This window comes from Oncorhynchus kisutch, linkage group LG3 (assembly GCF_002021735.2).
Source record: "Oncorhynchus kisutch isolate 150728-3 linkage group LG3, Okis_V2, whole genome shotgun sequence".
NCBI lineage: Eukaryota > Metazoa > Chordata > Actinopteri > Salmoniformes > Salmonidae > Oncorhynchus > Oncorhynchus kisutch.
Window position 1 is genome coordinate 77,811,447 of NC_034176.2, and position 115,359 is coordinate 77,926,805.

A 115,359-nucleotide genomic window follows, 5' to 3' on the forward strand; every position below is an offset into this window, starting at 1 on the left:
TTCTCTTCTCTTCTCTTCTCTTCCTTCTCTTCTCTTCTCTTTCTCTCTTCTCTTCTCTTCTCTTCTCTTCTCTTCTCTTCTCTTCTCTCCTGTCCTCTTCTCTTCTCTTCTCTTCTCTTCTCTCCTTGTCCTGTCCTCACCTCTTCTAACTGTGTGGAATGTTTTTCCCTTTTCCACCTCCATCTCTCAAATCCCCCTCTACTTTTCTCCCACCCATGTTAGGGGTCTGAAGCAAATTAGAGAAAGCAGGATATCCAATTTATTGGGAGATATATCTCTCTCTCTTTCTCTCACACACACATACACACACACTCTCTCTCCCCTCTCCCTGCACTGTCTTGTGTTATTTTACAATCCATTGAATTGGTTGTTTACAGTCAGGGTTAGGGGCTAGGGTAGAAGTTCCTAAGGTGGTAGGGGATAGCGGCTAAGGAAGAAGTGTCTAGGGGTTAGGATGGGGCCCTCCTGTCTGGCCACCCCTGTGAGGGTTATTGTATTATGGGACCCTGAGAGTTTAGCGGGAATCTCTGGGTTGGTAGAAATAGGATCATCTCTAATGGAGAGAGGGGGAGATAAAGAGGAGGGGAGAGGAGGAGAGAGGGGGAGAGAAAGAGGAGGGGGAGAGGAGGAGAGAGGGGTGGACTACTTGGGATTTGTTCCCCTCTGTAAAACTAAGAACTAGCTCTCACAGTCTTACGTCAGAATTAGACGTTTATCCATGTTTCTCAAACGACACATTTTGAAGATGATGCAAATGTCAAATTTCAAAGTGTTTAATGTTAAGGTTAGGCATTAACTCCAAATTGTAAGGTTAGGGTTCAGTTTAAGCATTAACACCGAAATCTTAAGGTTAGGCATTAACTCCAAAAGGTTAAGGTTTGGGACAGGCTTAAAGCAAAAATCTCAAAAATAACTTTCTGTCGCTGGATTTCAACTTGCATCTGCCTCTAGGAATCAGAGGCAGATGGAATCAGAGGCAGATGCTTTGGCCCATCCACCATCCCCGTCCACAATGCTCTACCAAAACCAAAACCTGTTGTCCCTAGTGGCCGGTTTCAACATCCTCTCCCGATGTCCTCAGACACGGATGGACGTCGAATACTGACTTGTATCACAGGTGACCTGGTTGAAAACTAAATGGCACCACACACACATACAGTATAGTAGACACACTAAAATGCGCCCGCACACACACACACACACACCTATACTTTTGAACTAGGTCAAGTCACAGGGAATTGTCTAACAAGACATTTGGCAGTGTACCTGAATGCACCCCTAAACTCTTTTGGGGATGGCCTAAGACAGTCGCGTGTGAAAGGGTTCCCAGTAATCGTTTTTGGGAGATTACCTCACTCTCAGTAATGGGCTTATGCTGTCCCAAGTGCACCCCTTGTCTGTCCATCGTTCTGTCTGCCTGCATACCTGTCTGTCCATCTTTCTGTCTGCCTGCATACCTGTCTGTCGATGTGTCCACCGTCTGTCCTTCCGTCTGTCCGTATTTCTGTCTGTTTTAGAATAAACCACTTGTGTGTGTACAGTAGGGTTGTTACTAATAGTTTTGTGGATGACCTGAGACAGACAGACGTGTGTGAGAGGTTTGTTAGTAATAGTTTTGGGGATGACCTGAGACAGACAGACGTGTGTGAGAGGTTTGTTAGTAATAGTTTTGGGGATGACCTGAGACAGACAGACGTGTGTGAGAGGTTTGTTAGTAATAGTTTTGGGGAGGTACGGTATGACATCACTCCATAATGTGTCCATCCACCTCTAATCTCTTTAAGGTGATGTTCTTTTTCCCATCAGCCCTGTCTCTAATGGCAGCACTATGATAAATCTAATAGTCCTAACATAACACACATCTCAACTTTTACACCGTCTCATCCCAATCCACCCCAAAACTATATGTTTTATGTCCTGCCCAGCTCAGTTCTGTAGAACAGAGTACCACAAAGTAATGACTCCTCTGGAAAATGTATATATTGCCTTTGATTTTTGCCTGCTTTCTCGCAATACAGCCCGGCTTTAGTGGGATAAAAATTGATTTTTAAGCTTTTTGTGCATTAGCCTTTAAATTAGAAATGTTATTTGCAGAAGGTCCTTTTGTGATCAATGAGAGAAATCTAGATTTATTACTGTGATGTAATAACAGAGTTTGGCTACAGAAGAGCCAGAGAGGTAGGGTACTGCAAAGAGAGAAGACAAGAGTAGTGTGTGTGTGTGTGCGTGCGTGCGTGTGCGAGCGTTTCCGCTTGCGTAGACAGCCTTGTAGACAATATTCCGTCCCTGTGCTTCAGCTCCACTCAAATGTACCTTTCCTGAAGCTTTGCTTAAGTTTCCGTGGTCTTTTAGTAATTAGAACACTTACACAAACTCCCATCTGGTCCTTGGGAGCCAAAATATGTCACGTTCTGACCTTTATTTCCTTTGTTTTGTATTTATTTAGTATGGTCAGGGCGTGAGTTGGGTGGGCAGTCTATGTTTGTTTTTCTATGATTTGGGTATTTCTATGTTTCGGCCTAGTATGGTTCTCAATCAGAGGCAGGTGTCATTAGTTGTCTCTGATTGAGAATCATACTTAGGTAGCCTGGGTTGCACTGTTTGTTTGTGGGTGATTGTCTATGTTGTAGCTTCACGGTCGTCATTTGTTTATTGTTTTGTATGCAGTGTCAGTACTTGCTTTATTAAAGATTTACCATGGACACTTACGACGCCGCATTTTGGTACGATCCTTCTCGCCTCTCCTCTTCAGATGAAGAGGAGGACGATCGTGACAAAATACATATAAGCACCACATCCATTTCTTTCTCTTCCTTCTTCTCATCCTCCTCTTCTCTCCCTCCTCCTCCTCCTCATATTATCATAATCTCTTTATCTTGTTTTTGTATTTCTTTGAAAGCCTCTTCGCACACTCACATTCTGTACATCCTGTCCTTTTACCTCTTTCAAGAGCTCCTTTGAAGATGTGCACACTCTGAAAGTGTGTGTGTGTGTGTGTGTATGTGTGTGTGTGTGTGTGTGTGTGTGTGTGTGTGTGTGTGTGTGTGTGTGTGTGTGTGTGTGTGTGTGTGTGTGTGTGTGTGTGTGTGTGTGTGTGTGTGTGTGTGTGTGTGTGTGTGTGTGTGTGTGTGTGTGTGTTTGTGTGTGTGTGTGTGTGCGTGCGTGCGTATGTGTGCTCACACTCAAAATCCTACTTCTTTTTTTTTGCAACAAGCTCTCAAAGTCTCACTGCAGAATCTGACGTTTGTCCATAAACATCACATTAAGAAAGTGTAGACATTCATTCTGAATGGTTAAAGATGCAGTCCAGGATCTTAAGCACAACAAATTCATAACATATTGGATTAGTAACATATTACACGAATTGCAAAATTCGTAACATATCACACTAAATGGATGACGTACTACAGAACTGGCTCGTGAGCACCCCTTTCAAAACTACTGGCTGAAGTTTTACAAAAGATTGAAAAAGCATTATTAAGGGTTAATGTTTAGGATAGGGTTAAAAAATAAAAAATAAAAAAGTGGGATTGAACAAGTGACTCTCGGAGCCGGAGCTTGCAGCTTACGCCCATCTGCCATCCCTGTCCACAATGCTCAAACCCAAGCCAACTTTATGGTAATAGCGCTCACCGCTCCACCTAGTGGCTGGTTTTGGATGTCATCTCCTGGTGTCCTGTTTACCTGGACGGACTTCCAATTAACAATTCATCAAAGGGTGATTTTCAGAATGCAATGTTATAACCACCCCGTACGAGCTATACAGTGCATACACACACACACACACACACACACACACACACACACACACACACACACACACACACACACACACACACACACCTCTTCTTCTACTAACAATACGAGGTAATGAGATCTCTGGTCCTTCAGGGGGAAAGACAGAACAACATTTATCTTGTTTCCTTATTCTTCTCTTTCTATCTCTCTCGCTTTATCCCTCTCTCTCTCTCTCTTTCTCTCTCTCTCTCTCTCTCTCTCTCTCTCTCTCTCTCTCTCTCTCTCTCTCTCTCTCTCTCTCTCTCTCTCTCTCTCTCCATCTATCTCTCCCTCCTTCTCTGTCCTCTGTGTGTTCTGTTCAGTGTTTTCTCCTACTGTCTCTATGGTACCTGCCAGCCAGACGCTGTGCTGTGGTGGTCGGAGGGGGACTCATTGATTTTTCTCCCCCCTTTTCTTCCTCCCCCTCTCTTTCCTTCCCCTCTCCCTCCTCCCCCTCTCTTTCCTTCCCCTCTCTCTCCTCCTTTATTTTCTCCAGGGTTTTGACAGAATCATGGAAACAAAGGAAGTGCTCTGTGACAGAAAGAAAACCTTTTATTCAGACTGAGGGAACGGCTGCTTCAAGCTAGCAACAGTATGGTTAATCACACACACACACCGATACACTCACACACACTCACACACAACTAACATAGGTGAAACAGCCTTTTATTCAACCACAGAAACACAACAGAGACACAGAGAGAGACACAGAGAGACACAGACAAAAAGACACAGACAGAGACACAGACAGATAGACAGACAGAGACGGACAGTACTGCATTGCAGTATTTACACAATATTTACACACTATTTACTCAGTATTACACAGTATTACTCAGTATTACACAGTATTACACAGTATTACACGGTATTATACAGTATTACACAGTATTACACAGTATTACTCAGTATTACACAGTATCTGTCGTTCTGCCCCTGAACAGGCAGTTAACCCACTGTTCCTAGGCCGTCATTGAAAATAAGAATTTGTTCTTAACTGACTTGCCCAGTAAAATAAAGGTAAAACATTTTTTTAAATTATTACACAGTATTGCTCAGTATTACACAGTATTACTCAGTATTACACAGTATTACACAGTATTGCTCAGTATTACACAGTATTACACAGTATTACACAGTATTACACAGTATTACACAGTAATGCTCAGTATTACTCAGTATTACACAGTATTACTCAGTATTACACAGTATTACACAGTATTACACAGTATTACTCAGTGACAAATAACAACTGCTCCAAAATCAAAGAATAGAATACAATAGAATACAATGGTTACTAACTGACCACACTGTACAGTCTCATATCTTATATCAGGTCTTTCTGAGAGTCTGATTTTAGATCAGATAAGCAGAGGAGGTCCTAGCGCATATGTCTATTCATTAAATGAAAGATTTTAACCCCCAAAGATAAAATGAACTGTGATTCAATTTAACAAATTTTCATCATTATTGAGATGATGTGGAGATCAAATCGATTCTGTGTCATTTTAGCTTCAGTCCTACCAGATTGCCAGGCATGTGTGCCTGTAACTCATATCTACAGCAATATACGGAGGTGTGTGTGTGTGTGTGTGTGTGTGTGTGTGTGTGTGTGTGTGTGTGTGTGTGTGTGTGTGTGTGTGTGTGTGTGTGTGTGTGTGTGTGTGTGTTTGCTTGCGTGCATATCTCACATCCACAGCAATATGCTGAGTTAATCTTTATTGAATTGTTGCTGTAATGTGAATATCTGCAGTTTAAGAGAGAAGGGGTGCAAGAGTACACTGACTATACTGACATATACTGACATACAGTGCATTTGGAAAGTATTCAGACCCCTTGACTTTTTCCACATTTTGTTACGTTACCTTATTCTAAAATGTATTATATTGTTTATTCCCCTCATCGATCTACACACAATACCCCATAACAACAAATCAAAAACATGTTTTTTTTTTTTTTGCAAATATATTTTTAAAAATACAAAATTGAAATATCACATTTACATAAATATTCAGACCCTTTACTCAGTACTTTGTTGAAGCACCTTTGGCAGCGATTACAGCCTTGAGGGTTCTTTGGTATGACGCTACAAGCTTGGCACACCGGTATTTGGGGAGTTTCTCCAATCATTCTCTGCAGATCCTCTCAAGCTCTGTCAGGATGGATGGGGAGCATCGCTGTACAGCTATTTTCAGGTCTCTCCAGAGATTTTCGATCGGGTTCAAGTACGGGCTCTGGCTGGGCCACTCAAGGACATTCAGAGACTGGTCCCGAAGCCACTGCTGCGTTGTCTTGGCTGTGTGCTTAGGGTCGTTGTCCTGTTGGAAGGTGAACCTTCGCCCCAGACTGAGGTCCTGAGAGCTCTGGAGCAGGTTTTCATCAAGGATCTCTCTGTACTTTTATCTGTTCATCTTTGCCTCGATCCTGACTAGTCTCCCAGTCCCTGCTGCTGAAAAACATCCCCACAGCATGATTCTGCCACCACTATGCTTCACCGTAGGGATGGTGCCAGGTTTCCTCCAGATGTGACACTTGGCATTAAGGCCAAAGAGTTCAATCTTGGTTTCATCAGACCAGAGAATCTTGTTTCACATGGTCTGAGAGTTGAGAGTCAGTGTTGAGAGTCAGTGTTGATAGCCAGTGTTGAGAGTCAGTGTTGATAGTCAGTATTTTCTTCCCAAGATGGAGTAGCAGTGCAGACGTGGTTTGTCGTCCTCTCGTGTACTTTTCTATTTTTCGCCTTTTTTTGTATATATTTAAATTTATTTTCAATCTCTTTTCCATTTTTATATTAAATATACTTTCCGGTAACCGGCCTCACCCAAAACCTCCATCAGAAGCGAGTCATCAGAAGCTAACCAGCTAATTAGCTATTAGCTATTTAGCCATTGTTAGCCACTGCTAGCGGCCTTTCCTTCTGCACAGACACCAGACGTTTTTTTTAGCCTGGATAATACTTGCCAGCATCTGACTGTTTTCTCCACTACAATGCCGGATTCCTGCCGCAAACCCTGGACCATTACTCCTAATCATCAAGTTAGCACTGAGCCAGGCCCACCTCCTGGCCTACTCTGTGATCACCCGGCTACTCGGCCGATGCCTTCCCCGGACTCTACCCCAACACGGCTAGAATCCACTACTCCACCGGATCCTTGCCGTAAGCTCTGGACCTGTGCATCGGATCATCGCTGCTACCGAGTGGCTATAGTGGCTAACGCCCCTGCCCCGAAGCTAGCACCAGTTAGCCGCGAGCCAGACGCATCTCCCAACTAGCAAACAAAATTACTACAACTACAATTACCTCTTTCGCCATCTGGACCCGTTATCGAAACGGCGCCACGCCGTACCACCATGACTGGTCCGCCAACTTAACTCCATCCGCTGTGGCCTCAACCGGCCTTTGCCGGACGTCGGAGCAGACGCTTCTACTTACCCCGGCCTGCTAACTTTAAACGCTGTGTCTCCCGCGTGCTAGCGTAGTAACGACTTCCCTGCGGCTTTCCTGTTCCATCTATTGCTGTTCACTGGACCCTATGATCATTTGGCTACATAGCTGATGCCTGCTGGACTGTTCATTAATCACGGTACTCCATTTTGTTTACTTTTTGTTTCTCTGTCGGCCCCAACTCAGGCCCTGTGTGTAGTTAACCGACCCTCTTTGCCCATTCATCGCCATTTTACCTATTGCTGTTGTCTTAGATGATTAGCTGTTGTTGTTTTACCCGGTGCTGCCTTAGCTAGTTCTCCCAATCAACACCTGTGATTGCTTTATGCCTCACTTTATATCTCTCTCAAATGTCATCCACCTCCCACACATGTGGTGACCTCACCCAGCATAACTAGCCTGTCCAGAGATGCAACCTCTCTTATCCTCACTCGGTGCCTGGGTTTACCTCCACTGTACCCGCACCCCACCATACCCCTGTCTGTACATTATGCCCTGAATCTATTCTACCATGCCCAGAAATCTGCTCTGCTTTATTCTCTCTCCCCAACGCACTAGAAGACCAGTTTTGATAGCCTTTAGCCGTACCCTCGTCCTATTCCTCCTCTGTTCCTCTGTGATGTGGAGGTTAACCCAGGCACTGCGTGGAGGTTAACCCAGGCCCCCAGGCACTCTCATTTGTTGACTTCTGTAACGAAAAGGACTTGGTTTCATGCGTGTTAACATCCGAAGCCTCCTCCCTAAGTTTGTTTTACTCACTGCTTTAGCACACTCCACCAACCCTGATGTCCTTGCCGTGTCTGAATCCTGGCTAAGGAAGGCCACCAAGAGATTTCCTTCTCCAACTACAACATTTTCCGTCAAGATAGAACTTCCAAAGGGGGAGGAGTTGCAATCTACTGCAGAGATAGCTTGCAAAGCTCTGTCATACTTTCCAGGTCTTTGCCCAAACAGTTCGAGCTTCTAAATTTTAAAATGTATCTTTCCAGTAAAAAGTCTCTCACTGTTGCCGCCTATTATAGACCCCCTCAGCTCTCAGCTGTGAATTGATTGCCCCCCATCTATCTTCAGAGCTCAGTCTATTAGGTGACCTAAACTGGGACATGCTTAACACCCCGGCAGTCCTACAATCTAAGCTAGATGCCCTCAATCTCACACAACTTATCAAGGAACCCACCAGGTACAACCCTAAATCCGTAAACATGGGCACCCTCATAGATATTATCCTGACCAACTTGCCCTCCAAATATACCTCTGCTGTTTTCAATCAGGATCTCAGCAATCACTGCCTCATTGCCTGCATCCGCTATGGGTCCTCGGTCAAACGCCCGCCCCTCATCACAAACGCTCCCTAAAACACTTCTACGAGCAGGCCTTTCTAATCAACCTGTCCCGGGTATGCTGGAAGGATATTGACCTCATCCCATCAGTCGAGGATGCCTGGTCGTTCTTAAAAAGTCATTTCCTCACGATCTTAAATAAGCATGCCCCTTTCAAAAAATGTATAACTAAGAACAGATATAGCCCTTGATTCACTCCAGACCTGACTGCCCTCGACCAGCACAAAAACATTGTGTGGCGAACTGCACTAGCATCGAATAGTCCCCGTGATATGCAACTTTTTAGGGAAGTCAGGAAAGCAAAGGTTAGCTTTTTCAAACAGAAATTTGCATCCTGTAGCTCTAACTCCAAAAGGTATTGGAACACTGTAAAGTCCATGGAGAATAAGAGCACCTCTTCCCAGCTGCCCACTGCACTGAGGCTAGGTAACACTATCACCACCAATAAATCCACGATAATTGAGAATTTCAATAAGCATTTCTCTACGACTGGCCATGCTTTCCTCCTGGCTACCCCAACCCCGCCAACTACTCCGCACCCCCTACAGCTACTTTCCCAAGCCTCCCCAGCTTCTTCTTCACCCAAATCCTGATAGCAGATGTTCTGAAAGAGCTGCAAAACCTGGACCCGTACAAATCAGCTGGGCTAGACAATCTGGACCCTCTCTGTCTAAAATTATCCGCCACCATTGTTGCAACCCCTATTACCAGTCTGTTCAACCTCTCTTTCGTATCGTCCAAGATCTCTAAAGATCGGAAAGCTGTCGCGGTCATCCCCCTCTTCAAAGGGCGTGACACTGTAGACCCAAACAGTTAAAGACCTATATCCATACTGCCCTGCCTTTCTAAAGTCTTTGAAAGCCAAGTTAATAAACAGATCACTGACCATTTAGAATCCCACTGTACCTTCTCCGCTGTGCAATCCGGTTTCCGAGCTGGTTACTGGTGCACCTCAGCCACGCTCAAGGTACTAAACAATATCATAACCACCATCGATAAAAGAAAGTATTGTGCAGCCGTCTTCATCGACCTGGCCAAAGCTTTCGACTCTGTCAATCAACGTATTCTTATCGGCAGACTCAACAGCCTTGGTTTCTCAAATGACTGCCTCGCCTGGTTCACCAACTACTTCTCAGTGTGTCAGTGTTCAGTGTGTCAAATCGGAGGGCCGGTTGTCTGGACCTCTGGCAGTCTCTATGGGGGTACCACAGGGGGGTTCAATTCTCGGGCCGACTCTTTTCTCTGTATATATCAACGATATCGCTCTTGCTGCGGGTGATTCCCTGATCCACCTCTATGCAGACAACAACATTCTGTATACATCTGGCCCTTTATTGGGCACTGTGTTAACTAACCTCCAAACGAGCTTCAATGCCATACAACACTCCTTCCGTGGCCTCCAACTGCTCTTAAACACTAGTAAAACCAAATGCATGCTTTTCAACAGTTCACTGCTCGCACCCGCCCGCCCGACTAGCATCACTAATCTGGACGGTTCTGACTTAGAATATGTGGACAACTACAAATACCTAGGTGTCTGGCTAGACTGTAAACTCTCCTTCCAGACTCATATTAAACATCTCCAATCCATTAAATCTCCAATCGGCTTCCTATTTCGCAAACAAAGCCTCCTTCACTCATGCCGCCAAACATACCCTCATAAAACTGACTATCCTACCGATCCTCGACTTCGGCGATGTCATTTATAAAATAGCTTCAAATACTCTACTCAGCAAACTGGATGCAGTCTATCACAGTGCCATCCGTTTCATCACCAAAGCCCCTTATACCAACCACCACTTCGACCTGTATGCTCTAGTCGGCTGGCCCTCGCTACATATTTGTTGCCCGACCCACTGGCTCCAGGTCATCTATAAGTCTATGCTAGGTAAAGCTCCGCCTTATCTCAGCTCACTGGTCACGAAAAAACACCCACCCGTAGCACATGCTCCAGCAGGTATATCTCACTGGTCATCCCCAAAGCCAACACATACTTTGGCCGCCTTTCCTTCCAGATCTCTGCTGCCAATAACTGGAACGAATTGCAAAAATCGCTGAAGCTGGAGACTTATATTTCCCTCACTAACTTTAAACATCTGCTATCTGAGCAGCTAACCGATTGCTGCAGCTGTACATAGCCCATCTGTAAATAGCCCACCCAATTTACCTACCTCATCCCCGTATTGTTTATATTTACTCTTCTGCTCTTTGCACACCAGTATTTCTACTTGCACATCATCATCTGCTCCTCTATCACTCCAGTGTTAATTTGCTAAACTGTAATTACTTCGCTACTATGGCCTATTTATTGCCTACCTCCTCACTCCATTTGCACACACTGTTTATAGAATTTCTTTTTTTTCTATTGTGTTATTGACTGTATGCTTGTTTATTCCATGTGTAACTCTGTGTTGTTGTTTGTGTCGCACTGCTTTGCTTTATCTTGACCAGGTCACAGTTGTAAATGAGAACTTGTTCTCAACTAGCCTACCTGGTTAAATAAAGGTGTTCTCAACTAGCTTACCTGGTTAAATAAAGGTTAAATAAATCAAAATAAAACACTTTTTTAAAGAGTCAGTGTTGAGAGTCAGTGTTGATAGTCAGTGTTGATAGCCGGTATTGGTTAGTCAGTGTTGAGAGCCAGTGTTGATAGACAGTGTTTAGAGTCCGTGTTGATAGTCAGTATTGAGAGTCAGTGTTGAGAGCCAGTGTTGATAGTCAGTGTTGATAGTCAGTGTTGAGAGTCAGTGTTGAGAGTCAGTGTTGAGAGTCAGTTTTGCTAGTCAGTGTTGATAGTCAGTTTTGATAGTCAGTGTTGATAGCCAGTGTTGATAGTCAGTGTTGATAGTCAGTGTTGAGAGTCAGTATTGAGAGTCAGTGTTGAGAGCCAGTGTTGAGAGTCAGTGTTGAGAGACAGTGTTGATAGTCAGTATTGAGAGTCAGTGTTGAGAGTCAGTGTTGAGAGTCAGTATTGATACCAGTGATAAAAAGCCGTACTGACAGAGGAGAGGAAAGAGCTGGGGGAGAGAGGAGAAAATGAAAATGAAAGAACATACTGTAGAAAGGTAGGAAAAAGGATGGACAGAGAGAGGAGGGACAGAGAGGGGGGGGGGAGAGAGGGGAGAGAGAGGAAGGACAGAGAGAGAGCGGAGGGTAAGAGAGAGGGGGACAGAGAGAGGGGGGAGAGAGAGGGGGAAGAGAGAGAGGGGGGACATAAGGAGAGGGCATAGAAAGGTAGGAGAGAGGGGGACAGAGAGGAGGCTAGGAGAGAGGGAGGAGAGTGGAGGCAGGGTCGGTGAGTGTTGAGGGCCTGTAGTTAGCGTCTGTAGTGATTCTGACTCATTTTGAAGCGTAATGTTTTCCTCTCAGAGCCTCTCTCAGCTAAATGCCCCATCTGGTGCCATCTCACCCTCTACAGGACAGAAATCAATAACAATCATTTCCCTAAGACTCCCTTTCTGACACACACAAGCACACACAGAGGTAGAGAGAGACACACACACACAGTTGTACGAACACACGAACGAATGGATGCACGCACAAGCATACACACACCCATACATATACACACGTGTTACATAGTAATTGATTGAGGTTATGTTGTTAAGTTGAAGTATGAATTAATCTATACATTACTTAGTTAGTTCATTAATAGTTAATAGTGATGGCTTATGGCTGTGTGTGTGTGTGTGTGTGTGTGTGTGTGTGTGTGTGTGTGTGTGTGTGTGTGTGTGTGTGTGTGTGTGTGTGTGTGTGTGTGTGTGTGTGTGTGTGTGTGTGTGTGTGTGTGTGTGTGTGTGTGTGTGTGCAACGGTTGGAGACCTGGCTGTTGACCTTGAACTCAGAGGTCAGGCAGCAGACGGCCGGCCAGCTGGACATTTCCATCTCAAAGATCACCGCTCAGACACACACACATACCATACGCACACACCACACACAAACTCAAAAAACACACACACACTCCACACACACACATCCACACACGCCCCTATCTTCAAGTTTCAGTGTAGCCCTGTAATTTGATGTGTGATTTCATTGTGATTTCATCAGTTTGATCTTGGCCTTTCTATTAAACTAGAGCAGGTGGAGTTCGCTGCTGCTCGTCTATGTTTGATCTTATCTGTCACTCAATACCCAATACCGTGTTAGTCAACTGAGATAAAGCCTAGACATTAACAAGGCTTCAGGTCACCAAATACTGGACTGCAGAGAAACTATGCTAGAAAAATGTGGTATTCTTCTCCTACCCGAGAGGGATGGTTGGAGGGACAGAGAGAGCGATCGACTGAAAGAGAGATGTTGGAGGAAGGGATAGAGATATGGAGAGAGCGAATGAGAGATGGTTAGAGGGAGGGAGGGAGAGATGGTTGCACTGTTTCTGAGTGCCTGCAGATCCAACTTTTCTGGACCCCTGTTCCCAAAAGCTAAAGGTCCCGAAGCTTCTTTGCATATGCGGAATTCTCTACTTCTCTACGCACGGTCTCTGATCTACTCGTAGAGAACAGGAGACTCTGGCAAATGGTGTTTGTTTAATCAAGTTAGATCGAAGCTGATTTAATGTCTGCAAGATCACATAATGGTAGTATTCTACATAACAGAACCCAATATAATAGCAGTGTAATGTTACTGTACAACAAAAACACCACCTTCATTAATTTTTTAGGATAAGTGTGCGAATGGTGACATTTTTCTCTCATATGGCCAAAACTCAACCCCACAATCACAGTCTCACTGCAAAATAAGACATTTATCTACATTTCTCCTAACTTCAAATTTCAAATGTTAATTGTTAAGGTTTGGGATATGGTTAAAACCCCCCAAGTGTGTCCACCACTTGGAATGTCATGACATTATGCCCATCCATCACCCCGTCCACAACGCCCTAGCAAAATCCAAGCCTACTTTATGGTAATAGCTCTCACTGTTGCCCCTATTGGCCGGTATTCATGTCATTTCCAGACGTCCACAGGACATGGATAGACATCAAATTTCGAAGTCACTCTTGAGGGATCTCTGAAATATGTGCTTTGATTGAGATAAAACACAGGTAGGCTATGCTACAGTTCGTTAAAGGGGAATTTCACCCTGGCTTTCCCACGGCATATAGTCGTTACTATATTAACAACACTACGTTTTTATCATAAACATCGCAATTATCCAAACCCCAAGCTAGAACTAGCACATTTGAATTTCACCCGTGGAATAGGGAAGTGTTGACTCCCTGTGTATTTGTCTGCTCATAGTGAACCACAAAGTCTGATACAGCCTGCTAGGTAGAGGGGGCGGGCCCACAAACTGGAATAATGGCAATGTTTACTTCCAACGACCAACACACAGTGACCTCAGAACTAATCTAGGCAAGATGTTTTTGAAAACATTACATTTTCAATAATGTTTGTCACCATGATCATGAGGTGTTCTGTGCTAATTACAAACAAGTGTGAAAATGCTAGCCTAGCTGGGTAAGTTAGCTAGCTAACGTTACAGGCCTGAAAAGACATCAGCTAAATCATATAGCTACCTTTTGATATATACACTGTCAATCAATTTCACCTATGCCCTGGTAGTCACTGCTAGCTACCTTCAGCAGAGTAAACATGCTTGTTCTATCTTTGACTGACGTCAGCTAACGTAAACTAGCTAATGTTACCAAATAAGAGTCTCAATTTGGTAACCATGTATTCCACCCTTGTCTGGAAAACACTCACTTACTTAAAATAGAATTGTCGATATAGCTAAGTGAAGGCCGTCATTGAAAATAAGAATTTGTTCTTAACTGACTTGCCTGGTTAAATAAAGGTCAAATAAAAATGTGTGTCATCCGCATAGTTAACATTGGACAGATAGTTGGTTCTCGGCTGGCTAGCAATCTTGCTTCCAACATGGACTTCCAACCCCTAGCTCTGCACAAGGTGAAGTTAAGTTGGCCAAAATATTTACAAGCTAACAGCTAAGGTAGTTCAATTTACAGTAAGTACTGTCTGGTATGAATGGGGTAGTGTTTATATGGTTTGTGTTATAGGGTCCAGCTGCATACTGAACCCTATTCCAACAAAACTACTGAAAGAGCTGCTTCCTGTGCTTGGCCCTCCTATGTTGAACATAATAAACGGCTCTCTATCCACCGGATGTGTACCAAACTCACTAAAAGTGGCAGTAATAAAGCCTCTCTTGAAAAAGCCAAACCTTGACCCAGAAAATATAAAAAACTATCGGCCTATATCGAATCTTCCATTCCTCTCAAAATTTTAGAAAAGGCTGTTGCGCAGCAACTCACTGCCTTCCTGAAGACAAACAATGTATACGAAATGCTTCAGTCTGGTTTTAGACCCCAACATAGCACTGAGACTGCACTTGTGAAGGTGGTAAATGACCTTTTAATGGCATCAGACCGAGGCTCTGCATCTGTCCTCGTGCTCCTAGACCTTAGTGCTGCTTTTGATACCATCGATCACCACATTCTTTTGGAGAGATTGGAAACCCAAATTGGTCTACACGGACAAGTTCTGGCCTGGTTTAGATCTTATCTGTCGGAAAGATATCAGTTTGTCTCTGTGAATGGTTTGTCCTCTGACAAATCAACTGTACATTTCGGTGTTCCTCAAGGTTCCGTTTTAGGACCACTATTGTTTTCACTATATATTTGACCTCTTGGGGATGTCATTCGAAAACATAATGTTAACTTTCACTGCTATGCGGATGACACACAGCTGTACATTTCAATGAAAAATGGTGAAGCCCCAAAATTTCCCTCTCTAGAAGCATGTGTTTCAGACATAAGGAAGTGGATGGCTGCAAACGTTCTACTTTTAAACTCGGAAAAAACAGAGATGCTTGTTACTCGGCGTTATTCTGGACCCTGATCTCTCTTTTGAAGAACATATCAAGACCATTTCAAGGACAGCTTTTTTCCATCTACGTAACATTGCAAAAATCAGAAACTTTCTGTCCAAAAATGATGCAGAAAAATGTATCCATGCTTTTGTCACTTCTAGGTTAGACTACTGCAATGCTCTACTTTCCGGCTACCCGGATAAAGCACCAAATAAACTTCAGTTAGTGCTAAATACGGCTGCTAGAATCCTGACTAGAACCAAAAAATGTGATCATATTACTCCAGTGCTAGCCTCCCTACACTGGCTTCCTGTCAAAGCAAGGGCTGATTTCAAGGTTTTTACTGCTAACCTACAAAGCATTACATGGGCTTGCTCCTACCTATCTCTCTGATTTGGTCCTGCCGTACATACCTACACGTACGCTAAGACGCAGAGACGCAGGCCTCCTAATTGTCCCTAGAATTTCTAAGCAAACAGCTGGAGGCAGGGCTTTCTCCTATAGAGCTCCATTTTTATGGAATGGTCTGCCTACCCATGTCAGAGATGCAAACTCGGTCTCAACCTTTAAGTCTTTACTGAAGACTCATCTCTTGAGTGGGTCATAGGATTGAGTGTAGTCTGGCCCCGGTTGTGGGAGGGTGAACGGAAAGGCTCTGGCGCAACGAACCGCCCTTGCTGTCTCTGCCTGGCCGGTTCCCCTCTTTCCACTGGGATTCTCTGCCTCTAACCCTATTACAGGGGCTGAGTCACTGGCTTACTGGTGCTCTTTCATACCGTCCCTGGGAGGGGTGCGTCACCTGAGTGGGTTGAGTCACTGATGTGATCTTCCTGTCTGGGTTGGCACCCCCCCCCCTTGGGTTGTGCCGTGGCGGAGATCTTTGTGGGCTATACTCAGCCTTGTCTCAGGATGGTAAGTTGGTGGTTGAAGATGTCCCTCTAGTGGTGTGGGGGCTGTGCTTTGGCAAAGTGGGTGGGGTTATATCCTTCCTGTTTGGCCCCGTCCGGGGGTGTCCTCGGATGGGGCCACAGTGTCTCCTGACCCCTCCTGTCTCAGCCTCCAGTATTTATGCTGCAGTAGTTTATGTGTCGGGGGGCTAGGGTCAGTTTGTTATATCTGGAGTACTTCTCCTGTCCTATTCCGTGTCCTGTGTGAATTTAAGTGTGCTCTCTCTAATTCTCTCTTTCCCTCTTTCTTTCTCTCTTTCGGAAGACCTGAGCCCTAGGACCATGCCTCAGGACTACCTGAAATGATGACTCCTTGCTGTCCCCAGTCCACCTGGCCGTGCTGCTGCTCCAGTTTCAACTGTTCTGCCTTATTATTATTGGACCATGCTGGTCATTTATGAACATTTGAACATCTTGGCCATGTTCTGTTATAATCTCCACCCGGCACAGCCAGAAGAGGACTGGCCACCCCACATAGCCTGGATCCTCTCTAGGTTTCTTCCTAGGTTTTGGCCTTTCTAGAGAGTTTTTCCTAGCCACCGTGCTTCTACACCTGCATTGCTTGCTGTTTGGGGTTTTAGGCTGGGTTTCTGTACAGCACTTTGAGATATCAGCTGATGTACGAAGGGCTATATAAATCAATTTGATTTGATTTGATTTGTTATGGGGTTACAGGTGGATAGTATAAGGGCTAGTGTTTATATGGTTTGTGTTATGGGGTTACAGGTGGATAGTATAAGTGCACAGGGTGAGACCCAGATGCAGACACGTGAGGCAGATGGTTTGAGTCTCTGATATTTATTATAATCCAAGGGGCAGGCAAGAGAATGGTCGTGGACAGGCAAAAGATCATAAACAAGGTCAGCGTCCAGGAGGCACAGAGTGGCAGGCAGACCAGAGTTTGGGAAACCCTGACCTATGACTATGTAGAACAGGAGTCTCCAACCATGTCCCTGGACAGCCACCCTCCTATGGGTTTTTGCTCCAACCCCAGTTGTAACTAACCTGGTTCAGTTTATCAACCAGCTAATTATTAGAATCAGGTGTGCTAGATTAGGGCTGGAGTGAAAACCTATAGGACAGTAGCTCTCCAGGAACAGGGTTGGAGAGCTCTGATGTAGAACCACCATAAAATAAATATGGATATTTTAACACAATCTTCAAAATTTGTCAACCCTTTTTGATTCACAGAAGCTATTTATATAAGCTGTACATGGCTCTGTAGCATCACACAGATGCTATTTATATAGGCTGTACATGGCTCTGTAGCATCAAACAGATGCTATTTATATAGGCTGTACATGGCTCTGTAGCATCACACAGATGCTATTTATATAGGCTGTACATGGCTCTGTAGCATCACACAGATGCTATTTATATAGGCTGTACATGGCTCTGTAGCATCACACAGATGCTATTTATATAGGCTGTACATGGCTCTGTAGCATCACACAGATGCTATTTATATAGGCTGTACATGGCTCTGTAGCATCACACAGATGCTATTTATATAGGCTGTACATGGCTCTGTAGCATCACACAGATGCTATTTATATAGGCTGTACATGGCTCTGTAGCATCACACAGATGCTATTTATATAGGCTGTACATGGCTCTGTAGCATCACACAGATGCTATTTATATAGGCTGTACATGGCTCTGTAGCATCACACAGATGCTATTTATATAGGCTGTACATGGCTCTGTAGCATCACACAGATGCTATTTATATAGGCTGTACATGGCTCTGTAGCATCACACAGATGATATTTATATAGGCTGTACATGGCTCTGTAGCATCACACAGATGCTATTTATATAGGCTGTACATGGCTCTGTAGCATCACACAGATGATATTAATATAAGCTGTACATGGCTCTGTAGCATCACACAGATGCTATTTATATAGGCTGTACATGGCTCTGTAGCATCACACAGAAGCTATTTATATAGGCTGTACATGGCTCTGTAGCATCACACAGATGCTATTTATATAGGCTGTACATGGCTCTGTAGCATCACACAGATGATATTTATATAAGCTGTACATGGCTCTGTAGCATCACACAGATGCTATTTATATAGGCTGTACATGGCTCTGTAGCATCACACAGATGCTATTTATATAGGCTGTACATGGCTCTGTAGCATCACACAGATGCTATTTATATAGGCTGTACATGGCTCTGTAGCATCACACAGATGCTAGACATTCAGATTGACAAATAAACCAACATTCTTTGGATATCTAAAATACAGGAGTGTACACTATTTAATACTAACTCAAGAGAACTGGGTATTCAACAACAGTTTTATATGGTAAAAGTAACATACAATATTTTTTTATGAACAGTGTAGTACAAGTCAGTGTGTCCATGTGTGTCTCAGGTGTAGAGACAAGTGCAAAGAATCGTAGCTACAGATTGTTACACCAGATAATGTGATTTACCCAAAGATTTTTGCAGACATCTTGTCTATTTCACGTCTTCTTTCATTGATCTACACAGGTGGGTGTCCACCACAAAGTATGTCATAATGACAGAGACCTGTCTCAATCAATGAGTGAGAAGATTTTAAATAGACACGATGGCGGCCCACATTTGTTGGATTGCTTAATGGAGCAAAAATATATATTTTCATAACAGAGCATTTTCTCAATTCAAACGTGCCCCCTGCAACTGTACACAGACATTTTTGAGGCTCCTGTTTCCCCAAATTGAGGACGAAGAAGTCATCGATAATGTTGGTCAAAACAACACTGTAGGCTACTTCGAAACAACACTTTATAAGTCAAGAAAATCTGAATGCGTATCCCCATGAAACTGATTGAGATCAAACGGTTGGCATGCAGAGGCTGCATGGGCTTTTCTCCAGTAAAAGTTGAAGAATTATCATTCATGACTGACAGTGAGAAATGTGAAGGGAGGTTCTCTATGAGTAGAGCAGAGACCACAGGTCAAGTAGAGAATCCTGCACATGTGCAGAAGCTTTGGGTCCTTTAGCGCTGTCCAGAAGTCAGATCAGCAGCCTCTGCCTCCTCCCTTTATCCCTCCCAGTGTGGAGGGAGGGACTGAGAGAGAGGGGGAGCTGGTTAGAGGTGGAGGGGTAGATGGGATGGAGGGAGGGAGGGGTAGGGAGAAAGAGAGGAGGGACTGAGAAAGAGGGAGGGAGAGCTGGTTAGAGGTGGAGGGATTGATGGGATGGGGGGAGGGGGAGGGAGAAAGGGAGGAGGGACTGAGAGAGAGGGAGGGAGAGAGAGCTGGTTAGAGGTGGAGGGATAGATGGGATGGGGGGACGGGTAGGGAGAAAGGGAGGAGGGACTGAGAGAGAGGGAGGGAGAGCTGGTTAGAGGTGGAGGGATAGATGGGATGGAGGGACGGGTAGGGAGAAAGAGGGTCTTTTTTCTGGGAGTGAGACAGACACTTATCCTCTCCTCTCTGTGATGTGATTACTGTAGCCTCTATTATTCATCCTGACCAATACTCAGTCTCTCTCTCCCTTTCTTCATCCCCATTTCCTTACCTCCCTCTGTCTCTCTCTCTTTCTCCCTGTCATTCTCAGTCTCTCCATCCCTCTTCCTCCCTGCCTCTCCCTCTCTCTCTCTCTCTCTCTCTCTCTCTCCTTCCCTCTAAATGTCTGTCTGTCCATCCCTCCAGTGGAACATCCCTACACATAACCTGAATTAGATTTACCACTACATACTCAAGAGTGAGTGTGTGTGTGTGTGTGTGTGTGTGTGTGTGTGTGTGTGTGTGTGTGTGTGTGTGTGTGTGTGTGTGTGTGTGTGTGTGTGTGTGTGTGTGTGTGTGTGTGTGTGTGTGTGTGTGTGTGTGTGTGTGTGTGTGTGTGTGTGTGCGCTATATAAACATGGTTGAACCTCTTCAGAATGCACATACAGATCTGCTTCCTACACCACCCCCTCTACACACACACACATACACACACAGCTGTAATTTATGACAGCAATGGCCACAGCGTGGCTGCACATTAAGAAGGTGTTATCTGTTGCAATTACTAATCACTGGCTTTATAGAACCATTCCACGTATTATATTAAATCGACACATACAAACACACATACACACCTGCCACTCCAGGTATTAAGACATTAACATGTGTGTGTGTGTGATATTGTGTATGTGTGTGTGATATTGTGTGTGTGTGTCAGGTAATCCTGTAAAAGCAGATAGGTGTCATGGCACCATTGTAATCCCCTGTTAACAGACACTAGCGGTGTCCTCGCTAAAACCTCTTCCTACTAATCCCTGTTCCCTCTACCTGCAAGCACTGACCCCCTGTATCGGCACACACACACTTACATACAGCCACACACACACACACTTTTATCTACACACACATCTAAACACGCACAAACACACACCCACACCTGTACATGCACAACACACTCTCTCATATTGAATAATACAAATCAGATGGCCCCATGTTGCAAAACGTGTTCACCTACTGATATCATTACTGGACCAGGAAAACCGCCTGGCTGTTTTGATTGAATATGACTGTTAATATTAGGGGCCCTCCACCAATGGTTTGTCCAGAGGACTCTAACCCCTGAGCCTGACCTCTAACCCTGACCCCTCACCCTCTCAGCTGGCCAAACCCTAACCCAGACAGATGGGGTATGTCCCATGTGTCCCATACACCAGCCCTACCAGTCAACACACACACTCAACTCTTATTCTCTCTCTCTCCTATCCTCCTCTCTTCTCCTCCCTTCCTTTCCTCTACCCTTCTCTTCTATCCTTTCCTCTTCTCTACTTTCATCTGTTCTCCACCATACCCTCACCTCTCCTCTCTTCTCTCCCCCTCTTCTGTCTTCTCTGCTTCTCTCCTCTTCTCTACTTTCATCTATTCTCCACCATACCCTCACCTCTCCTCTTTTCTCTCCCCCTCTTCTGTCTTCTCTCCTTCTCTCCTCTCCTTTTCTTCTCTCCCCCTCTTCTGTCTTCTCTCCTTCTCTTCTCTCCACCTCTTCTGTCTTCTCTCCTTCTCTCCTCTCCTTCTCTTCTCTCCCCCTCTTCTGTCTTCTCTCCTTCTCTTCTCTCCTCTCCTTCTCTTCTCTCCCCCTCTTCTGTCTTCTCTCCCATCTTCTCTCCTCCTCTTCTCTCCCCCTCTTCTCTCCTCCTCTTCTGTCTTCTCTCCCCTCTTCTCTCTTCTCTTCTCTCCTCTTTTCCTCTCCTGTCAATCAACCACAACTAGGTTGTTGTCATATTAGCTGACTGATATTCAGATGTTTTGAAACATGATCTAATAAAATCTCTATATCTGCTTCTCACTTTTAAAACACATTGATATCAACAGCATTACATATACAGCGGGGCAAAAAAGTCTTTAGTCAGCCACCAATTGTGCAAGTTCTCCCACTTAAAAAGATGAGAGAGGCCTGTAATTTTCACCATAGGTACACTTCAACTATGACAGACAAAATTAGAAAATAAAATCCAGAAAATCACATTGTAGGATTTTTTATGAATTTATTTGCAAATTATGGTGGAAGATAAGTATTTGATCAATAACAAAAGTTTATCTCAGTACTTTGTTATATACCCTTTGTTGGCAATGACAGAGGTCAAATGTTTTCTGTAAGTCTTCACAAGGTTTTCACACACTGTTGCTGGTATTTTGGCCCATTCCTCCATGCAGATCTCCTCTAGAGCAGTGATGTTTTGGGGCTGTTGCTGGGCAACACAGACTTTCAACTCCCTCCAAAGATTTTCTATGGGGTTGAGATCTGGAGACTGGCTAGGCCACTCCAGGACCTTGAAATGCTTCTTACGAAGCCACTCCTTCGTTGCCCGGGCGGTGTGTTTGGGATCATTGTTATGCTGAAAGACCCATTCGCGTTTCATCTTCAATGCCCTTGCTGATGGAAGGAGGTTTTCACTCAAAATCTCACGATACATGGCCCCATTCATTCTTTCCTTTACACGGATCAGTCGTCCTGGTCCCTTTGCAGAAAAACAGCCCCAAAGCATGATGTTTCCACCCCCATGCTTCACATTAGGTATGGTGTTCTTTGGCTGCAACTCAGCATTCTTTGTCCTCCAAACACAACGAGTTGAGTTTTTACCAAAAAGTTCTACTTTGGTTTCATCTGACCATATGACATTTTCACAATCTTCTTCTGGATCATCCAAATGCTCTCTAGCAAACTTCAGATGGGCCTGGACATGTACTGGCTTAAGCAGGGGGACACGTCTGGCACTGCAGGATTTGAGTCCCTGGCGGCGTAGTGTGTTACTGATGGTAGGCTTTGTTACTTTGGTCCCAGCTCTCTGCAGGTCATTCACTAGGTCCCATGTGGTTCTGGGATTTTTGTGATCATTTTGACCCCACGAGGTGAGATATTGCGTGGAGCCCCAGATCGAGGGAGATTATCAGTGGTCTTGTATGTCTTCCATTTCCTAATAATTGCTCCCACAGTTGATTTCTTCAAACCAAGCTGCTTACCTATTGCAGATTCAGTCTTCCCAGCCTGGTGCAGGTCTACAATTTCGTTTCTGGTGTCCTTTGACAGCTCTTTGGTCTTGGCCATAGTGGAGTTTGGAGTGTGACTGTTTGAGGTTGTGGACACGTGTCTTTTATACTGATAACAAGTTCAAACAGGTGCCATTAATACAGGTAACGAGTGGAGGACAGAGGAGCCTCTGAAAGAAGAAGTTACAGGTCTGTGAGAGCCAGAAATCTTGCTTGTTTGTAGGTGACCAAATACTTATTTTCCACCATAATTTGCAAATAAATTCATAAAAAATCCAACAATGTGATTTTCTGGATTTTTTTTCTTCTCATTTTGTCTGTCATAGTTGAAGTGTACCTATGATCAAAATTACAGGCCTCTCTCATCTTTTTAAGTGGGAGAACTTGCACAATTGGAGGCTGACTAAATACTTTTTTGCCCCACTGTATCATGTTCTTCAAGACAGCAAGAATAAAACAAAACGTGTTCATATAAACTATATGATTTATAGGCCCACAGTATAATATAGGCTACTGTATCTATCATTTATTTATCTGTGTTGTTTCTATACAATTTTTATGTTTCTTCGTTTTAAAAAAATATGTGAAGGGTTTTATATTCTCTGATATGTTAGAAATTGCACTATAGATTATAGGCCTTCTACTTTTATAAATCCGTTAGAATTGTCTGAGCCCATTTCAGCAAAGGTTAATTGCTTTCTATGACTGGTTATATTTATAAGAAACCCCCTATAGGCCTGGGCCTAAATGCCCATTCATTGTTTGAATGTTAATTATATAAGGAAGATTTGTTGATAGGCTACGAATGTACCATAACCTTGTCCTTCACAATAGCATGGATATCGATCATGACAAGGATCCAGATCAACATACACTAGATCTCTCTTTAAATACCCTTGTGTTGCAAATATTTGGTTCTCAATCTATTTCTAACGTCACCAATAATAAACCATGTTTTGGATAAAACTGAGGATCATTCAAATAAAATATTTCAGGGTCCAGCTGAGATGTGGCTCACGTGCTGAGGGCTGACCGACCCCCACTTCCACGTGCCCTCCACCACGGATCGAACCTTTCGATTGAAACTGAAGTAATTTGCATACTGCATACTGATTCCCTCTCTGCCCGGGCCGATCCATAACCTGGCTGCTAGTCAAATGCGCGAGGAGCATTAAAAGCACGGGCAGAGACAGGCGGGAACCGCACGAGGAGCACACGGGACGGACTGACAGGCAGAGGGAAAGGGCAGGTTTTATTCCGCCGACCAGGAACCGGAGAGTTTGAGGTTGAAATGGAGGCACGCCCTGGGCTGTTTCTACAGGACGCACGAGGGCAGCTTGACCTGCCTGCACCGGAGCAACACGGGAGAGAGCGAGACACTCCAACTCTTGTTGAATGACTAGCTATTAAACCGATGTGGAGCTACAGTGTTCATCATACCTGTGTGTCATGTTCAGTTGGGCTCAGCGTGGAACGTTCAGCTATAGAAATATACTGTCTAGAATAGACATGCCTTTCTGACATGTAGGAATCATGTCCGCTATTCATGGCATTCCGTCTGCATTTCTTAGTATGTCTGAACTGAACTGGACCATGATGGAGAAAGCTGTGTGTCTATGTGTATGTTCTGCTGTGGTGTGTTCAGATGTGGTGTGTTCTGATGGGGTATGTATCTGGGGTGTGTTCAGATGTGGCGTGTTCAGATGGGGTGTATTCTGCTGCAACACTGTGGTGTGTTCAGATGTGGTGTGTTCTGATGGGGTGTGTATCTGGGGTGTGTTCAGATGTGGTGTGTATCTGGGGGGTTTGACAGGAAAATGTGTGTAAACTGGGAGGCTCGTAAAAGATGCATGAGGGCATCAGATTCATGTTGTGGTAGGAGATGACAGCCAGGGGTGTGTGTGTGTGTGTGTGTGTGTGTGTGTGTGTGTGTGTGTGTGTGTGTGTGTGTGTGTGTGTGTGTGTGTGTGTGTGTGTGTGTGTGTGTGTGTGTGTGTGTGTGTGTGTGTGTGTGTGTGTGTGTCAGACCTTGTTTAGTCATAGTCTGTTTGGACCTATTTCACTATGTTATTACCAGTTTATTGTTAGGTTTGGCACTCATCCACCAGTTGATATCTACATTCAGGGTTAAAAGAGCTAGGGGCATTAGACTTCAATGACAACACATTTTAACCCAACATTAATATGAAGGATTGTGTTACAAATGTAAACTAGATTTATATAAATTGATATTTTAACTCTAGTAACTGTAGTAAGTATAGTTGTCATCGCAACAGGCGAGCGCACATTGCAGTTCTGCTCAGTGCCTTTGGCCCTACCCTTACACACACGCGCACTTTTACTGCTTACCACAAATTATCCAACTATCTTCTTCATTTTTTGTAATGTAAATGTAGTCTATTGACTGTGGTTTTAGAAGACCATTGCAAAAGCCAACTTTTACACGAAATCATATTTATTGTTAAATACGTTTATTGGCAAAAGGTCTGGTGCTGCAACAAGTTATCACAGTCTCACTGCAGAATTAGACGTTCGTCCACATTCTCCAAACGTCAAATTGTGTGTTTTTTGTTGTTCCTGCTGCTTTGTATAGTTCCATTTATCCTGGGTATATTCAGTGCTCCCTGAAAATGACAAAAAATCTAACCCTTTTTCCTAAACTATTTTGTTTTGCCAGACATGAATGCAATAACATAGTAGGCTATACCACCACATAGTAGGCTATACCACCACATAGTAGGCTATACCACCTGAATGATTCGAAACCATTTCAGATGGAGAAATATTGGCATACCACCTTATCTCTCGATCAACATAACATAACCTCTAGGTAAACCACCCTGCTCCTTATTTTGTCTATTCTATATTTTCTATTTCATTTAAATATAATATATATATGACAATGTTATAATTTGGTGTTGCAGAAAAATGTGTTGACAGCGAGACAACCTAATCAGTGTTTTCTCGTGGATAAGATGATGATGGTGATGATAATGATTTCCACCACACCATGACATTGTTAAGACAACCTGTCTGCGATTCTTAACAAAGTTGTTTTGGTTGAAGAATATTCAGACGTTGAGACAGTTGGATATACGCCTGGCCTGCATGTCACTCTTTATCCATAAACATGTGTTCCCTCCATCAGTCGTTATAGCCTAGGCCTAGCCTGCTTTATCACAATATGCTATGAATATTATAGGACAAATAATTCCGAGGCGAAGACACGAGAATCTCCCATGATGTAGAAAACCAAATGGCCCGGAATAATCTAACGTCGTTTCAACAGGGCCGTAGATACAAGCAATCAAATCCAAACATTTCAGATAGTGACCCTAGTGCCGTCACTAATCTGCTCTCAATATTTGCAGCTCTCGCTCCTCAAATAAATATGTTTAATGTGCCCGTACGAACATTACAGCAACCATCAGATGACGTATGGTCATTATAACCACTTAGAGACAGCTTTTAACAACTTGTGTAAGGCTCCACTGCTTTAAAGGCATATAAATTGATATAAGAATCTAGGAAATGGGGAGAATTAAGACGATTACCTTATGATAAGGCTACAGGGTAATATGTTATAGTGTAGGCCTAATTACCAATAGGCTATTGAAAAATAATTTGGAGAGTTTATTTTCGTTCGAAGTCAATCACTGCATTTCTTACAATGGAGTCGACTGCAGCATATCATTACACTACAGATTTATGCCAGTTGGCCAGGGATATAAATGATTACAAATGCTATATATTTAATACCATAAATCCCAATAATTATAATAAGTGAAGGTTGTGTTAGTTACCGTGCCGCTCAGACGAATGTCCTGTTGTGTGTAGCCTACTGCTCAGAAAGAGCATCCTTTTAAATGCTTTCGTTTTTTTATAAAACAAATTATAAAGGTATAGGCATAGTATAAAGGTATAGGCATATTATAAAGGTATAGGCATATTATAAAGGTATAGGCATAGTATAAAGGTATAGGCATATTATAAAGGTATAGGCATATTATAAAGGTATAGGCATATTATAAAGGTATAGGCATAGTATAAAGGTATAGGCATATTATAAAGGTATAGGCATATTATAAAGGTATAGGCATATTATAAAGGTATAGGCATAGTATAAAGGTATAGGCATAGTATAAAGGTATAGGCATATTATAAAGGTATAGGCATATTATAAAGGTATAGGCATATTATAAAGGTATAGGCATAGTATAAAGGTATAGGCATATTATAAAGGTATAGGCATATTATAAAGGTATAGGCATATTATAAAGGTATAGGCATATTATAAAGGTATAGGCATATTATAAAGGTATAGGCATAGTATAAAGGTATAGGCATATTATAAAGGTATAGGCATATTATAAAGGTATAGGCATATTATAAAGGTATAGGCATATTATAAAGGTATAGGCATAGTATAAAGGTATAGGCATAGTATAAAGGTATAGGCATATTATAAAGGTATAGGCATATTATAAAGGTATAGGCATATTATAAAGGTATAGGCATATTATAAAGGTATAGGCATAGTATAAAGGTATAGGCATAGTATAAAGGTATAGGCATAGTATAAAGGTATAGGCATATAGCTCATTTTTCTACAGCCTACAGGAAGGAGGCCTAAAGAAAGGGTTTTTATTAGAATGAATGTATTCATTTTAAAGTGTCAGTAAAGTGAAATCGTTCTTGCGAGTTCTAGAAGTTTACTGAAGAATGCCATAGTCTTACTTCATGAGGTTGCTGATTCGAGACATGTTTGCAGATTGACCATTCATATTTGAACTTTAAATTAAACGAATAGTAAACTGTTTTTTATTCGAGGAAGTAAGACTACCCTACATAAAAAATATTGAAAAAAACAGCGCCTAAGATTCTCATTTTATTTTCAGTTGCTATACAGCCTTTAGCAATCAATAAAACGTTTGGTATTACGCTATTAATATCCTATACAAATTTAAAACCTCGGTCTGAAATCAAATATTATTGAATTGGTTAGCATAGTCTATGCACAATATTTAGCAATAAGAAATAGGTAGATATTAATAGTGCCGGCCTACATATAATCATGTGAACAGGCATATTGACCACGCTTAATTCAATTCAGGCCACTGTAAGTATGGACTTCGATTATATTAGTCTTGTCTAGAAATATAGTGTCTAGACGGTCGCTTTTGCCTAAATCTGGTTTGGGAATTCTAATAGTGTCGTTATGAGCGTTAATAACCCATCTCTGTAGTAGTATGTCACTATCTGTAGAGCTGAGATGATCGATCCATGTGCCTCTGTCTCCACTATAAACCACAGCATATGAAATTAACGATAATAATGTTATGCTGCACTTTAGTAACGGCCACCGTAAAACCATGGAATGTTGGACGCTATGCACTGAAGGCTACAACCAAATAGTCACTATTCAGGTTAGGATATTTGTAGTAGGCCTAACCTTTGCTCCATAAACATACTCTGTTACCATCCTCATCATCATTCACATAGAGAGAGGAGAGGCATAGGCCTACTGTATTAATAATTGTATATGCAACAATGGTTATTGGATTCAACACTATGACCTAATGCTGACTGTAGGATATATGACTGTGAATATGACCCAGAGTCAACAGAATACAACAGCAGTCTGTGGATAATTAATAATTAATACAGACAGTCTCCACGATGCAGCCTGACCAACCGACCAACCGGGTGAGGGTGTTTCCGCTTTGCTCTAATAATGCTGGTCCTTTGGTTAACTTACCTGACTGACTTTTACCTTCTGACCAGAGCCATGTTTTTATTTTATCTAAATAAATGCTCTGCTTCTGACTATTCAACTACGTAGGAATGACTGGTAACCAAGCCAAGAGCATCGTGATGTTCTGTTGAATATTACGATACATGCTATTGTGGAGGTGGCTGCTGCAGATCTGTGGTATAGGCCTATCGTTTACAATATGACAATATGTTTTCAACGACGTTGTTGCGGGACAGTCATTTGTAAGCTACATGGCCATAATTAAAACGGCCAGACATGTCATAGCCTATCTACTGTATGTTGCTGCAGTTACGGTGAGGGATGGGGTTTTCTTTTGAGCTGAAAGGTTTTGTTATGTCAGTTGACTTCTTAGTTAGTTGACACACGTTTTATGAAAAGCAGTGTTTATGTGAATAGGTTATATATATATTTCTCTCTCTCTTTTTCTACATTCATCAAATACTTGCTATAACAACCACAGACTATTCTCTACAGGGACACGACACACACTGCGGCTTTGACGCGTGAATAGGCCTCAACACTATGACACTCAAACACATACACGCGCACACCGCCCTTTTGCATGTTGCTGGAGGGAAAAATATCGATCAGCATGAGAATGTGTGCAGATGTGGCTGCTGAAACGTGAATCTTTCTCTTCTTATTTGGCCTGATATAGACTATAATATGTTTGTCTGTTTGTCTGATAAGAGCAATCTGTTATTCGTGATGATTGATTATTATTTGCCTCACAAATGTTATGTCAATTAATTTAGCAAATTGATAACATATTTAATTTTAAATGTATTACTTTTTAAATGTTAACACATTTGATTTACTTTGTTGTCATCAACTATTTTGTTATTAGGCCTAGGTCCCCACACGCCACTGACGTTGACTTCCTATTAGAGACCATTTAACTTTTACGTTTCTCTTCTTTAACTTGTTCAACTGAACGGTGTCCTGTTGTTCTTGACCCTGGCAGATGCCGCGGTGTGTGTGTGTGTGTGTGTGTGTGTGTGTGTGTGTGTGTGTGTGTGTGTGTGTGTGTGTGTGTGTGTGTGTGTGTGTGTGTGTGTGTGTGTGTGTGTGAAGTTAATCTGCAAGAGCAGCTGTTAACATGAGGAGTCTTGAAGCGTCACCTTTGACATGTGGCCCGGGCTGGCCACTGGCCGCAGCAAGCTGTCGCCTGCCTGACCGCGTGAAAAGGACGCCTCGAACCCCCCACCCCCCTCCCAACACACACAAGTCATTTGAAGTTCATCCATTGTGTAGCCAATTTAGGAAACTTACGATGTTTGAAATTGTATTGTAATGATGTGGGCCTACTCAATGGGTGAAGGAAATAAAATGACGCAATAAAACATATTTGTCATTCAATTGTTTCTCAATTAAGTACTAACATTAGTAAGTATTATTATCATGAGAGGTGCTATGTTTATGTAATCATAGGCCTATTCATGAATTAATACTTTTCTTCACTGTGATCAAGTTCACACACACACACACACACGCACACACACACACACACACACACACACACACACACACACACACACACACACACACACACACACACACACACACACACACACACACACACACATACACACACACACACACACACACACACTCCGCGTATCGATGGGGGCACGCGTGGACACACTTAGCCTACACACACCCACACACTCCCATGCACTGCCGGCCGGTTCGTTAATCTTAATGGTTTAACAATAGACACATCTGTTCATCTTTTTATTTCTAAAGAGAGAGAAGTACAGCTTCATTTGTTACTTCAAACCGACATATGGAATGGTTTTCATTCGGACTGGAGTTGAAAGATTGCTACAATAATCCTCCATTAGGGGACTTTGTTGGGATCCCATTCTAGCTTTATTATATAAAAATAGAGAAACAGCATGATGACATTTGGTTCAAGATAGGTGGTGATTATGAAGGACACGTGTGTGAATATAAGGTTTTGAATACTGCATGCACACTGTCATGGTCTAATCACACACGCACACGCGCGCGCACCTCATTGACGAGTGGAGAATGAACCCGGAAGTTCACTTCATTTGTTCTGCATGACATGTTAAGGAGCCTCCAGAACAATATTGGATCAATAGGTTTTTATTTGTGTTGAAATACAATAGGCTCAATAGACCGTGTAAATTATAACCTAGTAAATAATATCAATTAATTTGTGATTCAATTATTTTATTCCAATGGGTGTGTGAGAGGGGGGGGGTTAATAACCAGCAGGTATCTTAATACTAATAACTGACGTCAGAGCAGTGTGTGTGTGTGTGTGTGTGTGTGTGTGTGGTGGGCGGGGATGGAAGGTCGCCCGTGCGCATGTGTGTATGTTCGGGATCGGCAGCGGTGAAACGGAGGTGTGGAGAAACAGAGCAGCACGAGAAAAGCCACGGAGAGAGAGATGGCGCAGGACCCGACCGGAGCGCAAGGACAGGCGGGGGGGCTCGAGACACAACCCGGAGGAAGCAAAAAATAAAATGTGGTATCAATAAAACGAGTCTAAAAGGGAAAGAAAAATATATAATCAGAGGAAAGAAAATAATCAACAAAGACAAGAGGAAGAAAACACCAGCCATAAAAAGGATAGAAAAAACGTCCATCAACCAGGATTCAGGAGACAGAACAAACCACCACAACAAACCAACAGACTGGGAGGGAACTTTCCCGCCGTGAGGACTCTGGACTGTTCTGTGGACATCCATCCCTCTCCCAGGTCACATAGATGGTCGCCAAGCATTATGAACGCGCAACTGTCCATGGAGAGCCTCGGCGACCTGAGCCATGAGTCTGTGGCCGGTCCAGGAGAGCTGCTAGTCGGCCACAGCCCACACCCCCGTCCGGGTGGGGGCCGAGGGCTGGCGCACCGCTCCATGGGCATGACGAGCCTGCTAGACGGGGGAGAATACCACTCCCATCACGGACACAACACTGGACACCCCGGTCATCACCTGCACCCTGCCATGAGTATGTGCGAGACCCCCCCTGGAATGAGCGCAAGCACCTACACCACCCTCACACCTCTCCAGCCTCCCCTACCCCCCATCTCCACTGTAGCAGACAAGTTCTCTCATCATCACCATCATCATCATCATCCACACCACCACCATCCTCATCATCCTCATAATCATCATCAGCGACTCCCTGGTAATGTCACCGGCAGCTTTACGTTTATGAGGGATGAAAGGGGGCTGGCGCCGATCAACAACCTCTACTCCCCATACCACCACAAAGACGCCCCTGGGATGGGACAGAGCCTCTCCCCACTGTCTGGCTCTGGCCTGGCCGGCCTACACAGCTCCCAGGCCGGCCTGCCTCCCTATGCCCACCCCGGGGTCTCAGCCTCCATGCCGGGGGAGAAGATGCAGTTGACTCCCGGTGGGTTCGAGGCTCATCACCCCACCATGCTGGCCAGACACGCAGAACAGCACCTCACCTCCTCGGGGAACATGCTCCATATAAACGGCCTCCATCACCACCACCCTCATGCCCACCTCGGAGCCTCGGGGCACGTCCTGGGCCACGGGAACCCCCGGGACAACAACACCCAGAGCCACGCCTCAGGGCCCGGGGTTCAAGTCCACGGGATTGGTGGTGGTGGCGGTACCGACGGCAATTCGACGGGTCAAATGGAAGAAGTAAACACCAAAGAAGTAGCGCAGAGGATCACCACAGAGCTGAAACGTTACTCCATCCCCCAGGCTATCTTCGCCCAGAGGGTGTTGTGTCGGTCCCAGGGAACACTGTCAGATCTGCTCCGGAACCCCAAGCCCTGGTCCAAACTCAAGTCCGGCCGGGAGACCTTCCGCAGGATGTGGAAGTGGCTGCAGGAGCCTGAGTTCACACGCATGAGCGCGCTCAGGCTCGCAGGTGAGCGAACCCTCGGTAATACCTACTTCATTTTTATTTCTCTTTCTCTCTCCCTTTACTCTTTATCCATATTGGGTATTTAAGATTGTTTGGTGCTCGTCATTGTAACAGTAGGCCTATTGTCTGCAGCTGTCTTGAATCTGACATTGGAGTAGCCAGTGGTATGACAGAACTGAAACCTCCCTCTGGAATTTCCTGCAGTTGAATTCATCAATGTCTTTGTTGTAATCTCTGTCTCTTGGCTTTTTCCATTCTATAAGATAAGGGCCCATGTGTCTATTCACGCGCGCGCGTGTGCGTGTGTGTGTGGGGTGGGGGTGGAGGGTGTTTGTGTGTGTGTGTGTGTGTGTGTTGGTAAGGTGATCTGGGACCAGAATGAGATTATTTTGCCCAACTCATCAGCTTTTTGTTGTTCCCAACAGAGTCCACGCGAGTCCATGTAAACAGAGTCCACGCGAGTCCATGTAAACAGAGTCCACGCGAGTCCATGTAAACAGAGTCCACTCGCGAGAGAATAAGAATCAAGTTCTAAAAATATTTTTACATCATGAAAATATGAATTTGCTGCCAGCACATGTAGTAACATCCTCAAGCTGTGCATTTCAGGGCTGAGGGATGGAACATCTGCGGAAAATAGTATAACAGAATAACAATATAATATAATACAAGATAATACAATATTTCCCAGGATCAATATGACCATTATTTGAAATCTTGAGGAAAGCTTATGGAAGCTGTGTCTTTGGCTGCGTTGACGCACTTATTGTGTTTCAGTGAGTGTGTTTTTGTTTTGGAGCTAAACTCGTTAGGAGGCGTGACGCGGGGTTGACTCTGGGTTTGTGGTAATTAACTGATAGATAGCTCTCTATTAATTTGTCCCCGAGGACCCGAGTCAATCCGCCTGAACCGTTCTAGCGGACACACGGAGCCACGCAGTCGCCAGCATACAAAGGAATTGCTTTATGTCTAATCAATGACGCGCTGAGGCGGATGGGTTTTTGGCTTGTGAAACGTGTGAGGCGGTACGCTGCTGAAAGTGTGTTAAATCGCCATTGATTATTTGCAGCGTGTGTTTGTGTGTGTCATTAACAGTATATATAACCATATATATACCATGTCACTTTACATTTTTTGTGACTTAAATAGACGAATAAACATGTTGCAGTCCAAACGAAACTCTTGATCTTTCAAAATCAGGGTATTACTTATTATAAGTCTGTTGACGCACGTCAAACACATTTGTATTGATCCATTAGAATTAGAACCAATAATTCCTTCCATCTCGTGAGCTAAGGGAAAACATTATCACTCAGGACAGAAAAAATATACATTGGATATACATTGAATTCATGAATGTTAGGCAGTACGCCTGTGCTGTTCTATTTAGCCCTGACATGCGTTTATAAAAGTAAAAAGTAAAATAACATATTTTTCATTAGGCTTATTGTGTTGAATTTTTGAGTGGGGAGATTATTTTGGCAGTGTCTCCCTCTTCATTCTATTTTAGCCTAATTTCACTTCCATAAAACCTCAACCATGATATATATAGCTATTGCATCCATGCGCATATATATTTTATTTCTCCCTAATGAAAGTATATACATATTACTTTATATAACTTCGAACTGAATCATAAAGGCTTCGTTGTGAAATACCTCACCTAGTATTAATAGCGTTTCAGATTCTGGAAATGTAGAATGTCTGTAAACAGGAAAAGGAAGCCCGTACCCGAACATATATCGATCGGTTCTCGGGTGAAATGTGTGTGTGATCGGCCTACTAAGAACTAAAATAGAAGATTGATATTGATTATTGAAATGTGGCTTATTCCATTTCCCCATGTTACATCATGTATGCCTGGCGGTTTTCTCGTGTCACCGAGGCCTAGCCTGCCGGTAGACTAGACCTTAACCTATTTAATATTGAATTGATAGATTTTTTTCACGAATTGGAAATGCAACGTATTACATGTGAAGTGGGTTTCAAATAATCGAGCATAATGCAGCAAAAACGCATTTCCGTTGTGGTCCTCTGCTTTTGGCACGATGTTGTTGAGAAGTTGCGTGTATAGTTCCCTAAATAATTCCCTAAAAGCTAATTGTACATTCTAGACCTATACACTCCCTCTCACACTCATCAATTAACCTAATAATTAACCTAATAATTAACCTAATAATTAACCTTATATTCATTTTTGCAGCAAATACATAAAAATGTGTTTTCTTAAAGTAATTGTAAAAGTTAAGGCCTGACATTGCACCTGTCGATAATTTACCTCAAGCGTTGATTCTGACATTATCATTTTGTTCGTTAGAAATTCGTTCACCTTTAAGCCTATTATATTCCTGTTTGGGAAGTTTGTGCTTTTCTATATTTAACTAGGCAAGTCAGTTAAGAACAAATTCTTATTTTCAATGATGGCCTAGCAGTGGGTTAACTGCCTTCTTCAGGGGCAGAACGTCAGATTTTTTTACTTGTCAGCTCGGGGATTCGATCATGCAGCAGTTCGGTTGGTAGTCCAACGCTCTAACCAACAGGCCACCTGCCGCCCCCTAATAGCATGTTATTGAACATATTTGGAATAGGCCTAATTAAAAATAATTGTCAAACTGAGTGAACCGGCTCTTGGATTCGGAAAAGGGGCTATTCATATATATTTATAAAAATGTATTTTAAACATACACAACACACACACACACACACACACACACACACACACACACACTGCTGGTACACGAGTGTGTGTAGTCACGTCATAGGCTACCTCAATGTGGAGTTATCTGCTTAATGATTGTCAGACGGGCAGAGCTGTGTGTGTGTGTGTGTGTGTGTGTGTGTGTGTGTGTGTGTGTGTGTGTGTGGTGGGACCAGGGTGATAACGAGCCTGGGAAAGCTCCCAACCTGTCCGACTACCTGTCTGTCTGCTCCGCGCGGTGGCTGCTGGGGTGTCACTGTGGCCTTCAGCACGTTGATTTATAGCGCAGCAGATAGGATAGAGCTCCACACACACACACACACACACACACACACACACACACACACACACACACACACACACACACACACACACACACACACACACACACACACACACACACACACACACACACACACACACACAAACAGAGAAGATAGGATGCCAACACAACTCCACACGGAGCGGTAGCTCTCTGTTAATGGTTATCTAGGGGTGTCTACCTAACTAGGCTAATACTGCTGCTATCACAGAACACACACAGACCTTTCTGTGAATTGTTCATTTCATAGACTCGAATATCACTTATCAACAACACGCACCTGGCATGCAGATCCATCTTGCTTGGTAGTGGTAGTGAAATACCCTTGGTCTAAGAAAATATGGTCTAAGATCTATATTAAATAATCTATCTGGGACAGTGACTGTCAAGCCGATGTCCTCCAGCTAAGTAGAATGAATGGCTTTTGGTCGAATTCAGCGCTGCTACAGCTGTTTGACAGCTCACTACTGCACTCTATCGGTAAAGTCTCGATATGCAGGGAGAGGCCTACTTACCGTGTGCTTCAGCACCACGGTCAGCGGCAATTGTTTTCAACTGTGAGCTCCGGTGGAGGTTATTATGAGGCTACCCGTGTGTGTGTGTGTTATATTCCACGGTATAGATGATTGTGTGCTGTAGCCTATTGTTGTTATACAGTGTTGTATACTGTGTTAATGTTGTTATGATGTAGTTTGTTATAACATCTCTCTTTCTCTCCCATCCTTAGCGTGTAAGCGCAAGGAGCAGGACCATGGCCACTGTAAAGTTGGTGGTGACCGTGGTGGCAGCGGTGGCAGCAGCGGCGGAAACCACAGCGGCAGCAACCACAGCGGTAATGGTGGCCACTCCAAGAAGCCTCGGCTGGTGTTTACCGACGTACAGAGAAGGACCCTCCACGCCATCTTCAAGGAGAACAAGCGTCCGTCCAAGGAGCTTCAGATCACCATCAGCCAGCAGCTGGGCCTGGAGCTGACCACCGTCTCAAATTTCTTCATGAACGCACGCCGACGCAGCCTCGACAAGTGGCTCGACGACAACGGAGGCTCCACCCACTCCGCTAATTCCTCCGTCTCCACCTGCAGCAAAGCCTGAGGAGGAGGGACTGGAGGGGGAGAGCGGGCACAATTTTGAGTTGATTTAACTTGGAAAAAATAAGTTGCCACGCTGACTTACAATTTAGAATTATGTCATCTCAGGTAATCAAGTGTTGAGTTGACTACATTTTATATTAGATATGGTGTTAAAGTTTTTAGTTAGCGTGGAGACTTATCTTTTTCTAGTTTGAAGCAGTCAAGATTTTTACTGTGTATGGGGAGACAGACTGACAGACTCAACCTCGGTGGAAAAGCTTTACAATGTAGAAACTAAGGAAAATACCTATAAACAGCGTTTTGACCTTAAAGCCTGTACTATAACACTGCTATTTATAGTGTCCAAAGAAAAAACAAACCAAAGACTTGTTTTGACCTGCTTTAAAAACTCTGTTCTGGCATTCTACCCAATCACTGATCTCACAGCTTTAATACCTCCTGCCCACTGTCCTTATCTTTGATCTGACTGGTCGGTTTGAAGGAGGGCCTCTGGATGGACGTTTAATCAGCCTATCAGCTGTGTGGGTTCTGACCAGTGGACGGAGATCCTGTGGGACGGGTCAATCAGCTTTGAGGAGGAATCTTACAGGTGCCACTGGAATGTTCAGCAGCCGTTTGGATTGGTCAGAGTTTCTGTCCATCAGGACAAACAGACATTTGATTGGTCACAGTTTTCTGTCCGTCAGTAAACCCCAGACACTCCAGGTAGAAGCTGCCATAAACGGATCTAGATTCAGATGACCTTGCCCCCAATCCTTTCAGTAACCATTAGAAGGATTAAATAAATATTGTTTCTGACCCGGGATCAGTGATTAGGGGGGACTTCTACCTCCTTCACTGGAAGAGCAGACAGGGGAGGGGGGAAATTGCCCCAGTAGGAGCTGCTAACCATGACCCATAACCCCTGACCCATTCCGTAGTGCTTTCTTCCTGTACTGTTGAAACAGTAAAAATGAAAACCAAAGCTTTCTCCACTCCAGGGCAGGTAGCCTAGACTGTATGCAGTTATAATACCAAATCACTTTGACAGAATCACAGCAACAAGTACAACCAAAGAATAATGTCTTATATTTTGTAGCTGATGTTGTAAAGAGTATTTTTAAAGACCTGAGTGTGACTGTTAACACTCTCCTCTCCTCCTAACCCTCCATCTCTCCTATCTTCCTCTCTCTCCATCTCTCCTATCTTCCTCTCTCTCCATCTCTCCTCTCCTCCTAACCCTCCATCTCTCCTATCTTCCTCTCTCTCCATCTCTCCTATCTTCCTCTCTCTCCATCTCTCCTATCTTCCTCTCTCTCCATCTCTCCTATCTTCCTAACCCTCCATCTCTCCTATCTTCCTCTCTCTCCATCTCTCCTATCTTCCTCTCTCTCCATCTCTCCTATCTTCCTAACCCTCCATCTCTCCTATCTTCCTCTCTCTCCATCTCTCCTATCTTCCTCTCTCTCCATCTCTCCTCTCCTCCTAACCCTCCATCTCTCCTATCTTCCTCTCTCTCCATCTCTCCTATCTTCCTCTCTCTCCATCTCTCCTCTCTTCCTAACCCTCCATCTCTCCTATCTTCCTCTCTCTCCATCTCTCCTATCTTCCTCTCTCTCCATCTCTCCTATCTTCCTCTCTCTCCATCTCTCCTATCTTCCTCTCTCTCCATCTCTCCTATCTTCCTCTCTCTCCATCTCTCCTATCTTCCTAACCCTCCATCTCTCCTATCTTCCTCTCTCTCCATCTCTCCTATCTTCCTCTCTCTCCATCTCTCCTATCTTCCTAACCCTCCATCTCTCCTATCTTCCTCTCTCTCCATCTCTCCTATCTTCCTCTCTCTCCATCTCTCCTATCTTCCTCTCTCTCCATCTCTCCTATCTTCCTCTCTCTCCATCTCTCCTATCTTCCTCTCTCTCCATCTCTCCTATCTTCCTCTCTCTCCATCTCTCCTCTCTTCCTAACCCTCCATCTCTCCTATCTTCCTCTCTCTCCATCTCTCCTATCTTCCTCTCTCTCCATCTCTCCTATCTTCCTAACCCTCCATCTCTCCTATCTTCCTCTCTCTCCATCTCTCCTCTCTTCCTAACCCTCCATCTCTCCTATCTTCCTCTCTCTCCATCTCTCCTCTCCTCCTAACCCTCCATCTCTCCTATCTTCCTAACCCTCCATCTCTACTATCTTCCTCTCTCTCCATCTCTCCTATCTTCCTAACCCTCCATCTCTCCTATCTTCCTCTCTCTCCATCTCTCCTATCTTCCTAACCCTCCATCTCTCCTATCTTCCTCTCTCTCCATCTCTCCTATCTTCCTAACCCTCCATCTCTCCTATCTTCCTCTCTCTCCATCTCTCCTATCTTCCTAACCCTCCATCTCTCCTATCTTCCTCTCTCTCCATCTCTCCTATCTTCCTAACCCTCCATCTCTCCTATCTTCCTCTCTCTCCATCTCTCCTCTCCTCCTAACCCTCCATCTCTCCTATCTTCCTCTCTCTCCATCTCTCCTATCTTCCTCTCTCTCCATCTCTCCTATCTTCCTCTCTCTCCATCTCTCCTATCTTCCTAACCCTCCATCTCTCCTATCTTCCTAACCCTCCATCTCTCCTATCTTCCTCTCTCTCCATCTCTCCTATCTTCCTCTCTCTCCATCTCTCCTATCTTCCTCTCTCTCCATCTCTCCTATCTTCCTCTCTCTCCATCTCTCCTATCTTCCTCTCTCTCCATCTCTCCTATCTTCCTCTCTCTCCATCTCTCCTATCTTCCTAACCCTCCATCTCTCCTATCTTCCTCTCTCTCCATCTCTCCTCTCTTCCTAACCCTCCATCTCTCCTATCTTCCTCTCTCTCCATCTCTCCTATCTTCCTCTCTCTCCATCTCTCCTATCTTCCTAACCCTCCATCTCTCCTATCTTCCTCTCTCTCCATCTCTCCTATCTTCCTAACCCTCCATCTCTCCTATCTTCCTCTCTCTCCATCTCTCCTATCTTCCTAACCCTCCATCTCTCCTATCTTCCTCTCTCTCCATCTCTCCTATCTTCCTAACCCTCCATCTCTCCTATCTTCCTCTCTCTCCATCTCTCCTCTCCTCCTAACCCTCCATCTCTCCTATCTTCCTCTCTCTCCATCTCTCCTCTCCTCCTAACCCTCCATCTCTCCTATCTTCCTCTCTCTCCATCTCTCCTCTCCTCCTAACCCTCCATCTCTCCTATCTTCCTCTCTCTCCATCTCTCCTCTCCTCCTAACCCTCCATCTCTCCTATCTTCCTCTCTCTCCATCTCTCCTATCTTCCTCTCTCTCCATCTCTCCTATCTTCCTCTCTCTCCATCTCTCCTATCTTCCTCTCTCTCCATCTCTCCTCTCCTCCTAACCCTCCATCTCTCCTCTCCTCCTAACCCTCCATCTCTCCTCTCCTCCTAACCCTCCATCTCTCCTCTCCTCTCCTCCTAACCCTCCATCTCTCCATCTCTCCTCTCCTCCTAACCCTCCATCTCTCAGTGGTAGAAAAAGGATCCAATTATCATACTTTAAAAAAGTAAAGATACCTTCATAGAAAAGGACGAGTAAAAATGAAAAGTCACCCAGTAAAATACTACTTGAGTAAAAGTCTAAAATATTTGGTTTTAAATATACTTAAGTATCAAAAGTAAATATAATTGCTAAAATATGTGAAATTGAAAGTAGAAATCATTTCAAATTCAAATATTAAGCAAACCGGACGGCATCATTTCCTATTCTTTTTTATTTATTTAGATAGCCAGGGGCACACTGCAACACTCAGACATCATTTACATATAGCCAGGGGCACACTGCAACACTCAGACATCATTTACAGATAGCCAGGGGCACACTGCAACACTCAGACATCATTTACAGATAGCCAGGGGCACACTGCAACACTCAGACATCATTTACAGATAGCCAGGGGCACACTGCAACACTCAGACATCATTTACAGATAGCCAGGGGCACACTGCAACACTCAGACATCATTTACAGATAGCCAGGGGCACACTGCAACACTCAGACATCATTTACAGATAGCCAGGGGCACACTGCAACACTCAGACATCATTTACAGATAGCCAGGGGCACACTGCAACACTCAGACATCATTTACAGATAGCCAGGGGCACACTGCAACACTCAGACATCATTTACAGATAGCCAGGGGCACACTGCAACACTCAGACATCATTTACAGATAGCCAGGGGAACACTGCAACACTCAGACATCATTTACAGATAGCCAGGGGCACACTGCAACACTCAGACATCATTTACAGATAGCCAGGGGCACACTGCAACACTCAGACATCATTTACAGATAGCCAGGGGCACACTGCAACACTCAGACATCATTTACAGATAGCCAGGGGCACACTGCAACACTCAGACATCATTTACAGATAGCCAGGGGCACACTGCAACACTCAGACATCATTTACAGATAGCCAGGGGCACACTGCAACACTCAGACATCATTTACAGAGAGCCAGGGGCACACTGCAACACTCAGACATCATTTACAGATAGCCAGGGGCACACTGCAACACTCAGACATCATTTACAGATAGCCAGGGGCACACTGCAACACTCAGACATCATTTACAGATAGCCAGGGGCACACTGCAACACTCAGACATCATTTACAGATAGCCAGGGGCACACTGCAACACTCAGACATCATTTACAGATAGCCAGGGGAACACTGCAACACTCAGACATCATTTACAGATAGCCAGGGGCACACTGCAACACTCAGACATCATTTACAGATAGCCAGAGGCACACTGCAACACTCAGACATCATTTACAGATAGCCAGGGGCACACTGCAACACTCAGACATCATTTACAGATAGCCAGGGGCACACTGCAACACTCAGACATCATTTACAGATAGCCAGGGGCACACTGCAACACTCAGACATCATTTACAGATAGCCAGGGGCACACTGCAACACTCAGACATCATTTACAGATAGCCAGGGGCACACTGCAACACTCAGACATCATTTACAGATAGCCAGGGGCACACTGCAACACTCAGACATCATTTACAAACAAAGCATGTGTGTTTTATGAGTCCACTAAATCAGAGGGAGTAGGGATGACCGGGGATATTCTCATTATAAGTGCGGGAATTGAACCATTTCAATTCTGATAAGTCCTGATAAGCATTCAAAATGTAATGAGTACTTGAGGGTGTCAGGGAAGATATTGGAGTAAAAAGTACATTATTTTCTTTAGGAATGTATTGAAGTAAAAGTACAAGTTGTCAAAAATATAAATGGTAAGGTAAAGTACAGATACCCCAAAAACTACTTTAAAGTATTTTTTACTTAAGCACTTTACACCACTACCATTTCTCCTCCTCTCTTCATCACCCAGTATCTCTCCTTTCCCTCCATTTCTCTACTCCATCATTCCGGCTCTCCTCCTCTCCCTCCATATCACCTCAGTGGGTATAGTTGGATGCTATGCACGTCAGCACCAGGAAGAAAGCACTACAGTGGCTTGCTTTCCCAAAGTATGAGTCAAATTGTGTGGAGTTTACTGTCTAGGGCTTGGTTCGCTCCTTTGCTCCTCTCCATGTCTGGGGTACCAGACTCTGGACTGGGAGTGGGGGTCAGAGTGGGGGTATCTCTGCCTCTGTCTGTGGGTTACTGTAGCTCCTCTCCATGTTAATGAGTATTATATTAAATGAAGCAAAGCCAAGCGAGAGCTGCTTCCTCACGTCGAACAGAAAACAACAAAGAAGAGGATAAAGAAATCTCTAAATGTGTTAAGACCTACTGATATTTTCTAGTGTGAACCAAAGATGCTACCTCACTCAATTTCCATTTGTGATTTCTATCACTTTGATGATACCAAAGATAACCAAAGATTTTGTCATTGCACGGCCGACATGAGTGATGTGGATAGAAGGTTTACTGTATTTCCTTATCCTTACCCCCTCCTCTCCTCTCGTCCTCCTCCCATCACCCTGCCCTGCTTGGTCTCTCAACATCTCTGCTCTCTACTTATAAAGCTATAGGTAGACATGATACTGAAGCTGTAGACTATGCTACCAAAACAACGAAGATGTTGACAACACTCTACACATTCATATTAACAATGTTCTAGAATGAAATGTTGACAACGTTCGAGAATGACATGTTGACAAGGTTCTAGAATGACATGTTGACAAGGTTCTAGAATGTTGACAACATTGTAGACAGACATGTTGAAAACGTTCTTGAATTATATGTTTACAACGTTCTAGAATGATATGTTGACAACATTGAACATTCTAAAATTACATATTGACACCATTCTATACAGACATGTTGACAACCTCTCTAAAACTCCCAGGACGAGTGCCTTGCTTGAACCAAAGTGTTAAACCACTGTTGACCTCTCTATGACCTTTGACCTTTTACTCTTTGAATACCTCAGCCTGTAGAGACGGGCCACTACTGAAGACTAAAGGAATATCTCTCACTCTCTCCGTCCTTATCGCTCTCTTTCTCTCGCTCTCTCTCTTTCTCTCGCTCTCTCTCTCTCTCTCTCTCTCTCTCTCTCTCTCTCTCTCTCTCTCTCTTTCTCTCTCTCTCTCTCGCTCTCTCTCTTTCTCTCGCTCTCTCTCTTTCTCTCACTCTCTCTCACAAGTGGTGCTTTCGCCAGCTCAACCATGCAATGAAAACATACCAAAGGAATTTCTGATCTCCACTCCTGCTGATATACCAAAGCTCTTCTTCTTCTTCTTCTGTCTCCCCTGCCCCCTTCCCTCCCACTCTCCTCCCATCCTCTCTCCTCCCCTTTGAAGGAAGGCCCAGCACTCTGGCCGTGTTTGTCTCTGAATACCTCATAGTGAGAACTCTGTGGTTCTGTGGAGAGAGATTGTCAAAGTGGGTCAGGCAGAACTCAACTAGTTTGGTAACTAATGTTGTTATTGTTACTTCTTTCAAAATGATTTATGGTTCTTATTTATTTTGTATGTTTTTTTGGCAGAAGTGTTCTGTTCAAGGTCGCGGAGGACAAGTTTCAGGGTCTTGAGGTTTGAAACTTGTCTGGATGAAGAGATGAAGTATTTTGTTATCAGACGTTGGGTACTTATTCCGATATTATAATGATGGTAAACTATTGTTTTTTTACAGGGTAAAACCAACAACTGCTGTGATAATGTGTTCATATGTTTTCCTTTTCTCGTCTTCTGTGTTGTGATGATTTGATTTGAATGGAATTGTGTTTTTGTATTATTGCTTAACCACGGCTTTAATTTATGCCTTTGTAGAACATCTAGATTTGTATATAGTAGGTTTTTTGAGAGAAAACAAACAAAAACAAATGAACATTCAGTTTTGTCTCATAGACTCAGAACATTCTCCTGCTTAGATCAGATGAAGGAGTGGGTTTGTGTTCTTCTTCTTGTGGATCACAGCTCTGTCACTTCAACATGTGTTCTGAACACTGCCAGAGACCATTGCCCTGACAACGGGCCGACACACGTCTGACACTACATCCTATTTCCTATGTAGTGCATTACTTCTGACCAGAACCCTATGGCTAATCCAGGATGTGATCAGGACAATATTGAAAATCAGGATTTTGACGAGGGGATATGTTCATTTCATATCTCTACTAACCCAACCCTATGGCTCTGTTCAAAACTAGTGCACTATACAGGGTGTCATTTCAGATACAGACGTTCTACAGTTGGTACGTACTTCGCTCAACAGCTGTCAAAAAAGCAGCAGTGTGTAATGTGTTTTCTATTCTTTTGACTTTTGACTTTTCAATTTTTTAATTTTATTTTATGGGTATTAATAATAATAATGAGCATCCAAAGATTTCTAAAACAAACCAAAAAGTGGAGAAAAAAAGGAACAATAAGTGAATTAAAACGTTTGAAAAAGCACTGGCATTTGTGAGTTTAAGAGATGTTGAGTTTTGATTTGCCATTTGCAGCACGGGTATAGATGTTAGTAGAAGGCTGTAGGCCGGGGGCTTCTGTAGTCAAGGTTACTCAGCCGTGTAGGGAATCTCCTGTTTAAATGTACAATCTGAAGTGATGTTTTAAACTAAACCAGGGCTGCAAGTCCTCTCAGTGTTGCTCAACCCAGTCCTCTGGTGCCTGATTCAAACTATAGGGCCAAGCTGAGCTGTACTGTGGTGGCCTGGTTACAAATGTGTGAATCAGGTATCAGACCACCAACCATTTCACATATTAAGTCTATTCCAACACTTGCACTCCTCTTTCAACTAAGTCAACTAATCATGAAGCCCGTGACTAGTTGAATCAGGGGAGTTAGAGCTGGAATACATCAGATATATAAAGCAGTTGGTCCTTAAGGACTGATCTGAGTCACTTTACTGTCTGACACACAGAGTGAGGTGGGTGGAGTTGGGGGGTTTAGCGATGGGATGGATGGGGTCTGGGTGGGGCAGCAGGCCTGCCAGGGGCAGGGTCAGAGAGCTTGTTCTGAACTGCATCTCAAATTAAATCCTATTCCAAATATGTGATGTAGTGCATTAGGTAGGGAATATGGTGTGATGAAGTGCACTATATAGGGATTAGGGTGTGATTTGAGACACATGCCTCTTGTTCATAATATTGTGTCCCTGCCGCCTAGCTCCACTGTGTCTGTTGTTTGGTGCAAACTCGTGTAATGACAATGAGCAAAGTCTAATAAACCTACAAAGAAACTTGTGTGTGTATATGGGTGGGACAGCACTCATCTGGTCTATGTGTGTATGTGTGTGTGTGTGTGTGTGTGTGTGGTCAGTGAACTCAGTTTAGCAGCTTGAAGCTCATCTCATTTCTCAGTGTGTGTGTGTGTGTGTGTGTGTGTGTGTGTGTGTGTGTGTGTGTGTGTGTGTGTGTGTGTGTGTGTGTGTGGGTGGGTGTGGTCAGTGAACTCAGTTTAGCAGCTTGAAGCTCATCTCATTTCTCAGTGTGTGTGTGTGTGGGGGGGGGGGGTGCGTGTGTGTGTGTGGTCAGTGAACTCAGTTTAGCAGCTTGAAGCTCATCTCATTTCTCAGTAGTAGCATTCCTTCTTACAACAGGCCCTGTTACAGTGGATCCTGACACAGTTAAGTGGAGTCTAGATCTTTTAGCTTTCAGCCCTCTGTTACTTTCTCTTCCATTCAATCTCCACAGGCCATACAGTTCAATGGGAATAGCCATGCAGACGACAGTAGTTACATTGTAGAACTAGACAGGCTGTGTGTGTGTGTGTGTGTGTGTGTGTGTGTGTGTGTGTGTGTGTGTGTGTGTGTGTGTGTGTGTGTGCACCATGCTTGTGTGCGTACATTTGTCTGTCTGTGTGTCTCTGTGTGCTTCCATATATGTGTGTTACTGTGTCCCTAATCAGGCTGAGTCTCATCTTAGACAATCAGACGTTTGGGCAAATCTGAGGTGGTACCCTATTCCCTGAAGAAGTAGTGTGCTAAAGGTGGTCATTTTGAATGTGATAACACTAAAACAATAAAGGGGGGTGAGGCCCTCACTGGGGGCAGGGTTCCCTGGTTTACCTGAAATCACAGTTGGAGGAAACCCGGAATCTGGAGGAAATAAAGCAGGAAATCCAGAATCCTCCAACCAGGACTTCTGGAAAAACAGGGAATTTATTTAAAGTTCCTGGAATTATGCAACCTTACTTGGGGCCTCTTCCAGAAATTATTCATATATTATAAAGAGCTCTGGAAGGTTTAGTTGAACAACAAAAAATACCGAAACCAACTCGCTGACATTTATTTCCAAAGAGAACACAGTAGTTCAGTCATTTGTTCCCTTTGAATCCTAGTAAATAAGTGGGGTCACCTTCCCCTAGATCAGCACTCCTACTCCAAGACACTGTCCTCATGGGCCACAGTATCTCATAGCTTGGTTGGTTTAATCATTTAGGTTCTAATATTCTTGGCTTTGCTACTGCTCGCTCAGTGCTGTGCAACATCATCTGCTGTGTTTGCTAAACAAAACAAAAATTGGAATAGAAATAAGAAAGAGAAGCAAGTGATGATGTCATCCAGCCTTGGATTTTCAGTGTTAAAATGTAACATTTTCTGTAGTCACTAAAAAGTAGGAAATAAACAGTTGGAATTCCAGCACCTGAATCCAGACTCGTGTCATTACCTTCAATTCTGATGTTAGACTCAAAAGTGTATTTCATATGTACAGTACCAGTCAAAAGTTTAGACACACCTACTCATTCAAGGGTTTTTATTATTTTTAATATTTTCTACATTGTAAAATAATAGTGAAGACATCAAAACTATGAAATAACACCCAGGGAATCATGTAGTAACTAAAATGGTTTATATTTGAGATTCTTCAAAGTAGCCACCCTTCGCCTTGATGACAGCTTTGTACACACTTGGCATTCTCTCAACCATCTTCATGATGTACTCACCTGGAATGCTTTTAAATGAACAGGTATGCCTTATTAAAAGTTCATTTGTGGAATTTCTTTCCTTCTTAATGCGTTTAAGCCAATCAGTTGTCTTGTGACAAGGTAGGGTTGGTATACAGAAGATAGCCCTATTTGGTAAAAGACCAAGTCCATATTATGGCAAGAACAGCTCAAATAAGCAAAGAGAAACGACATCAGTCAATCTGGAAAATTTCAAGAACTTTTAAAGTTTCTTCAAGTGCAGTCGCAAAACCATTAAGCATTATGATGAAAGGACACCAATAATAAGAAGAGACTTGCTTGTGCCAAGAAACACAAGCAATGGACATTAGACCAGCGGAAATCTGTCCTTTGGTCTGATGAGTCCAAATTTTAGATTTTTGGTTCCAACTGCAGTGTCTTTGTGAGACACAGAGTAGGTGAACAGATGATGCATGTGTGGTTCCCACCGTGAAATACAGACAAGGACGTCGCAGGGTAGCCTAGTGGTTAGAGTGTTGGACTAGTAACCGAAAGGTTGCAAGTTCAAATCCCTGAGCTGATAAGGTACAAATCTGTTCTACCCCTGAACCCACTGTTCCTAGGCCATTATTGAAAATAAGAATTTGTTCTTTACTGACTTGCCTGTCAGTGATTTATTTAGAATTGAAGGCACACTTAACCAGCATGGCTACCACAGCATTCTGCAGCGATTCTGCAGCGATATGCCATCCCATCTGATTTGCGCTTAATAATTTGTTTTTCAACAGGACACACTTCCAGGCTGTGTAAGGGCTATTTGACCAAGGAGAGTAATGGAGTGTTGCATCAGATGACCTGGCCTCCACAATCACCCAACCTCAAACCAATTGAAATGGTTTGGGATGAGTTGGACCTCAGAGTGAAGGAAAAGCAGCCAACAAATGCTCAGCATATGTGGGAACTCCTTCAAAGCTGTTGGAAAAGCATTCCACGTGACTACCTCATAAAGCTGGTTGAGAGAATGCCAAGAGTGTGCAAAGCTGTCATCAAGGCAAAGGGTGGTTACTTTGAAGAATCTCAAATATAAAATATATTTTGATTTGTTTAAAACTATTTTGGTTACTACATGATTCCATATGTGTTATTTCATAGTTTTGATGTCTTCACTAATATTCTACAATGTAGAAAATAGTACAAATAAAGGAAACCCATTGAATGAGTAGGTGTGTCCAAACTTTTGACTGGTACTGCATGTAGTAGATCAAATGTGTGTTGAACTGCAACTGGCACCTACCCCCCTAGGCACTTCACCTCTGTAGATTGTTATTTTACTGCTGCTCTTTAATTATTTGTTACTTTTGGGTATTTTTCTTAAAACTGCATTGTTGGTTAAGGGCTTGTAAGTAAGCATTTCACTGTAAGGTCTACCTACACCTGTTGTATTTGGCGCATGTGACAAATAAAATGTGATTTGATTTGATTGACATGTCTCCACCTGTTCTTTGAAATGCCCACTGATACACTGCACTTCTATTCTTCCACCACTAGAATGCAACATAACACAGTGTAACCCAGTCACCTGCAGAGGGATTCCTCCAGCTGATACAGTATGTTGTTCTACTGAGGTCTCTTTGTGTTGTCATCACCACAGATCATACAGAGTTTCCTTTGTCCCAGGCATGTCAAATGAGTCAAATTTGACCCTTTAAAACCTGTTTTCTGTTTATTTAATTGAATGTCCCACCCATCCAGACACTGTAGGACAGGTTAAATATAGAGAATGGATCAGGGACCAGAGTGGAGACAGACATGACATAGTTGCATAACAGGTTATCTGTCAGTAGCATTTTATCTGTCCCTTGTTTTGGAATCACACATGCATGCGCACACACACATGCACAACCATGAATATTGTTTCAATTATGAACATCAAGAGCAAGCGGCTTATAGGTCAACAAGTTTGAGTGCAGTAATGAAATACATGACATGACCAAAAGTATGTGGACATCTCATTCCAATATTATGGGTATTAATATGGAGAAGGTCCCACCTTTTCTGCTAAAACAGCCTCCACTCTTCTGGGAAGGCTTTCCACTAGCAGTTGGAACATTGCTGCAGGGACTTGCTTCCATTCAGCCTCAAGACCATTAGTGTGGTCGGGCACTGTTGTTGGACGATTAGGCCTTGCTCGCAAGTGGGTGGGGTTGAGGTCAGTGCTCTGTGCAGGCCAGTCAAGTTTTTCCACATCGATCTCGACAAACCATTTATGTATGGACCTTGCTTTGCGCACGGGGGCATTGTCATGCTGAATCATGAAAGGGCCTTCCCAAACTGTTGCCAAAAAGTTGGAAACACAGAATCATCAAGAATGCCATTGTATGCTGTAGCGTCAAGATTTCCCTTCACTGGAACTAAGGGGCCTAGCCCAAACCATGAAAAACAGCCCCAGATCATTATTCCTCCTCCACCAAACTTTACAGTTGGCACTATGCATTGGGGCAGGTAGCATTCTCCTGTCATCCGCCAAACCCAGATTAGTCCGTCGGACTGCCAGATGCTCCAGTCCAATGGTGGCGAGCGTTACACCACTCCAGCCAACGTTTGTCATTGCACATGGTGACTTTAGGCTTGTAGCTCGGCCATGCAAACCCATTTTGTGAAGGTCCTGACGAACAGTTATTGTGCTGACGTTGCTTCCAGAGGCAGTTTGGAACTCGGTAGTGAGTGTTGCTTCAGCACTCGGCAGTCCTGTTCTGTGAGCTTGTGTGGCCTACCACTTCACGGCTGAGCCGTTGTTGCTCCTAGACGGTTCCATTTCACAATAACAGCACTTACAGTTGACCGGGGCAGCTCTAGCAGGGAATGAATTTGACGACCTGACTTGTTGGAAAGGTGGCATCCTATGAAGGTGCCACGTTGAAAGTCACCAAGCTCTTCAGTAAATCCGTGTTTGTCTATGGAGATTGCATAGGTGTGTGCTTGATTGTATACATGTGGCTGAAATAGCCAAATCCACTTGAATGGGTGTCCACATACCTTTGTACATAAAGTGTAGCAAGGAAGCCACCCTTTGTCATTTTGCAGTGGTAGGATTTATTGTCTTTCTGAATGTATTGTTGCTCTGAGTGGATCTATGACCATTTTTCCTCTGTGAGCAATACATGGTTAACAATATTACTCAAAATTATCAATAGTGAGCACTAACGAATACAACATCTCTAATCTCATTATAGGCCTTGTGAGAGCTGGTGACCTGGATTCGTGTTGTCGTTATTGACCGATTCACTGTATTCACTTTCAAAGACTATGCACAGTTCAAACAAAAAATCTCACATTTGAATTGTCAAAGTGCTACGATATTATCACTCTTTTAATCTGACTATGCTGCGTTCTCGTGCTATTAGAGTTCCCAGGCGACCCTCCAAATCAGAGTATAAATGGGAAACTCTTGAGAAAATTGTCTCCTGAGTTTACGACGTTGTGACGTTTCACCACTGACCTTTTGTATTGCCAACCAAAAGATGACAACTCCAATATTGGTACAAATGTAGCTACTTTGACCATATTGTCAATGTTCAACAATTTAAACAAGCCAACTAACTTTATTATAAACAGCGTTAGCTAGTTTATCGGGCCAGCTAAAATGTGCTAATCATATTGGTTGAAGAACTGTTCAGACCAAAAAGCACATGAATAAAACGAAGTCGTATGTCACAACTACGAAATATAAAATCCAGAGGAGTACATCAACACAGCACTAATCTGTTTCGGAACACCGAGAACTAAATGTTCACATACAATACACGTGCCACGTGCAGACGTGAACGCGCATCCAATCCACCAATCAAATCAGAGCAGTGGCCGTCCCGCTACAATGTATCAATCCTGGCCTGGGCTGAGGTACACTACACAGAGTTTAAATGTTAATTTCAACCATGTTTAGTGCATGATATTTGTTGTCATCTTGACACATTGTCAAACTGTAACCCAAAAGTTTCTAGATCACGGTTGCTATCGCAGCAGGTTCACAGGAAAGACTGGTACAGGAAAGTGGTCTGGCTGTTGTTGGGACACGTGACTGAGAAAAGACTGCGCTGATCTGTTTTGACCCGGGGACATTGCTAGAGAGAGGGAAAGAGAGCACACCAACGAGTTTATTGTTAAGAAAACGCACACAATATAATTTTGTTGCGCCTGTACTGTGTAATTGAGTTGGACGAAGTTCGCTAGTCAGAGAACCGTTGTTTTGGAAGAAGGAAAAAAGCTCGCTAGCCACTGCGACAAGTTGGAAAATAAATGGTCAGCTTGTTTTCTGACAAACTTTTGATTTGAGAGAAAGCTAGTCAACAATAACTAGGTAACTGACACGGGACGTGCCTACTTTACCTCACTATGTTCCAAGACGACAAGTGGAACTGATGCTTCTGGACAACACGGCGTTTAGCTAACGTTGGCTGTTTTTCAGAATGATCGGTTGAACGAGGTCTGTCCTTTCCCGGAGCCCATTGTTATCGGAGGTGATCACTCTACCTGCGGGTGGGGTGTTTGTTTGAGACGGTCGGCATCAGATCAGATGCCTGTGTGTTGTTTGTTTGGTCAGCTAGCTAAAGCCACGGTAGCTAAGCCAAATAGGTGAGGTTACAGTAGCACAGCAAGCTGAGAGAGAGAGATGCTTCGCGACGGGACCACTGTCGTGGTTTTGGTGGTGGAATTTGAGACGTTTATTTTAGGGGGGTGGACAGTCAGATTGTCAGCTCAATGCCTTGTTGGCTAGCTAGGTGGTTGATGAAGCAATAACTCGGAGCTAATCTAATGTTTGACGGTCAGATTTAGCTAGCTAGCTCAACTGTTCGTTGGCCAGTTAACAGTGGATCTGACTCGATGGACCTGTACAGTAGCAGTTTGGTAACAAAGCGTTGCTTTGTCGGATAAATCAGGGGGCGATTGGCAGCATACAGGCTACCCAGCTGGTATTGTTGTTTAATGCAATAAGTCAGCAATCCTTTGGAAGATTTGGATCCACACAGTCAGACACACAGCAGTATATTGCTGTCAGGGCTGTGTGGACGGGAGTCTTCAGACCGAAGACAGACAGGCTGCCAGATTCCCAGAGGGATCGAGATGACACTGGCTAACATGAAACCAGAGCGAGGTAAGCTGATCTACATGGATTTATTCCATGCCAACAGAAGCTATACTGTTCATGGTATTCGTCTGTGTGAGCCTTCACTACGGTGCCCATCATTACAGTACTAAAAGGGTCATGAGGATCATATTGACATGATCCATCGTTGGCCTGTGTGTGTTGTTGGATCAGCAGAATGTAGCCAGCCAGGCAGTCCCCCGGAAGAGGGAGAGGTATCGGGCAGAGAGGGAGAATGATGTAACAGCTGGTTAACTTGCTTGCCTGCCTGTGTTGATAACAAAGTAAACCTGACCCAGGCAGGCCAGTGAGGCCACGGAAATTAGGACATTCTGACTGCCAAATTACACAATGGATAGGTGAACAAGATGGCTACAGATATCTGAGCAATGGTTCAATTATAACAACACAATGTCATCTTGTAATTTCTGTCAAAAAGCTGTTTTGGGGGGACAAAACTCAGCAGATCACACTGACAGGGTGAAACAACTCACTGCATGATAAAACAGCTCCTTCTTTTGTGTGCCTGAGAGCTCTGCGTTATTCTGTCAGTCTCTGGTATGGGTATGCTGCAATGCTCAAAGCCCTTTGTTCGAACTGAACATCTTCACTGTGACTCTGAATCATCACTATGAACAAAGACTTCGATCTGCTCTCTGCCTTCTGTACTGTTTGTGTGTTTACATGATGTATGATTAACATGAAGTCTGCAGGGCAGCCAGCTTTGTCTGTTTTCATATCAGGTTTATTCAACCGCAGCAGCAGTGGTCTGTAATGCCAGCTCTATTAGTAATACATGGACTGTAATGTATGCCCCCTGCCTGCCAGCCTAGTCTGCCTGCTTGGACATAGTCTAGTAATGTAGTGATTGCTTCAACATGCTTGTCATTAATCCAAGTTTGGTTATGATTCTTGTAGGGGCAACATCATAACAGCAGCTAGTTGGAGCTCAGAGCAGCTAGCTGATACTCTTTGGCCTTAACACATTACCTTCAATCAGTAGACATTTAGCTTCTGTTTGTTTTAGTTACCACCAAACATGAAGTCAATCAATAGGCCTGTCTCTATCTACTGTTCTGAGGTCGGTATTAAGACAATATGGCTGTCTGTATCTACTGTTCTGAGTTCTGTAGTAAGAAAATAGGCCTGTTTCTTCTGTACTAGCTTGGTCTCTGTCTACTGTACTGGGACCTGTTGTCACTAGTCAGACAATAGGCAGGGCCTGCAACTACTGCATAGAAGTTTGATGTGGTCACACAGCAACCACTGTCAGACAAAGGAAGCCCAATCAGAGATTGCTTTTCCTACTACACAACAAATCCCACACCATCGGTGTCCTACACACCCATCCTACTGACACTGTACTGTAACATGACTCTCTACCCAATGTCAGGGTGTAAACATGTCATCCAACACCAAAAGGCTGAGATTTCACCCCTGCACACTGACTCTGGCTATACATTTAAAAACAACCCAGGGTTCATGGCTCTGACATATGGATGTGGTAAACACACACACTGTACATATAGTAATTAAATCACACACTTACTGTTCTACACACTGCAATTTTAATTTTTTTGCTTGGTCAATTGTAAACAACAACACACACTTTTACTGAGCTACAGAGACAGATCTGGCTTTTCCTGTTGGATCTCAAGTTACTGTAAATGTAGTCCAACTACATTTGAGTAATTTAGCAGACGCTCTTATCCAGAGCGACATACAGTAGTGGGCACAGACATTTTCATTTTTCATTTTTTTCTACTGGTCCCCCATGGGAATCGGACACAATATGCCAGGGTTGTGTGTTCAAGTGCCATGCTTTACCAACTGAGCCTTTCTTTCCCTTCCCCCTCATATAGATTCTGTGTTCTGCTGTGCTGTTGGCTCCCTGTGGGTCTGTCACGGTGGTTCTATTAATAATGTCTAATTGCAATAGAAGCTGCTCTGGAGCAGTTCCCATATGACAGGCCAGCCGATGCTCCCACTGTTCTATTGTTATTATGGGACATACTGTTCCTCTGGTTGAAAATGCAGACAGACAGACTGCCCTCCCTGTACACCTCTGACACTCTCTCTCCTCCGTTTGTCCTGATCCTGTTCTTCTCTCCTTTCTTGTCTTATCCTCTCCTCCTCCTCCCAGACCCCCTCTCTCCTCCTCATCTCCCTGGCGAGGAAGGTGTTTACGGAGCATTCTAGCCTCTACGCTGAACTAGTGACAGGAGTTAGTTTCTCTAGGCTTTACCCCAGTGGGCTTACTCTGTCTTGGTTCACACAGCCACAGCGTAACAGAGAGAATGTTTAGAGAACGCGTTCTTGTTTTTTAATGCTTTTACTTGCTATACAAATTCTGATTCACAAGCGCTCTTTCTTCAACTTTAGATTGCAACCATGTGTGTGAGAAAGGGAAAGGGAGCCATCACAGTGCAGTGTTTAGCTCAGTGCTAAGTGAAGTCATCTGACTGACTTGTTGTTCAACATGTAGGCTAGTGCTGTGGCTGTGGCCCCTGTGCTGGCTGAGAGGGACAAACCCAATCGGATGATTATTTGAATCAGCTGTGTAGGGCAAAAACCAAAACGTGCACCCCTTGTGGTCCTGAGGACCGAGTTTGGGAAACCCTGCCCTAATTCTAATCCTAATTGTAACCCTAAACCTAACCCCTAAACTTAAAATAGCCTTTGTCCTCCCATGAGGGAGAGTTTCCCCCCCCTTGTTTTACTATCCTTGTGGGGACAACGATAGGAGAACCAACACACATATTGCACACAGATCTCATAAAGAGCCATGGCAGAACAGTCACAGAAGAGCAAGGAAATGGTCGGCTACATAGGCTACAACACACACATGATCTCACAATGAGTCATGGTTCTGGAGAGGAACGAATAAGGGAGGAGAGACAAGGTGGGGACAAGAAGAATAGATGGGAAGGAGAAGAGAAGAACAAACAGAAACTTCCTGGTCACTGAAGGCATATTGAAGCTTTCTTTACATAAATGTCTACTGGAACGTGCCTTTGAATCAGTGTTTTTTTGTTTGTTTGGAGGTGTTTCCTGTTGGAGGTCTATCAAGGCGTCTCAGGGGATGTCCACACCCCTCAGACAGATTACCCCCTCCCCCCACACCCCTTATAAACTGGGTGGTTTGAGCCCTGAATGCTGATTGGCTGAAAGCCGTGGTATACCAGACCGTATACCATGCGTATGACACAACATTTATTTTTACTGCTCTAATTATCAAATCAAATTTAATTTGTCACATGCGCCGAATACAACAGTCAACACCTTACAGTGAAATGCTTGCTTACAAGCCCTTAACCAACAATGCTTTAAGAAGTTAAGAAAAAATAAGTGTTAAGTAAAAAATACAAAATAAAAGTAACAAATAATTAAACAGCAGCAGTAAAATAACAATACCTAGGCTATATATATATATTTAACCTTTTATTTAACGGGGCAAGTCAGTCAAGAACAAATTCTTATTTACAATAACCTGCTGTTCCCCGGTAGGCCGTCAACTGCCCTGTTCAGATTTTTACCTTGTCAGCTCAGGGATTCGATCTAGCAACCTTTCGGTTACTGGCTCAACGCTCTAACCACTAGACTACCTGCCCTCCCATATACAGGGAGTACCGGTACAGAGTCAATGTGCGGGGGCACTGGTTAGTCGAGTTAATTGAGGTACTATGAACATGTAGGTAGAGTTGAAGTGCCTCTGCATAGATGATAAACAGAGGGTAGCAGCAGCGTAAAATAGGGGTCTGGGTAGCCCTTTGATTAGCTGTTCAGGAGTCTTATGGCTGTTAATACCAATTACGTTGGTAACCAGTTTATAATAGCAATAAGGCACCTCGGGGGTTTGTGATATATGGCCAATATACCATGGCTATGGACCGTGTCCTAACACTCCGCGTTGCGGCGCGCATAAGAGCAGCCCTATTGTCCATATACCACACCCCCTCTGGTCTTATTGCTTAATTAGCCCATCCCCCAAGGCCCCGAACAGCCAGTAGAGCACAGAGTTGAGGGAACTCTCACCGACATCCAGGCCCGACAGAACAATCAGACAGTCAATCTGACTATTATGCCAACCTTCTTGCAGTGATTCACCTACAACAGGTGTTTTGTTATTCACCATACACACAGGCAGGTACAAGAGGACAGGTGTAATGTTATTTCACTAACCAGACAGAATGACAGGCAGGTACAGCGACAGGTGTTTTTGTTCTCACAGAAAGGGTCAGTCACGTCTGTTCACTGGGATGTAGGACTCTGTTGTGTTTTTACGTGCTGGATGTGTCATGCTGACTGTCTTTGTAGACCTCTGGGCTCCAAAACATGCCTATTGTTATTCTTTTGTCAACAATAATAAACCTGTTATTATTAAAGGTGCGGTATGTAACTTGAACATAGAAGTGCTCTGACAGGTTCCTGTGTTGGCCGGTACTGTAGTTCAGTTCCAGTTCAGCGTGTGATTCGGCTCCTACCAGTCCTCCCAGTAATGCTCTTATGTAAGTGTGGTGGTCTTATCTGGCTCATGCTGGCCTGACACACACACACACACACACGTTTGTATAAACATACAGGCTCACGCTCACACACACACAAGCTTAGTGGTCGCTCGGGCTCATGCCTGACACACACACTCAGGCTCAGTGGTTGCTCTTGCTCAGAACCAGCACGGGACGTAAGTGTGTTGACCCGACCGGTTCTGTGTTAGTGACATCATCAGCTTCTGTGTGCCGGTCACCTCCTGTGACCCTGTGGCTCCTCCCCCATGGTTGCGCTCAGCCAACCGGCAGCCAGCTCAGCAGGAACAGTAGGAACCATCTGGCCCGCTCAGTTTCCTCCTGGCAGGGGGAAGGATTAGCAGAGCGCACCACTCTCTATGCCTTCCCTGGCCCATATATGATGCTCTGTGATATGGGCTGCATGTCAAAATTCTATATTAGCTTCCTCTCCTCTCCTGTGATATGGGCTGCATGTCAATAGTTTACATTGGCTTCCTCTCATCTTCTCTATCCTTCCTCACTGAATGAAAAAGACCTGTGTTCAGAATCAGATCAGTGCAGATCAAGAAGAGGGGACAAGATGAGGAAACCACTTTAGAGGAGACGACTAGAGGAAAGTAACAGTAACAGACAATTTACAATTTCACACACATCCCATAGTTGGAGCTGAGTAGAGTCCCCTTGCTGGGTCAGATTCATCTTGGCCAACAACAACAACACACCTCCCTCCAAAAGTCAGCCAACAGCTTTACTGTTCTAAACATGGCCGCCCACCACCACGCATGGTTGCCTTCTCTCACTCACATGCTGTTGCTATATCTGAGATGAACTCCCACATGGTTAGTCAGCTTGCTGCTTGTTCTGTTGCTTTATTTTAGTAACAAGGTCAACTCCTAACCAGATGATTGGTCTGCCTGTGCTGTGCCCCTGTTTAAAGGCATCTGGAAAGAGAGCTGTGTATTGACACAATATGTAGGTTTGAATACATTGTGGAGCATAGACGACTATCAGTAGCCTCTGGCTTGTATCTAACGCTGGCCTCTACACAATAACCAGCAACAGAGGAATTGGTTAAAGCACAACTAGTTTGGCAAGTGGCCGCCAGTCTAGATAGATATCAATCAACATTTTTATAGAGCCCTTTTTACAACAGCAGTTGTCACAAAGTGCTTATACAGAAACCGAGCCGAATGCCCCAGAGAGCAAGCAATGCGGATGTAGAGGCACGGTGGCTAGGAAAAACTATCTAGAAAGGTAGAAACCAGGCTCTAACGGGTGTCCAGTCCTCTTCTGGCTGTGCCGGGTGGAGATTCTAGGAGTGCATGGCCATTAAGGTGAGATCGTTCTTCAAGATGTTTCCAACGTTCATAGAAGACCAGCAAGGTCAAATAATAATCACAATGGTTATAGAGGGTGCAAGAGGTCAACACCTCGGGAGTTAATGTCAGTTGGCTTTTCATAGCCAGATAGATAGATAGATCGACATGTCAGAGTCGTCAGTCGTCTGACCTCTATCTATTGCAGAGAAGAACCACCCATGACCTGGCTAGGTCAGTCAGTCCTACAGAGGTATATTAGGCCATGGCTGGCCAGCTCCAATTCAGTTCAGCACTTTAAAAAGTCTGACTGCCACACTTTCCATGGCCTTTGGAGCATTGTTGACGTTGCTCAATTTGTCCTCTGTGTCAGAAATGTAATCTCCTGAGCGCTGTAGGTCAGAGGGGTGTGTTTGTGGGTTCACATATGCATGCGCACATTCAACCAAGGCCAGATAGACCCGGCTTAGCCAGCAGGAGAGACCGGCTGAGTGTGCAAAACACACACACACACACAATCTGAATTCTCTAACATGTGGCTGTTGGTGCGGGGGCTGTAAACTCCTCAAAACCGAGGTTAAAGGGCAGAGCACAGACTATCAGTCTACAGAGTAAAGTGTAGTTGTGCTCAGAGTCCGCTGTTGAGGCCATAGTGGGTACACTGCGGCGAGTACTACCCTGCTGTCCTACCCTGTGCTGTGCCAGTTACGCAATCAGGATTAGTGGGACAAAGAGTGGGCTTCTGCAGAGAGAGAGCACTGGCTCTGGAGGCCTTTACACCCAGGCTAGTGAGGGCATGATCAGGGCTAGTCTGGTCAGGGTCACCTGTAATGGTAAACATCTAGGCCTTCAGAGCTGACCCCAGACCACACAGGACCATGATGAAAAGCTTTAGCTAGGCTGAATGCTCTCGTTAGACTCGTCACTAGTGGTAGTGTTTTAAATTAGCAGTTGGGCTCAAGTAAAAACTTAATCTGGTGTGTGTGTGAAAGCCCTTCTGTTGCAGCAGTTGGTAATGAGGGTTTGAGATGTGTGTGTCTGTAGGGCCTGGTGTGTATGAGAGGTCCAGACAATAGCAGCCGGAGCAGCTGAGTTCACAGCAGCAGAAAGAGAGAACTGTACCCAACCCTCTAAGCCAATCAGAAGGCATCTGTGTGTTGCTATGTGTGCTGTGAATCTGCCCCTTTGTGTAAAGAAGGGGGGGGGGGGGGGTAGATAAAGGGAACAAAGAGAGAGCTCTCAGGAAACTGTAAATTGAACATGGCTCAACTTCAAACTATATTCTATTGGAACAGGTAACTGCATCTTTGTAACACTTTTCTGTTTGCTTGCTGCTACAGTGTAGGCTAGTTAGTGTTTTTGTAACTTAAATCAGAGCTCCTGTAGAGTGGGCTGGACTGCTGTCTGTGTCAGTCACTGAGGCACAGATTAGGCCTGATGGAGAACAAAGAGTCTGTAAGAACACACACACACAGACAGAGTGACAGGCAGTCATGTCATAGATGAGTCACACACATGTGACTCACGTGCCACTGGAAACACACACACACACACACGCTCACACACAGACCCAACTCATTCCAGCACACAATGAATCCCCGTGACAGGACATTAACATGATCTGTGTGTTGCCAGGGAAACCCTTTGTCCCCATGCAAAATAGATGTGCACTATGACCAGAGGAGGAGGAGAACCTCAGGGCTGTCTGTTCGCTGGTGTGTGTTAAGGTGTGTTCGCTGGTGTGTGTTAAGGTGTGTTAGCTGGTGGTGTGTTAAGGTGTGTTAGCTGGTGGTGTGTTAAGGTGTGTTAGCTGGTGGTGTGTTAAGGTGTGTTAGCTGGTGGTGTGTTAGCTGGTGGTGTGTTAAGGTGTGTTAGCTGGTGGTGTGTTAAGGTGTGTTAGCTGGTGGTGTGTTAAGGTGTGTTAGCTGGTGTGTGTTAGCTGGTGGTGTGTTAAGGTGTGTTAGCTGGTGGTGTGTTAAGGTGTGTTAAGGTGTGTTAGCTGGTGGTGTGTTAAGGTGTGTTAGCTGGTGGTGTGTTAAGGTGTGTTAGCTGGTGGTGTGTTAAGGTGTGTTAACTGGTGTGTGTTAAGGTGTGTTAGCTGGTGGTGTGTTAAGGTGTGTTAGCTGGTGGTGTGTTAAGGTGTGTTAGCTGGTGGTGTGTTAAGGTGTGTTAGCTGGTGGTGTGTTAAGGTGTGTTAGCTGGTGGTGTGTTAGCTGGTGGTGTGTTAAGGTGTGTTAGCTGGTGGTGTGTTAAGGTGTGTTAGCTGGTGGTGTGTTAAGGTGTGTTAGCTGGTGGTGTGTTAAGGTGTTTTAGCTGGTGGTGTGTTAAGGTGTGTTAGCTGGTGGTGTGTTAAGGTGTGTTAGCTGGTGGTGTGTTAAGGTGTGTTAGCTGGTGGTGTGTTAAGGTGTGTTAGCTGGTGGTGTGTTAAGGTGTGTTAGCTGGTGGTGTGTTAAGGTGTGTTAGCTGGTGGTGTGTGTGTTTTCATTGCCGTTCATTTCGTTGCCGACCACTCCCAAAAAATATGATTACTTATTACATTTTTTTATGCTAAAACGTTTTCAGTGAACTTAAAAGATTAAAGATATAAAGTTTGTAGAAAATGAAGTTATATATTTTTACCTTTGAGAACTATCACCAAAATAAAAATGATTTATGTCATGGCATGGGGCTCCCTAATTTGAGTCACTCAGGTGGCATAAGCCATGGCAAAATGTGTAGAATTGCAGGAAATGACATTTAAATCAGAAGAAGTTGGTCTCTTCTGCCAAGAGGAGGCCTTTAAAGATAAACACTTTTTAAAACATTTTTTAAAACATTTTTTAGTTAGATGTAAAATCATTACAATGAATGACACATTTCTAGAGTTATTTTAGATTCATTCTAACTATTTTGAGGATTTTGGGGTGTGGTTAATGCTGGTTGGTGTTAGTGGGGGGTATGGTTAATGCTGGTTGGTGTTAGTGGGGGGTGTGGTTAATGCTGGTTGGAGTTAGTGGGAGGTATGGTTAATGCTGGTTGGTGTTAGTGAGGGGTGTGGTTAATGCTGGTTGGTGTTAGTGGGGGGTATGGTTAATGCTGGTTGGTGTTAGTGGGGGGTATGGTTAATGCTGGTTGGTGTTAGTGAGGGGTATGGTTAATGCTGGTTGGTGTTAGTGGGGGGTATGGTTAATGCTGGTTGGTGTTAGTGGGGGGTATGGTTAATGCTGGTTGGTGTTAGTGAGGGGTATGGTTAATGCTGGTTGGTGTTAGTGGGGGGTATGGTTAATGCTGGTTGGTGTTAGTGGGGGGTATGGTTAATGCTGGTTGGTGTTAGTGGGGGGTATGGTTAATGCTGGTTGGTGTTAGTGAGGGGTATGGTTAATGCTGGTTGGTGTTAGTGGGGGGTATGGTTAATGCTGGTTGGTGTTAGTGGGGGGTATGGTTAATGCTGGTTGGTGTTAGTGGGGGGTATGGTTAATGCTGGTTGGTGTTAGTGGGGGGGGGGGGGGTATGGTTAATGCTGGTTGGTGTTAGTGAGGGGTATGGTTAATGCTGGTTGGTGTTAGTGGGGGGTATGGTTAATGCTGGTTGGTGTTAGTGGGGGGTATGGTTAATGCTGGTTGGTGTTAGTAGGGGGTATGGTTAATGCTGGTTGGTGTTAGTGGGGGGTATGGTTAATGCTGGTTGGTGTTAGTGAGGGGTATGGTTAATGCTGGTTGGTGTTAGTGAGGGGTGTGGTTAATGCTGGTTGGTGTTAGTGGGGGGGGGTATGGTTAATGCTGGTTGGTGTTAGTGAGGGGTGTGGTTAATGCTGGTTGGTGTTAGTGGGGGGGGGGTATGGTTAATGCTGGTTGGTGTTAGTGAGGGGTATGGTTAATGCTGGTTGGTGTTAGTGGGGGGTGTGGTTAATGCTGGTTGGTGTTAGTGGGGGGTATGGTTAATGCTGGTTGGTGTTAGTGGGGGGTATGGTTAATGCTGGTTGGTGTTAGTGAGGGGTATGGTTAATGCTGGTTGGTGTTAGTGAGGGGTATGGTTAATGCTGGTTGGTGTTAGTGGGGGGTATGGTTAATGCTGGTTGGTGTTAGTGGGAGGTATGGTTAATGCTGGTTGGAGTTAGTGGGAGGTATGGTTAATGCTGGTTGGTGTTAGTGGGGGGTATGGTTAATGCTGGTTGGAGTTAGTGGGAGGTATGGTTAATGCTGGTTGGAGTTAGTGGGAGGTATGGTTAATGCTGGTTGGTGTTAGTGGGGGGTGTGGTTAATGCTGGTTGGTGTTAGTGAGGGGTATGGTTAATGCTGGTTGGTGTTAGTGAGGGGTATGGTTAATGCTGGTTGGTGTTAGTGGGGGGTATGGTTAATGCTGGTTGGTGTTAGTGAGGGGTATGGTTAATGCTGGTTGGTGTTAGTGGGGGGTATGGTTAATGCTGGTTGGTGTTAGTGGGGGGTATGGTTAATGCTGGTTGGTGTTAGTGGGGGGTATGGTTAATGCTGGTTGGTGTTAGTGAGGGGTATGGTTAATGCTGGTTGGTGTTAGTGGGGGGTATGGTTAATGCTGGTTGGTGTTAGTGGGGGGTGTGGTTAATGCTGGTTGGTGTTAGTGGGGGGTATGGTTAATGCTGGTTGGTGTTAGTGGGGGGTATGGTTAATGCTGGTTGGTGTTAGTGGGGGGTATGGTTAATGCTGGTTGGTGTTAGTGAGGGGTGTGGTTAATGCTGGTTGGTGTTAGTGGGAGGTATGGTTAATGCTGGTTGGTGTTAGTGGGGGGTATGGTTAATGCTGGTTGGTGTTAGTGGGGGGTATGGTTAATGCTGGTTGGTGTTAGTGGGGGGTGTGGTTAATGCTGGTTGGTGTTAGTGGGAGGTATGGTTAATGCTGGTTGGTGTTAGTGGGGGGTATGGTTAATGCTGGTTGGTGTTAGTGGGGGGTATGGTTAATGCTGGTTGGTGTTAGTGGGGGGTATGGTTAATGCTGGTTGGTGTTAGTGGGGGGTATGGTTAATGCTGGTTGGTGTTAGTGGGGGGTATGGTTAATGCTGGTTGGTGTTAGTGGGGGGTATGGTTAATGCTGGTTGGAGTTAGTGGGGGGTATGGTTAATGCTGGTTGGTGTTAATGGGAGGTATGGTTAATGCTGGTTGGTGTTAGTGGGGGGTATGGTTAGTGTTGAGTAGTTGTAGTGTAGTTATATTTATCCCAGAGGGGCCTGCCCTGCTGTAAAGGTAATCAGATTTACCATGGAGAAGCTGTCTAATCTCACACTACTGCCTACCACAACTAATATATCCACTCACTGTGTGTTTAATGTTTCATTAATTCAATCTGTGTGTGTGTGTGTGTGTGTACTAGGCCAGCTGATCAGTGGGCTCCGTTCCAGTTCCTTTCCATAGCAGTAGTTCTATTAATAAGACCTGCGTGCTGCTCTGCAGTCAGTCTGCTCTTTATAAACCTCTCCTCTTACATAATACACACTCGCTGTACACATTCACACACACTAAAAACAGAAAGCTGACACCAGAGCAGCCATGTCCCATATTTCTCTGGCCTATCCCACTGGAACGGAGGATCTCTCTTTCTTTCCCTCCTTATTCTCCCTCCTTTGTTTCCCTCTCTCTTTCCCTCCTGCCAGAGCTTTACATTTAGCCTACTCCACTTGGAGGGAGCAGAGGGTTAGCAGAGCAGATCACTGTATAGGAAGTCCTATAGGCTGCTCCTCTCCCTTCTCACTCTCACCTGTCCTATAGCCATTAGGCAGTCAAAGCTGGGTTTCTCTCCCCGACCCCCTCTCCAACTCCCTAAGTCTCAGCCTACAGCTGACTGCAGCCCCCTCCCCTGATCCATGTTCTCTGTGCTGTTTCTGTCTCGCTCCCACTCTGTGTCTGTGTTGACTGTTCTCTCTCCGTGTGCAGAGAGCAGCTCTGAGCACGTGGGAGGAGTTCCCTGGAAGAATGTGTGTGACTGCCTCACACACACACACACACACACATATATACACACACACACATATATATGTATACACACACACACACACACACACACACACACACACACACACGGAGACAAACTAGACACACAGCGACCCCCAGAGTCAGCTGAGAGGCTCTTTGTTAGAGCTGGGTTGTAGGGAGGACAGGGCTCTGTTTGAACGTAACCTCTCTGACTGTCAAGCTTGTGTTTCTGTTGCTCCACCCTAACCCAACCCCCTAACACAACCTCCTAACAGACAGACACTACAGCAGAACACACGGTTCTTTTTCTGTCTGAATGTTGTTCTGTGCTCAGCTGACGTGGAGATTCTAAAATGATCCCCAGAACAGGAATAGTGTTGTCCTTCCTCCCTTCCTGTCTGTGTTTAGTGGTTAGTCTGGGCCAGGGTGTTGTAGCATGTTGTCTCCTACTCTACAAGAGAACAGGAGCCTGCTGCCATTTGATTTGTCTGAGTTCCATGCCTTATCCCATTCTATACTGTCTATGATCTCTGAATGCGTGTTCTTGCTTGAAATGTGTAACTTGAAATGTATCCCCGTCAGAATGTATCTGACCAGTGTTTTTCTTTTCCCCTTCTTCCAGATGTGGTGGCGGAGGAGTTCTTTGAGTACGATGCTGAGGACTTCCTGGTGTTCCTGACCCTGTTGATCACTGAGGGACGGACCCCAGAATGTTCTGTGAAGGGTCGCACAGAGGGGCTGCACTGCCCCCCTGCAAAGTCCGCCCTGCCGCCCCTACACAGGCACGAGTGCAGCGACAAACTGCCACAGGTAACGTCCACAAACATACACACACAGATAACACACACTTCCCCAGGTAACACACACACACACTTACCCTCCCCTGTCTGTGTGTGTTCAAGTGTGTGCAGGCGCGGCGTGTGCGCTCGGAGGTGTGTGTGTTGTGGAGGAACAGTATTCCCATCATGGTGGAGGTGATGCTGCTGCCAGACTGTTGCTATGGAGACGAGAGTCCCCCTAGTGACCCCATCAGTGACCCAGCGATCAAACAAGATGCTCTGCTACTGGAGCGATGGACTCTGCAGCCTGTACCACGACAGTATGTACATGCACACACACACACACCCTGCAGCCTGTACCATGACAGTATGTACGTACACACACACACACACACACACACACACACACACACACACACACACACACCCTGCAGCCTGTACCACGACAGTATGTACACGCACACACACACACCCTGCAGCCTGTACCACGACAGTATGTACACGCACACACACACCAACACACACACACCCTGCAGCCTGTAACCACGACATTATGTACACGCACACACACACCCTGCAGCCTGTACCACGACAGTATGTACACACACACACACACCCTGCAGCCTGTACTACGACAGTATGTACACACACACACACACCCTGCAGCCTGTACCACGACAGTATGTACACACACACACCCTGCAGCCTGTACCAGGACAGTATGTGTACACACACACACACACCCTGCAGTCTGTACCACGACAGTATGTGTACACACACACAAACACACCCTGCAGACTGTACCACGACAGTATGTACACACACACACACACACACCCTGCAGCCTGTACTACGACAGTATGTACACACACACACACACACACCCTGCAGACTGTACCACGACAGTATGTACACGCGCACACACACACACCCTGCAGCCTGTACTACGACAGTATGTACACACACACACACCCACCCTGCAGCCTGTACCACGACAGTATGTACACACACACACACACACACACACACCCTGCAGCCTGTACCACGACAGTATGTGTACACACACACACACCCTGCAGCCTGTACCACGGCAGTATGTGTACATACACACACACCCTGCAGCCTGTACCACGACAGTATGTACACACACACACACACACACACACACACACACACACACACACACTGCAGCCTGTACCACAACACACACACACACACACACCCTGTACCACGACAGTATGTACACACACACACCCTGCAGCCTGTACCACGACAGTATGTACACGCACACACACACACACACACACACACACACACACACCCTGCAGCCTGTACCACGACAGTATGTACACACACACACACACCCTGCAGCCTGTACCACGACAGTATGTACACACACACACACACACACCCTGCAGCCTGTACCACGACAGTATGTACACGCACACACACACACACACACACACACACACACACACACACACACCCTGCAGCCTGTACCACGACAGTATGTACACACACACACACACCCTGCAGCCTGTACCACGACAGTATGTACACACACACACACCCTGCAGCCTGTACCACGACAGTATGTACACACACACACACACACACACACACACACACACACACACTGCAGCCTGTACCACGACAGTATGAACACACACACACACACCCTGCACCACGACAGTATGTGTACACACACACACACACACACACACACACACACACACCCTGCAGCCTGTACCACGACAGTATGTACACACACACACACCCTGCAGCCTGTACCACGACAGTATGTACACACACACACCCCGCAGCCTGTACCACGACAGTATGTACACACACACACCCCGCAGCCTGTACTATGACAGTATGTACACACACACACACCCTGCAGCCTGTACTACGACAGTATGTACACACACACACACACACACACACACACACACACACACACACACACACACACCCTGCAGCCTGTACCACGACAATATGTACACACACACACACACCCTGCAGCCTGTACCACGACAATATGTACACACATACACACCCTGCAGCCTGTACCACGACAGTATGTGTACACACACACACACCCTGCAGCCTGTACCACGACAGTATGTACACACACCCTGCAGCCTGTGCCCCGACAGTATGTACACACACACACCCTGCAGCCTGTACCCCGACAGTATGTACACACACACACCCTGCAGCCTGTACCACAACAGTATGTACACACACACTCTACAGCCTGTACCACGACAGTATGTACACACACAATGCAGCTTGTACCACGACAGTATGTACACACACACCCTGCAGCATGTACCACAACAGTATGTACACACGACACACACTTTTTGTCAGGACTAGGTTGAGCTAGTGGCACATGCAAAAACTGGAATGTTCCACTTTGCCGCCGTATCAAACAGAAAACATGTATATACACTACCATTCAAAAGTTTGGGGTCACTTAGAAATGTCCTTGTTTTTGAAAGAAAAGCACATTTTTTGTCCATTAAAATAACATCAAGTTAATCAGAAATACAGTGTAGACATTGTTAATGTTGTAAATGACTATTGGAAATGACAGATTTTTTCAAATGGAATATCTACATAGGTGTACAGAGGCCCATTATCAGCAACCATCACTCCTGTGTTCCAAAGGCACGTTGTGTTAGCTAATCCAAGTTTATCATTTTAAAAGGCTAATTGATCATTAGAAAATCATTTTGCAATTATATTAGCACAGCTGAAAACTGTTCTGATTAAAGAAGCAATAAAACTGTACTTCTTAAGACTAGATGAGTATCTCGAGCATCAGCATTTGTGGTTTCGATTACAGGCTCAAAATGCCCAGAAATAAGAACTTTCTTCTGAAACTCGTCAGTCTATTCTTGTTCTGAGAAATCAAGGCTATTCGATGCGAGAAATTGCCAAGAAACTGAAGATCTGGTACAACGCTGTGTGGTACAATGCTGTGTACTACTCCCTTCACAGAACAGAGCAAACTGGCCCTAACCAGAATAGAATGAGGAGTTGGAGGACCCGGTGCACAACTGAGCAAGAGGACAAGTACATTAGAGTGTCTAGTTTGAGAAACAGACAACTCACAAGTCCTCAACTGGCAGCTTCATTTAATAGTACCTGCAAAACACCAGTCTCAACATCAACAGTGAAGAGGTGACTCCGGGATAATGGCCTTCTAGGCAGAGTTCCTCTGTCCAGTGTCTGTGTTTTTGCCCATCTTAATCTTTTATTTTTATTGGCCAGTCTGAGATATATCTTTTTCTTTGCAACTCTGCCTAGAAGGCCAGCATCTCGGAGTCGCCTCTTCACTGTTGACGTTGAGACAGGTGTTTTGCACCAGGGCCTCCCACTCTTTCTATATTGTATATTTTTAAGACTGACCATGAAAACAATTGACATTGGCATCGTTGCTAATGCTAATTTCCTTAGCCATTGCTAGCTAAAGCAAAGGCCTGATTCTCTCTCCTCCCCCCTGTCTCTCTCTAGGAGCGGTGATAGGTTTATAGAGGAGAAGACTCTGCTGTTGGCTGTTCGTTCCTACGTCTTCTTCTCCCAGCTCAGTGCCTGGCTCAGTGCTTCTCACGGCATTGTACCCCGAAACATCTTGTATAGGTAATACACACACACCTTCCTCTACAGGTAACACACACAAGAATACACGAAGAACCTCTTTACGACTTCCCCATTATTTTTCTATATTGTTACTGAATGTTGATCATAAAATACTTTCCAAAGTGAACTAAATAATTTGATGTGATCACAAGTTATAAGCCTGCGTGTTTCTGTCCCACAGGATCAGTGCAGCAGATGAGGAGTGTGTCTGTCAGTTCTCCCAGCCCCCAGCGGAGCACCTGTTCCCTGTCCCTAACGTGTCTCAGAGTGTTGCCCTGAGGCTCAGGGTCCAGTCACTCCCCCGTCAGCCCACCTACCCCACCCTGGCCTGTAGCATACACACCGGCCTGACCCTGGCCCCACTCTACAGCAAGACCCCCAGCCTTAAGCCCAACCTCAGCCCTAACCTCTACAGCAAGACACCTAGCCTTAACCCAGGCCTGAACCCAGGCCTGAACCCTAACCCGCCTCTGTACGAGAGGAGCCACAACTCTAAAGAGAGCCACAACAGAGCGGCTCTGCCTTTCTCTGGCCTCCCCTTCCCCAGTCCTCCCAGTCTCCCCCTGCCCAGTAAGAGAGGCCCGGACCCCACAGACAGCCATGGTCATTCTAGCCAGAATGGATCAGACCTCCCCCGGGTCAATAAGGGGCAGACATCATCCCCCTACCACCTCCCCATCTCCCCACGGCCCTCCCCCCGCCCCCACAGGAAGCTGTCCTCCACTCTGCCCCTCCCCCCCAGGGGAAAGACTGTCAGGTGGCTCTATTCCCTCACCTCAGACCCCTCCGATGACATCACACACACCACCGAGGAATATGGGAAGGCCGTCAACGGGGCCGAGAGCTCCAAGGGGCGTGGATCCGAAGCCCTCCGGGCCTTTAAGACTTATTCTTTGGCAGAGCCCCCGCGGTGCCCCTCCCCCAGACCCTCCTCTGAGACCAATCCTCTGATTGGCTCGCTGCTCCAGGAGAGACAGGAAGTCATCGCCCGCATCGCTCAGCGCCTCAACTTTTGCGACCCGACCGCCCCCCATCTCCCCCCTGCCCTCTTCACCCCTGACACCCCCACTAAGAACCCTGTCCGGAGCAGTTACCTTGGCAACACCACGCTCAGCAAGACCAAAGAGCCAGAGGGAGCTCCGCCTACTGAGGACACCCCGCCCTCCCCTTTCGATACGCCCATTGGCGACGCAGCGGCTATTATCAGGGAGACGCTGTCCCCGAAACCTGTTGCCTGCCGCAGACTGAGACTCCCAGAGGACAGAGATGGAGAGAGACTCAGAGACAGAGTCAGGGAGACACTGAGAGACCTGGAGACACAGAGAGACAGAGAGGCATTGAGAGACCGACAGCGAGAGAGAGACAGTAGTCTCTTGTCTCATGCTGTTCAGGACATTACCAGACTGATTCAGGACAGACTGTCTGTCCCCTCTCTGTCCTCAACACACAGCCGCAGCAGTAGCCCACTACACAAACCACATACACACAGCACACACACGCTGTGCACTGACACACACACCACACACAGAGGCGGCAACAGTCATAGCAGTGGCCACTGCAACGGCTACACACCCAGCCATGACACACACACTCCCTCACACACACCTGCTAACACAGACAGAGCTGGTGCTCCTCCAGAGACAGACGGTCCAATCAGAGCCCAGAACGGCTGTTCAACACTTGAAGACCCTCACGTCAGCCCCCGACTCCAAATCCTGCCCCAGTCTTCTTCTTTAGTCATCCCACCGCCTCTACCCCAGCCCCAGTCTCAGGCCTCTCCACTACTCAGCCCCAAGAGTCCCAGGGCCAAGACCCCAAAGAGTTTACACCCCAACCGTCCCCAACAGGAGCCCAGACCCTCCTCTCCTAAAGACAACATCCTGAGGACCATCCAGACCCTGACAGTGACCCAGACCACCACCCTGACCCAGACTACTGCACAAACCTTGACCACCAAGCTCACCCACACCCAGACCACTGCTCTCATCCAGAACCACATGAAACCTCTGACGCAGTCTCACAACCAGACCCAGACAGTCTCTCGAACTCCACCCTCACGGACTCAGGGCATCCCTCGAACCCAGCCCTCTAGTCTCCAGGATGAGAACCAGCCCCCCCCATGTTCCAAGTCCTCCAGCCCCCCCGGTCCTGCTACCACACCCCCTGGCACAGAGCCCAACACTGTCCTGGTGAGTGTCCCTATAGACAAGCACACCTGATTAGAAAATCACCTCACACTGCAGTACATGTTGAATATCATCCGTGTGGCTTATTTTGTCCAACACAAAGAAACTTCAATTTAACAACCTGCCTATGCGAAAGAGGATATTACCACTTTTGGAAAATGATTAACAGTACAAAGAGATTTTGAGAAAGGATCTTTGACATAGTGTATTTGGCATTTGTCTAAAATGGTTGTTGAGAATTGCTGTATTAAAGCCAGTGTGTGTTTTTTTTCTTCCCCGTAGCGTTCTCCCTCGCCCCTGAGACCGTGTAACAGTCGGAGGAAACACAACCGTCACTCTCTGGACTCCACCCTCACCAAGGCCTTCCACCCCTGTACCGGCCTGCCCCTGCTCTCCAGCCCTGTAAGACACACACACACACACACACACACACACACTGTCAGTCAGGGTGTGGAGCCATATGACTCATCTTCTCCTCAATAGTATGAATACTCTGACTAAACTCCTGTTGATGCTGACTAGGTTGTTCATAACAATGGAATAATTTAAAAGTTGTGTGTGTGTTTCATGTGGTGCTTGTTGTTGTTATTATTACTATTAAATACTTGTGTGTGCTGTCATGCTATAGTGTTTAAATTGTTTTTTTTATGTATATGTTGCCAATAAAGTTTTGTGTACAGTTGTGTGTGTTGTATTATTAAATGTGTGTGTTGTCTCTCTCAGGTTCCTCAGAGGAGAACTCAGACTGGTTACTTTGACCTGGACTCTTCTCTGACCAGCTGTAAAGGACTGCCCTGGACCGCAGGGAAGAGGTACTGATCTCTAACTCACACACACATCATACACACATTTAGACTGGGATATGTTCCGGGTAGCCCCAAACAACAACATTGACGTACGAATACGCTGACTCGGTGAGCTAGTTTATTAAATCAAATCAAATCAAATTGTATTTGTCACATGCAGATGTTAATGTGAGTTTAGCGAAATGCTTGTGCTTCTAGTTCCGACAATGCAATAATAACCAACAAGTAATCAAACTAACAATTCCAAAACTACTGTCTTATACACACAAGTGTAAGGGGATAAAGAATATGTACATAAAGATATATGAATGAGTGATGGTACAGAGCGGCATAGGCAAGATACAGTAGCTGGTATCGAGTACAGTATATACATATGAGATGAGTATGTAAACAAAGTGGCATAGTTAAAGTGGCTAGTGATACATGTATTACATAAAGATGCAGTAGATGATATAGAGTACAGTATATACGTATACATATGAGATGAATAATGTAGGGTATGTAAACATTATATTAGGTAGCATTGTTTAAAGTGGCTAGTGATATATTTTACATCATTTCCCATCAATTCCCATTATTAAAGTGGCTGGAGTTGAGTCAGTGTGTTGGCATCAGCCACTCAATGTTAGTGGTGGCTGTTTAACAGTCTGATGGCCTTGAGATAGAAGCTCGGTCCCAGCTTTGATGCACCTGTACTGACCTCGCCTTCTGGATGATAGCGGGGTCAACAGGCAGTGGCTCGGGTGGTTGTTGTCCTTGATGATCTTTATGGCCTTCCTGTAACATCGGGTGGTGTAGGTGTCCTGGAGGGCAGGTAGTTTGCCCCCGGTGATGCGTTGTGCAGACCTCACTACCCTCTGGAGAGCCTTACGGTTGTGGGCGGAGCAGTTGCCGTACCAGGCGGTGATACAGCCCACCAGGATGCTCTCGATTGTGCATCTGTAGAAGTTTGTGAGTGCTTTTGGTGACAAGCCGAATTTCTTCAGCCTCCTGAGGTTGAAGAGGCGCTGCTGCGCCTTCTTCACGATGCTGTCTGTGTGGGTGGACCAATTCAGTTTGTCTGTGATGTGTATGCCGAGGAACTTAAAACTTGCTACCCTCTCCACTACTGTTCCATCGATGTGGATAGGGGGGTGTTCCCTCTGCTGTTTCCTGAAGTCCACAATCATCTCCTTAGTTTTGTTGACGTTGAGTGGGAGGTTATTTTCCTGACACCACACTCCGAGGGCCCTCACCTCCTCCCTGTAGGCCGTCTCGTCGTTGTTGGTAATCAAGCCTACCACTGTTGTGTCGTCCGCAAACTTGATGATTGAGTTGGAGGCGTGCGTGGCCACGCAGTCGTGGGTGAACAGGGAGTACAGGAGAGGGCTCAGAACGCACCCTTGTGGGGCCCCAGTGTTGAGGATCAGCGGGGAGGAGATGTTGTTGCCTACCCTCACCACCTGGGGGCGGCCCGTCAGGAAGTCCAGTACCCAGTTGCACAGGGTGGGGTCGAGACCTAGGGTCTTAATGACGAGCTTGGAGGGTACTATGGTGTTAAATGCCGAGCTGTAGTCGATGAACAGCATTTTCACATAGGTATTCCTCTTGTCCAGATGGGTTAGGGCAGTGTGGTTTGGGCCTGCAGCCTTTCGAGGGTTAACACGTTTAAATGTTTTACTCACCTCGGCTGCAGTGAAGGAGAGGCCGCATGTTTTGGTTGCAGGCCGTGTCAGTGGCACTGTATTGTCCTCAAAGCGGGCAAAAAAGTTATTTAGTCTGCCTGGGAGCAAGACATCCTGGTCCGTGACGGGGCTGGTTTTCTTTTTGTAATCTGTGATTGACTGTAGACCCTGCCACATACCTCTTGTGTCTGAGCTGTTGAAATTGAGATTCTACTTTGTCTCTATACTGACGCTTAGCTTGTTTGATTGCCTTGCGGAGGGACTAGCTACACTGTTTGTATTCGGTCATGTTTCCGGTCACCTTGCCCTGATTAAAAGCAGTGGTTCGCGCTTTCAGTTTCACGCGAATGCTGCCATCAATCCACGGTTTCTGGTTTGGGAATGTTTTAATCTTTGCTATGGGAACGACATCTTCAACGCACGTTCTAATGAACTCGCACACCGAATCAGCGTATTCGTCAATGTTGTTGTCTGACGCAATACGAAACATATCCCAGTCCACGTGATGGAAGCAGTCTTGGAGTGTGGAATCAGATTGGTCGGACCAGCGTTGAACAGACCTCAGCGTGGGAGCTTCTTGTTTTAGTTTCTGTCTGTAGGCAGGGATCAGCAAAATGGAGTCGTGGTCAGCTTTTCCGAAAGGAGGGCGGGGGAGGGCCTTATATGCGTCGCGGAAGTTAGAATAGCAGTGATCCAAGGTTTTGCCAGCCCTGGTTGCGCAATCGATATGCTGATACAATTTAGGGAGTCTTGTTTTCAGATTAGCCTTGTTAAAATCCCCAGCTACAATGAATGCAGCCTCAGGATGTATGGATTCCAGTTTGCAAAGAGTCAAATAAAGTTCGTTCAGAGCCATCGATGTGTCTGCTTGGGGGGGAATATATACGGCTATGATTATAATCGAAGAGAATTCCCTTGGTAGATAATGCGGTCGACATTTGATTGTGAGGAATTCTAAATCAGGTGAACAGAAGGACTTGAGTTCCTGTATGCTTTTGTGACCACACCACGTCTCGTTAGCCATAAGGCATACGCCCCCGCCCCTCTTCTTACCAGAAAGATGTTTGTTTCTGTCGGCGCGATGCGTGAAGAAACCAGCTGGCTGCACCGACTCCGATAGCGTCTCTCCAGTGAGCCATGTTTCCGTGAAGCAAAGAACGTTACAGTCTCTGATGTCCCTCTGGAATGCTACCCTTGCTCGGATTTCATCAACCTTGTTGTCAAGAGACTGGACATTGGCGAGAAGTATACTGGGGAGTGGTGCACGATGTGCCCGTCTCCGGAGTCTGACCAGAAGACCGCTACGTTTCCCTCTTTTACAAGGTCGTTTTTTGGGGTCACCGGCTGTGATCCATTCCGTTGTGTTGGGTGAAAGGCAGAACACAGGATCCGCTTCGCGAAAGTCATATTCTTGGTCGTACTGATGGTGAGTTGACGCTGCTCTTATATTCAGTAGTTCTTCTCGACTGTATGTAATGAAACCTGGGGACAAGATGTAATGAAACCTGGGGACAAGATGACCTGGGGTACTAATGTAAGAAATAACACACAAAAAAACAAAACTGCATAGTTTCCTAGGAACGCGAAGCGAGGCGGCCATCTCTGTCGGCGCCGGAAGTATAGCAAGTGCATCGGTGATGTTGTACCCACTGTGACTATTAAAACCTTCCCTAACCAGAAACCGTGGATTGATGGCAGCATTCGCACAAAACCAAAAGCGACTGGAAACATCACAATACAAACACTGTAGCTATTCCTTCCGCAAGGCAATCAAACAAACAAGCAAAGCGTCAGTATAGAGACAGTAGAGTCGCAATTCAAAGGCTCAGAAACAAGACGTATGAAAACCAGCCCCGTCGCAGACAACGACGTCTTGTGCCCAGACAAATTCATCAACTTATTTTCTCGCTTTGAGGACAATACAGTGAGTAAAACAGGCCAACTTGAGTAAAACATTTAAACGTGTTAACCCTCGCAAGGCTGCAGGCCCAGACGGCATCCCTAGCCACATCCACCGAGCATGCGCAGACCAGCTGGCTGATGTGTTTACGGACATATTCAATCAATCCCTATCCCAGTCTGCTGTCCCCACATGCTTCAAGAGGGCCACCGGTGTTTCTGTTCCCAAGAAAGCTAAGGTAACTGAGCTAAACGACTACCGTCATCATGAAGTGCTTTGAGAGACTAGTCAAGAATCATATCACGTCCACTCTAACTGATACCCTAGATACACTCCAATTTGCTTACGTCCCCAATAGGTCCACTGACGACGCAATCGCCATCACACTGCACACTGCCCTATCCTATCTGGACAAGAGGAATACCTATGTAAGAATGCTGTTCATTGACTACAGCTCAGCATTCAACACCATAGTACCCTCCGAACTCGTCATTAAGCTCGAGACCTTGGGTCTCGACCCCGCCCTGTACACCTGGGTCCTGGACTTTCTGATGGGCCGCCCCCAGGTGGTGAGGGTAGGAAACAACATCTCCACCCTGCTGATCCTCAACACTGGGGCTCCACGAGGGTGCGTTCTCAGCCCTCTCCTATTCACCCATGACTGCGTGGCCATGCACGCCTCCAACTCAATCATCAAGTTTGCAGACGACACTACAGTGGTAGGCTTTATTACCAACAACGACGAGACGGCCTACAGGGAGGAGGTGAGGGCCCTCCATCCACATCTGAGGGACAGTAGTGGAGAAGGTGGAAAGTTTTAAGTTCCTCGGCGTACACGTCACAGACAAACTGAAATGGTCCAGCCACACAAGACAGCGTGGTGAAGAAGGCGCAACAGCACCTCTTCAACCTCAGTACATATTCTTATTCCATCCCTTTACATTTATGTGTATAAGGTAGTCGTTGTGAATTTGTTAGATTACTTGTTAAGATATTACTGCACTGTCGGAACTAGAAGCACAAGCATTTCGCTACACTCACATTAACATCTGCTAACCATGTGTATGTGACCAATAAAGTCTGATTTGATTTAGACTCATCATGTACACACCATATAGATCCATGGTCAGATTTAGGTCCTTAATAACCTTGTCCTCAAACTCAATTGCTACCACTTAGAGGTTCAATAGAGAGCAAGCCGACTGGTAGGTGAGATTATGTTCTTACTATCAGTGTTAAGTCAATCCAGGCCTGTACTGTACTGTAGCCCTGTCCTGTCCTCTCACACTGCCACCTGCTGTTCTGGCGGCTGTATTGCTAGTACTGTTGCTACTGGCCTGACACTGAGGCTCAACTCAAAATGGCAGCTGTACACAGCTCTACAGTCAGAGGCCCTGCTCTGCTCTGATCTGGCCGCTGGGTTACTGTGTGGATTAGGGATTAGAGGTCCGTTTGACCGGGGATGATGCTTCTACATACATAGCTGATTAAGGTTTGATAGTGTTTGAATATACAGTATTAGTCATGTTGAATCATAAATTCAGATTTAGACTGCATGACAGCAATCCATGCTTGGGTTTAGCTTCCCTGGCACTGTTTCCAAATAGTAATATTTTAGCATTTGTGGCACAAATCCCATTCAAGTCATGGGACTGATATTAGCATATTTCGTGCATGTCCAAATCATCCGAGGGTTGCAGGGTCTGCAAGCCATCTCTAATTCTCATGATTCAACAAATGAATCAATCGACCAATGTGTGTGTGAACCCGTTTTTAACCCTCTACTGTGTGTTCTGTTGTGAAGAGTGTGTGTGAAGAGAGTGGAGGAGTCAGAAGAACCTCAGCCGCTGTTCAGTGCCAGTGCTCCACCTGCCAGCCTCAGTCTATTGGGCAACTTTGAGGTACCTCACACTCACTCACTCACTCACGTCACATAAGTGTACATGCATTGTACCTAAAGCATGTGTGTGTTACAGGAGTGTGTGTTGAACTACCGCCTGGAGCCGTTGGGGTCGGTGGAGGGTTTCATGGCCGAGGTGGGTGCTTCCGGAACCTTCTGCCCCAGTCACATGACCTTCCCCGTTGACGTTTCCTTCTACAGCATCTCTGACGACAACGCACCCTCGCCATACATGGTGAGACACACCTACAGTACATACACAGACATATTATATATATCCCCCACACACTTTATATGCACTGAACAAAAATATAAATGTTTTACTGAGCTATGAATTAGGCCCTACACTATGGTTTTCACATGACTGAAAAAGCAGTCAGTATCTGGTGTGACCACCATTTGCCTCATGCAGCGCGGCACATCTTCACATAGAGTTGATCAGGCTGTTGATTGTGGCCTGTGGAATGTTGTCCCACTCCTCTTCAATGGTTGTGCAAAGTTGCTGGATATTGGCGGGAACTGGAACACGCTTTTGTACACGTTGATCCAGAGCCTCCCAAACATGCTCGATGGGTGACATGTCTGGTGAATATGCAGGCCATGGAAGAACTGGGACATTTTCAGCTTCCAGGAGTTGTGTACAGATCCTTGCAACATGGGGCAGCATCTCATGCTGAAACATGAGATGATGTTATATATATATATGTGTATATATGTGTGTATATATATATGTATATATATATATATGTATATGTATGTGTGTGTGTGTATGTATGTATGTGTATATACACACACACACACACACACACACACACACACACACACACACACATATATATACACACACACACATATACATATGTATACATACATATATATATATATACACACACACACATATATATATGCACACACACACACACACACACACACACACATATATATACACACACACACATATACATATGTATACATACATATATATATATATACACACACACACATATATATATGCACATATATATATATATATACATATATATATATATATATATATATATATACACACACACATATACATATGTATACATATATATATATACATATATATACACACACACACACACACACACACTTACTGCTCACAGTGCAGATCAATATTAATAGTGTGTGTGTTGTTTTTGTTACAGGGAGTCATCAACCTGGAGACTCTGGGTAAACGGGGCTACCGTGTCCCTCCATCAGGAACCATTCAAGTGGTGAGGACAGATTTTTACTCTGTGGATTATACACATTGAAGACTTTTGTTTAAATGTGTGTGCATGCGTGTCACTGTTGCTGACATAATAACTCCAGACAGAGAGATCAAAGGAAAGATGGGCCAGCTCCTGTTCCAGCAGAGAGTTAGGAGAGGGAGACCTTTAAGTGGGGACAGAGAGAAATACACTACTGTAGTGTGTTAACCCCTTCTCTTTTCCTCTCTCCCGCCCACTTTCTCTCTCTCTTCTGCCCTCTCTCCCTCTCTCCTGCCCTCTCTCCCCTGCCCTCTCTCCCCTGCCCTCTCGCCCTCTCTCCCTCTCTCTCTCTCGCTCCCCCCCTTCTCTCCCAGACCTTATTTAACCCCAACAAGACGGTGGTGAAGATGTTTGTGGTGGTGTATGACCTGAGAGCCATGCCTGCTGGCCACCAGACCTTCCTCCGTCAGAGGACCTTTTCTGTCCCCGTTCGACGGGACAGCACACACTCACACAAACACGGCAGCCCAGACAACACACACACACCCGGCAGCAGCAGGAAAGCCCTCTCCCTCGGCCAGGAACGCATCCTGCGCTACCTCATTCACCTGAGGTAAGAAAGACGCCTGGCTCAGCTGACCTGTCAATCACATCTCACCTGTCAGTCAAATAGATGACCTGTTAGTCAAGACTGGACAGAAGACCAAACTGAACAGGAAAACATTGTACTGGCACTAATCTAGCTCTTTCTTCACCCCCCCCCCCCCCTCCCCCCTCCCCCCCCCAATCCAGGTTCCAGACCTCCAGGTCAGGTAAAGTGTACCTCCACAGGGATATCAGACTGCTGTTCAGTAGGAAGTCTATGGAGGTAGACAGTGGAGCGGCCTACGAACTCAAGTCCTACACAGAGTCCCCAGCTGACCCAGCCTTCTCCCCGCGCTGCTGACACACACATACACACACACCTCTATCTGCACTGACACACACACACACACACTCCTCTATCTGCACTGACGCACACACTCCTCTAACTACACTGACGCATACACGCACACCCAGAGAGCTGGGCTCAGAGCGTTCTCGTGTGGAACAGTCCAGACAGGCTCCGTCCCAGATACCTAAGGCCTGGAGATTTTGCTGACCATCTGACCATGAACAACTCCTGGCCCTACAGAACCCTGCTGTTTTCTGTGACGCTCAAACACGTCTTTATACATGTAGAAAATGTATTAAAGACATGCTAAAACACACATCAAAAACACGTTAGCGACCATGGACCACTGACTGACCAGAACAAGCAATTAAGAGACTGAGAAAATTACAAGACGACATTGAAAAAGCGCACTGTGTATTTCCACGACTGGAAATCAAAAGGAGTAATATTCAGTTTTTTTTGTACTGTTACAAAAACAAATCTTTAAAGTGTTGCAATAGAGAGTAACATGTAGCTTTAGTGTTTACATCATTTTCTTTGTTTACCGTCAGTTATTTAATATTTAAATGAATATTTCAGTTACTGCTTATGTGACATCTATCATCCTCAGCATTATGATCTAGTGCAAAACTCTGTAAATCATAATGTGTATTTTTGACATTAACTCAGATCTGAAAATATATCTATATCTTAAAGCAATCTTGAAAGCTGCATTGTGTCTGTGTGTCTTTTATTTTGAGTGTTTTGGACAACTGAGGTCCATGTCATGTCGACTGATGTAAAACATATCATGTCCTTATACATATGATAAAGATGATATGAAAATGAGTCAGTATTTCTACAGTGGTATAAAATTACTGTTTAAGTCCTCATTGGTCATAGCAGGTTGGTCCTGGGGTCAGATGTACATGATCAAGTGGCCTGTGGAGAAGACAAAGAATACACACTGAGGAGCCACATTCAAATCCTTGTCAATTAAATAACACTTTTGTTCTGTCTGCAAATCACTAATATATGTAACCTGACCCTTCTTTCTTAGTGTAGGCCTACTGCTGCAGGCTTCAACTGCCAAGCAGTCATGGCACAGGTGGTGGCCACGCTCCATAACCACAGAGTCACTGGTTCAGCTCTGGCAGTTCCCCCACAATCACTGGCCTTCAATATAACCTATGGATCATGGTCCATCAAAGGAAGAATGTGTATAATTCAGCTTATTTCATGACATTGGACTTGATGACCAAAGCCTTCTGATGCGGTCCATTATCATTACAGCAAAAAAACGACATTTACCATCATGCAATATACTGGGAAACACCACTTCAAATTTGATGTCAAAAACTTTTGTAGTGAATGTCGGTTGCATGAATTAAGTCGAGTAAAGTTGATGCTCAACAAAAGGCTCTACATTTGTTTTGCTCAAATATCAAGCGACAGTTTTTAGAGGAAGATGGATGAGCGCGCCTCTGCTAAAGAATGACGTCAGATCGGGCAGACATATTTGTGCGGGCTGATAGTTAACGGTCGGACGGATTCGTATGGGGAGAGGAAGCCAGGGCAAGGATTTAGTTCAGATTGTGTTTACTTTTCGACTTTGCCAGGGATCGAGGTTACACTGAAATGTCGGAGGAAATTGAGGGGACAAAGACGACGGAGGTGAATGACCAGAATGTACGTTTATTTGCCTTAAACAAAACCACTTGCTAACCAACGACAGTCAAGCTGCACTGCAATGCACACTATCATATGATATGGCAGGTTTTTAGCTAACGTTAGCTACTGTAACGTCGTTAGCGTTAATCCTTTCTAACTAGCAACCGTGATTATCAACAACAATATCAGTTTGCTTAATAAATGCCAGTTGGTATCTAATCAAGCTGTTTTCCATAACTATTTGCAGTCATAGCTAGCAGGGATTTTCGATATTAAGCTAACGTTAACTAAGGTCGGATTTCATCCTAGCTAACGCGGTAGCTAGCTTCGACAGTTATCGTTTGCTGCCCACAATGCTAACGTTAACTAATCAAGTCATGATTATTTGTTAAGTACAAGCAGAACAAGTACCCAAATTATTGTTTTTCCTGAAGTAATAACCAACGTTAGTTAATTGACTTGCTTGTTGGATATTGACCTAACGAGTTAACGTTAAATATGTCGGTTTGTGTCTATTTTAGCAGCTTGCTAACAAACATCATTGGCACATTAGCCAGCTAGTTTTGACCACATTAACCAACAAGTGATATAACTTACTGCCTACCATCATCAAAGCCATCTAACGTTAGCGAAGTTATGTTGCTTTCAGTGGCTTGACTACTGTTGTCTACTCTAAAGAAGGCAGCCTGGCTGTCTGTCAACAGTGACTCGCCCCTCGCTGTACTGAAGGCCAGTGTTTGTTTTGTCCTTAGCTAGGTAGCTAGCTAGCTAAACTCAGCAAAAAAAGAAATGTCCTCTCACTGTCAACTGCGTTTATTTTCAGCAAACTTAACATGTGTAAATATTTGTATGAACATAACAAGATTCAACAACTGATACAGAAACTGAACAAGTTCCACAGGCATGTGACTAACAGAAATGGAATAATGTGTCCCTGAACAAAGTGGGGGGTCAAAAGTAACAGTCAGTATCTGGTGTAGCTGCATTAAGTACTGCAGTGCATCTCCTCCTCATGGACTGCACCAGATTTGCCAGTTATTGCTGTGAGATGTTACCCCACTCTTCCACCAAGGCACCAGCAAGTTCCTGGACATTTCTGGGGGGGAATGGCCCTCACCCTCTGATCCAACAGGTCCCAGACTTGCTCAATGGGATTGAGAGCCGGGCTCTTCGCTGGCCATGGCAGAACACTGATATTCATGTCTTGAAGGAAACCACGCACAGAACGAGCAGTATGGCTGGTGGCATTGTCATGCTGGAGGGTCATGTCAGGATGAGCCTGCAGGAAGGGTACCACATGAGGGAGGAGGATGTCTTCCCTGTAACGCACAGTGTTGAGATTGCCTGCAATGACAACAAGCTCAGTCCGATGATGCTGTGACACACCGCCCCAGACCATGACGGATCCTCCACCTCCACATCGATCCCTCGCCAAAGTACAGGCCTCAGTGTAATGCTCAGTCCTTCGATGATAAACCCAAATCTGACCATCGCCCCTGGTGAGACGAAACCGTGACTCGTCAGTGAAGAGCACTTTTTGCCAGTCCTGTCTGGTCCAGCGACAGTGGGTTTGTGCCCATAGGCAACGTTGTTGCCGGTGAGGACCTGCCATACTACAGGCCTACAAGTCCAGCATCTCTCAGCGTATTGCGGACAGTCTGAGCACTGATGGAGGGGTTGTGCATTCCTGGTGTAACTCAGGCAGTTGTTGTTGCCATCCTGTACCTGTCCCGCAGGTGTGGTGATCGGCTGTACCGATCCTGTGCAGGTGTTGTTACACGTGGTCTGCCACTGCGAGGACGATCAGCTGTCCGTCCTGTCTCCCTGTAGCGCTGTCTTAGGTGTCTCCGAGTATGGACATTGCAATTTATTGCCCTGGCCACATCTGCAGTCCTCATGCCTCCTTGCAGCATGCCTAAGGTACATTCACGCAGATGAGCAGGGACCCTGGACAACTTTCTTTTGGTGTTTTTCAGAGTCAGTAGAAAGGCCTCTAGTGTCCTAAGTTTTCATAACTGTGACCTTAATTGCCTACCTTCTGTAAGCTGTTAGTGTCTTAACGACCATTCCACAGCTCCATGTCCATTAATTGTTTATGGTTTATTGAACAAGCATGGGGTAATGAAGATCTGTGAAGTTAATTCATAAAAATCAAAATATCTTTGAAAGACAGGGTCCTGAAAAAGGGGACATTTCTTTTTTGCAGAGTTTGTAGATTAGATGACAACCTGACTTCTCTGTGACAATATCTGTGAGAACATTAGGAACACCGTACAAAAATTGAGTCGCACCCCCTTTTGCCCTCAGAACAGGCTCAATTCGTTGGGGCATGGACTCTACAAGGTGTCCAAAGCATTCCACAGGGATACTGGCCCATGTTGACTCCAATGCTTCCCACAGTTGTCAAGTTGGCTGGATGTCCTTTGTGTGGTGGACCATTCTTAATTCACATGGGCAAACCTTTTGAGCGTGTGAACCCAGCAGCGTTGCAGTTTTTAGCACAATTTAACCAGGCGCTCTAGACTAGAGCGTCCATAGGGTCTGTGCAGCAGGCTGAAAGCTTGACTTCCCTACCAGTAGTAACAGCCCTGCTCCCTCTGCATGTGTTGTCCATGTGGGTGGCGTATGTGTTGTGCAGGTGTTTTCAGGAGCTGATGTGACAGACCACAGTGTGTTTGCTTAGCATAGCTTTGGGTACGCTGTCTGTACAACGGCTCGAACCCTGGGCACAATGCCTCGCAAACACGTGACCGCCCGCTTGACAATGCCTTTAGCCAGCTGCGCCACAGAAAAGCTTTCAATTGTTGTTTGTGTTTCAGGAGATGGACGACAAGGTGACCAGTCCAGAGAAGGTTGAGGAGGCCAAGTTGAAGGCTCGCTACCCAAACCTGGGGCACAAACCTGGAGGCTCCGACCTGCTACGCAAACGCCTGACCAAGGGGGTGAGTCCACAGCCCTACCTACTGCCCTACCTTCTCTCCTAACCCCACAAGCCCACAGTTGTCTCTCTCTCAGCATCAATTAGTCTATGTATTTAAAAGATGTTACAGCTTGTTGTAAGTTTAACATTCTCTCTCTGCAGCAAAAGTATTTTGACTCTGGGGACTACAACATGGCCAAGGCCAAGGTGAAGAACAAGCAGCTTCCTGCAGCTACGTCAGAGAAGAGCGGAGGAGGAGAGATCACAGGAGACCATATCCCCACACCTCAGGACCTGCCTCAGAGGAAACCTTCCCTGGTGGCCAGCAAACTGGCCGGCTGATACACACACTGTCCTGTCTCTAACCCTGTCAATACTCCTAACAATCACCCTGCTACACCTGTTCCTGTCTCACTACCTCTCCCCCATCTACTTCTGCCCCAGCCCCAGAGAGACCCTTCCCTGGTGGCCAGCAAACTGGCACACACCTCTAACCGCCTGTCCCTGGTTCTGTCCCTCATCCTCTTCACCCAGTCCTCTCTGCTTCCCCTCACCTTCCACTCTGTTATGGCTCCCTCTTCTTCCTGCTCTTCCTCCTCTCGGTTCTTGTTTATTTTCTATTCTCATGTAAAAATACACTGAAAGCAAGGATGAGGATGTGTAGAAGGGAGAGAGGGAGGACTGGGATGACTCTACTACAGGAGGAGACTTTAAAGATGACCACAACTCTGTGTCCCAGATGACACCCTATCCCCTATCCCCTGGTCAAAAGTACAGTGTACAAAACATTAGGAACACCATTCCTAATATTGAGTTGCACCCCCTTTTGCCCTCAGAACAGCCTCAATTCGTTGGGGCATGGACTCTACCAGGCGTCGAAAGCATTCCACAGGGATGCTGGCTCATGTTGACTCCAATGCTTCTCACAGTTGTCAAGTTGGCTGGATATCTTTTGGGTGGTGAACCATTATTGAGACGCACAGGAAACTGTTGAACGTGACAAATCCAGCAGTGTTGCCGTTCTTGACGCACTCAAACTGGCACCTACTACCATATCCCGATCAAAGGCACCTAAATCTGTCACCCTCTGAATGGCACACATACACAATCTGTCTCAAGGCTCCACAATCCTTCTTTAACCAGTCTAATCATTCATCTACAATGATTTGAATTGGATTTAACAAGTGACATCAATAAGGAATCATAGCATTCACCGGATCAGTCTATCATGGAAAGAGCAGGTGTTCATAATGTTTTGTACACTTATATTTAAGGAATAGGGTGCCATTTTGGATGCACACTTGGAGAGTCTGTAACATAGGAGGGAGGAGGGCCCAGACTGGAGCCACAGAGAGTCTGAAATGGCACACTATTCCCTATGCAGTATACTACTATCAACCAGCGCCCTATGTGGCTGCCCTTTGAGCATCTGGCCCAAAACGGTTACATTACATAGGGCATAGTGATCCATTTGGGACAGACAGACGGTCTCTGGTCTAGAGGTTTGAATGTCGTCTCCAGTCCTGTTAGCTGATTGTGTAAATATTTCTAGTTGTGTTGGAGAGGAGTGAGGCTGAAGTCAGCCTTTTAGAATGTTTTAACGTAGAATATTATGATTTACCAAACACGTTGGTGTTATGTCGTCATCTAAATTATGCTCTAATGTGCTTGAGTGATTGAATATAACCTTGATAATGACTGACCAGAACCTCTCACTGCTGCTGTTCTGTTTTAAAGGCTACATTTTTGTCACAAATGGCAACTTATTCATTACATAGTGCACCACTTTTAAACAGGGTCCAAGGGGCTCTGGTGGTGAGAAGTAGTGCATTTTATAGGGAATCTCCAATCATACCCTTCTTTTTGTGTAGTGCACTACATTACACCCACTGCCACATAGGGCTCTAGTCAAAAGTAGTGCACTATTGGTGAGTTTCCAATGAGGATTTACCCCAGTGTTTTACCAAAATACTCAGACTTTTCTGTTTCTGTCTACCTGGGTCGGCACCCGTGTCTCACTGGGCCATGGCTCCAGTGGACCTGTTCTGACTTGGAGCCAAGCCCAGCCCATGGCTAACTATGAACTTTAACACCTTCTCACAAAGCTACTGTCAAGAATGATGTGGAGGTTGTTGATTCTGCCTTCCCCAAGTCTTTAGCATCAACCTCCTGATAACACTAGAGCTTTACATTAAAACACTGATGACCCACTAGTATGAGTAAGTCTCAATGGAAAAGCACCAACATGTATGGCCCCATAAAACCTCCTGACCAGGAAAAACTCTTGACCCTATTTGTAACCTCTGGTTTCAGACCGGAGGGAGGGGTAAATGTCACAGGTTTTTGGTGGCCCCTTTAATTGTGGAGGATGTGCTCGTGGTAATGGCTGGAGTGGAATGGTATCAAACACATGGTTTTCATGTGTTTGATACCATTCCCTTGACTCTGTTCCATCCATTATGAGCCGTCCTCCCCTCAGCAGCCTCCAGTGGTGAATGTAGATGTAACAGCTGGATGATGTGACCGGGATGCTAAAGACATCTTCATTTAGCTCCAAATGTTTTGGCCTCACACACACTCATTCATCTCTCACACACAGACACACTCCTCTACACCCCAACTCTCTCACATATACACACTCACTCCCACTCTTCTTCTTTCTCTCACACACACACTCTCCCTCATACACACCTACCCCCTTTGGCCAACATATCTTTACAGATCTCAGTCACACCCTATTCCCTATATAGTGCTCTATGCACAGGCCAATCCACTAGTGGGGGTGTGGTCATCAAGGGTCTAAAGCCGAAGGACTGAATAGTTAAGGTGTGTGTATATGACTGCCCCCATCCACATCCCCCCCTGTCACTTTGTGCCATTTTGTTTTGTAAATAAAATAGTTTTGCACAAATGGCTGTTGGGTGTTTGATGACTGACTCCATGCATTGACAGATCATACAATTATCTATGAAGGATTGTATACAAAGGAATTCTGTATGAAAATGTAGAGGCCAGTTAGTATTAGATGAGGGATAACACCAGCAGAGCTGAAGCACCAAGATAAATCTTGATCAAAATGTATATAAATAATCTGGATTTATCTCCCACTTAAAACACACAAGCTCTGGCCGAAGACCGACAGACCCTAGTGGAAGAGGATTGTTGCAGCTTTATGTCCCATCTGGGACGAAGAGGGCTAAATTATCAGGCCTATGGCACATGGCAACCAGGGCTGTATTCTATTGCAAAACGTTTAGTCTGTTGCAATCCAAACGGAAAACGTTTGGCATCGAACATGAGTTTCTGTTGAACAAATTCAGGTAGGTTCCTCCCCGTTTCGTTCTGTTTGCTTCCGTTTGCTCATGTAGTAAACAGACTAAACGTTTTGCAACGGAATCTGACTAATATCTGACAAGCAGGCTTCTAACCAGCTAAACTAAAGCGATGTCGCCTCTTGGCCACAGCGGAGCGCTGTTTAGCCATGTTTCCGAGCCCATGGCAACAACCGCGTTTTACTGAATCATTTTATCCATCATCAATTCCCACAATGCTCAGAGAGATGCCAAAATATTGAGGTTTTCTAGGTATGATGGCGCTAGGTGTTGTACACTAAAAAGAGAGTAACCTGAAACCTGGAGGGACTTTTATTAACTGCGAGGAAAAAACGGAGTGGCGAACTACTGATGTTCAAATCTAGCTGCTGAGATTCATGGAAAAAGGACACGACAGCTCCACCAGTATGGCAGCGTCAGAGCTGTACACAAAGGTAATAGAACCAACGTAATCGGTATTTGCTTTGCCTTGTGCGTTTATAGCGTTTCTGCAGCGCTTTCTTTAATGAGAACAAAGCAAAGAGCTTGTTTGTAATCATTCATTCGTTGATGGCGGGAATGAATGAGAGAGAAGTTTTTCAACCAAACATCGAGATTGACAGGTCAGAAAGCCTCGAACAACGCACAGGAGGTGATTATCAAACCAGTGCGTGGTTTTTGGAACGTATGAAAAGTGTTTGAAGCAGGGTCCTACAGCCTGGGGCAATACACTGTACATATAGGTTGACATGCAGTAGCCTATGACTGAGTGAAGGCGCCTTCTATATTTAGCTCTCTGCTGGGTTAAAATGGGTGCAGCAGAAGCAGCTCAGCTGACAAAGCGCCGAGGCTATGGGTTCTGCGATTCGGCCTCTGTCTCTGCCCTTCATAGCCCCCCGCTCAGAATGACTGTCAATTTAAATGTTTTATTATTCGGCTTAATGTCAGGTCGGGGTTGATGCACTTTTAAAAATACGATTTTTATTTTAGTATTCATTTAGCATCGCACTGGCAACGATGGAGAATGGTGTTTTTTGACCTACATAAATCATGTTATTTTGTCAACCTGCAGTCGCACAGTGATGTTTGTTATTGTGTTTTATAAAGGCCGTTTATTTGATCTCGAGGCTGGGATTCGGTTTGGGTACGGAGGAGAGAGGAATGATGCTGATACCAGTGGTGACGTCACGGTCCCCGGTTACGTCACCGCGATTTGTTTTGAGATTTTTGTCCCCCTTTTTGCATCCATGACCATGTTCAGTATGCAAACGTAGATAGAAATATCACAAATAGAGCTGACGTTATTCCGTATTCTACAAGTCAGCCATGCATGTTTGTTTTACATCAGATATTTCTAGCTGAAAGTTCCAAACTTTGCATCCAGCTGAACGAAGGTTACTTATGTAACCACGGTTATGTGAACTATATGGATCACTCCAATATATTGGTATCACTCCGCGGCGTAGGGATACATCCGAGGTGAGGATTTACAGATTTACTCCTGTGTACACCTGTGTCATGGCTGGGGTCCGCCCCTATATATAGTCCCCATGGCCGCTACACACGTTCTCTACATCATTTATGAGGCGCCTCTAGCACCATAGAGGATTTGAGTGATCCATGTAGCTCACATAACTGTGGTTACATACGTAACCTTCGTTATGTTTCACTATATTGGATCACTACAATATATTAGTATACCCGTACCAGATTAGTCGGTGCTAGAGGGACCTGGCCAGCCAGCGGCAAAGTCCCAGCGCAGGACCGAAACACAGGGGCCGTCAATGTAGAGGGGGGTCCCGGCACAGTCCCCGAGTGGGGAGGCGATGCCCAGGACCGCTGAACCAACTGTAGAGGGAGGTGCCACATTTACCCGATAGTACCTAGCAAAGGTGCAAGAGGAAGCCCAGCTGGGCGCAGCACAGATATCAGCGAGGGGCACTCCTCTCAGTAGAGCCCAGGACGCAGCCACACCTCGTGTTGAATGTGCCACCACAGATCCCAGCACTGGCCTGCCAGCCAGGCGGTATGTTGTCGTAATCGTGTCCACGATCCAATGAGACAAAGAGCTGGTCTGTTGTTCTCACAGGGCACAGCATGCCGGAGGGAGGTCCAGACTCCCCCGCCACTGCCTGGAGCGTCGTAAGGAGACAGGATAAAAAGGGATGTTCACATGCCTGTCTGACAGAACCTTCGGGAGGAATGAAGGGCTGGGGTGGAGAGGGTCCATCCAGTAGCACTCAGAACTTACCGAAAGAGCATGGAGCTCACCCACCCTCTTCATGGAAGTAATCGGTACCAAGAAAACCACCTTCATTGAGAGGTGTTTCAGGGAGGCAGACTCCAACTGTTCGAAAGGTTGCTTTGCCAAAGCTGCCAAGACCACATCTAGATCCCAGCTTGCTGTTGAGCGGGTCCTAGCTGGACTCAGGCAACGAACCCCCTTCATAAACCTGGAGACCAAGGGATGGCGCCCCACTGGCTTGTCCATCCACCCCACATGACAGGCAGATATAGCGGCCAAATACCCTCTCAGTGTAGAGGCTGCTAAACCCTCATCCAAGCGAGACTGCATGTATTGGAAGACATACTGCACACCGCATGACTCGGGCACAACCTCAATACCAGTGCCCCAAGAGCAGGACAACCGCCAGTGCAACTGGCATGCTGTGGTTATAACCAGCGCCCTTGCCCTCTGCATGGTGTTCATTACACCCTCCTGTAGTCCTAACATAGACCATTGGTGCCGTTCAGTGGCCAAGCCCACAGACTGAGGCGGTGTGGCCTCGGATGTCACAGAGTTCCCCCAACCTGAGACAGCAGGTCCGGTCTCAGGGGAAGTTGCCAAGGTGTCCCAGACAACAGGGACAGGAGAAGGCTGAACCAGGGTCGTCTGGGCCAGTATGGGGCCACCAGAAGCAGACGATGCTCTGCCATCCTGGTCCTGTCCAGCACAGCCTGGATCAGGGGAAAAGGGGGGAATGCATAAGCTCCAGCCCTGGCCAATCGTGAGCCAGAGCATTCAAGCCCAGAGGCCCTGGTGGCTCCGACACGGAGTACCACAGTACCTCAGTGTGCATTGTCCAGAGAGGCAAACAAGTCCATCTGCACCCTCCCAAACTTGTCCCACAGGTGCTGCACCACCTGGGGATGTAGGCTCCAGTCCCAAGGTGGCGGGCCCTCCTTCGAGAGCATATCCACTGACACATTTAGGATGCCAGGTTCGTGTGCTACGCGTAGAGACACTAGATGTCCCTGAGCCCAGAGAAGGAGATCCCGTGTCATAACATGGAGGTGGTGGGACCTCAGTCCACCCTGATGGTTGATGGAAGCCACCACTGTGGTGTTGTCCATTCTCAACAGGAAATGTCTTCCCTTCAGATGTGGAAGGAAAGACTGCAGGGCCAGCAGTACAGCTCTGAGCTGTAGTCTGCCGCTCCAAGGGGTAGCCAACAGCCGCTGGCCGACCTGCCCTTGGTCACACACCCCCAGCCAGTCTGGGAGGCGTCTGTGCTGACCAGCTCCCAGCGGCATATCCTTAGCATCTCCACCCCATCTGAGAGAAAGGAGTGACAGCGCCACCTCAACAGTACCCTGAGGCACTGTGCGGTCACCCGCAGCTGGCGGTGACGGTGACACTTTGGGCACAGCTGGTGGGAGTGGAACCACCGTTGAAGAGGCCGGAGATGGAGCAAGCCATGGGGAAGCAACAACAAGACCGCCGTCAGCAAGCCCAACAGGCGTTGGCAGGTTAGGGCAGACACCACCCGCCCCTGCCGAAAGTAATCGAGGCAAGTTAAGATCGCCTGAACCCCTCTGGTGGGCAGGCGTGCTCTCATGAGGACTGAGTCCAGTTCCATGCCAATGAAGGCCATCCTCTGGATGGGCGTCAGACGACTCGTTGTTTACAGTAATGCCCAGCCCACCGATTATGATTTTTCAATACCGATACCGATTATTGGAGGACCAAAAAAGCCGATACCGATTAATCGGACGATTTGAGATTTTATTTTTATTTGTAATAATGACAATTACAACAATACTGAATGAACACTTATTTAACTTAATATAATACACCAATAAAATACATTTAGCTTCAAGTAAATAATGAAACATGTTCAATTTGGTTTAAATAATGCAAAAACAAAGTGTTTAGTTATTATAGGACTATTTCCCTCTATACCATTTGTATTTCATTAACCTTTGACTATTGGATGTTCTTATAGCCACTTTAGTATTGCCAGTGTAACAGTATAGCTTCCGTCCCTCTCCTCGCTCCTCCCTGGGCTCGATCCAGCAACACAACGACAACAGCCGCCATCGAATCAGCGTTACCCATGCAGAGCAAGGGGAACAACTACTAGAAGGCTCAGAGCGAGTGATGTTAGTGCGCGCTAATAGCGTTTCAAACTAGCTAGCCATTTCACTTCGGTTACACCAGCCTCATCTCGGGAGTTGATATGCTTGAAGTCATAAACAGTGCAATGCTTGACGCACAAGGAGGAGCTGCTGGCAAAACGCACGAAAGTGCTGTTTGAATGAATGTTTACTCGCCTGCTTCTGCCTACCACCGCTCAGTCAGATACTTAGATACTTGTATTCTTGTATGCTCAGTCAGATTATATGCAACGCAGGACACGCTAGATAATATCTAGTAATATCATCAACCATGTGTAGTTAACTAGTGATTATGATTGATTGTTTTTTATAAGATAAGTTTAATGCTAGCTAGCAACTTACCTTGGCTTACTGCTTTCGCGTAACAGGCAGTCTCCTTGTGGAGTGCAACGAGAGATGGGCAGGTCGTTATTGCATTGGACTAGTTAACTGTAAGGTTGCAAGATTGGATCCCCCGAGCTGACAAGGTGAAAATCTGTCGTTCTGCCCCTGAACAAGGCAGTTAACCCACCGTTCCTAGGCCGTCATTGAAAATAAGAATGTGTTCTTAACTGACTTGCAACAGTTTGGGCCGCCTAATTTGCCAGAATTTTACGTAATTATGACATAACATTGAAGGTTGTGCAATGTAACAGCAATATTTAGACTAATGGATGCCACCCGTTAGATAAAATATGGAACGGTTCTGTATTTCACTGAAAGAATAAACGTCTTGTTTTTGAGATGATCGTTTCTGGATTCGACCATATTAATGACCTAAAGCTCGTATTTCTGTGTGTTATTATGTTATAACTAAGTCTATGATTTGATAGAGCAGTCTGACTGAGCGATGGTAGGCAGCAGCAAGCTCGTAAGCATTCATTCAAACAGCACTTTCGTGCGTTTGCCAGCAGCTGTTTATGACTTCAAGCCTATCGACTCCCGAGATTAGGCTGGTGTAACCGATGTGAAATGGCTAGCTAGTTAGCGGGGTGCATGCTAATAGTGTTTCAAACGTCACTCGCTCTGAGACTTGGAGTGGTTGTTCCCCTTGCTCTGCATGGGTAACGCTGCTTCGATGGTGGCTGTTGCCGATGTGTTCCTGTTTCGAGCCCAGGTAGGAGCGAGGAGAGGGATGGAAACTATACTGTTACACTGGCAATCCTAAAGTGCCTATAAGAACATCCAATAGTCAAAGGTTAATGAAATACAAATGGTATAGAGAGAAATAGTCCTATAATTCCTATAATAACTACAACCTAAAACTTCTTACCTGGGAATATTGAAGACTCATGTTAAAAGGAACCACTAGCTTTCATATGTTCTCATGTTCTGAGCAAGGAACTTAAACTTTAGCTTTCTTACATGGTACATATTGCACTTTTACTTTCTTCTCCAACACTTTGTTTTTGCATTACTTTAACCAAATTGAACATGTTTCATTATTTATTTGAGGCTAAATTGATTTTAATGATTTATTATATTAAGTTAAATTAAGTGTTCATTCAGTATTGTCCTAATTGTCATTATTCATTTTATTTTAAATCGGCCGATTTAATCGGTATCTGCTTTTTTGGTCCTCCAATAATCGGTATCGGCGTTGAAAAATCTAAATCGGTCGACCTCTAGTGTAGAACCCGCCTAGCCGTTCTGATGTCTCACTCCTGCGGACAACACCCTTGTCCAGGAGTGAGGAAATCTCCAGCTGCAGGGTTTGCTTTAGAGGGTCAACATCCGCGGTGACACGAAGGCCCCTGAAGAATGGAGGCCGGCACCGGAATTGGAGTCAGTACCCCTGGAGCATTGAGGACAACACCCATCGGGACTCCAAACACTCCTCCCACTTTGCCCTTTGAGACCGGGAGAAGCAGCCGGGTAAGGGTGTGTCAGAGGACCTGCCGGGGCCCGCCTCTCCTCTTTTTTGATTTATTTTAATTTTATTTCACCTTTTATTTAACCAGGTAGGCCAGTTGAAAACAAGTTCTCATTTACAACTGCAACCTGACCAAGATAAAGCAAAATAGTGCGACATAAACACCACAGTTACACATGGAATAAACAAACGTACAGTCAATAACACAATAGAAAAGACTATATACAGTGTGTGTAAATGAGTAAAGGCAGTAAATAGGCCGTAATGGCGAAATAATTACAATTTAGCAGTTTAACACTGGAGTGAGATGTGCAGAAGATGAATGTGCAAGTAGAGATACTGGGGTGCAAAGGAGCAAAAATAATAATAATAATATGGGGATGAGGTAGTTGGGTGGGCTATTTACAGATGGGCTATGTACAGGTGCAATGATCTGTGAGCTGCTCTGACAGCTGATGCTTAAAGTTAGTGAAGGAGATATGAGTGTCATGCTTCATTGGTTTGTGAAATTTGTTCCAGTCATTGGCAGCAGAGAACTGTAAGGAAAGGTGGCCAAAGGAGGAATTGGCTTTGGGGGTGACCAGTGAAATATACCTGCTGGAGCGTGTGCTGCTATGGTGACCAGTGAGATGAGATAAGTCGGGGCTTTACCTAGCAAAGACTTATAGATGACCTGGAGCCAGTGGGTTTGACGACGAATATTTTTAACATTTTTAAATTTTACCTTTATTTTACTAGGCAAGTCAGTTAAGAACAAATTCTTATTTTCAATGACGGCCTAGGAACAGTGGGTTAACTGCCTGTTCAGGGACAGAACGACAGATTTGTACCTTGTCAGCTCGGGGATTTGAACTTGCAACCTTTCGGTTACTGGTCCAATGCTCTAACCACTAGGCTACCCTGCCGAGCATACAGGTCACAGTGGTGGGTAGTACAGTGCCTTGCGAAAGTATTCGGCCCCCTTGAACTTTGCGACCTTTTGCCACATTTCAGGCTTCAAACATAAAGATATAAAACTGTATTTTTTTGTGAAGAATCAACAACAAGTGGGACACAATCATGAAGTGGAACGACATTTATTGGATATTTCAAACTTTTTTAACAAATCAAAAACTGAAAAATTGGGCGTGCAAAATTATTCAGCACCCTTAAGTTAATACTTTGTAGCGCCACCTTTTGCTGCGATTACAGCTGTACGTCGCTTGGGGTATGTCTCTATCAGTTTTGCACATCGAGAGACTGACATTTTTTCCCATTCCTCCTTGCAAAACAGCTCGAGCTCAGTGAGGTTGGATGGAGAGCATTTGTGAACAGCAGTTTTCAGTTCTTTCCACAGATTCTCGATTGGATTCGGGTCTGGACTTTGACTTGGCCATTCTAACACCTGGATATGTTTATTTTTGAACCATTCCATTGTAGATTTTGCTTTATGTTTTGGATCATTGTCTTGTTGGAAGACAAATCTCCGTCCCAGTCTCAGGTCTTTTGCAGACTCCATCAGGTTTTCTTCCAGAATGGTCCTGTATTTGGCTCCATCCATCTTCCCATCAATTTTAACCATCTTCCCTGTCCCTGCTGAAGAAAAGCAGGCCCAAACCATGATGCTGCCACCACCATGTTTGACAGTGGGGATGGTGTGTTCAGGGTGATGAGCTGTGTTGCTTTTACGCCAAACATAACGTTTTGCATTGTTGCCAAAAAGTTCAATTTTGGTTTAATCTGACCAGAGCACCTTCTTCCACATGTTTGGTGTGTCTCCCAGGTGGCTTGTGGCAAACTTTAAACAACACTTTTTATGGATATCTTTAAGAAATGGCTTTCTTCTTGCCACTCTTCCATAAAGGCCAGATTTGTGCAATATACGACTGATTGTTGTCCTATGGACAGAGTCTCCCACCTCAGCTGTAGATCTCTGCAGTTCATCCAGAGTGATCATGGGCCTCTTGGCTGCATCTCTGATCAGTCTTCTCCTTGTATGAGCTGAAAGTTTAGAGGGACGGCCAGGTCTTGGTAGATTTGCAGTGGTCTGATACTCCTTTCATTTCAATATTATCGCTTGCACAGTGCTCCTTGGGATGTTTAAAGCTTGGGAAATCTTTTTGTATCCAAATCCGGCTTTAAACTTCTTCACAACAGTATCTCGGACCTGCCTGGTGTGTTCCTTGTTCTTCATGATGCTCTCTGCGCTTTTAACAGACCTCTGAGACTATCACAGTGCAGGTGCATTTATACGGAGACTTGATTACACACAGGTGGATTGTATTTATAATCATTAGTCATTTAGGTCAACATTGGATCATTCAGAGATCCTCACTGAACTTCTGGAGAGAGTTTGCTGCACTGAAAGTAAAGGGGCTGAATAATTTTGCACGCCCAATTTTTCAGTTTTTGATTTGTTAAAAAAGTTTGAAATATCCAATAAATGTCGTTCCACTTCATGATTGTGTCCCACTTGTTGTTGATTCTTCACAAAAAAATACAGTTTTATATCTTTATGTTTGAATCCTGAAATGTGGCAAAAGTTCGCAAAGTTCAAGGGGGCCGAATACTTTCCCAAGGCACTGTATATGGGGCTTTGGTGACAAAACGGATGGCACTGTGATAGACTACATCCAGTTTGCTGAGTAGAGTGTTGGAGGCTATTTTGTAAATGACATCGCCGAAGTCCAGGCTCGGTAGGATAGTCAGTTTTACGAGGTTATGTTTGGCAGCATGAGTGAAGGAATAGGAATGTTGCGAAATAGGAAGCTGATTCTAGATTTAATTTTGGATTGGAGATGCTTAATGTGAGTCTGGAAGGAGAGTTTACAGTCTAACCAGACACCTAGGTATTTGTAGTTGTCCACATATTCTAAGTCAGAACCGTCCAGAGTAGTGATGCTAGACAGGCGGGCAGGTGCGGGCAGCGATCGGTTGAAGAGCATGCATTATGTTTTACTTGCATTTTAGAGCAGTTGGAGGCCACGGAAGGAGAGTTATATGGCAAACACATGCAAACACATGGGAAGACCCCTGTGGGAAAAACAGGCAGACAAAAAAAACAGCAACCAGGTAATGGATTTGATTGATGTGTTTTTTAATTAATTTTTTACGCCAACTGCAATATTTTTTTGTGAGTATAATTCCGCGCAAGATATTACACTTACCAAGCAAACTTTAGAAAGTTTGTACCTCAAACCATACAGACATCCGCTGAGAAAATGAAAGAGAACGTGTGTCGCGACCATGGGATCTATATATAGGGGCGGACCCCAGCCGTGACACAGGTATAAACGGGGAGTAAATCTGTAAATCCTCACCTCGGATGTATCCCTCCGCCGCGGAGTGATACCAATGTATTGGAGTGATCCAATACAGTGAAACATAACACGGCCCAAGCGCAAGAAAGCTAGGCCAGGGGAATGGTGAGAGATAAAGACGTATCACTGTCTGATGAAGACAGCTAGGCCAGGGGAATGCTGAGAGATAAAGACGTACCACTGCCTGATCAAGACAGCTAGGCCAGGGGAATGCTGAGAGATAAAGACGTATCACTGCCTGATCAAGACAGCTAGGCCAGGGGAATGCTGAGAGATAAAGACGTATCACTGCCTGATCAAGACAGCTAGGCCAGGGGAATGCTGAGAGATAAAGACGTATCACTGCCTGATCAAGACAGCTAGGCCAGGGGAATGCTGAGAGATGAAGACGTATCACTGCCTGATCAAGACAGCTAGGCCAGGGTAATGCTGAGAGATAAAGACGTATCACTGCCTGATCAAGACAGCTAGGCCAGGGGAATGCTGAGAGATAAAGACGTATCACTGCCTGATCAAGACAGCTAGGCCAGGGGAATGCTCAGAGATAAAGACGTATCACTGCCTGATGAAGACAGCTAGGCCAGGGGAATGCTGAGAGATAAAGACGTATCACTGCCTGATGAAGACAGCTAGGCCAGGGGAATGCTGAGAGATAAAGACGTACCACTGCCTGATCAAAACAGCTAGGCCAGGGGAATGTTGAGAGATAAAGACGTATCACTGCCTGATGAAGACAGCTAGGCCAGGGGAATGCTGAGAGATCAAGACGTATCACTGCCTGATCAAAACAGCCCAAATAGAGGGATGCAATTTGAGTTTAGTATAATTAGAATAAAGAAATGAATGACAACAGCCTAGAATAACAAGACCCAACAAAGAAAATAATACTACTTTGTTGTTGATGTTTTTGACCAACAATGTGAGGAGGATAATTCAGATGAGAGCAGAGAGTCTGGGTGTGTGAGAAAGAGAGATGAGTTGCCCATCCCCCCCCCCACAAGGCCAGCTGCTGTATTCAGAATGAACAGAGAGTGGTGTGTGTCAGTGTGGTGTGAATGACTGATACCCTGAAGTGTCCGAGTCCTCAGGGTTACTACTATCACATCCATCCACACAAGAGTGTGTGGATATATTAGAGACATATAGAAAGATTGTGTTAGACAGAACGGCAGTGTGTTTCCATCTGTCTGCAGACATGACTGTCCAGACTTAGGATGCATTCACCGCTGCACAAATTAAGTCTTTCCATAAAAACTGAAATGTCTGTGCATTGCTAATGCCTTTTAGTTAAAGTGTCAAAGGGTGTGTCACATCAGAGGTTTTCCCTGAGGGTGTGTGTGCTTTTATTTGTGTACAGAGGTCTAGGGAACACTCTTCTTTTTGTGTCTCTAACCAATAAACGGTTAGTTCAGAAGGTCCTCCGCTGCATACGCAACACACACACACCAGTGTTTCCCACAAGTACATAGATTAGCCAGCCAAATAGAAAAGGTAGCCAGCCAGGCGCCCCTGGTTCGGGGGTGCTAGCCCCCAAGGGTTCAACTTTTTTATTTTATTTTTTTGCCTAAGGAGCTCTATTCTGGTGGCCTCGTACATTCCAATACCATGATTCCTTCCGAAATGCACAGCGAAATTATGAAATACTTTATCCAATTTACCTCCCAGATTGGAAACATTTGTTGTGATATTGTGTAGAGAGAAATGTAGATTTGTGGGTGTAGTTACCCTTTAATTTAAGTGCACACCTAGGAAGAGGCTGTTGTTTAGCAGTACATGTAATGGGAGTTTGCAAAACAAATACCCACTGGATTGATACAAATAATCATGTTATCATTCTGCCAGGTAGGCAGAGGCTACTTTCTAGTTAACATTTAATTGAGAATGTTTTTTGGAAAGCCTTTCCATCTACCAGAAGACTGTTCTCACTAACAGCATCACTAAAGGCTATAGAAAGTAGAAGATGCACCACTCACTCAGACAGGAGCATTATCTCTGCCTCTACAGAAAGTAGAAGATGCACCACTCACTCAGACAGGAGCATTATCTCTGCCTCTACAGAAAGTAGAAGATGCACCACTCACTCAGACAGGAGCATTATCTCTGCCTCTACAGAAAGTAGAAGATGCACCATACACTCAGACAGGAGCATTCTCTCTGCCTCTACAGAAAGTAGAAGATGCACCATACACTCAGACAGGAGCATTCTCTCTGCCTCTACAGAAAGGGCAAATTATGAATTTAATATTTATTTAGTTGATTCCCTACTAAGGTCAATACATTTTTTTAATATGGTTGAATTCTGTTTTAATGCCTGGGTTCCATGTGGGCCCTAATTATCATATGTGGATCAGAATGAGGCTCTCCACTTCCTATTGTTCCTGCAGTGATTCACCGTCTTCATTGAATGTTTTCATAATTTATGTGAAGATAATCAAACAGCTTAGGCCTACAGTAGCCTATACAGTGTCTCCAGAAAGTATTCATACCCCTAGACTTATTCCACGATAGTTTGTGTTACAGCCTGAATTCAAAATTGATTAAACCGATTTCTTTCTCTCACCCATCTACACATAATACCCCATAATGACAAAGTGAAAACCGATTATTTATTTTTTGACATTTTTGCTCATTTATTGAAAATGAAATATAGAAATATCTCATTTACATAAGTATTCACACCCCTGCGTCAATACTTTGTTGAAGCACCTTTGGCAGCGATTGCATCTGAGTCTTTCTGGGTAAATCTCTAAGAGCTTTCCACACCTGGATTGTGAAACATTTGCACATTATTCTTTCCAAAAGTCTTTAAGCTCTGTGAAATTGGTTGTTGATCATTGCTAGACAACCATTTTCAGGTCTTGCCATAGATTTTCAAGCAGATTTATGTCAAAACTGTAACTCGACCACTCAGGAACATTCACTGTCTTCTTAGCAACTCCAGTGTATATTTGGCCTTGTGTTTCAGGTTATTGTCCTGCTGAAGGGTGAATTCATCTCCCAGTGTCTGGTGGAAAGCAGACTGAATCAGGTTTTCCTTTAGGATTTTTCCTGTGCTTAGCTCCATTTATTTTTATTCTCAAAAAGTTACTGAGTTAGGAAGGACGTCTGTATCTTTGTAGTGACTGGGTGTATTGATACATCATCCAAAGTGTAATGAATAACTTTACCATGCTCAAAGGGATATTCAATGTCTGCTTTTTTAAAAACTTTTACCCATCTAGAGTTGAAGTCAGAAGTTTACATACACTTAGGTTGGAGTCATTAAAGCTCGTTTTTCAACCACTCCACAAATTTCTTGTTAACAAACTATAGTTTTGGCAAGTTGGTTAGGACATCTACTTTGTGCTTGACACAAGTAATTGTTCCAACAATTGTTTACAGACATATTATTTCACTTGCAATTCACTGTATCACAATTCCAGTGGGTCAGTTTACATACACTAAGTTGACTGTGCCTTTAAACAGCTTGGAAAATTCCAGAAAATGTCATGGCTTTAAAAGCTTCTGATAGGCTAATTGTCACAATTTGAGTCAATTGGAGGTGTACCTGTGGATGTATTTCAAGGCCTGCCTTTAAACTCGGTGCCTCTTTGCGTGACATCATGGGAAAATCAAAAGAAATCAGCCAAGACCTCAGAAAAGCAATTGTAGACCTCCACAAGTCTGGTTCATCGGGAGCAATTTCCAAACGCCTGAATGTCACAGTGTAGCTTCCGTCCCTCTCCTCGCCCTTACCTGGGCTCGAACCAGGGACCCTCTGCACACACAGACAACAGCCACCCTCGAAGCATCGTTACCCATCGCTCCACAAAAGCCGCAGCCCTTGCAGAGCAAGGGAAACAACTACTTCAAGGTCTCAGAGCGAGTGACGTCACCGATTTGAAACGCTATTAGCGTGCACCCCGCTAGCCATTTCACACCGGTTACGTGAAGGTACCACGTTAATCTGTACAAACAATAATACGCAAGTATAAACATGCAGCCGTCATTCTGCTCAGGAAGGAGACGCGTTCTGTCTCCTAGAGAAGAACGTACTTTGGTGCGATAAGTGCAACTCAATCCCAGAACAACAGCAAAGGACTTTGTGAAGATGCTGGAGGAAATGGGTACAGAAGTATCTATATCCATAGTAAAACGACATATCGACATAACCTGAAAAGCCGCTCAGTAAGGAAGAAGCCACTGCTCCAAAACCGCTTTAAAAAAGCCAGACTACGGTTTGCAACTGCACATGGGGACAAAGATCATACTTTTTTGCAGAAATGTCCTCTGGTCTGATGAAACAAAAATGGAACTTTTTGTCCATAATGACCATCATTATGTTTGGAGGAAAAAGGGGGCGGCTTGCAAGCCGAAGAACACCATCCCAACCGTGAAGCACGGGGATGGCAGCATCATGTTGTGGGGTTGCTTTGCTGCAGGAGGGACTGGTGCACTTCACAAAATAGATGGCATCATGTGGAAGGAAAATTATGTGGATATATTGAAGCAACATCTCAAGACATTAGTCAGGAAGTTAAGGCTTGGTAGCAAATGGGTCTTCCAAATGGACAATGACCCCAAGCATACTTCCAAAGTTGTGGCAAAATGGCTTCAGGACAACAAAGTCAAGGTATTGGAGTGGCCATCACAAAGCCCTGACCTCAATCGCATAGAAAATGTGTGGGCAGAACTGAAAAAGCGTGTGCGAGCAATGAGGCCTACAAACCTGACTCAGTTACACCAGCTCTGTCAGGAGGAATGGGCCAAAATTCACCCAATTTATTGTGGGAAGCTTGTGGAAGGCTACCCGAAACGTTTGACCCAAGATAAACAATTTAAAGGCAATGCTACCAAATACTAATGGAGTGTACGTATGTAAACTTCTGACCCACTGGGAAAGTGATGAAAGAAATAAACGCTGAAAGAAATAATTCTCTCTACTAATATTCTGACATTTCACGTTCTTAAAATAAAGTGGTGATCCTAATTGACCTAAAACAGGGAATTTTTACTCAGATTAAATATCAGGAATTGTGAAACTGAGATTAAATGTATTTGGCTAAGGTGTATGTAAACTTCCGACTTCAACTGTACCAATAGGTGCCCTTCTTTGTGAGGCATTGGAAAACCTCCCTGGTCTTTGGTTGAATCTGTGTTTTGAAATTCACTGCTCAACTGAGGGACCTTACAGATAATTGTATATGCGGGGTACAGATATGAGGTAGTCATTCAAAAATCATGTTAAACACTTATTGCACAGAATGAGTCCATGCAGCTTATTATGTGACAAGTTTAGCACTTTTTTTTGTCCTGAACTTTTATATAGGCTAGCCATAACAAAGTGGTTGAATACCTATTGACAGCTGTTTCATTTTTTATTAATTAGTAAAAATGTCCCCCAAAAATACTCCACTTTGACATTATGGGGCATTGTGTGTAGGCCAGTGCAAAACATCTAAACTTAATCCATTTTAAATTGAGGCTGTAACACAAAGAAATGTGGGGAAAGTCAAGGGGTGTGAATACTGTAGGCACTGTACAAGTTAGGGAGCCTAAATGAACGGCTCTCTCACCGATGCGATTCGGTATGCTACACTGACTGACGAGAGTCACTCTCTTTAGTGTCACTGTCTGGTACCGTTACCATGTACAATACATGGGACGTGCGAATTCACTAGCGTCATGCTTTCTCCCTCCTACATGTAAAGAAATCTGACTGCAACCAACCACAGCACGTATACATTGTACCGGCAGGCCGTGGGTCAGACAGCAGACTGTGTTTCCTTGTCATCATTCGCTTTGTGACTGACAGGCACATCAGGCTAGCAAATGGAAACTTTTAAATGAAAAGTAGCCTAGTTAATATGAAGTGCAAAAAGTAGCCAGCTGAAAATGAGTTTGTAATCGGCTGATTAGCCGACTGCTGGCGCGAATGGAAAATACTGTGCGCACACACAGGGTGGTATTGTAAACTAGGTTTGTCTCCTGTCTGCTCCGGCCGTGGGAGAGTCAGAGGACCCAATATTCTAGTGGGAAGCGAAAGGAGGGAGAGAGGAGAAAGAAGGCAGGTGAAGGTACAATGAAGAAATGCATAGCTCAGTAATTGGGACCTATTGGGATCAAACTCACAACCCAGCTGTTGCCAGTACCAATAACTATAATTCTGCTGTTGCCAGTACCAATAACTATAATTCTGCTGTTGCCAGTACCAATAACTATAATTCTGCTGTTGCCAGTACCAATAACTATAATTCTGCTGTTGCCAGTACCAATAACTATAATTCTGCTGTTGCCAGTACCAATAACTATAATTCTGCTGTTGCCAGTACCAATAACTATAATTCTGCTGTTGCCAGCACCAATAACTATAATTCTGCTGTTGCCAGCACCAATAACTATAATTCTGCTGTTGCCAGTACCAATAACTATAATTATGCTGTTGCCAGTACCAATAACTATAATTATGCTGTTGCCAGCACCAATAACTATAATTCTGCTGTTGCCAGTACCAATAACTATAATTCTGCTGTTGCCAGCACCAATAACTATAATTCTGCTGTTTCCAGCACCAAACCCACAACTCAAAGGGTTAAGTTTAGGTCTAGCTTACAGCGTGACGTTATTCTGTTGGAATGAATGGCAGCTCATTCCTTTTCACTATTGAAAAATGTCTTGTAATTTTAATGCTGTCAAAATGACATCTCTGCTGTCACGGGTTGGTGAACAGAGTGTATCTAGTCATCAGGCTGTAGTAGGCTCCAGTAGTCAGTCAGGTCTAGCCTAAAGGGCATTAGGGAGAGCACAGTCATTTAGGAACTCAGAGAAGAATACAGCATCTCTCAGCTCAAAGCTAAACACACTTTCCTCATGCTACTGATCAGGTCAGCTAGTAAGACAAACTGCTGGACCATTTCATAATTGTGTGTCTGTGTTTTCCTCTGACGCTGATACGGGACATGTGCATTAGATTACCACGGTAACTCTGTTATGGTAATTGAGCGGAGAAGTCGTGTCCACAGTGCGATCTAGATGACATCCTGCTGCTCCACTCTCAAATACGGACGGACAGACGGACAGACAGACAGACAGACAGTGTGTGAGTGAAGGAGTGTGTGTGTAGAGCTGGGCGATATGGACCAAAATTCATATCACAATAAATTGACTGAATTATCACCAGAACGACAAGTTTATAACATTATGTGCACCACAGTTATTTAAAAAAATATTTCCCTTAACTACTATTACCAAACGTATTTAATTTCAAACTTCACACTTCTCTAGTAGGGCCCTATAGGTTATTTATCATAATGAACAATATAAGCCAAATGTCCACATAAGTGGTTGGTTTGGTCGGTGTCGATAATTTTTGGTTCTTCGTCCCAGCTCGTATGTGTGTTTGAGCGAGTTTTTGTCTGCCCCCATTCTCATGTGACTGAGGGGTGGTAGACTGGGCTGGGAGGGCGGGAGCTGGGCTGTTTGACTGAAATCTGGGTTGTTCAATGACAGGGTTGGACCAGAGCAAAGTAGAAGGCAGAGGGAGAGAGACAGAGTCCTGATCGCTGTCAGACACAATGGGAATATTTCATCTGTCCGCAACGCTATAACCATCACTCTAATCGATTCACCTCCCTCTGCTGGCCAGGTGTGTGGCAGGGAGTGTGTTGCAAGGTGTGTGTGTGGGGCCGGGAGGTGAAGAGGAGGGGGGCAAAGTTTAAGATAAGGCTCTGGGATCTGCTGAGGCGTAAAGATGAACGAGAATCAGGAGTTGGATTATATGTTTGTCAAAGTAAGTTCACTTCCTTTCATTTGGCTTGGTTTGGTTATTTCTCTATTGTGTTGTAGTAGAACGTTTCAGGCCTGTGTGTGAGAGCGTGGCCTGTCCAGTAGCTCTGTGAGTTGGGGACAACATGGAGGTCAGACACACCCTGGTCTGCACTGATCTGGTGTCCTAACTAGTGTCCTAACTCCCCTGTCTCTCCTGTACCAGGAAGGGTTGTTTGTCTGTTGAACTCTGCATCCTAAATGGAACCCTGTATGGTACCCAAAGGGCTCTGATCAAAAGTAGTGTACTTTATAAGGAATAGGGTGCCATTTGGGATGCTACCACCATGAGTGTTCCAGTAGGCCTTGGAACTTCAACCAACACAGGAACAACAGAGGGCTGCCCAACAAGACTGTTTCAGACAGTTAGGAGCACTATCTAGATTATCATACCTACATACCTTCCTTCTGTCATACCCCGTTATACGCTATTATACAATGGGAACTCTCTACTGTACTGTCGTAGTCAGGGCTGCTGTACTGTCGTAGTCAGGGCTGGTGTACTGTCGTAGTCAGGGCTGCTGTACTGTCGTAGTCAGGGCTGCTGTGCTGTCGGAGTCAGGGCTGCTGTGCTGTCGTAGTCAGGGCTGCTGTACTGTCGTAGTCAGGGCTGCTGTGCTGTCGTAGTCAGGGCTGCTGTGCTGTCGGAGTCAGGGCTGCTGTGCTGTCGGAGTCAGGGCTACTGTGCTGTCGTAGTCAGGGCTGCTGTGCTGTCGTAGTCAGGGCTGCTGTGCTGTCGGAGTCAGGGCTGCTGTGCTGTCGGAGTCAGGGCTGCTGTACTGTCATACTGTACTCCTGTTTGCTAAATGTCTGCATGGTAACTAATGGGATGAGACAGAGAAGTTACTGTAAGACAGACACTCTATGGGTTGACACTGTCGGTATCGAGAGCAGAGATGAAGGGAGGATGGAGAGAGGAAGGGGGGGATGGGGAGAGGAAGGGGGGGATGGAGAGAGGAAGGGGGGATGGAGAGAGGAAAGTGGGATGGAGAGAGCGAGGGATGGGGTAATGAGATGGGGAGGGAAAGAGGGCGAACGAGCGCTCAAGGTAGTGTTTCCCAGGAAATCAGGGATTTTCATCAACATCGGTTTTCCCCAAGATTCCTACATCTGCCCCTCTCCTCCCCCCATCCTCTCCTCCTCTTCCTCCTGTGTCTCTGCTGAGGTGTGTACTGGGGAGCGTTAAACCAAAGATGTTTTAGAAACTCTGTTGTTAAACAGAAAAGCAGCAGTTTCTCACATGAGGCTCTGTCATGTGATGAACCGGGTCATGTGATGAGGGGGCCGCAGTTACCGCGAGATTAGTTCTACTGCTCACAGTGTTGACTAGACTAATTACACACACACACACACACACACACACACACACACACACACACACACACACACACACACACACGCACACACGCAGTGGGCAGGGCTCCATTTTGGATGAATAAATTATTATAGTTTAATGGAGCAGAAACATTGAAGAACATTATGAACTGGGTGGTTCGAGCCCTGAATTCTGATTGGCTTACAACTGTGGTATATCAGACCCTATACCATGGGTATGACAAAACCATTTATTTTTACTGCTCTAATTACGTTGGTAACCAGTTTATAATAACAGTAAGGCAGCTCGGGGGTTTGTGGTATATGGCCAATATTGTAGGATTTTAATGAATTTATTTGCAAATTATGGTCACCTACAAACAAGCAAGATTTCTGTCTCTCACAGACCTGTAACTTCTTCTTTAAGAAGCTCCTCTTTCCTCCACTCGTACCTGTATTAATGGCACCTGTTTGAACTTGTTATCAGTATAAAAGACACCTGTCCACAACCTCAAACAGTCACACTCCAAACTCCACTATGGCCAAGACCAAAGAGCTGTCAAAGGACACCAGACCTGCACCAGGCTGGGAAGACTGAATCTGCAATAGGTAAGCAGCTTGGTTTGAAGAAATCAACTGTGGGAGCAATTATTAGGAAATGGAAGACATACAAGACCACTGATAATCTCCCTCGATCTGGAGCTCCACGCAAGATCTCACCCCGTGGGGTCAAAATGATCACAAGAACGGTGAGCAAAAATCCCAGAACCACACGGGGGGACCTAGTGAATGACCTGCAGAGAGCTGGGACCAAAGTAACAAAGCCTACCATCAGTAACACACTACGCCGCCAGGGACTCAAATCCTGCAGTGCCAGACGTGTCCCCCTGCTTAAGCCAGTACATGTCCAGGCCCGTCTGAAGTTTGCTAGAGAGCATTTGGATGATCCAGAAGAAGATTGGGAGAATGTCATATGGTCAGATGAAACCAAAATATAACTTTTTGGTAAAAACTCAACTCGTTGTGTTTGGAGGACAAAGAATGCTGAGTTGCATCCAAAGAACACCATACCTACTGTGAAGCATGGGGGTGGAAACATCATGCTTTGGGGCTGTTTTTCTGCAAAGGGACCAGGACTACTGATCCGTGTAAAGGAAAGAATGAATGGGGCCATGTATCGTGAGATTTTGAGTGAAAACCTCCTTCCATCAGCAAGGGCATTGAAGATGAAACGTGGCTGGGTCTTTCAGCATGACATTGATCCCAAACACACCGCCCAGGCAACGAAGGAGTGGCTTCGTAAGAAGCATTTCAAGGTCCTGGAGTGGCCTAGCCAGTCTCCAGATCTCAACCCCATAGAAAATCTTTGGAGGGAGTCCGTGTTGCCCAGCAACATCCCCAAAACATCACTGCTCTAGAGGAGATCTGCATGGAGGAATGGGAAAAATACCAGCAACAGTGTGTGAAAACCTCGTGAAGACTTACAGAAAACGTTTGACCTCTGTCATTGCCAACAAAGGGTATATAACAAAGTATTGAGATAAACTTTTGTTATTGACCAAATACTTATTTTCCACCATATTTTGCTAATTAATTAATAAAAAATCCTACAATGTGATTTTCTGGATTTTTTTCTCATTTTGTCTGTCATAGTTGAAGTGTACCTATGATCAAAATTACAGGCCTCTCTCATCTTTTTAAGTGGGAGAACTTGCACAATTGGTGGCTGACTAAATACTTTTTTGTCCCACTGTACCCTTGCTAAGGGCTGTGTCCTGGCACTCTACGTTGTGTCGTGCTTAAGAACAGTCCTGAGCCGTGGTATATTGGCCATATACCACAACTCCTCGGGCCTTATGGTTTAATTATAATTGGGTTGGCTCATAGGGCCATTGATGCTCTCCATTTGAGCAGAGAGAGGCCTGGCCAGGGGGTGGAGGTTGTATTTACTGCTGCTCTACAGCCCTTCAGTGTTTCATCCTCCCCCTCAGCAGTAGTGAAGACACCAGGCCTGCAGGGTGAGGGCCGGCTGCAGTTCAACTCTCCTCATCCTCCCCCTCAGCAGTAGTGAAGACACCAGGCCTGCAGGGTGAGGGCCGGCTGCAGTTCAACTCTCCTCATCCTCCTCCTCTCCTCCATCTGCAGTCACAGTCAGTGATCTGTAATGCTGAGTTGTGAAAGCTACATGGTGGATGTCTGGCCTGTCCGGCTCTGTCAGATCAGGAGAAATAAAGGAATGAAGGACAGAGGAAGAGTGAACAAGAGGGGAGAAGGAGAAGAGGTGAAAGAGGGGGAGAGATCTGACTGATGAAGTGAAAGCTCAGTCTTAGAGGGTTAATCTGCTTCTAATAATCCTGTTGGCTGTGAACAAATGTATTAACACTTCTGCTGTTACTTTCTCCCCTCCTGTCCTCTCTCCCCCCTTCTGTCCTCTCTTCTCCCCCTCCTGTCCTCTCTTCCTCCCCCTCCTGTCCTCTCTTCCTCCCCCTCCTGGCCTCTCTTCTCCCACTCCTGGCCTCTCTTCTCCCCCTCCTGGCCTCTCTTCTCCCCCTCCTGGCCTCTCTTCTCCCCCTCCTGTCCTCTCTTCTCCCCCTCCTGTCCTCTCTTCCTCCCCCTCCTGTCCTCTCTTCCTCCCCTCCTGTCCTCTCTTCCTCCCCCTCCTGTCCTCTCTTCCTCCCCCTCCTGTCCTCTCTTCCTCCCCCTCCTGTCCTCTCTTCCTGTCCTCTCTTCCTCCCCCTCCTGGCCTCTCTTCTCCCCCTCCTGGCCTCTCTTCTCCCCCTCATGTCCTCTCTTCTCCCCCTCATGTCCTCTCTTCCTCCCCCTCCTGTCCTCTCTTCCTGTCCTCCTGTCCTCTCTTCTCCCCCTCCTGTCCTCTCTTCCTCCCCCTCCTGTCCTCTCTTCCTCCCCTCCTGTCCTCTCTTCCTCCCCCTCCTGTCCTCTCTTCCTCCCCCTCCTGTCCTCTCTTCCTGTCCTCTCTTCCTCCCCCTCCTGGCCTCTCTTCTCCCCCTCCTGGCCTCTCTTCTCCCCCTCCTGGCCTCTCTTCTCCCCCTCATGTCCTCTCTTCTCCCCCTCCTGTCCTCTCTTCTCCCCCTCCTGTCCTCTCTTCTCCCCTCCTGTCCTCTCTTCTCCCCCTCCTGTCCTCTCTTCTCCCCCTCCTGTCCTCTCTTCCTCCCCTCCTGTCCTCTCTTCCTGTCCTCTCTTCCTCCCCCTCCTGGCCTCTCTTCCTCCCCCTCCTGGCCTCTCTTCCTCCCCCTCCTGGCCTCTCTTCCTCCCCCTCCTGGCCTCTCTTCCTCCCCCCCTCCTGTCCTCTTCTCCCCCCCCTCCTGTCCTCTCTTCTCCCCCCTCCTGTCCTCTTCCCCCCCCCTCCCCCTATCCTCTCTCCTCTCTTCTGGGTCTGCCTCACTAGCTCCTCGCCCCTAGTACACTGTACCAGTAGCATCTCTCAGAGCCTTTCAGTATTCACTGCTGTGAAAGGACTGGTATAACCAGTGTGTGTGTGTGTGTGTGTGTGTGTGTGTGTGTGTGTGTGTGTGTGTGTGTGTGTGTGTGTGTGTGTGTGTGAGTGTGTGTGTGTGTGTGGAGGTGTAGTTCTCTGTGTAAGGATTAGATTAGAGGTAAATCCAGAGTTAATACAGTGTTGATCTTTAGTCTATTAGTCAGTCCTGGATTAATGGGCCGGCCTGAGTCGCTCCTGCCTTTCCCTGCTACCAAACACGTATACACTACTCTAATACAACTAACCACTGGGGTCAGAAGGTTGCTGGTGTTCTTACTGGTTGCTCTGGGCCCCTGAGGAAGGCACTGATGTACTAAACATCTCCAGGAGTAGACCTGCAGTGTGTAACAGTTTGTCAGGTTCATATCGAACGCTTGCCTCAGGCATATGTTAGCTCTACAGTAGCCCACTGAGCTAAAGCCTCAAGCAAGGTTACATCACACTCTGCTGCTTGCTGCAGACCCCTCTGTCCTCTCCCCCTCTTACACACAACTGTAGCTCTTCCTCTCCCCCTCTTACACACATCCCTGTAGCTCTTCCTCTCCCCCTCTTACACACATCCCTGTAGCTCTTCCTCTCCCCCTCTTACACACATCCCTGTAGCTCTTCCTCTCCCCCTCTTACACACATCCCTGTAGCTCTTCCTCTCCCCCTCTTACATACATCCCTGTAGCTCTTCCTCTTACACACATCCCTGTAGCTCTTCCTCTTACACACATCCCTGTAGCTCTTCCTCTCCCCCGCTTACACACATCCCTGTAGCTCTTCCTCTCCCCCTCTTACACACATCCCTGTAGCTCTTCCTCTCCCCCGCTTACACACATCCCTGTAGCTCTTCCTCTCCCCCTCTTACACACATCCCTGTAGCTCTTCCTCTCCCCCGCTTACACACATCCCTGTAGCTCTTCCTCTCCCCCTTTTACACACATCCCTGTAGCTCTTCCTCTCCCCCGCTTACACACATCCCTGTAGCTCTTCCTATCCCCCTCTTACACACATCCCTGTAGCTCTTCCTATCCCCCTCTTACACACATCCCTGTAGCTCTTCCTCTCCCACTCTGATCAGCGGTTCCAGGTCATGACCAGGCAAGCAGAGGGTGTGTGACGAGAAACGCCTTCACTCTTGAGTCATGAGGGCTGATGTCACAAGGGAGATAATATCTCCTTCTCTTCCTGCATCCTCCTCCTTATCCCTCTCCTCCTCCCTGTATAGTTGACCAGTCTAGCTGACCCCCACTAGCACCATGTAGCAGACAGGGTCCCTCTGACTCCTCTCTGTCTGTGTCTGTGTTTGTGTGTGCTTGGGGTAGAGTTGTACCCTTCATCTGTCCTCTACTGTAACCCTGGGGATCTGTCTATAAATACGACTATCACAATGTGGACTAGGAAATGGTTTACACGCTTCATTGCTGCAGAAAGTGTGTGTGTGATTAGGAGGATCAGGAAGTGTGCTCAGCGGTGTATGGTGATGCTACTCAGTGGTGTATGGTGATGCTACTCAGTGAGGTGTGTGTGTGAGGCTATTTTTACCTCCACCCTCCTGTCTCTTTCTCACTCTCTCCATCTCTCTCACACATTCTCTCACTCTTTCTCTCTCTCCCTCACTCCTCCTTTCCATTGCTAGGAGCTGGGCTGTGAACCGCTCTCCTCCAGGAAGGAACACGAGAGAGCGACAGAATAGCCTCAGTAACCCTGCTATAGGATGACTGATACTGTGTTCTGTCGAGTCAGCACTTTTCTCTGCTGACCTCTGTATATACACACACACACACACACACACACACTGCTCTGACCTTTCAGTGTTAAACACTGGTGTGAAAGATTAATTTCAATTCATTGTGGAGCATCGCAAGAATACCTTATCCACTACATAGTGATAAACCATGATGACATGACGATGACGTAGGTCTGAATATGTAAGCAACCTACTACAATGGTGATTATTGTCTGTCTGTCTGTCTGTCTGTGTGAGTATATGGCTATGAGCTAGATCATTAGACTCTTCCACAGAATGTTCCTGGATGGTTGGCTGAGGGTTGCTGGAAGGTTAGGGTGAGTCATGAGGATATGAGAGCATCCGACCCGAGTGCCAACAGTCTTAGTGCCAACACACGCGCTCACACACACACACACACACACACTGAAGCTTGGTTTCAGTCTTCATGTAAATCCTTCTTACCAATGAGATTCTGACACATTTTACAGACTGTTCTAAGAGCGTTAGTTGGAGTATCAAAGACAGGAACCAGTTGTGTATAGGATACAGTAGTATTCAGGTCAAGCAGGCCCATTTTCCCAAACAAGCAGTATCATGGGGTGGCAGGTAGCCTAGTGGTTAGAGCATTGGGCCAGTAACCAAAAGGTTGCTAGATCGAATCCATGAGCTGACAAGGTAAAAATCTGTCATTCTGACCCTGAACAAGGCAGTTAACCCACTAGGCCGCCATTGTAAATAAGAATTTGTTCTTAACTAAACATTGTTGCACTATGGAATGAGACCCAGACCGGCCTGCTGTGTGTGTGCCTCTGAAAGGTCTGTGTATACAGGTCTGCTGGTGGTAATAATGGGCCAGGATAAACCAGGATAAGCTTTGTGTAGCGCTGATCATCATTGAGCTGCTTAGTGAGATGTAAAGATTACTGATTGGCCATCTGATTGACCTTTCTAATGGCAGCTGTTAAAGCTGGGATCTACCAGTCGGCTCTCCTCCGTGTGTTACGGATGTGGTTCTGTGAACTGCACTCTTGTGAGCCTGAGGCCTGAAGACTTCTGTTAGCTGCCCGTGCTACAACCTGACGACTTAGCTTCCTGAGCTAATGCCGTGGCTTTAGCTCAGCGGACCAGCACAGTCTAGTGGAAGGCTGAAGACCCGGGATCAACCCCGATCAGTTTTACAGTGTTTTTGTTTCTGGGTTTTTGACATGTCTTTGATCAGCTGACAGGCTCGTTCCACAGGGCTGGGATCTGAAGGCATTCCTGTCATGGTGTGATCGGTCTCAGAATTATGTGGACTGGGTTTGAGTCTTTATGAATGTCCAGCAGTATTGATCATGTTAGATGGTGAAATGATATCCAACCAACCATGGAGATACAACAGCCTCAGTCAGCACTGTACCAGTCTGACACAGCAGCAGGTTCTCTCTGCAGTAGACATTGAGTCTGGGGACAGTACTGGACTGATATAGGCCTTATGTAGCTTTCTGACTTGGAGAACACACTCTGTAGTACGTTTTTATGTCATGTAGAACCTTTCTCTCCCTTCTCACTCTCCTTCTTTCTCCTCTCTCTCAGTTTGCTCGGGTGTGGATCCCTGATGCAGATGAGGTGTGGAAGTCAGCAGAGCTCACTAAGAACTACAAACATGGAGATTCCACCCTACACCTCACACTGGAGGATGGAATGGTGAGTACTGGAGGAGAGGAGGAGGAGAAAGTTGGTGTAGGGTTGGTTGGTTGCATAACATCCTCTCATTTGTGATGAGATGCACAGTGCACACACACACACACACACACACACACACACACACACACACACACACACACAGCGAATCTATCTCATTATTGGTTATTGGAGTAGTTGCAAAGGGCTGTTGTCTTCACACTGCAATATATCACCATACATAATCATAAAAACATGTCTATGTGTCCATATAAACCGTTCAGAAGGAAATGGGGGCAGAAACCTGACCCATTTGGTGGCATATTTTGATACATGTGTGAGGCTTATGTTCACCAACTGTCTGTTTTTATGTCACAGAGTTACATAAAACCAGGTCCCTACTCAGCACACACACCACAGGAGGCTGGTGAGGGGGAGATGAATACAATAATGGCTGGAATGGACTAAATGGAATGGTATAAAGCACAATGAAACAATGTTTGATACCGTTCCATTTATTCTGTTCCAGCCATTACTATGAGCCCCTACTCCCCAATTAAGCTGCCACTGTGATACACACATATATTGTGTGTGATAACGTCTCTGTTTAATCTGTGCTGTCCAGGACATTGAGCACAAGCTGGATGATAAAACAAAGAACCTTCCTCACCTCCGGAACCCTGACATCCTGGTGGGGGAGAATGACCTCACAGCTCTTAGCTACCCTCCACGAGCCGGCCGTCCTGCACAACCTTAAAGTCCGCTTCACACCGACTCCAAACTCATCTACACATACTGTGGTATGCCCACACAGACACACAAGGGTCACACACACACACACACACACACACACACACACACACACACACACACACACACACACACACACACCAACTCCTCCTCTCTTCCTGTAGGTATTGTGCTGGTGGCCATTAATCCCTATGAGAACCTTCCCATCTACGGTAGTGACATCATCAATGCGTACAGTGGCCAGAACATGGGAGACATGGACCCTCACATCTTCGCTGTGGCTGAGGAGGCTTACAAACAGATGCCAGGTGGGTGTGTGTGGTGGGCGTGCGTGCGAGTGTTACCTGCTCAAAGGTAGTATACACAGATTTCCCATGTTTCAAACGATGTCAGACGGACAGTTTGAGACATTCCAATGGAAGCATAGTACAGTGTGTGTAGTTACTATCTTGTTATTTATTTAACTAGGCAAGTCAGTTAAGAACAGATTCTTATTTACAATGACGGCCTACCAAAAGGCAAAAGGCCTCCTGCGGGGACGGGGGGCTGGGATTAAAAAATAATATATATATATATTTATATATTTATATTGACGGAAATATAGGACCAAACCAACATCATGACGAGACAACACAACATAAAGGAGAGACCTAAGACGACAACATAGTGTTGGGTTCTAATTATCAGAGTAAGAACGCGACGGACACTGAAAGCTTAAGTTATTTTCCCATTGGTCAATACAGCTGCATCAGACAAAGACACGGTTCCACCACTGGTGATATAAATTACAATTTGGGGTGGAATCTCCTCCTCTCTAACCATTTACGTCCATGTTGCTAGGCAGAAAATGAGTGACATGGGCAATAAACTGTTCCTTCTCCCTTAACGTGACCTGACCTCGACCCTTCCTCACTAATCCACAGCTCTCCAACCTATCAGTGCCTGCCACGTGCGATAGTCTTCCCTGCCCTCAGTACATTCCAAGCTTAATTGCATCCACCATATACATTATACATTCCCCTCAGTTCATCAATAAGTACATTTCATAAGTCAAGAAATCAGAACCCAACAATAGCAAGGCAGCAACACATGACAAAACAGCACGTAAGGAGCACAAAACATGGTACAAACATTATTGGGCACAGACAACAGCACAAAGGCAAGAAGGTAGAGACAACAAGACATCACGCAAAGCAGCCACAACTGTCAGTAAGAGTGTCCATGATTGAGTCTGTGAATGAAGAGATGGAGATAAAACTGTCCAGTTTGAGTGTTTGTTGCAGCTCGTTCCAGTCGCTAGCTGCAGCGAACTGAAAAGAGGAGCGACCCAGGGATGTGCTGTGCTTTGGGGACCTTTAACAGAATGTGACTTGGCAGAACGGGTGTTGTATGTGGAGGATGAGGGACGCAGTAGATATCTCAGATAGGGGGGAGTGAGGCCTAAGAGGGTTTTATAAATAAGCATCAACCAGTGGGTCTTGCGACGGGTATACAGAGATCAAATCAAAGTTTATTTGTCACGTGCGCCGAATACAACAGGTGTAGGTAGACCTTAAAGAGAAATGCTTACTTACAGGCTCTAACCAATAGTGCAAAAAGGTATTAGGTAAACAATAGGTAGGTAAAGAAATAAAACAACAGTAAAAAGACAGGCTATATACAGTAGCGAGGCTATAAAAGTAGCGAGGCTACATACAGACACCGGTTAGTCAGCTGATTGAGGTAGTATGTACATGTAGATATGGTTAAAGTGACTATGCATATAAGATAAACAGAGAGTAGCAGCAGCGTAAAAGAGGGCTTGGGGGGTGGCGGCGGGGGGCACACAATGTAAATAGTCCGGGTAGCCATTTGATGACCTGTTCAGGAGTCTTATGGCTTGGGGGTAAAAGCTGTTGAGAAGCCTTTTTGTCCTAGACTTGGCATTCCGGTACTGCTTGCCATGTGGTAATAGAGAGAACAGTCTATGACTGGGGTGGCTGGAGTCTTTGACAGTTTTTAGGGCCTTCCTCTGACACAGCCTGGTGTAGAGGTCCTGGATGGCAGGCAGCTTGGCTCCAGTGATGTACTGGGTCATATGCACTTCCCTCTGTAGTGCCTTTCTGTAGTGACAATTGTCGTACCAGGCAGTGATGCAACCGGTCAGGATGCTCTCGATGTTGCAGCTGTAGAACCTTTTGAGGATCTCAGGACCCATGCCAAATCTTTTAGTTTCCTGAGGGGAATAGGCTTTGTCGTGCCCTCTTCACGACCGTCTTGGTGTGTTTGTGGTGTGTTTGGACATTCTAGTTTTGTTGGTGATGTGGAC

General features: G+C 45.3%; 4 protein-coding genes and 1 long non-coding RNA gene across 6 annotated transcripts; 4 read left to right on the forward strand and 1 right to left on the reverse strand.

Moving 5' to 3' along the window:
• The first annotated feature begins 30,984 nt into the window (after positions 1 to 30,984).
• LOC109881218 (hepatocyte nuclear factor 6) lies at positions 30,985 to 37,824 on the forward strand. Its single transcript, XM_020473367.2, has 2 exons — positions 30,985 to 32,514; positions 36,244 to 37,824. The coding sequence occupies exons 1-2, from the start codon at positions 31,371 to 31,373 to the stop codon at positions 36,606 to 36,608; spliced, it is 1,509 nt and encodes a 502-aa protein (XP_020328956.2). The 5' UTR covers positions 30,985 to 31,370; the 3' UTR covers positions 36,609 to 37,824.
• Positions 37,825 to 50,847: 13,023 nt separating this feature from the next.
• On the forward strand, positions 50,848 to 79,590 carry LOC116360351 (protein FAM214A). Its single transcript, XM_031815142.1, has 12 exons — positions 50,848 to 52,089; positions 64,447 to 64,634; positions 64,727 to 64,923; positions 68,129 to 68,254; positions 68,436 to 70,443; positions 70,723 to 70,842; positions 71,164 to 71,252; positions 76,615 to 76,711; positions 76,787 to 76,945; positions 77,901 to 77,969; positions 78,320 to 78,558; positions 78,738 to 79,590. Exons 1-12 carry the CDS (start codon positions 52,059 to 52,061, stop codon positions 78,889 to 78,891), a joined length of 3,477 nt encoding a protein of 1,158 aa, XP_031671002.1. The 5' UTR covers positions 50,848 to 52,058; the 3' UTR covers positions 78,892 to 79,590.
• A 56-nt stretch (positions 79,591 to 79,646) lies between these two features.
• On the reverse strand, positions 79,647 to 81,248 carry LOC116360389 (uncharacterized). The gene is made up of 3 exons (XR_004206997.1): positions 81,134 to 81,248; positions 79,906 to 80,046; positions 79,647 to 79,800 (listed from the first exon to the last, which is right to left on the reverse strand). It is a non-coding gene; the product is annotated as an uncharacterized LOC116360389 (long non-coding RNA).
• On the forward strand, positions 80,360 to 86,364 carry LOC109882425 (cAMP-regulated phosphoprotein 19-like). Of its 2 annotated transcripts, none has more exons than XM_031815143.1 (3): positions 80,360 to 80,547; positions 83,349 to 83,471; positions 83,612 to 86,364. In XM_031815143.1, the coding sequence occupies exons 1-3, from the start codon at positions 80,497 to 80,499 to the stop codon at positions 83,789 to 83,791; spliced, it is 354 nt and encodes a 117-aa protein (XP_031671003.1). In that variant the 5' UTR covers positions 80,360 to 80,496; the 3' UTR covers positions 83,792 to 86,364. The 2 variants fall into 2 exon arrangements, with proteins under 2 accessions (XP_031671003.1, XP_031671004.1); XM_031815144.1 differs by having other exon boundaries at positions 80,360 to 80,532.
• Positions 86,365 to 86,943: 579 nt separating this feature from the next.
• Positions 86,944 to 113,058, forward strand: LOC116361115 (unconventional myosin-Va-like). The gene is made up of 3 exons (XM_031815848.1): positions 86,944 to 87,215; positions 112,215 to 112,325; positions 112,927 to 113,058. The coding sequence occupies exons 1-3, from the start codon at positions 87,159 to 87,161 to the stop codon at positions 113,056 to 113,058; spliced, it is 300 nt and encodes a 99-aa protein (XP_031671708.1). The 5' UTR covers positions 86,944 to 87,158.
• Positions 113,059 to 115,359: the final 2,301 nt, after the last annotated feature.

Coding starts and splice junctions, on each gene's coding strand:
- LOC116361115 (XM_031815848.1), top strand. CDS start 87,159: ATGGAAAAAGGACACGACAGCTCCACCAGTATGGCAGCGTCAGAGCTG. Junction 87,216..112,214: donor CGTCAGAGCTGTACACAAAG/GTAATAGAACCA, acceptor CCTCTCTCTCAG/TTTGCTCGGGTGTGGATCCC. Junction 112,326..112,926: donor TCACACTGGAGGATGGAATG/GTGAGTACTGGA, acceptor TGTGCTGTCCAG/GACATTGAGCACAAGCTGGA.
- LOC109881218 (XM_020473367.2), top strand. CDS start 31,371: ATGAACGCGCAACTGTCCATGGAGAGCCTCGGCGACCTGAGCCATGAG. Junction 32,515..36,243: donor CGCAGGTGAGCGAACCCTCG/GTAATACCTACT, acceptor TCCCATCCTTAG/CGTGTAAGCGCAAGGAGCAG.
- LOC109882425 (XM_031815143.1), top strand. CDS start 80,497: ATGTCGGAGGAAATTGAGGGGACAAAGACGACGGAGGTGAATGACCAG. Junction 80,548..83,348: donor CGGAGGTGAATGACCAGAAT/GTACGTTTATTT, acceptor TTTGTGTTTCAG/GAGATGGACGACAAGGTGAC. Junction 83,472..83,611: donor GCAAACGCCTGACCAAGGGG/GTGAGTCCACAG, acceptor CTCTCTCTGCAG/CAAAAGTATTTTGACTCTGG.
- LOC116360351 (XM_031815142.1), top strand. CDS start 52,059: ATGACACTGGCTAACATGAAACCAGAGCGAG. Junction 68,255..68,435: donor CCCCGAAACATCTTGTATAG/GTAATACACACA, acceptor TCTGTCCCACAG/GATCAGTGCAGCAGATGAGG. Junction 70,843..71,163: donor TGCCCCTGCTCTCCAGCCCT/GTAAGACACACA, acceptor TGTCTCTCTCAG/GTTCCTCAGAGGAGAACTCA.